A 119,856-nucleotide genomic window follows, 5' to 3' on the forward strand; every position below is an offset into this window, starting at 1 on the left:
AAGTTTTTAAACCAGAAATATCTTCATAACAAATACAGCTATTAATTAAACACAGTTATTAATAGATTAAATATTCCGATTTCGCCTGTGCTTTTTCGTGTTTCAACCTGTGCCAACCTATTTAAAAAAAACAAAAACAAAACCCCAAAACAAACAAAAAACAAAAAAAGAGCTATAATTTGGGTTACTGTCCCTTTAAGAACTCAGCGGCTGGCTGCCGGAAGTCGGTCCGTCGTGTTTTCTCCCTCCGGCAGGTGTTTTAGCCTGGAAGCTTCAGCTGAGCTTCTGATTTCTGTTTGGTTTCTCTGCTAAAATCTTTTTCTCTTTAATTATATTTGTAAGAAACACTACTGTTAGTTGTTCCACTTCGAAAATAGAAAGCTAACTTTCTCGTTAAAGTAGGGCGTGTAACCGATAAGTCGTGATGGCTCAGGAGATAAACGGTGAGTTTATATATGTATTTTTTTTTTTTAAGTACCGCTTAAATATATTCCCATGTACCAAACTGACACTTCAGCCCGGTGTTTGATATTATTTTAGAGTGTTGTTCTGCTTTGTTTAATTTGAGAACACTTAGTTCTCACATTTAGGTGTATAATTTCAATTTAAGGGGGGTCTGATGGCGCTTTGTTTTGGTTCCGCTCTCCTCATGACTCTCTTCATGGCAAATTAAGAGAGTGGTTCTCGGGCAGTTCATTTAAACAGAGCTGAGAGCAGAGAGAGGATGAGTACAGGCTAGCCTGAGGTCAGCCAGTGCCAGGGGAGAGTCAGGAGGTTTGAAATGAGGCGGCACAAGGGGTGTTACCTGAGAGGTGTACCAAGCTGGGCTCTCTGCTTCAGGCTCCAGGAGGCGAGTTTTACACGTCATGTGACTCTTTCTGCACAACATGATCCCTATAAGTGCCACCTATTCCAAGGAATGGTATTTTTATTTAACTAGCATATTTTATTATATGTAACTTCAAGGTGCTTAATACAGAAAATAACAAACCTAAATGCTGTGTAGTTTTACAATGCAAGCAAAATACAGCAAAATAAACCATAAAAAGGAGTTTAGGCTGTATTAGGTTATATTTTCTGCTCTGAGGCACTGTTACGAAGGAGAAATGAAAGTCTAGGCAAAATGAGAGCTTTTACTTTGTTATTAAACATGTTCTGATCAACTTGAAGTAGCAGTGTCGTTTTCTTACAGCAGCAGAAACTATCTAACAAACACTGACGTGACTCTGTCCTCCTGTCCTGCAGCACGGGCCGTCCCTCAGCATGGACTCTGAAAATGACATCTTGATGAAGGAGTCCATCAACATGATGATTGACATGATCGTGCTGTGTGCCACTTTGGCACTCTCTCTCTTCTTCTGGATCCTCTCCCTCACGATGAGCACGTTCTATGGTGAGCTGCCCGCCTGGGAATGTTTTCACTTTAAGGTTCTTTTTTCCTTAAAACTGCCTTTAAACGGGAAGTTAATCCATTAAATCATGTGCCCCTCCATGTGCCCTAAATAGCTTTCACACTAACTTTGATTTTTTTCTCCTGAAGTGGGTTAAAAGCTGAACAGACCTCAGTACCATTTTTCACAGTCGTACATGGACAGAGGCCGTGGCAATGAGGACACGAGGCATATGTTGAAAGACAAACTTGACAGTTGACAGGAAGAAACTCAGTTCCTTGTATGTGTGCACATACTTGGTGAATAAAAATGAGTCAGGGTCCCTGGTCTTTCTTTTGAGCAACATGATGAGTAAAGTTTGGGTTTCATGCTGTTACTCAAAGGTTTGAGATTGAGCATTTGTTTGTGCTTCAAGCATCAGATTTTCACAAATGACGAGACATGTTACAGCATTTCCACCAAGATCTCCTCTACTTCTCCTTTTTCCTCCCTTCTTCTGCCTTCTTCTTCTCCTTCTTATACTCCTTCCTCCTCCTTCTCCTCCATCTTCATCATCCTTTGTCCAATATCCTCCATCTCTCCTAAGCTGTCCCTCAGATCAATTCTAATCTTCTCCTCCTGCTCACTCCCAGTGAAAATCTGAAGACCCCCACCTTGGCCTCCGGTCTTTCTGTCAGTACCACCGTCCCCACACAAAAAATCACAGCGGGTCTCACTACCATCTTGTAAATCTTCTGCACTCGTCTCCACCCGCTGCACCCTGCCACATTTAAATTATTTCAACAGCTTACATTAATTGCACTTGTGTGACCAACCGATCGAAGCACATCAGCTCATTTCTCCCTCTCCGGTTTTGTTTTGAAATCATCATCGTCAGATAGAAGATTTCCCTTCTACAGCTGTCCCCACTGAAATCAGTCCCTGCATGGTTTTAAATTAAGACACAGTTACTGGATTGTTACACTTTCTGAGTGACCTGACACTGTTGTTGGAGTTGATCACCTCCAAAGCCCATAATGAGCCAGAAAAAGCCAGAATAATACGCAGCAGCTGTAGTTTAATCAGTTATATTTAAAAACAGTGCATCTCATTTCTTTTTAATATTTAAAATAAAAACTTTTTCACTCTGTGATCAATTTAAAAATAAAAACGGATCTTTACGAGCTTCAGTAAATCCTTCAAACGATCAGTCGGGTGGAGAGGTGCTAATGGTAGTCTTGGTGTGTGTGTTTGTTTTCAGGCACGCTGCAGCCTGTGTCGCCGTGGCGTTGGTTGTTCTCCATCTTGGTACCCCTCACGGTGACGATGCGAGCGTTGAAGAGACGCAGTCTGGACCGATCGGGAGCGCTGGCCGGTGAGTATTTGTCATCACCTTTACCCACCTGCGTGATGTCAGAGGAAGTTGTTTGGGCTTCCTGGCTCGCTGCTTAGCCATTATTAAGTAATTTCGAGTGAACATTAGAAGAGTTGTGATGTTTGGTGTGAGCTCCAGCAGGTGGTCTTCACCGTGTCTACATGCGTTAAGTTGCTGGATTGTGATTGGCTAATAAAGTGGTGGTTGAGCGTGGGGTTTTTTGTTTTTTTTAAAAGGGGAATTTTCTATGACCTTTTAAAATAAAGAGGATTCTCCAATACTTACATTTTTTCCAAGAAGAGGCACATTTTAAGAAATCCAAAACATTTTTCCAGTTTCAGATTACACGCCAAGCTCTTCAGGCTGCTGCTTTTGCCTGTTTTCTTGGTATTATATGATGTAATCGATGCATTTAAAACCAAAGACTGTAACGCATTCCCAGCACTTGCACCAGAAAACAACTAGACCTCTTACTACGAGTATGCAGATGACGCACAGATCTCGTCATGTGACCCATTAAACTGAAGTTATGGTGGTCACAGAAGACCCGTTCTCATATGCTCGAGTTAAAGAGCAGAAAACAGGATTCCTGGCCGCAGTCATGGACTTTAAAGATCTAAAACTCATAATCCACATTAATGCTGTCACAAAATCGCCCCATGAACGGACTCAATTCTCACATTAGACACCTTTTAATTCCTGAATCGGCACTTTAAAAATGTAAACCAGAGCCAGAATTCAATAAAGTGGTGAAAATATGTGTAACAGATAAGCAGAGGGAACTTTTCCACACGTCTCACGTTGCTGTTTTTAGTTTGAAATATTCAGCTTACTGCTGATATCTTCCATTTGATGTTTATTTTGTAGAATTTGCTTACAGTGATGTGAAAAAGCATTTGCTCCCGTCATTCATTCAGGATTTTCTGGTATAGAGCAGATTTCATGGTTCCATTAATTATAGCAAGTCATCCTAAAGCAGCCTCAAACCATCACACCACAACCACTACGTTTGACAGTTGGTATGATATTATTTTTATGAAATGCTGCGTTAGTGTTAGTCAGTCTACAGAATACTTTCAACAAACTCTCGGGGATCATCCAGATTTTTTTTTTTTTCGCAAATATGAGACGAGCCTTTGTGTTCTTTTAGCTCAGCACTGCTTTTCTCCTTGAACTCTACTGTTGCCATTTTTTGCCCAGTCTCTTTCTTATTGTTGAATCACGAACTGTGACCTTGCAGTTCTTTAGATGTTGCTCTGGGTTCTTTGATGGGTCGTTGATGACCTCTTGGAGTAATTTTGGTTAGCCAATCTCTCCTGGGAAGAATCACCGAGGTTCACTAGAGTCCCAAAGCCTTAGAAATGTCTTTGTAACCCTTTCCAGACTGATGGAAATCAATGACTTTGTTTCTCAGCTGTTTCTTTAGATTCTGGCATGATGTCTTGGTTCTATTTGAGATATTTCTTCATTCAGCAGGTCTGGCAGTGAAACTGAACTCGGTAGTTAATCACAAATAATTCATGAGTTACTTTTTGACATGGGCCAGGTACGTTTGGTTGACTGTTTCCCTTAATAAATGAAAAAATAATTTAAAAAGTAGATATTGAACTTGTTCAGGTTATCTTTCTCTAATATTAAAATTTGTTTGATCCGAAACATTTAAATGTAACTAATGTGCCAAAAAACTAAGAAATCAGGAAGGGGACAGTTACTTTTTCACAGCGCTGTAAGTTTTCACGTGTGAAGTGACAGTCATTAAATTGAAGTTTTCCTTGAGAGTTTTGATTTTTGTTTTTTATGGATTTAACATCCACAAGACCTCAATTCTGAAAACTGAGTCACGAGGCTGCTGCCTGAAGTCGAGGCAATTATGAAAAGAACTGATACTGATCTGATTTATTACATTGCTGAATGATGCCTCTGTGACGGTCAGGCGATCTACAGTATATGAAGAAGGGAGGTGATTTTTCTGCCTTCCAGGAAACGCAAAATGAAACAATCTTTATGGGGTGTTTTTTTGGTAAAGCTTGACTTCTTCAGCTGGGTTTGTTCTTTTTAAACATTTGGCAACCTGAGAAAATAGAAAAGTACAGAACGGCACGCTCTGAATGACTGGTGAGCTTGCGCTAACATGCGTTTCTGTGCCCTCAGCCCTCCTGGTGGGGTTTGTGTTGACGATGGCAAACTACAGCTTCTTCTCCACTCTGCTGGCCTTCTTCATCACCTCCTCCAGACTGACCCGCTGGGGAGGAGCGCAGAAGAAGAAGATCGATGCTGAGTACAAAGAAGGTGAGAGACGTAAAGGCCTCACAGGTGCTGCAGAGACTGGTGGAAGCTCTGTGACACAGTGAGGAGGCGGAGCCACAGAGAGAATGAGAGATGAAAACACTTTTGATGTCTTACTCAAACTAGCGGCACAAAGCATCCGACCATTAGCTTGTGGGTGAAGTAAAGCGTCCATCAGCAGCTCCAATGACTGAAACGGAGCTGAAGCTGTGCATGCACTTGTGTTTGTAAGAAACCTGACAAATTTAAAGCTGATAACAAACTTTGCTGCCATCGTCAACAATTCTAACAGACACACCTGTAACATGCACAGGTGTGTCTAAGCGAGGGAACAGCATTTTGTTGTTTTGTCGTTTTTTGTTTGTTTGTTTTTTTTTAGTTTATTTAACAAAAAAATGAATATGTGCGTAATTACTGTTTTTATTAAAAAAAACAATAACTAAAAAATTCTAACTAAATGATGCATTCTCATAAACTTACAATCAGCTCTGCGTTTTATCATCTGAGAAGGGATCCCCTTTCCCCAAACTGAAACAAAGAGGTAACAGACATCACAGTCATCTTAATAAAATATCATCTTCTTCCTCCTCACCTCAAGCCTCGTCTCCTGAACTGAAGTCAGGGCTCTAACACACGAAAACATACGTAAAATAGCTAATTTATGTCCGATATTGTCACAATTACTTATCGTCAACAGATTAGACATGAGATGGATAAACAACAACAACAACAGCAGCTAACATAAGTTTTCCAGCCTCTCCCAGAGTAAATACAGGCGTACGCTTCTTACCCGGCATTCACAGCTGAGGTAAACAGTGAAGTGACGTATTTCACTGTCGGGGGGAAGGGTCACTTTGCTATCAGAGTACACTGATAGCAAATCAGAAAGTGTGTTCACAAACAACAGTAGAAACGTGCACTCCGGTCACAGCTTTTATGGAGTACAGTCTAACTTTAATACTCGGATCTCTTGTAGCTGGCCAAAATGCGTTTGTCCAGCAGCCACCATAGCTAGGATCTCTATTTAATTGGGAGGGGTTAGGAAATAGACCTCTGTTGACCATAATCTGTAATCTGCTGGCATCTAGTGGTGAAAATGTAACTTTAAATTTAATTATTTTGCATATTAAGTTTATTCATCTGAAATTTAAATCAACTAATAACATATTTTACATTATTATACTAAATATGTTTATTTATTACTTTTTCAATGGGCCAATGTGACGAGTTTGTTTTTTAAATGATCTGTGGCTGAGAGAAAAAAAAACTAAGCATCTGATTAGTGACTCCCCTTGACCCACCGCCTTTTACCTGGGCTGCTTAAACAGTTGTCTTGGAACAGTTTGAATTAAATGTGAATTACTTGTTTTTAGGAGGTCAGAGGAATTGGGTTCAGGTTTTCTGCAATGGAGGTGTTCCCACTGAGCTGGCGCTGCTCTACATGATCGAGGTAAACTGAGAAGCACAGGAAATAAGCTGCTCTGTGTGAGTGTAATGTTAGTAAAGTTGTTCATTTCCTGCTCGTGCTTCAGGTGGGTCCAGGTGAGATCCCTATCGATTTCAATAAGCAGTACTCTGCCTCCTGGATGTGCCTCTCCCTACTGGGCGCGCTCGCATGCAGCACCGGGGACACCTGGGCATCTGAGGTGGGGCCAGTCCTCAGCCGATCAAAGCCGAGACTCATAACCACTTGGAAGGAAGTCCCTACAGGTGAGGAGCCAGTAAGAGGGTGGGATAATGATGTGAATGTTCCACTTTGTGTTAAAGAGGGGAAAAGTCCCACAGCACAGTTCAGATGAGACTGGGGTTTTTTTAAAGTTGTGAAGCTCAGGACTGCTGAGAGTTGACTCTTTTCCATGAAGCCAAACACACAGATTAGATTTTCACAACCGTTTCATCAGGACGAGGAGGCGTGATTGTGAGCTTCATTAATAATGTGACTTGTCACATTGATTTATCTGAAGAGAGTCCACAGATGAACACTTCTTTTCATGCTGTGTGGCATCTCATTAAAAGGCTGTAGGTACAGAAGATCAGCAGTAAAGAAAAAAAAATCCTTACATTCAGTTGACCTAATCACGCGTCCTTTTGCGCTGAAAATCATTTTTAGATAAGTCGCCTCATTTTTCTGGGTTTTTTTTCCCTGCAGGAACAAACGGAGGCGTTACTCCCATAGGATTGGTTGCCAGCTTCCTCGGTGGGGCAGCAGTGGGTGTGGCTTACTTTGTGACGCAGTTGCTAACAGTCGGCGACCTCCACCTGGCCGACCCCCAGTGGCCGATCGTCGTGTACGGCGGCGTGGCCGGCCTGCTCGGGTCCATGCTGGACTCTTTCCTGGGGGCGCACATGCAGTACTCAGGTGGGTTTGAGCCAGATCTCATGTGAATGTCGTTAAGTGTTTGCATACGTAGAGAAACTTCCTGATCTGCCACACAGCCTCTATGATTCTGTCTCGCAAACCCAGATGTGTCAGACAGATTCAGATGTCGCGTTCAGACTTTGAACCTTTAAAATGTTGTTTGACATCATTTACTGACTGAATCTCAGTCCGGGCTCACATTTCAATATGAAATGTAATCAGATTACAACCAGCCTGTATCTGCAGCCTCTTTTAAAAATGCCCTTAAAATCCATTTAGTTCCGTTTCAGAGTCTTAAAGTCGTTTCAGCCTCATCTTCACTCAATTGTTCCAATAATCTCCAAGATCCAGCTGCAACAGATGTTTTTCCATCAGTGTGATCAGTTACATGATCAATGATTGATCAGTGTCTGAAGCTTTACACAGATCAGTTTGATTTAAACACCAATTCTCAGCAACGTACAGCAAATGTTTGCAGTCTGACTGAGTTACAGAGATGAGATTAAAGTTTAGTGTGAGCTGATTATAAATCAGATGTAATGGATGTAAGGAGTTTTTCCTTTCCGCTGTTGCCAAAGTGCCTGCTCATATGGTGTCGTCTGATTGTTGGGTTTTTACCTTACAATGTGAAGCTCCTCGAGATGATTTGCTGCTGTAAAAAATAAGATTGAACCGAATCTGCTGCTGAAGCTTGACATTCATACAGAGATCAGAGGAAGCAGGAGAACAGTGAGTGGCTTCCTTTTAGAGTATTAAACATCCCCAGTTAGAGTGAAGTTCTGCAGTTTCTTTCCATATAAAAGTGAAGTTGAACCATTGAACTCAGCGGCCCTCAGAGATCAAGCAGCTTTTACTCCAGTGAATGTCGTTGGTTTCAGGAGAAAATCCCAGCTCACGGAGTTCAAACTTATTTCACTAAAAATTAAACAGAATTAAAACACAGCTTCAGAGGGGCTCTCCTAAACCTCAGTCCCTGTTTAGCTTGACTGAAACAAGTAAACCGCATCTGCAGACTAATAAACTCTTTTTTTACATTTTTTAAACTTTTTGGTAACGTTTTCTGCAGCTGGGATTTCCTTTCGTGCAATGACACACAGAGATTTTCTGACTTTTCTCCTGTGTCCCCTCAGGCTTTGACGCGAGCATCGGGAAGGTGGTGAGCTACAGCTCCGCCACCACCCAGTGGATCTGCGGGAAACCCATCTTAGACAACAACGCAGTCAACCTGTTCTCCTCTGTCCTCATCGCGCTCATCCTGCCGGGGCTGGCCTGGGGTGCGTGGCCTCGATAGACTGACACTAAAAACTGTCTGCCTGTTTTATGACCTGCTGGCTGCCTGAATTAGCGTTACTCAAACATTGACTAAACATCTGAGACCAACATCTTTTTTTTTAAAACAAAACAAAACAAAAAAAAGACAGGTTTTAATAACTGAGTCACACCTGCACCATCAGCTCAAAGCCTCTGTGTTTTTAAACATGACATGTTCAGGAGGCCATGGATGTATTAAACTTCACTGCAAACCCCTCAGTCTGGATTTGACTGATTTGTTTTAGATGAGATGACGTTACGCCATTTAGTGAAAAAACAAATAAAATAAAATCAGGAAATGAAACTGGTGTAATTTTGGTCTAAACAAAGAAAACTAGCAGCAGGGTGGAAGGTTGGTGACGGTGTAGTTAACATAAAAGGATGATGAGCTGCCTGCAGAGCTGTGGTTAGATGAATATGAACACAGCAGCAGAGGGAAGATGGAGCATTAAGGTTAAACTGCTCTCAAAAGTTCAGGTTGAGGATCCGTGGTGGGCGGAGACATGAGGGTACATCTGAGGAGGCAAGGTCGGTCATTAATATGCAGCCGTGTAAAAGTTCAGTCGAAGAAGAAAAAATGTGGAGTCATCCACGGATCGTTTTCAGAGGTATTACTGTTTTTATTTCAGTGTCTGAGAGAGAAGGCACTAAACCAAACCGGGAGAGTGACATTGACTATGAACAGGAGAGAGAGAGAGACGTCAAGGTTAAATTAATATATATAAAGTTTACAGAACAGCAGGTGCGCATGCACGCACACACACACACACACACACAGCTTATTATCTACACGAGTCCTGATTGGTCACACGGAGCTCGCTGCAGAGCGCCCTGTTTCACAGCAGGATATGTTAATGTCCAGCAACAAAACAAAAACCCTCAGAAACTCAAAGAGCCGACATTAAGTCCTTCCTCCTACAGATACATGTTCGATTATTTCTGCAGCTGTTTTCTGTAAGTAAAAAACAAAAACACTGTATCCCACTCTGCCATCATCGAGACCTCTAAATTAACTCAAAATACAAGCTTATTCAAAGTTTACTAAACAATAACAATTTGACCTTTTTTTCCCCTCTGAAAATATATGATAGACTCGCCAACAGTGGAGGAAAGTGTACTGTAGCAAAGCTATAATTACTTTAACTCAAAATTTGACATTTCTCAGACTTTTCAGACCCAAAAAAACCCCAAGAAGCCCCAAAATTTGATGATTAAAGAGCTCAATAGTTTGATGTAAAGTCTGGAAAACAGTTTTAAGTTGTTTGAAAATAAAATGAAATAATGAGAAAAGTAAAACATTCTGAGAGCACAATTTCAGAGGAAAATAATGGAGAAAAATCAAAGTGCTAAGAGTGAGTCAACTTAGTGTTTCACATGAGGAAAAAATCTCAGTATTTTTTTGATATATGAATAATGAAAGATTGACAAGAATAAGTAAAAATACTCAAATTCATGTTAATTTAACATTAATTATTACATTGTCAAAATTTGGAGGTTGAAAAAATTGTTCATTTTAATTTGACTAAGTAAAGCTGAAATTGCAGGAACGTAAATACATAATAATTTAAAGGATTACAATTAAGAATAAGTCATGAATTTAAGTTAAATTCAACATTTACAGGAAAAAAAATCAAAATTTAGGTTTTAAAAATGAAGAATTGTAATTCTGAATTCTTCAGTTGAGACGTTGTCACATCAACTGTCACTTGTTCCCTGCGATGAGTTTTATCATAAATATATATATACCCAAATATTCTAAATTGTTTACATTTTAAACAGCTGCAATTTTACTACAGCTTTACTGCTGAAATAATATTTTCTTGTACTATTTAAGGTGAAGTCTGCTTTGAAAGCCATCACGCATAAATCCATAATGACGGTTTCTGTTATGAATGGCGGTTTATTTTGAAAAATCATCCTAAATAAAAAGGAAGATGTGTCCCGTTAACTAGCAGGAAAATGAAGCGAACCTGGAAGCGCAGCACGACCTGCAGTTCCTCGAACCTCCACTTTAGGTGCCACAGACGTCTCCACAGCAGAAAACAAAAGGGGTTATTTTTCCTCAGTTTCTGTGATTCTGTTTACAACGTTCTTCCTCTTAAAACAATGACTTTATTCTACGGTTCAACTTCACCCTTGAAATACAACTTTTATCAGATATTTTCTCATATTTCTAACACCTATTTTTGATATTTTTCTCGCTTTGAGGCTTCAAAACCCACATGCATCTCTCCAGAGATCACATGTAACTGATGACCAAACAGTCTGTAGTGTTATTTTTTAGAAACATGTCAGTTTTCTGACACACTGGAGCGTTGCATGTTTCAGAACCCAAAGAAGTCCAGATCAGTAATGACCACCGGCACCAAAATCACAGTCTTCAGTCTTTTTTTGTGATGATTGAAAACAGTTTTTCTCTCTCACACAAAAAACATTCACACAAAAGAAGGGGGAGGGGCAAGAGCCAGGGTGGGGCGGGGCTTCAGCTCAGACTCTGCTGTGATTGGAGGACGGCCCCGGTCACAGCTGGTCTTTGTAGTAGCCAAGCTTGGCGAGGGACATTTCCCTGCGGAGCTGCATCACCTCCCAGAACATCTGCTCTGCTGCAAACACAGAGGGAGGCAGGAAGTTTAATCACACTGATATCGAGCCACCACAAGAATCCACTGGCGCGTTTCTTACCGTCTTGCTGTTTGACCAGCCCTTGGTGGATGTAGCGGATATAGGTGAAGAAGTTGCACACCGCTGTGATCTGAAGGAGAGAGGACACTGCTGAAAACACCAGTCAACAGTTTCTGAGCTTCAGGTGAAGTCATGCAAAGCTACTCTGCAAAGAGTTAAGGAATAAATACGTTAAGTCCATATGTTTAACGTCAGGACAGGATTACATGCTGAACTATAAGCTTAGTGATTTTGCTAAAACTTAGGTTTCTGTTCATTTGAACGATTTAAAGTATTCAGATTTATGTTCTAATTTCTCATTTACATAAAAAAAAAAATCAAGGAGGGAGGTTTCTAACTACAGCTCCTGTGACATTCACTTGAGGCTCCAAGTTAAAACTTTGAAAAATAAATAAACACATTTAGAGAAAACAGTTTGTGTCTATGTGGATAGTTTCATCCTTAATAACAAGTGTAAGACTTAAAGTTAGAGGCATGGCTGCTTTAATCAGAAAACTCTTCATGCAGAGGGACTGCTCATGTAGAAGTGCAGTAACGTGCACTGAATCACCTCCAGAGTTGTTTTCTTACTTTTACAGCGATGGTGGAAGAAGCTGGCAGGATTGTTTTAGTGCTCACTGAGCTTTGGAGTAATTTAGAAAATGTTCTGGCTCAGGAAAGATGGACCGGACATAAAGGGGAGGTAAAGTGTTCAGGTGTGAGTGGATGGCTGGGTGTTACACTCACTCTGTATCTACAGTAGGGAGACACGTAGTAATAGCTGGACGAATCTCCAAACTTGATTCTGTGCTTGCAGGTTTTGGTCTGACCGCTCAGGGCACATTTTCTACCAGATGGACATAAAAAACAAAAACAAACAAACAAAAAAAAAAAAACATGAGTTAGCTGTTATTTTAACAGGAAGAAACAAAAAAACTCCTACAAAGCAGAAACTACACAGGAGCAAAACTAACACGGCTTGAGGCAGCGAAGGAGGAGAAGAGGACGACAGGATGAAGGTTTGCATCATCAGGATGGCTTTGACATCCTGAACAGAAGCTTAGAAGGAGGGAATAAGTTAGCAGGAGGGTTTGGAAGAGCCGGATGGAGGTGGGGAGCAACTGAGGAGAGGCTAAAGAAGGGGAAAGAAGCTAATGGGGGAGAGAGTCAGACTTACGTGACGAGCTCAGACCTGCGCCCACTAGAGGAGGAAATCGGAAGATGGAGATGTGATGATGATGAAGGAGTGAAAGCTTAATGCAGGGGAGAAAGTGTGTGCGTGTGTTTGAGTTCAAGTGTGTGCACGTGCTCACTTTGGTCCTCCGCACTCCACCGCTGATGCTTTGACCACAGGCAGCGGCTGGAAGCCGACCGGCTCCACACTCAGCGTGTTCTGCTCCACGGCCTCCAAGATGGCCGAACCCAGCTGGGGGAGAGGAGAGGAGAGGAGGGCGTTAACGGACGCAGGAGGTATCAGAATCTTTCTGATTCATGTCAACATGTGTCTCCAGGGGACTCAGAGCGGCCCCGGCTTTTCCCTGGGATTTTCTAAACTCTGCACATTTGTCAACTGGACTTTTTTAAAACCATCAAACCAAACGCGTACCGAGACAAACCGGGTGAAGCCTTTTCCAGCTGGCAGAGGGCGAGCACCGGGCACGCCTTGCCAGGTCGCCACCCACTCACGCTCAAATCTTCTTACTGTGAGGCGACAGTGTCCCCAGAAGGCAATGCACGCACCTTTAACGAACTTTTTGCAGCTTTGTCTACAGAAACCTAACATCTTTTAATCATCTGAGCTAAACAGTGACTGAGTTTGTGAGATCACATCAAAAGTTTTAAACATTTTGATCTTCACAACAAAAAAAAATTGAAATGATAATATCAGTGCTGAAATCTCAGATCGGTGCATGTTTGCATGTCTTTCTACTCCTAATAAAGCGCTTTTAAGAGTTCGGGAGGTCGTCATGTACCTCGCTCTTGTTGAAGGTCAAGCAGGGGTAGATGTCCTCACGGTAAATTCTCTCCAGAAAGCTGCAGCTTCGGTCGAGCGTCGGCTCCTCCTTCCATGCCTTGAAGTCGCTGAACAGCTGACCGTCCACCTGCAAGTCAGAAACTACGTGCAGTCTCATCATCGACTGTTAAAGAAAAAGCTCTGGGAGTGTGAGCACTCCTCCTCCTGCAGCACCTCCTACCTCCCGACACTCGCGTACAATGGGCTGCGTGGCCGACGGGTCGGGCTGCGTCCCCAGCATGGCGGAGGAGGTGCTCTTGTTCCTGCTGTGGCCCTTCCTGAAGGGAGTCTTCACCCCTCCTCCCGCTCCCACAGAGGGAAGCTCACCCACCGGGGAGGTCGGGGAGGAGAGCACGAGAGTCTTCAGGGCCTGAACCTCTGCCTGGAGGACGTCGATCTGAAGAAAGAAACAGAAATCCTCAGAGTAAGCTGGTAAACAGTCTGGTCTGGTGTGGAGTGGTGAGTGCTCACCTTGCCCAGAGCTTCTTTCAGCTGTTTTTCAGCATTTGCCTGTTTGACGTTTGCTTCTCTCACCATTTTGTGAGCCTCCTGGAAAACACACAGACGGTGAATCAGCAGCTAAACGAGCTCAGTGCAACTGAAATATCATAAATAAACTCAAAAACACAGAACAGGAACATAAAGGTAATCTGCATTTACAGACACGCACAAGCACACAGAGTCCCAACACCTCCTGCAAGAGAAAGCCAAGAGTGAACGAGAGCACGGAGGAAGAGGAGTTGGAGCAGCACGTTTTCAGGGCTCGCCGGACAGATTCATTCAGCACAGACACATCGGAGGACGCCAGCTCTGGACCTCACATGTCACAGGAGACACTCGTGGAAACATTCTTAGGTTTTTAGCATTGTGCCTCGATCTGTGGTCGAGTTTGAGCTTTTCAGCAGGGCTATCTGTTGTTAGGCAAAAAGGCTGCACTTCATTTTTAACATAATACAACACAAAAGCTAGACTGAACAAAAATGATAATTTAACTTTATTCTCATCAAATTCAATTATCTGCCCATATTTAGAGGAAACTTGCGATGCCTGATGGGTGACAAAACTAAATGTTTAGAGTTCACCTGAAAGCTTTGTTAAACCCGTCACACCTCTTTCACACCGCCTGTGTCAATCACTCATATTCTTTCTGTCCGGTGCCTCAGGAGGAAGAGGAGGAAAGGAAACAGGAAGTAGAGGACACAGACGTAGGGTAGGTGGACCGACCTGGAAGAGACTGGCGGTGAGCTCCTCCAGCTCCTGGCCGAGCTGATCTCTGACTTTAGACAACCTCTCACACTCCTCATCCTTCAACAGCAGCTCCTTCCACACACACACGCACAGCAACACAATAGAAAGACAACCAAATGAACATGTGGAAATGAAAGCATGTCGACAAACGAACAAAGAGATGAAGAAATTAAAATAAGTGAAACATGTTTAATGCAAAAAATCATTTAAAACATGCTTTTAAATAAAACTCTGAAAATTACACGATATCGCTCTAAAGTAATGAACGCTGTGGCGAGATGTAGTGAATACACACACACACACACACACACACATATACACACAGCTCTTGCAAACATAAAGGAACGCAGTAACATTCGTCTTGTTGCATGGCAGTAACGTCCCTCAGTTACTCAGAAAAACCTCAAACCTTCCTCCAGGAACTATTTTCTTTTTTATTTCCAGTCTGAAGAAGCACACAGTAAATTACAGGTCAGCTGAGGCAAGACGTGATCGTTGTTTACATCCTATCGTCACAGTAAACGGGCACTGCCTCCTGCACTGTGGCTAAGATCTGGTAGAAATAAAATAAATCCTAATGAAAGTGCCAAAGCAGACGTCTGTGGATTTTATTGTATGTATTTTTTGAATTACGGTTTCATAATTTCTGAAGACTGCCAATCTTTAAATTATTTCTTCATCTTTTTTCTGTCCTCTCTCATGTTTCTGCTCTTGATGTTATTTCTTTTGTCTCTCCTGACAAAAGCATCCCTGACTTTGGGGTGAACCGTCCCTTCAAAGATTAAACGCGAGAACTTGAGTTAAAGTCATGATTAGGTCACTTTCAGGTCAGATTAGTCTGGGGGAAGCTGACGTTGCGATGCCTTCTGCGTGATGAAGACGTGACCCTAAGCAAGCGCACCCTACCCTCTGAGCCTTGGCGAGCTCCTCCTTCAGCCTCTCATATCCTTTCTCTCGGACCTCCATCACCGACGGGCTGCGCAGCCGTGACAGGCTGTCGCTCAGAGCACCACACTCCTCCCCATCCTCTCCAGACATGAACTCGGCTGACTCTGCCTCCAGGCCCGGCACGCTGTGCGGGGAAACAGCACGGGTGAGTTACGGATTACGGCTGATCGATTGGGTGCAGGCGTCTGTGTTTTTCTTACCTTCCATTGTGGTTGTGCCGCGGTGCCGAGTACACCGGCTGAGTGGGCAGCTGATCTGCTCGCAGTGAGGTGGGGAGGCCCGGAGGAGGCGCTCCCAGAGAGTGGGTGCGATATAGAGAAGTGGGCGGGGTGGTGTGACGGACAGCCGGGCGCTGATCCGATTGGTTCTGCAGGGCAAACACAAGCAGTCAGGGTGACACAAATTCCAGAACAGTGGGTTTATGATATTTCATCTTCACGCACAAACACACAATGAACTTTTTCACACAGGACACAAAAAAAATCCTCGACAGCGAAGGTTTGTTTGTTTTTTTTAAATCATGCACAAGAGAAGACTCGGAGGCTGCGCAGATTTCTAAAAGCAAACACGTTATTATACCCAAAATTCAAGCGATGAACTACGAGAGTGGACCTCCTGAAACATGAAGCATGCAGGGAGCTAACGGGAACGGCTGGAGCTCCGACCTTACCTGAAGGTCAGGTGTGGTGGGCGAGGCCAGATTCACCTCGTGGAACCCCTCCAGAGTCTCTGCATTGTTCTGACCGCTGCTGCAGGCCATAGCAACTGCTCTCAGACATCATACACTCTGAACACACACACACACACACACACACACACACACACACACACACACACACACACACACACACAGAGCCGTGAGTCATGTGAAAGCTGCAGCAGTCTCGCTTCAGTCCAGACTGCAGATGGAGAATTGGTGACTAACAGCAGGGGGGACCCAAAAACAGGCTTCAAAAGATGTTTGTTGGTGAATTAGCAGCCGTCAGCGCTCTACTCGCTGCAAGTTTGCAATTAAAAAGTTTCTCGTTAACACAGACAAATACAAGTCCTTTAAATGGATCCTTTATGTCCAGTTTATGCGAAGCTTGTAAGAGGCAGTGGTGGTCTGAAATTCAGCTGATTCTGTTTGCGCTCCTGCAAACAGGTTCACGACTACACCCCCACAAAATAAAATACCATCTACCTGCAAAAAAAAAAAAAAGTGTAACAGTCTGGCACTCTGTTTGCTGCCCCAGCTGGACATAGAGAGTACTGCGACATGCATAATTCAAATCACCACCTCAGAATTAAAGAAAACATCAGTGTGTTTTAATCTTGTGATTATTTTTCATGTGAAACCCTGAAACTGTCAAACTCTTGCAGGTGAGTTCAGGTGTTAAATTCAGAGGTGTTAAACTTAAGGCGAGCACAGAGAAGCCTTTTCAGCAGATTAATAAGGAAACAAAATCTGCATGGTGCTCACAGCAGAAACAGCCCTGGACCTTATTAACGGCTGTTTGATGACCTGAATAAATAATAAAATAAAAAAATTATTTGGGTTTTTCTAAACAGGCTAACAAGCTCGGTGAAAGTGTCTGAGATCTCAAATTGTTTTCTGTTCACTGTACCATGGTGCAGCTGTGGATGGAGAAATCTGGAGGTTCAGTGGAGGCCCAAGGACAGGCAGTCAGTAAAACTCAGGTGAAGGAGTGACTCAGCACACGCCAACAGGAAAAGACTGTCCTGTACCTGAAAAACAGGGAAAGAGGCACAGAGACAGGTTAGTTTTACTTTCTGCTGTGAGTGAGTTTAAAATATTTGTCTTGGTAACCGATCCTAAAGATCATCAGGCTTAGAAGTCACTCTGTCTTTTAAATATCCACTAAACGCCTTTATTTTTAATGGTATTTTTAAAATCCTTAAATGAACCCCCACTACTCCTCAAAGAAAAAAAAACTGGAGGTAGCAAGAGCTCAGGCACTTTTTGCAGTCCAAGACCTGCCTGAGCCAGCAGCAGCTCCAGGTGAGCTAACATTAGCTGGTTTATGGATGCTGACTCGTAACATTTAGAGAGAATGAGGCGATCCCTGCATTTACCGTTTTACTGTCCGGATTCCAAACCTTAAATGAGAGCCGAGCTGAGTGGGCGAAAATTTCAACAGTAATTAATGTCACAGGCGGAAACAGGAGATGTCTTTGCCCCAGACTTCGCCTGTCAGGCTGCTGCTGCTGAACTGCTGATTTCAAGGAGGGTTTGTGTGTTTTTCAGTTTCTTAAGAAACATTACCATCGTCGTTTTATTGATTCCTGCACAGTTTTGTGACAAAGTGGTGGAGCAGTTGTAAAGCTCTCCATTTGTCCCATATGTGTTTACCTTTTTTTTTTTTTTTGCACATTGTACACATTATTCTGTTTCTGTGTATTTGCTATGATTTGCTATTTGTCAAGTAACATGGCTTCACTCACTATCCCGGGTTTGTTTGTGTAAGCGTTCTGTTGCCGGCAAATCAAACATTCTGCAAATTAAGACAAATACTAAGTTATGTTTCTTTATATTTTATTATGTTACAGATTAAGTCATTTGTTCATACTTACTTTGTTTGTCTTTTCAGTTTTCATGAGGGTCAGGTGTCAGCCTAGCATTTCCTCATTTTAAAATCCTGATGTCAAACATGACATCAGCAGGTCAAACCAAGTGGAGGGGTTTCTTTTTCCATCGAGATGCTTCCTTTTGTTTGTGTTAAGGTTTAAAGAGATTTGTTGAATGTTTTTCTTTTTGTTAATATTGCCATTTAGTTGTGTAAATGTGCATATTAGAAGTGTGTAGAGGTTTTGTGTTTTTAAATCATTTGTGTAGAGTTTTATATCCCTCAGTTGAGTGAGTTGTACTGGCTGGGCAATTGGAGGGAAATTGATGGCCCTATTTAAAGCCAGTCTCTACCAGATGTAAGAGAGAGGAGAGGTGAGCTGTGTTACCAGAGCCATGTTATGTTGAGTTTTGTTAATTGAATTGATTTGGGGGGAAGTTTTGTTAAGTTACATTATATTAAGTTCACTATAAATAAATTGCTCACCTTGGAAATCTGAAATGCCTGCCTAGTCTGCTTCCCTACCATCTTCCTTGATGTTCGTGTCTAACTACCCCACAAATGGTGGCAGCAGTGGCTCCAGGCCAGTAGGTAGCAGCAATGCAGAAAGGGGCAAGACCAAAAAAGCACCAAGTGCCAATGGACTCTGCAAGTGAGGAGCCTCCAGTGCTCAATCAGCTAGAGGAAGCAGAGCAAGAGCAAGGTACTGAACTGCATAACCTTGCTGAACTTTCTAACCTCCTGCGTGGTTTTATTGAGACAAAGTGACAGAGAGGCCCGATGGGAACTGGAGAAGCAGCGGCAGGAAGATCGCTGGCGGAAAATTCAGCACCAGTTCACTCAGCTCCAGCAGGAAGTGCAATCAGAACGTCGAGAGCACCAGCTGCTGTTGGAAGGTGCAACAGCTGACACAGAGACGCGTTTAAGGCCTACTGTGGAGCATCCAGCAATGCCTCAGCCACAATATAACGTCATGGAGGCCACTACAGCAACTCAGTCTGCCTCCTTAACAAGACCACCAGTTTGGAAAGGGCCTAAAATGCAGCCTTTTAACGAGGACGAAGACATTGAGCATTACCTAACAACTTTTGAGAGGATTGCAAGCGGATGCCAGTGGCCACACGAGGACTGGGCACTACATCTTGCTCCACTTCTCACTGGTAAGGCACGAGCTGCTTTTGTAGCTCCACTACATTAGGTGTCTCACCATCGCCCAAAGAGTTAAGGACACGCTTGAAAGAACTATATGATAAGTGGATAGTTCCAAAAGAAAAGTCCAAAGATGACATAGGTGATGTCATTGTTTTAGAGCAGTTCCTGAGAGTTCTCAATCCTGAACTGCGCACATGGATAAAGGAGCATAACCCAACCACGTCTAAGCAAGCAGCAGAGCTGGCGGACGCTTTTCTTGCAGCCCGTCGGCCATTAAAGAACTATGCAAGTCCCAAACCATTAGCCCCAGTAATAGCGGGTAGGACGAAGAGTGGGAACAGTCAAAAAACTAGGAATTTCAGGCAGGGCCCCCATAATTCCACTAGTAGTCGGGCTAGGGAAATCAAGCAACGTGGGCCTTTAGTGTGTCACTCTTGTGGTCAAACGGGTCACTTTAGGGCAGATTGTCCAAGTCAGACTGTCAGTAACACATATATGTGCTTTTCTTCAAGGGGTGTCGAAGGTCGGGAAGATGAAGTTGAGTCTTTAGCGCCCTCTTCTCAGCATGAGCGTACCACATGCGTTTTTATTGAGGAAAAGCCATGTGTGGCTCTTCTGGATTCAGGAAGCAGCCGTACCTTGGTTAGGCAGGAATGTCTTCCCAGGGATGCTTCGTTTTGCGGCAAGGTAAAAGTTTGGTGTGTTCACGGTAATGATGTGGATTACCCGATTGCCAACATTAATATTCAGATTGACGGCAAGCTGTATTTACTTTCAGTGGGAGTTCAGTAAACTGCCATATCAGGTTGTGTTGGGTCGTGATCTTCCCATTTTGCGAGATCTGATAGCCAGGGGAGAGGAAATCAACCCAAGTGTTACAGCTGGGTCCATGGTAGCCGTCACCAGGTCAAAACATAAGCATCACGCAGAAGAAGGTTTAGGTTGGAGTGAATTTCCATTCGCTAACAGTGATGTTCCTGATTTTGAAGGATCAAGTCAGGGTCGTATAAGAAAGAGTAGAGCCCAGAGGCGACAGGCTAAGGTGAGAGGGACAAAGTTCACTGAACCAGTTCCAGTGCCACAATGTGACGAATTACCAGTCGTACCTGGTGAAATAGCTCAGCTTCAAAGAGAGGATCCATCTTTAGCTCCCCTGTTTTCAAAAAGTGTCACAAACGCCACAGAGGTCACTGAGAGAGGCAGAGAGCTATTTTTCCTAAAGGGTGACCTATTATATCGCCGCAGTAGGGTGGGAGACCAGTTGGTTGTGCCTAAGAGTTTAAGATCCACAGTACTGCAGTTAGCTCACTCAGTCCCTTGGGCAGGACACCTGGGTCAAGCCAAAACCTTCTCTCGTATGTCAACTAGATTTTACTGGCCACAGCAGTTTACAGACACTGTGGAGTTTTGCAAGTCTTGTCCAGAGTGTCAGTTAACAGCACCAGGAAGGAAAGGTGAGAGGGCTCCCCTGATCCCTATGCCAGTTATAGTCACCCCATTCTCCCGTGTTGCGATGGACATCATAGGCCCATTAGAGAGGAGTAGTGCAGGGCACAGGTATATTTTGGTAGTGTGTGAGTACGCTACAAGATATCCCGAGGCTTTCCCCTTAAGAAAGGTTAAAGCTCGTCAGATTGCCAACTGCTTAATACAGATGTTCTCGAGGGTAGGCATCCCAAAAGAAATCATTACTGATCAAGGGTCCAACTTTACATCTAACTTCATGAGAGAAGTCTATAGATTGCTGGGGATCAAAGGTATCAAGACAACTCCCTACCACCCACAAACAGATGGCCTTGTTGAACGGAAGGGTTTTGTTGTTTGCCTAGTCTGCTTCCCTACCACCTTCCTTGACGTTCGTGTCTAACTACCTCCACAAGTTTTCATTAAACTCCAGGTCTGAACACAGTGTACAGACATCGCTCATGGTTTCAGCATGACAGCACAGGAGCTCAGTGGGACACTCTCTTGGATTTCGAAGCCAGTTTTTCCATCCCTAATTGAGACGTATCCACACAATAACTCACATTTAACTCACAATAACGCCTTTTAATTTAAACTGAAGCTTTTTTAAAACTATTTCCCTTTCTCCACTGAGCATTAGTTGCAGGTTTCACACCAATAAACACACCAAGCTCACTGCGCTGGTAGAAAATAAAGCCAAACTGCCAAAAATACTGATGGCTGCCAGGGAGACATTAGGCTGAAGTACACCTGTGAAGCAAACATAATTTACTCATCCTTAATGTCTGACTGCTCTCTCAGTCCCTGCACTGTCATGACCAGACACATGACCCCACGTCACGGACTGTTATTCCTCAAACGTCTATTTAAATACAGCAATGTGTGTTCACAAGATTTTCAGTAAACTTGATCTCTGACCTTGAGGTCAATGTCCATGAGATTCAGCTCGCCTAAGATTTCTAGTAGACGCTCCTAAACCAATCTTGAGTCATCGCTGCCCGCCCGGGTGATGACAGGACACCATCAGCCTTCAGGCTTTATGAGTAAAAACTGCAGTTCCTCTGACATCCACTTGAGGCCGCCTCCAATGCTGAGTCAGTTCCCATAGACTCCGATGTTAAAGCAGGTGGTACAAATGTGATACCACTTGCTGAAGGCTGTCTAACTGACAGTCCCTGAACTCGACCTCTGGACTCTTTGTGCTGTTGGCACTTTTCAAACTGAATTATCTGACTAATAATGCGGCGTCCTGCATTTTAGCCTTCCTCATCAGGAAGCATTAAAATTACTTGACTGTATGTGTCAATCCTGCACTCCGTCCCTCTGAGCCTGGTCTGATGGCAGTAGCACTGCTGCTTCACTGCTATAAACAGGACATTTTAACCTTGGAGGCTATCTGCAGGCAACCTCAAGTGGCCGTTAGAGGAACTGCAGTTTTTGGCACCAACACGTTGGTCTAAGAAGAGAAGTCCAAACAGGAAACTCATATTTTAAAGCTTGCTAATCTTTAAATCTCTGAGCTAGAAATGGTAGCAAGGACCAACAAGACTTCACACGCCAAGCTCAACAAGCCAAAACACCACCAAAGAAAAACAGCACTGTATTTCAAACATCTTCCGGTTTGACATTAGCTCGTCTTCCATCTGCCAGCACTATGATACAAAGTCCACCTGAACTTGGCGTTTACAAGTAGGGAGCGGGCACGAGGTGGGCCTCTTGCAAGTTTAACCCATGCAGCTCCCTTACCTTCAAATAATGTGGAGTTATGACTGCATTTCCTCCACAAACTGCCCAAAGTTAATGTGCAGCTCATGAAGGCTGGAGTCAAAGTTCAGCAGGCAGGCAGGAAGTTCCCTTTGAAGCTTCATACCCGAGTTACTATATCATTAACCAGCATTACCGTGATGTGCTCTCAAAGTAATTAATTACTTCTTTGTCTCTCTCCTTTGCTTTGCATACCTCAGCAGAGTGGCTGAACAGCACACCGGTCACACCTGCTCCACCTGGTGTGTGTGTGTGTGTTCAGTGGGTGTGTCCTCCTCTGATGAATGTAAACACAAAGAGAGACTTAAGGACAAATAAAGCTGCTGTCACTCCCTCGCTGTATTGTAAGAGCATGCTGAGTGAGTGCTTTGTTTCTCCGTCAGTATCATCATGTCATCTCTTCTTCTGCGCCCGTCATTAGGCCTGATTAGGGGTTTTGTTCCCGCCGCAGTGAGGCATGCTGGGAAACGATCCTCAGCTGTGACGCCGTGTCTCGGACTCTGTTAAAGTTGAGTTGTGTCATTGTTTGGTCCGAGTTTCACTGATGCTGGAATGCAGCTGACAGCAGGCATTAATGTTGCATTCAAGGCCAATCAGACAGACTACAAAAAACTGCTGATGATACCTGATATGAATGAATCTCCTGTTTCCTCTTGTGTGGTTTGTTGAGGAGGTTTGTGGTTTCAAACATGGGGCACGGAAATCAGCAAGTAATGTCAGATTATGATATATCTGTCTGAGGTTAAAGAGCCAAATTCCACAAACCAATCACAACTTCCGACCAACAAAGAGAGTTAAAACTATCAAATACTGTGAAAGATGCTGATTTTAGATAATTTAAGGTATTTTGGTTTAATTATTTATCCCATAAAATATTAATATAAAAGAAAGAAAGACAGCTCACGTCTGACAGTGTGCCGCTAGAAAAACACATCGGCAAAAACTCATCCAGGATGTATGACACATGGTGATGGACATGAACACACACAGGTGAAACCCCACCTTCATTAAAAACAACCTGACTCCTCTTCCCTGCCTGCCTGTCGCCATAGAGACCAGTCCTAGAGAGCTTGGTGTGGTAACCCGACACGTCGTGCAAGGATCTGGTTACTCGGGCCGGCCGATGAAGGCTCATCCTGTGTCTCAGCAGGCAGCGTTTACACGAATCCCAAACAGCTCGACTGACCACAACAATGAAAAGCTCACCATCAAAAGTTTATGGTGACAAATGGGTCAAAATAAAGGTGCCGGGGCTCCGTGGCACTGACCAGCATTTATCATTTAACACAAAGAAGAACAGGTGAACGCCGTCCTTTAATACATCTCCAAAAAATAAGAGCGCCTTGCACAGACAGTCATTGGAGGAATACCTGCTTCACCAAACATACGACAACCAGGCCTGACAGAAACTTCTGTGTGCTTACAGATGTGTACAGGTAATGGTTGTTCCCATAATCAGATGTATCAACTTAATTATCAGGATTTTAAGACCGAGCAGAACAAGCCAGACGTTAAAACCCTTTTGGGGTCTGTTCAATAATAGGATTAAGCCTGGAGATTTCTTATACTTGCAATTTGAAAAATAAATCATTTCCAGCTTTTCTTCAAGAATTTGCCTTTTTTCCTAAAATTGGAAATGTGATATTTTTATTTTCAAAAATTGAACTTTTTTCTAGTGAATTTGCAGGGTTTCGCTTATAAATTTAATTAAGCGGCAAATTTAGATTTATTTTTTTAAATCGTTTCACTTTTTCTGTGTGAATTTGGCAGCTTTTCTTCATAGATTTTTTTTTTTTTTTTTTTTTTTTTATTGCAGATATACTCATTTGGGTTTTTTGGCAAATGTGTCTTGTAAATTTTCCTATTTTGTCCACAAAATTGCAATTTTTTTTCACTTTTTTTCACAATTTTTTCTTTGAAAATTTGCCAGCTTTTCCTGATAAATTTCCTCATCTCTTGCCATAAATGTGGCAGGTGTTTTCTTCTTTATTTGTACTGTTTTTTTTCTCATAAATCTGCCAGGTTTTTATTTTTTTCTGAGCCCTGGGGTTTCCTCTTCTTACCTTCAGTGGTCCTGACACACTGTAGTACTTCAGAGAAACCTGATACCAAGCTCAGTGATATTTGTGCAGCATGTGCACAAATATCACCTGAGTTTACACCTGCAACAGCGTCTCTGCTCATTTACCCGACCTCCAGATCTCCCTGCACCCTGCTTACAGTGTCACCTGTACGCTGGAGGTCACTCTTCCAGGTAAGCTACTCCTGCTCTCAGGTGGTGTCTTGTGGACAACTAGCACTGGATTAGCCGCGGATAGCACGTTACGTGATGTTACCTATTATGCTAATGCATTAATACGTGAGCACCTGCGGGGGGCTTAAGTTAGAGAGCTAAGGGCTGTCACCTGACGCCGTCTGAAAGATGCATAACAGCGGCGTCTTTGCGCGGAGCTTCGGGTTTCGCTGCTACATCGGGCTAAGGATTAGCTGAGCAGCTAACGTTAGCTGTCCAATTACTTGACATTAGTAAGAGGGTGAGTGTGGGCACAGGTGTGTTAAAAACACGGAAATAAAGCACATGACAAGAAGAGAACTACTAAAAAAAAAAACCCAACCAAAAAACCCAAACACATCCGTCCTTCTCATTCAGTAAACATCAGGGAATCGCTTGCAGAGGGAAGCCCTGCTTCCATTATCGGCCACTGCTCTAAGCCTTGCCAGGGCTGGCTAATTTCATTGATTACATAAAACAGATGAATGCACGGATTTATGAAACTGCGGATTCGCTTTAAAACTCAGAAAACTGAGTGAGTGACGGAGTGATGCTGAGGGAGAGGAGAAACGCTGTCCGATAATGGGCGCATCGATGCTTTTTGTATATAGCACGCAAGCTAGCGGTGCTGAGCAAGTTCGCCCAACTCAGCGACTCACGGATTAAAATAAAAACTGTAACGAGGCCTTAAAGGTGGACTCACCGGACCCCCGCGTGCACAGCAGCCCAGTCGGCCAGTCTGCCTCACGGTAACGTGCCGAAACAGCCCGAAAAACAGACAAACAAACGGAGAGACACTCACCGGAGCAGTTGTTGACGCAGAGCGGAGCTCCAACTGACGGTACGTTCACGGTCCGCTGGGAAACCACAGAGCCACCAAGCAGTTCGTCACAGAGCAGACAGTGCAGAGAGCAGGAATTCATTACTCGGCATTAGGCCCATGAACAAATAAAATTACATTAAATTTAATTTAATTGTAAAAAAAAAAAAAAAAAAAAAGAGAGAGAGAGCCAGAGCTCGTGAAAGAGGAAACAAATAAAGACAAATAAGAAGACAAATAAGAAAAATTAATTCAAATTAATATGTAGCTCAAAAAGTCTGGACTTATGAACTAAAAGTTGTAAAATAAAATAATTATAATAATAATTAAATAAATAAAATATTGTGCTTGGACAGAGAGATAATATTCTGAGAGAATAAAAATTCAGATGTATGCAACTAAAGGTACAATATATGAAATATATCATAAAATAAAAATATAGCTCAGTGAGGGGAATAATGCTTTACGATAGTTAAATTGTTGTTAAATTTACGATGTTAAAGTTGTGAAAACACAAAATGAATAATTAAATAAAATAAACACACAGTAATTATTTTTTTAATTAATTTAAAAATGTAGTGGGAGCGAGATAATATTCAGAGACAAAAATCCAAGTTCATTAAGTTTAAGTTGTAATAAACAAAATTGAAAGTTTACTACTACTACTACTACTACTACTACTACTACTACTACTACTAATAATAATAATAATAATAATAATAATAATAATTTGTAGCTGGGAATGGGAATAGTATTGCCTGATGGTCCCTGAGTATGAGATTAAATTTGTAAAATGAACAAATAGGTGGTATATTCCTTGATTCCTTGATTTTAATCTTTAAATGTTCAATTCATTTCAGTCTGAGAGGCTGTGTGTGAGGATGAAGATAAACAGTGAAGTGAACATGTGAACAGTAATAAACAGTGCAGAAGAATTAAAAGCCACCAGGGGGCAAACAAGCCCCATTTTTCCAAGTTTAAAGACACGCTATGTTTTGTTGTGCGTGCGGAGACGCGAAGAATGCTTCCTCGGGTCTCTGGAGCTGTTCGCTATTAGATCCTGTTTCTTCGAGACTGCACATGTTCGCCCTCTTCTCAAACATACTGGTCCAGCTTTGTGGAAAATAACTGGTGGCACAAAGTCTGGCTTTTACCACAAAAACTCTTTCTGACCAATAAAGGACGTTTGTTTTAAAATGCTTCATAGCTTCTATCCAACTAACCAGTACCATCAGAGACTTGAAGGTGATATCAATTTAAATTGTTCTTTTTGTGGAACCGATAGGAAACAGTGGTTCATAAATTCAAGTTCTCCGTTTACTTTTGTATATAAAGCAAAATATTTACTCAATAATGGACAATAAGAATTAAAAAGCCTCACCTTTTTAAACATTTTAATATACTTGTATAATTGAGTGTGTTAGAACGATTTTAAAGCTCTGGCATTTTGTGTTTGAGTTGATTTTTTTCCGTTTATTTTCTTAGTGCTCCTTTCTGTGTTGTTGTCAGCCAGTCTATATAAAGTTGGGGGAAAAAACATCAGGGTACTCGAAACCCGAGTAATCTGCAAGTTACAGTTACTCAGTGAGCAGCACAGCGAGTCCCGTCAGTGACGTCATATTACGTTTTATGACTGTGGAGCTAAATTTAAGTATTTTACACACAATTTGGATTCTTTAGTGTAAAACGGCGACACATTCTCCGGAGGTCAGTTAATATGTCACTCTGTAACTGTGTAATATGGAGATATGATATAGATATATAAAGATGCAGATTCAGGGAGCTGGCTGATCTATATTTGATGTAAACTGTTTCTATTGTTCTTCTATTGTGGATTTTTTTTATGCAGTCCCAAAAGAATGACAGGAATGTGATGCGTTCAGTTACATGTCAAAACAAAACTAAACAAAACAAAACAAAACAAAACAAAACAAAGCTCACATGTCCTACTGCTTTTGAACCCATCCCTATGATACTCTGAGGTGTAGGTGTGTGTGTGTGTGTGTGTGTGTGTGTGTGTGTGTGTGTGTGTGTGTGTGTGTGTAATATATTTCCACTGTGTCACACACCTGAATAAACCACACACACACCCTTCTGGGGGTGGAGTTTCCCCCGTGTTTTTAAGTAATGCGTAACGAGCCGAATGGTGTCATTACGCACACGGAGCTCGGACTATCGTTTCCAGCCAGATTAGAGGCTGATGTTGCTGCCTTCTCTGTGAAGGAGGAAAGTCATCTGTCCAGTTTCTGGTTTGAACTTCAGGATGATTAGTGCGAGGATTTTATGGGTAAGTTTCACTTTCCTGCATTTCACCGCATTTTCTTTTGTTTTGGGGTTTTTGTTTTTTGTCCAGGTGTAAAATGAAAAAGAAAGTTTTCTACGGCAAATTTCTTTTTCAGTGATGGTCTGATAGATGTTTAAGGTTAAAATGCAGTACACTGAAAACACTTCAGAATATATGGACAGACTTTCCTATAAGAATGAGAGACACATGTAAAGCCTGATTTATCAGTTTGTGACGATCTCGTGAAAACTGAAAGGATTCACTGTTAATAATCATTTCCATGAGCAGGGATGTGTGCATAAAAGTATGTATTATTCGTTATCCTTTAAAGGAGAAGTTAAGTTCATGAGTAATTAAAAATGTGCTGTATTTTAAATGTTGAAAGCAAAGATCATTTACAGCATGTCAGTGTAAAAAAAGCATTAAAAATAGAGTCGTTTACATCAATTTATCAATAATCATGGAGAAATGTAAATAAACCAAAGAAAATCTAAAGATGCTTAATAAATAATGGACTCAGGAGAAATATTAATATTGATAACAGAGGAATGAGTGCGCGTAACTGCCTGGGCTTGGTTTCATTCATAACTGTGCAGTAACACTCCTCTGTGTTTCATCATTGACTCAACATTTAACACCTACAGGTCCTGAGCCAGAGCAACCCAGCTGCTCCCTAATTGTGACCGTGAAATTATTCTAGATTAGAAGGAATTAGAAGGATACATATTTTATCTAATCAAAAAAAAAAAGAAAAGAAAAAAGTAGAAGTCTTTATAAAATAACAATAATAGCTTAACAGTGGTGGAAAGAGAACAGTCTGGGTTCAAGTAGTCAAGACTTAAACAGAAGTACCATTGTAGTGTTCAGTTTTTAATTTTTTATCTAAGGTTTTTGGCAGTTAACCCAACAATGATATTCAGAATGAGCCTGTGCCTCAAGATTGAACACTTTCAATCTGAGTTATGTTGATTTGGGGGTTTTCTTTACACAACTTGGAGATAAATTGGTTCATAATTGATCTCCACACCTGCAGATCCGGTTTAGCTGTGTGACAGGTAACAAAGTGTTGTGCTTGTTGTACTAAACCTAATGCCCTGCTGAGCTGTGACTGAGGACCCACGTGAACCCGGGCTTTGTTTCACACCCAGACTCATTCACTGTGACCGCCTCGTCTATACTTAGATTTTTCTTGGCCCTCCGGCCACTTCCTCATTTCTGTCTTTTCAAACTCATCAAGCAGCATTTCTCTTTGTTCTTGTCATGAGCGCGACATCAAGCAGGAATGTGTCGGCCGAGAAGCTCGTTGGTTTCGGCTCCGCGATCCTGTTCTGCAGCTTCCTGCTCTCGGTTAACTGGTCCATCAGGTGCTGTGGACTAAATTTCCCTTGTGCTCCGTTACGTTCCTGAGGGAAACACTGTACATTTATCCGACAGGTTTCTAACGCTGTTGAAGATTAATCCAGCTCTTTATGACCTTACAACAACAAAACTGCTGCTTTCTGCAACTGCTGCCAACTATTTAAAAAATCTGTAACCTGTAAACTGAAGGCTTTACAACTAAATTTACAAACGCAAGCATAATTTATTCACCTTAATATAGTTTTTTTCTCGCAGTCTTTAAATCTTACCTTTTATTGCTTTTTTTATTGGGCAAAATGTAAATCTACTACAAACTTGATGTAGAAATCTTGCATAATAAAGCATGTAATAACAAAACCAGGTGGCTGAAAGATATTTTTATTGATTATACATCAGCAATAGCACCTAAGAAGTTGCTAGTAATTTTAAAACCTCCTTTCTTGGTTTGAGGCCAAAATATGTAAACATGTCCAATATTTCACAAAAAATCCAAACATTTATCCCCCCCCCCCCCAAAAAAAAAAAACAACCCTTGAGATGTATCTATGTCAAGCCAACTGCACTATCAATACTCTTTCATTCTAGAGCAGCTGTTTTAGCTCCTCCCCTTTAAGCCAACTTCATTCTGATTGGCTGCAGCTCATACTCCTGATATCACATGGAGCCAGGAGCAGAAAAAACAGCTTGACACTGAGCCTTCAGTGCAGTCTAAAGCCTGAGCTGACATGCTCTCCTCTGTGTCTGCAGACTCTCGTTCAGATGCAGATTAGATGATTCTACAGAGCAGAACCAGACATGGACTTCCGTCTGCAGGAAAAATCTCACCTCTACTACAAGGTCAATGGGAGCAGCTCCAGACCAGGCGTGAGTACTCAAAAACCACTCTGGTTTACTCACAGTTGAGTTTTTTGTTGCTTCTCTGTAATTTAGCACACATTCTTATGAGCAAACCCACACAGGAAACAGGCTGAAACTAAACTGATTTTTTTTTTAATTAAAGCAATTGCAATAACTTTGTTACCACAAGAGAAGTCAGGGAGGGGGGAAAAGTCCCTTTAGAGTTTTTAATCTGTCAAATCCACTAAAACCTGGTGACATGAAACAGCAGTTTTTCTATCTTAAAGAAGAGTCGGTCCACTGAGTAGTTCAGTTATGTCCATGGGGCAATAGTCCCCTGTGCCAGCCTTCAACATAACCTGCTCGACCAGAAGAGGTCTTACTGTCGTTTTTTTTAGTATTTTGCCCCTGAACAACTAACAGAGGAACAAAAGGAGCTGAATCAATTACTTAGTTCAGTGTTGGCATGGCTTTGCAGCCGAGTTGAATTGAAATAAAATTGGAGGTCACTCTGATCTCGGCTGTTATCTCTGCACATGGACAGATGTAGATGTCTGACGTTCTCTTAGGGAATCAGCAATATCAGTCTTTCTGTTGGTAAAACAGTCATTTTGGAGCTATTTTTCAACTACAAAAGACCACCAGCCTTGAGAAAAAGCTGCTAATTGGCTCCTGCACGAGTATTCCCCTGATGGAAATGGGTGCTGTGTGGTCAATAGCGGATCACATCATGGCAGAGAAAAGAGCAGTCCTGTTCTTTTTGTCCTATTAACCACAGCAAACAGACTCTGCGTATCAGGTGAACACCCGATTGTTCAAGCTGCATTTTCACGCCGGATAAGGCCTCAACGCCGTGTTTACACAACGCAGCCAGTCATCTCAGAAGCTAGGAAACTACACCTGCCTAACAACTTAATCCCTTCACATGCCTCAGGGATGAGATTCATTATCAGCACACGACACAGCCGAACCGGTTAAGCTGCAGTTTTTTAGGTCCTGAGCTGCTTCGCTACAATGGACGACTTTCACGGCAGCTGAAACCGGCAGATCTGCGTGCTTATCTCTGATTAGTTTCAGGAGGGTGTTACTACAGGTGTCTTTGTCTTTGCAGGTGTCTCGGTAATCTGGTCGTGGCACTTTTCGTTTCAGCAGCAACCCCATATTGACATTTCAACAGCAGCCTGAAGGTCATTACCTTCACAGAGAACAAATAAGGTGTAAAAGTCCTGCTGTCCACTTTTCAGAGCAGTGGTACTCACGTGTAAGTGCTGGGTCATCAATCCCAGTTCAGTAATTAAGATGTCTCAATTCAGATTTTTTTGTGTTTGAGTTTTCTTTGCGAAGTCAAGTTTGTAGAAACACTGAACATTTGAACCAGTGAAAGTCACAGGTGACACATGCAAAAATCAGTTTTATTGAAGAACTTTGAAAGAAAATAGAGTTTAGACCCTTTCATAGAGTTTGCCCCGGCCAGCTGTAATTTAAAATGATAACGAACCACTTTGTTCACATAACGAGGCTTTTTTCTTCTTTGTGGCCAACTCTATTTATTTTTAAGTCCATTACACATTGTGTCAGGGGATCCCCTAAAGCCATGTGGTTTGGTTTAAATAGGTGGCCTTGATCCTATCAGGACCACAGAAAGACCTCAGCAAAATCAGCGGCCACTGAGTGCTGTCACTGGATACCCTGCTGTGGTGGTTCTGAGTATGTGGAGGTGAAGAGGAAGAGGTGAGGGAGCCGTCCAGCAGGAGAGAGGGAGGGAGAAGGAGAGAGAGAGAGGGAGGGCCAGCTGAGCCAGAAACAGGGTGGGAAAAGAAGTCTGGAGGAACAAACAAGTCTGTGTTCCCTCTACACATGCCTACTGTGTGAGAGTCATAGGTGGACCGTTCGCACCCATATATGTGGAGCTCAGTGATGAGGAGACATAAGCAGCACCACAGCAGGCCTTTTTGTCTTGTTTTGCATTAAGAACAACAATCAGTCTTTTTTTCAGTATGTTTCAGTCATAAACAGGAAAATGGGCAGATGTAGCGACTGTGAGGTCACAGGCAGGTTTGAGAAATTCTGCGAAAGCCTCAAGTCAAGCCTTTTTGCCATTGTTGCACACCTGGGAGCATATTTGGATAATCCACCTTTCTGACTCTTCTGATTCTTGGAAACTAGAGCGGAGCACATATAAAAGTCAGCCTGCTGGCTGTAGGAAAGAACTCAGCTTTAAGGCTCTTTTTAAAAAAAAAAAAAAAATTTTAGAGACACATTCAACTTTGATATCTTCAAAACTGAACACATGCCAAGATTTGAACTTACCGTAAATGGAAAAAGAGCTGCTGTGCTAGCGCCAAGCTATCAAAAACACAAAACGCTTTAACACTAAACAAAGTGGAGGTATTTTCTGCAGAGAAGAGGAATAAAAGCAATACTGAATGTGTGTGTGTGTGTGTATGTGTGTGTGTGTGTGTGTGTGTGTGTGTATGTGTGTGTGCATGAGCGGCAGGCAGAAAGAACAAGGTGGATAAATTTAAATACCCGAGGGTCAACCATCCGTAGCAACGGACAGTGCACAGGAGAGGTGAAGAAGAGAGCGCAGGCTGAGTGGAGTGGTGAAGACAAGTGTGACAGAATTATTAGCGAGAGTGAACAGGAAGGTTTAACACATGGTAGTGAGACCTGTAATGTTTGGTTTGGAGACAGTGCACTAACAAAATGACAGGTGGTGTCTGGCAATCCCGCCTCCTCAATTTCTGCCATGAAGCCAAGATGGCTGCTGAAAAAAAATCAGCCAATGTATTCTTTTCATTGGGCGACTTCTCTGGCAGTACAAATGTTCCAGTGTTATAGCAGTCAGTGGGTAAATGACTCTCAGCTCTCTTTCCCTTTGACCTCAGTAAAATGATATCCTGATAGCTTTACTAGCTCAGTCACTAGTTTGAAGTAATATTAAATAAATCCTGAAATCCAGTTAGTAAATTATCGTCATTATTAGAGTAACACTTCATAAATAGATCTGCAGTGAATCTATGTAAAGGCTACAGCGTAGCTCATGCACGTGGCCAACACCATTACCTGAATGTGTAGGCACCTATGTGTAGTTGCTTGCAAGCACATGAGGTGCAGATACATTTTTACAGAAGCACAGGTCAGGTGACGGTGAACAAATAACATTTATCACTGAATCATGAAGAATAAAAAAGGATGATTCAGCATTTACTCGCTCATTCTATTTCAAAATGTTTAAAAATGTCAAAATCTTTGTTCATACTTTGTATGTACTTTCACATACATGAAGTACACAAATATTTTTGCACACTAAAACAAACAAGAACAAGAAAAATGGTTTCAGGTGTTCAAATCAGAAACCCAGAGGTCCTCCCTCTTAAGCGGCAACCTTCGAATCTTCCCCTCCCTTTGTAAATAATGGAGAAACTTCTCTCTGTGTGTGCTACAATGATTCACAGTAACCTGACTCTTTAACCTTTGAGGCAAAAATGTTAAGGAACAAAGAAGACAGCAAAAATGTTTTATATCTCTTCACAGGATGATCAAGACCTGAGTCAGGAGGAGCAGGACTGCATCCAGTTCTTTGAGAAAACCATCGATTCACTGGAGGCGAGTTTAGAGGAGGACGACTGGAGGCTTGTGCGAGCGAGGCCCTTTGAAAGCGCCACTCAAGAGGTCGCTAGACCTGTGGCTATGAGCGCCAACCCCTACACTACCAACCCCAAAGATCACGATATTATTGACTTGGTCCACCAGGAAGCAGACTCTAAACAGCCGATCTTCAGTCCCAACCATCGAGGTAGCGTACAGCAGTTGGCGTTTGTGTTCGGGGTAGTCAGTTACAATATTTAAAATTGTTTATGTAGATGAAGCAGATTATTAAATTACATCTCTAAACTACTAAAGTCATGATGACTGAAACTTCTTCAATTTGTTTCTACCAGGCTTTCAGACTATGGTGCCACCCCCTGAAAGCCACTTTGAGATAAAGCCAAGGCACAATCCGATGGACAGCTTGCCTTCAGAGTACAACCCTCCCCTCCCGAGTGGCATGTCCGGGCAGACGGACACCTCCTACCACCCGGCAGGCAGTGTCCCCACCCCCGTGCTGATTGCCAAGAAGATAGCTGAGAACCAGTCCGGAGGAACAGCTAACTTCCTTCCTTCACTCCACCGCCTCAGCGTGGATGAAAAGCCAAGCACAGATCATCCAGTGAAGCAGGGTCCTCCTACATCTGCCAAGCCTACCCACTACCCTGACAACATCAACATGATCGTTGGCAGCAAGGACCGCCAAAACCAGCCACCACCTAATGTGAGCATCCAGGAGAGACAGGCGCATATGCTGGCAAACCTAGGTATGAATCAACCTCTGCTGCAGGACGATTCTCTACACAATGTAGGGGAGAAGCCTCGAAATGTTCCTACTTGCAGCATTTCCTTCAGTGACCCCACACCAGACAAATCTAGAATGGAGGCCCTGTCTAAGCTAGGCCTGACCAGAAATCGAGCTATGTCTGGGGGTATGTCACTCCAAATCACCCCTAACATTACCCCGCTGGTTCCTCTTACAGGTGCAGGCAGCAGTCCCACAACACTGGAAGCTCATCATCCAACAACAACTGAGACTGGGCCCAAATCGCCCGAAGCCCATGTCACTACCCCACCTCAGAGCCTGATTCACGCTGACAGGAAACCCGAGGTTCGGAGGACATCGTCCTCTAGGAGCAATGAAGACAGAAACCCCCAACCAAGCCTGTCGCCTCCAGCTGTCGCACAGAGCAGCTCCTATCCACCTCCTGTGGAAAACAAAGTGTCCATCCCCCAGCAGCCATCTGAGGTGACCTCGTTGGCACTTAACAGCTACGGAGGAAAATCCATCGTGGTCCACCCTTCTGTTGGCTCCAAGAGTGAACCTGCACCCTCAACAACAAGCCATGAACCCAGAACCCACGCTTCTGCACTCTCAAACCCCAGTGATCCCAACGCCTACGGGGGAAAGAGCAAAGTCATGACCCCCGGTTCCCTATCTGGCTCCAGGACCGAGCTTCCCGACATCCTTAGCTCACACATGGACAGGAGTCAAACCTTGCCCTACAAATCGGAGCTGCTGCAGCCCGAGCACAACAGCTACGGAGGAAAGAGCCGAAGCTTCAACCCGGTCACCGGCTTATATCGCACTTCAGAAAACCCAGCAAGGGGTTCCAAACCTCCAGCCCCAACACCGGCCCCGAGACCTCCTCGGCACTCCTACCATGGCATCGTTGTTCCCCAGAAACCTGCGACGCCCTTGTCCACAGACAACAGGCGAAGATCCAACTCGATGTTCCGTCCCCAAGGCATCACGGTGCAGTTTTCTGGTCGAGGGGAGATGAACGAATCACGCAGAGAGGCACTGAGGAAACTAGGGTTGCTGAAAAAGTCTTGATGAACTCTTGTTTGTTTGTTTTCTGGATTTATCCTCAGTTTTTACCTGCTGGTGGAGGTCATTTTGTTATAGCTCCCTCTAATGAGTGGAGGGATAAAGACAGACTTTTACAGATTTACAGATAGACAGTGCAGCTGAGCTAAACTGCTTTAATTCTCTCCAAAAAGTTTGGAAAAAAAACATTTATTTAACTTCCTGTCTCAGCTTTGTTTGTGACACGAGTCCGATTGTGAACGTCCAGAGTTTTTTAGCCTTTTTACCAAAAGCATTAGTTTAATCTGGAGGCTCTCAAGCCTCTTTGGATTTAAGGTTGGATAGAATTTCACTGGGATTTTTTTTCTGTTTAAATCTTGGATTCTCAGACTGTGAAGTCTTTATCACCTCTGTTACACGGGAGCCTTTTTTCTTGTTTTCACTGGTTTTCTTTACTGACTTTGGACATTTTTTCTAGTCAGTGGTACGTTAGTGTGTATTTGTTTTTCCAGTTAAAAGCACTTTTTATTTTTTAAAAACCTTCTAATATAATCAACACTAAAGAGCAAAAAGGGATCTTATGTATGGGACTAACAAAGAAAAGACGCTGTTTCCTTGAAGATGTGGAGCCGAGCCGAGCAGGGGGATATTTTTACTCCAACGAACAAACCTCCCACACCAAACCACAGACTGGTGGTCTAGGTTTGAGGGCAGGACTTTTACTTTTTTACTACACAGAGGGAATACTTTAAAAACTGCTCTTTAGGGATGGGTGTGCACATAGCATTGTACAAAACACGAGCACTAAAACCACACAGTCTAGAAATACATCCTCGGTTACTTATATGTTGTTTCTGACATTTGAAAATGTGTTATTTAACTCTGTGTGTGTGCGTGTGTGTGTGTGTGTGTGTGCATGTGTGTGTGCGTGCGTGTGCGTGCGTGTGTGTTTATCAAGACTCCGGCCTCTGTAGTTTACCTACAGTAACTTTTGAAGTATATTTTATAAACTTATGTTTACAGACTCCGGTTCTCTGTAGTTCAGCTACAGTCATGTTGAAGTATCTAATGGTGCATACCTGCAGTATGGAGCTACTTTATGAGGAAATGTTCCTGTGAAGTAGTCACGTCTGCACAGATTAGGGATAAAAAGTGCCTCTTGTGTGGTTAAAGGGAAGCTGAGCAGCCGTGTGAAAGTTGCTGCTATAACTGAACAGCCCGGTGTTCTTTCTGATTGTTGAAATATCCACATTATAAACTGTACATAGTCCATCTGCTCGAATATTTGCACCCATTAAACTGAACAATCTTACATCTGTCTGCATGTTTTGTCTGTTTTGTTCTGATTAACTGGGGAATGTGAAAAAGAAGCAGCTGTTTAATGACTGGGTAAAGTGTCAGCTGAGAGGAGATTTGAGGGTTGTACTTTTTTTTTTTTTTTTTTTTAGGATTTTACCCATAAAAGCTGCACAGCCTCTTGGAAACCATAGAACAAGACTCAAAGGTGCCTCATTTGCACTTGTAGCCAACATGGAAGCCATATTGGTACAGCATGTCTACTAGAGCAGGAAATCTTGACAATTTTCCAGCTTTTAAGTTGTTAACATGAGCTTAACTCCTCGTTTTGTTTCCTTAGATGTTAATTTGCAGGACTGTGCAGCGTCCATGATTCAGAGCCTTCTTTAGCAGCAATAACTTGAAGTAAATGTGTGACTGTATGTATGACTTTATCAGCCTCTCACATGGCTGTGGAGGAATATTTGCCCTTTCTTCTTTATAGCATTGCTTCAGGTCATTGAGGTTTGCAACATTTGTTTATGCACATCTCTGCACAGCATTTAATCAGGTTCAGCTCTGGACTGACCATTGTAGCACTGTGAATCTTTTTTTTTTTCTCTCTTCTGTAGATTTCCTGCTGTGTTTTGGAGGTTTTTATGATGTCACAGAGATGGATATCCCTAATATGGTCATCTCAGACACACAGGCCCCACCTATCTGTAGTTTTGAAACTTTCTATTGTGAGGGGCAGCCAATCAGAGAGCTGGTGATGTATTACATCTAAAAACTTTGGATTGCTCCTTTTTATAGTGCAGTGCAGCACCTCGAGCCCCTCCCTGTTCATGTTTTATTGTGGAAGGACTTTCTGACCCATTTTCCACGTTTCACACTGGGCTGCTTGTGTTTTAAACAGTACCAACACTAAAGAAGCTGTCTGGACTGCGGACTCTTACATAAGCCTTTGACACAGAGGCTTTCATTCCTGGGGTGTGTGTGTGCGTGTGTGAGAGAGAGAGAGGGGGTATCTGCAGCGTCAGTGGCAGCGCCCAGGATGACTGATGTTCTGCCTTTATTGACATTGTTTCTCTTAATGAGCATGCTCGCCCATCTCTGTGGGCGCTGTGTTCATATTTAACTTTAACAGATTTATTACATTGGTGCTCACATTGTGCACGTTCTCCAGTCAGGTTGAGCTGAATGAACATTAACAAACGCGACATTTATGCCCGCCCCAGATGTGACCTCGGCACCGCGTCACATAGGAAAACAACCCTAAACAACTGGTGTTTGTTCCCTCTGCAAACACCGGACTGCTGGAAGCACCGAAAAAACAGATGATCAGACTTTTTAAAAAATGGACACTTGTGTAACTTTACTCGCTGTATACCAGAAAAAAGTAACTAAGCCTTTAAAATGAATACTTCCCTCTTGATTCCCCCTGCTTGCTGTCCGCCTGCAGCACAGGTCAGAAGAAATCTGACAAATTTAAAGATCCAGTTGTTTAATTTAATATGAAAACTGTGAGAAAGAAAACAGTCTGCTCACTGGAAACGCCGTCACCAGGTTTTCTGTTGGCCCTGGGTCAGCCAAATAGTCATACTGATTCCTGTCTGCCTCCAAACATCGCATTTCCATCTCCACTCTGGAAACAGAATCAGACTGAATCCCAGATGTGATAATCAAAATGAGGCTTTCTATGATCCATCTGTTTTCTAGTTTTATTGCACACACACATGAAAATAAACCTGAGACAAATACAAATCACTGACAGCTAAGTGGAAAAATGTGGACCACCGCATGTCACATGTTTGACTCGTATCAGAGTTACAGAGTGGTGACCTGTTCAGAGCGTATCCTGGAATAGCTGGCTGTGGTCTCCTATTATACTCAAAGAAAGCACCAAAGGTGTTGACCTGGCCTCCAAACTCACCTGACCCCCAGAGGTATAGGTTGGTGGATTACCCCATGGCCCTTTAACCGGTTAATCCGGCCATGGTTACCAGCGCTCCATATATGTAATGTTTAGAGGAGGGCGTGGGCGGGAAAAGAGGAAATACCCACTCTCGCTGCCTTGTAATTAGACCTCAACAAACAGGCGCACCCTCGCATGCCTCAAACACACGACTGACCTCATTCAGAGAGACGACTTTGTGCTTTTATTGTGGTAAATTTTATTTGTCATGAGCTGAGACAAAGCTTTAGCAGGCGGCTGTTTCTTGCGTTTTCCTTGCTGTAAAAGAATATCAGCTTGGACAGGGACAAACTTGAGTTATGGGTAATCTTTACTATAGCAAAGACACAGAGCTGCTGCAGAAAAGGTTCATGTAGCAGCATACAGAGGATGTATTTATATATCTAGAGGCTTAACAAGTTATATTTATCTATTATAGTCACGTCATCACTAAGGAAGACTCTCAGGCACACGGTTATCCAGGAAAAACTTTTGTCACGTTACACAAGTCACAAATCAAAGCAAGCTGGATGTTAGCAAACTTAAAAAAAAATCATCATCGAACTGGGTAGAAGTGGAAGAACTGCTGAATATGTACACTCAGGTGTCCACCACTGAGCAGGTCACTCAATCCTGACAAGTCTGAACGCAGCAGAGATCAAAAAGTGTCCGACGGTGCGAGAGCTGGAGATTTCTCAGCAGAGCAGCAAAAGCACTGACCTGACACCGCTGTCACGTCTGCAGGGGGGGGCATGAGTAAGCTGAGCATTAAGACCAAAAACGAAGAGGACACGGGTGTCTGCCTCTACATAAATATAACTTTAAATTGTCTGTGCCCATTTCTGAGCATTAATCTTCACTTTTTGTTAGTTTCACCAACCTAGGCTGAGACAGATTTTTAAAAGATTCCCGCATCCCTAAAAACCCACTTTCTTCTGATTGGTTAACATCTGGAAGAAAATAATTTAACATCATGAATTCAAAATGTGGTCATTCTTCAGATGGACACTTTCTGTGATATACTCACTGAATAACTGCTCACTGAAGCAAGCAGTGGATACAATGGTATCCTCTGTTAACTGTCCACACTGTCAATAAATAGCACATTTTTGAAAAAAAAAAATGAAGACAGTTGTGTTAAGGTATTTCGTTTAGGAATAGAGACCTTTGTAACATCTTCTTATTCTCCATCTTAAATCTCCGGTCCCAATGTCTGGTGTTCACATTAAACAAGACAAAAAAATTCTACTAATGAGGTCAGTGTTTCTACAAGTTTTGAGCCAAAAGCACAGGCTCCACCCACTGGCTTAGGAGGGGCAGCCAATCAGAAGACAGCTGGCTTAACTGTGAATCATGCAAAGCTACTCTGAGAGGATCCAAAAATAATTCCATGAAGCAGGAAATGAGACTAATAGGTCGCCTTTAAAGGTCTTGCTATAATCTGTAGAGTGTATAGGAGAGTAAGTACCTAATCAATAACAATTATGTGATGATTAGAAATGAACTGTAATGAACTCTAGAAAATAACTGTGACATACTTCTTTTAAAAATTTAACTGATGATCAAAAAATACCTGTGAGACATATCCACGGTTTCATTTTTATTTAAGTAAAACTAAGAAGCGACACAAAGCTATAAATCAGCTCGTTGCACACCATCGGTCGCTGTTCGATTAACACGTCTTTCTCTGCATCACTGGTCAGTTTACAAAACCCAACTCATTCGTCTTTTGCTGCTTCGCACAGAATTGGACCGAGTTGTTCATGGAGTCAAAAATCAATCAATCAAACTAACAAACAAAAAAATCCTTTGCTAGTCTCGTGTAAAAGTTGTGCACTCGCAGATTTCAACTCCTAAAGACGAGTCACTTTTTCCTCTGCCTGGTGCAGTGATGGCAGCAGGTGAGCCGCACATCTCGCCTCTCCCCGCCTGTCTCGCCATCAGTCTGCAGGTCAGCTGTTTCTAATTCGTTCTCTGGTTCAGACAGTTGTGTTTTTTTTGTCATCTCAGGTAACAGACAAAAAAGAAAGAGAGCCACCTGTCTGACCCCCTGACCTCTGACCCAATTCCCTCCCCCTGTCAGTTTTTCTTCTCCTTTTCCTGTGTGTGTTCATGTCAGGGGTTTGGTCTGTCCCCAGCTTCAGGGGGTGTCTGGAGAACTCGTTCCCTTGTTTTCGACCGGTTTCCCTTCCGATCTTCTCGTTTTCCTCTTGCGCGCTCTCTCTCTCTCTTTTGCTGGTTCATTCTCTCTCTGCCTCGCTCGCTCAGCCTGGGCCCAGACTCCCATCAGCGTCTCCTGGAGGACAGAGCAGGACATTTACTGCAGAGGTGCTGAAAGTAAAGCTAAAGCCTGACCCCTTCAAAATAAAACTACTGTGAAAAAAACATTTCTGTTAAATAAAATCAAAATTAAAACTAGACCTTTGAAAAAAGAAAAAAAAAAAACTCAGACAATTTTTTGAACTTGGAAAACCTAAGACAAAATAACAGAAGAAGTTTTTGTATTTGCTTGTTATTACAAATCTGAACGTTGAGGTTTCGATTATCGAGGTTTTAAATATCTACAACAAGGGTCGGCAACCCGACCAACTGTTCGGGTAACAAAAAAAAAAAAAAAAAAATCTCTGCAACTCTCCGTGTGGTCAACAACAGACACACATTATGCCCCTTTCGTGGACTAAACCAATCAGATAGTCAGGGGCGGGACTTCTCTGATTGGCCGTGGTCCAGTTGAAAGTGCAGGTGGAAGAGGGAGGTGAGTAGCTTGAATAAAGCGATATCGATTCATAAATCCTGAATTGACTTTTAAATATAACTGTGTTTTGCCAGAAACGCCAGATTCTCAGATTAAAGCTCACAAAACTATTTCAACAACCACCAAACAGCAAATGAGAGCAGGTACACGGACTCCACACAAAGACGTAAACACAGAGCAGACCCGACGCATCAGAATCAGCTTTGTCTTTCTCGGCTTTCTGACCCGATGGCCCGTAGACGGACACGATGTCGGAGCTCAGCGATTCTGATGCGTCGGGTCCGCACTGTGTTTACATCTTTTTTTGTGCTAGATTCTGAGCTGCAGGTTTTGTCTCTCTCCAACCAAAATTTGCCGAGCCAGCAGCAAAAGAAGCAGCAAACTACGCTTCACATTTGATCAATTTCGTCATGAATTCCCTCTTACTTTTGCTGTTTTGCTTCCACCACGATAAAAATCACACTTCATGCACAACTCTCTCTCTCTCTCTGTACTTCAAGAACAGTTTCCCGTCTCAAATCTCTGTTTTCTGCATTATTCATTCGCTTATTACCCACCAGTCTACCGTTGTTTACAGCGCTGTCAGCCGCTGTCTTTTTCTTTTCTTTTTCTTTTTTTCACTTAAATGACCTCGGACAAGAAAGCCTAGTTTCTGCTGTTCAATACTGAAGAAATTAAAACTTTTTAAAATTATGCAAAATTTCAGAATATTGCAGAATATTTTTAAGGTTATCTACTATAAAAAGCCAGACCAGAAAAATGGTCTCACATGTATCAGTACTGATAAATGATCAGAATTATAATATTTCTGACTGTCTGAGGCTAAACTGAATCGAATCAGGACTTTGAGAACCAGAATCGAATGGATTATAGAAATCAATGATGATGCCCTAGTGAGTAGCCTAGGCCCGACAGAAGTGGATGTAGCTGTGGGTAATAAGAAAAGCTGAAAAGAACTATTGATAACTTTTTTGTTAAGTTAAGGCCTGATCTGTCTGAAATTCATAGCCAGCTCTGACACAGTGCCATCAATCTTTGAATGCTGAAAAAGCAGCAGTGTATCCAGAAAACACATTATATGCTGCAATAAATGCACTGCCCAAGTGTCCCCTCTCCCCACTGCCTTTCAGCAGCATGCAACAGCAAACAGGTCGTCAGAGGAGGCCAAGATGATGATTAAGTTTAACATTTTCTACAATATTGACAAAGCACTTTAAGCACAAGATTATCAGTTAATAATTTAGAAATGAATATTGTCTGTATGGACTGCAATTTACCCCCCAAAAAAGTGCACATGTAAAACTGCGGTGTTAAGCAACGCGGTTGAAAAATTTGAGTGCGCCTAACTTTTGTGCCGGTGCGCCTAACTTTTTAAAGTTAGGCGCACCGGTGCGCCCATGGCAAAAAGTTAGTCTAGAGCCCTGCTGGGCACGCGTGCCACAGCTGGCACGCAAAGGGTTAACTGATGGCACGACCATAGCTGGACTGGACATCGCGCATTTGCCCGGTGGGCCAATGGTGATTTTTTGTCTTTATGGGCCGATGATTTTTTTTTTTTGTAACGGTATAAACAATGAAAGGTGGTGGATTGGCCAGATGCTGGCCGGTGTGTAAAAATAACTCAGTTGTTTGGTGGTGGCTATGCCGGAGCTTCCACAGAGGCCAGCAGGTGGATGAGGGAAAGGGGAGGCAGGAGGAGGAGAGAACCGAGGTGGCCACCGGTCCGAGTGTCAGGTGAACTGAACTTCAGGTAAGAAGTTATGACCTGCAGTCTGTCTGGGTCAGATATAAACCAAGTTTAGGTGTATTGCTGTGAGGAGACCATAAACAGCATTTGCATTTTCTGTTGTACAGTTCATTTGCTGTTATGGAGTTCTTGTTATGGATAAAAAGTGTCTTTTTTTTGTTTTGTTTCAAAATAGCTGATAACTATTCATTGATAGCTGCCAACATCTGCAAACAAATATAATTCTATAAAGTTGTTCTATATAGTGTGTAACTGTTCATATAGAGCATTATTAAATGTATTGCTAATGCAATCATATGGTACATTGACTTCTGAGGAAATTTTAGATGACACTCATCATCAGAAAGGTTGCCTACCCCTGATCTACAAGACTGAGCGTCATCTACTTTCAAAAAGTTTATTTTCTATACTGATTTTACTAAAACCATCTTCTAAATCTATCACTGAAAACAATAAAAACAAAAAAAAGTAAACATTCACAACTAAACTGAAATGACCAAACCTGCTCCTTAAATATATGAAAAACGCTTTTCCCTGCTCAAGTTTCTTTTTTAATGTCTGGATTCCACTCTTGACTTTGAGGTTTTTCATACATCAGTTAAATGATTGAGGTAGTGGACAGACTATTTGTGTGTTATACAAAGTAAAAGTGCTGTTTTTGTCCATAGAGTCTGGTGTGTCTCTAGAACAAAACTACTGGTTGCTGTTAGCATCGGGACAAAAATATTAGAACAGGATGTATTTGTTTTTCAGACACCGAAAAAAAATTTTTTCATTATGCTCTAAGTCCAAGATTTCTTTGTTTTTTGTTCTCCACCACCTAAAAGCTCCACCAACCAGCAGCAGCTAGCCTCTGACTGTGGACTACAGAGGCTGTTTAGAGCTTTTAATGTGAAAACAGCTTCCTGCTGCAGATGGAAATCCAGTCTTGAAGTCTGACGTCATTAGCAGTTTCCAGTTCCAAACTCTGCTTCAGGTCCCAAAGTCAAACAAACACTGCCACATCACTGAGAGTTAAAAACCGTCTAAATTCTTTCATCTTTAATAAAATGATCAGCATTGCTGCTCTATCAGGTGTAACAAGTTTAAAATCCAGGCATCCATGGAAACAGAATTTATGAAATTTTTACGGAGTTAGAAGTTAGCAAGGAGTTAGCTCGCTAGTTTCCACCTTAACATGATATATACCATTTTCTGACTGAGGAATTTCTGAAAAAAATTAAAACATACAGCTCTGCTATCACTTCTGACGTAAATGAAGACAGGAAACTAAACAGCAGTGACGTTTGTAGGGATACTCAAGTTGGGCCAGCTGGTATATAATGATGTGGTATGTGGTGGCTAGCTACAGAGCTATGGTTAGCATAACATAAACACAGTAAAGCTGGAGGATGAACGCTAACTTTTTTCCACTCAAAACAAAGTTAACGCAAGGGTTCCTGATGGTTAGGGACAAATGCAATCGCATGGCAGGATGCTGTAAATGGACCAAACTTCAGTCAGGAGAACAAGTGTTATAATCCATCCACAATACGAGGTTAGTCATTAACATACTGCTGCATTGGCTGGTTTTAAAAGCTAAGCTTTAAAATGAACAGCGGTAATAAAAACTGAGAGAGGCCAACAATGATCAATGACTATTTGCAAAATAGAGCAAAGATAAAGAGGATTAGAATATAATAGTTTTTTTTTTTTTTAAAGCCACTCAGATACACCGTCATAATAATAACGTCTTGTGTTGTGCTTTGGTTTTAGAGATACAACAAAGATGCACGAAGCGGTGTTGATGTCAAAATGTAACCAGGAAGTGATCTTTATTTGCAGACTTCAACTTTTAAAGGGAAAAAAATAACTAAATAAGCTTACTTGAACTCTCTGCACTAAAAAATTAGATTCAGTGAAAATAGGAACAAGATGTCCTCGATACTGAGATTTTTTGCTTGCTAAAGCCTCGCCTCTGGACTGCTGCAGCTCTGGCTCTTTTAGCCTACTCCAACTCATATCTGTGGTTTCTCTCCTGCTTCTCCTGCCTGTCTCGCCTCTCCTGCCTGTCTCGCTTCTCCTGACTTTCATTTCTTGCTCTTTTCTCTCTGTTCAAAGAGACACCAACGAGGCGCTTTCAGTGCACGGTGAACTTAACAAACACTAATCTGACACAACCTGTAGCCAGACTGTCGCCAATCGGGGACCGAGTCTCACCTTCCTCCGGTCTTGAAGATGAGGTCGGCGTTGGGAGCGCCTTTCGGGTGCTGGTAGCGGGGACGGCGCTCCCGGTTGGTGTTGGCTGGAGCCGGACGCTGGGCCAAAGACTGCATCATCTCTGTGACATGGAGAGGAAAAAGGAAGTTCAGTCAGAAAACTGATATGAAAAATATTTCACATTTCAACAGTTTATGACAAGAAGGAGACAAAAACCAAAAACAAGCAGACACAAACTCTGATGACTAATAAAAAAAACTACGAGCATGGATGACTGATCTTGTCCTCTGTGTTAGCAGTTATTATGGCTTTTATCAGGCCGCTGCTGCCTACATGTGTCTGAATGAGTGGATGACTGTAAAGCACTTTGGGGTCCTTAGGGACTAGTAAAGCGCTATACAAATACAGGCCATTTACCATTTACATGAACAGGAAGCACGTCCAGTGGCCTTACGCTTAATTTAAGCTTCTGTGTTGAGCCTACCTGCAACCTGCGAGGGGCATTTGGTTTTTTTTTGTTGTTGCCCTGCAGTTTCACCAACAGAACATTGTCATTCTAGTTGATTTTAAAAAATGTACGTTTCTAGAGTAATTATTAGAAGCCAATAAAAACTTAATACCTTGAAAAAAATGAATCATACTCATGCACTCACCTTTTAACCACGCCCCCGACAATACACAACTATAATAATCTGTGCAGATTTAAGGTGGAAATGAACCAGCTTTTTATTGTCAGTGTGACCTTGCACAGAGAAAGAACTTCAAAGGACTCACTGGGTAAGCAAAACAACACACCCTGATTTCAGGTCAAAGGTCACCATTTGCTTTCACAGATCAGATATGAAACAGACGCCGATCCACTCATGTAACCTGGGCAGATGCGGTAACAAACAATAAACAAACAGTTTCCATGGTTACCCTGGTAGTCCTCCTGCTCCTGCCGCTCGTTGATGTCCAGAGTGAGCTTCTTCATTCTCATGCGCTCCTCCTGCTCGGCCTGCTGCTGGTTGAAGTGATTCGCCGCCAGGTGGGAGGAGAGCGGCACGTTCAGGATCTTATACTGTTCAGGAGAATGAAAGACAGTTTAGCTGGACAAAGGCATTTTTTTATAAGTTCACATACCAATAATTCAACAGCATTGTTTAAAGTTATCATTTTGTCTCAAATCGTAGATTAATTATTTATGCTCGGATCAGCTCGTAAGTTGCAGAGTGCCCTCTGGTGGATAAACTACGCAACATCAACACTAATAACCTGGCTGAAGGGTGTTTCTCTGGTCTCATCTGTGCTTTTTAAATAGTATTCATCCATCAGATACCGATAGATGTCTCTCCATGTCTATCCGGTGTCTGATAGAAGTTGATAGTGATATATCAGCTCAGTCTTTTTGTGTAGGCGTTGCTGCTCAGCCCCCTTCAGCTCTGTCGATGTACTGTTGGCAACTTGCAATTTATTGTCCCCAAAGAGAAAGTTTGTTTCAGGACTCAAAGTATAAAGCATAGTAGTATTTCAGTCAGGTTCTAGTAATTACAGCATAGCATTTTTAAAAACGTTTTTTAACTAATTAATTAATTAATTACAGTGTAGCATGATTACATGCAAAGTGTGTACAATGAGGCGGATAAACTAGAATTCACACCAGGCGTCGCGAATACAGGCAGATCTCAACTTAAATTATTTTAACTTCACACTGTATCAAGAAAATTGATTCACTGGGATTCTCCTGATGCATGAGAGAATCGAGGAGAGACTGGCCGACTGAAGCAGAGCTTCACCTTCAGACAGACGGAAAACGGTAGAGGGCTCAAAGAAGCGTGCAGAAAGGAAGCTTCTGACAGTCTTTCTGTAGGGTGTACAGAAGTGATTCATCTTGTGAAGTTACAATAGTGTTTGACTGACAGCAGAATTTCTCACTCCCTGAAAACTGATATCAGCCCCTCAACTGGCTGAGCCTGAGATTTCTAGAGCTACAGATCTCTCAGACACACCGACAAAGACGCCCTGTGTGTGTTGGCGTTTCTGGCAGCTGTTTTTCAAGCAGGCTGAATGCTGCATGAAACCTCTGTGCACAGGCAGAGTGCTGGACACACCCAGCAGCACAACAACCAGCCTCTGCCCTCAAACCACACATTCCACCACGCAGCGGCTGGCCTCAACACACACACGCACACACACACACACACACACACACACACACACACACACACACACACACACACACACACACACACACACACACACACACAGAGAGAAAAGGACACAGGTGTGTTTCTGTATGTGTGTTAGGACGCCTGCTGACATACACGCAGTTTTTTCCATCTATAGTGCTGAAACTGTTTCTCTCAGGAAGCCTTACATACATAATGGGCACAGTTAGAGAACACAGAGGGGCATTTAGCAGGAAATTTTCCTCAGAAGGACATGAAGACCAGAAACGGAGCAAAAAGAGACTCATTAGTGTACCAACATCCACCTCAGGGGTGCAAACATGACTCTGAATGATAAAGCTGCTGAATCAACTTCAGACAGAAGCAACAGCAACGGTCCTGCAGAAATGCCCTCCCTACAATAGATAGACACTGAAACTGGCTCAGATAAAGTACACAAACACACACACCCAGAGTCAACATTATTAAGCATTCATTTATGCACACCACCTCCTTAAAAAACAACCAGGATGAACTTTAAAATTGTTCATCCTGCAGAGAACAAATTAGCAGAGCTAACCCAACACAAAGGCTGCTTTTGTGAACTACAGGAACTACAGTCCTGCACTCTGTGAGTGGCAGCTAAAGGAGATCGTTACTGTAACCTGCACCAGAACCTGCAGTTGCAGGAGCAAGAGCTGGTTCATGGTGCAGACAGTTTTCACACCTGATCACTCCACTATTCATCGCCATTACGTGTAAATTCTACTGTTAATGTGGAATATTTTAGAAACCTTAAGTGCAGGACTCAGTGTACCCTGCAGGATCATTCCACAGAAGATCGGCCAAATAACTGTAGCATACTAATCGAGTTACAAACCGTTAAAAGATTATTTTGGCCGAGAAGGGTAGAAGATGAACCCAGTATCAAAATGTGGTTAAAAAGAGACTTTTCACCTGCAATAAACTGCTGTGACCAGCCTGATTTTTAAAGAACTGCAATATTGCAATAGCTTGGCACATAGATGCCACCTTACCTGCTGCTTATTGCCTTTGCGAGTCAGCATGACAAACTGCATGGTATCGGAGATGTCCGAGTCTCCCTCGCTGATGCATGGCTGTCCCTTCTTCAGCTGACTCTTCAGCTGCAGAGGAATGGCGACATCCAGCTGGTGCACCTTCACCGCCTCGCCGCTACGCTGCTGCAGTGACACAACACACAGTGAAGAGTCAGTCTGCGAGGTCTGGATCAAAGCTGAGGAGACCTGTACTACTCTATGTTTTCTTATGTTTGTAAAGTGCTTCTTTTCACTGAGCAAATTCATCATGTCCAGAATATCCCATCATTATCTGGCTTACATCAGCAAGATGGCTACCAATGCCATAAGGCTACCTGGGTTTCAATCTAGCTGTGAGCATGTTCACATAAAAGAGAAAGAAAAACAGTGTAATAAAGGCCAAAAGCTACAAATCTGCTGTTAAAAGAAAAACGCTGCATGTAGCTATGAAACTGTGCACGCGTTTTTAGTCGTTATTATGAGTGCAGAAAGGAAAAGTAATGAAAACACTGCAAATAATAATGTTAAGCAGATTCATCCAGACAAAGAACAATCAGACTAAATGCACCTGTATACTTTTAAATAAAGGCATTTCTACAGACGATGTGCCTTTCCTAAACCAATGGTACAAAGACTTTTTGAAAATTTTACATTTCATAGTTCAGCAAGTGCAAAGCTTGGTAGTCTGCTTTTAGGATTATGCTGCTATATTAAAGCTTAACAATGACATTGCTTGTAGTCAACATGAGGTGGTCTCTGAAAACTTAAACGTTCATATATCTGCACAGCCAGGCTCAAGGAATCTTCCCGAATGGTGACGCTCGTTTCCAGTGACCTGATTGCGCAGAAAGCAGTGATTTTGTGCACATTCATCTCTTATCCAGGAGACAACCTGTTCTGAGGCAGGTTAGGCGTGCACTTTAAGTTACCATGGTGATGTACCACAGTAATAAGTGAATCCTGAAAACCCAGGGTTACCCCTGCTTCATGCTACAGGCTTCACCTCTCCCTCTGTTTATAAATTTCAAGTTAATGGGAGAAAGCATACCTAATCTTTTGACACTCTTGTAAGTTAATGGAGTGGACATAAGTCTGAGCCTGTGATACACTAGCTTCTGTCTGAGGGACATCATAAAGATTCTTATCTCCTGATTACACATCTCTTTGATGTTTTTACAATTAAATCAAAAATTCAGAGTGCATGTGTGTGTGTGTAAGTCAGTAAAGCCTTTTGTAGCATAAAAAGTACTTCATGGCCAGTGTGGCGGCAGGACGCTATACCTGCAGGTTTTCCAGCATCATCTTGTCCAGAGCCTGAATGAAGTCCTCGTCCTCAGCGCATGCCACGTGCTTCAGCCCGCCGCCACGGATGGTGACCTCCTGCACACACAGGCAGCAAATCAACATCAGCAAAAGCACAAATCTTTAAACCAACAAAATGTATTAAATCTGGATTTATACACAGACATTTCCCATTGCTTACATTGTTCTCCTCGTCAGTCTCGTTCTCCTTGTTGGAGTCGGTCAGGTAGTCCGTGTTCTCTTCTTCCTCTTCCTCCCTCTCCTCCTCTTCATTCTCTGACCCTTCCTGTTGGAGAAAAAAACCCCAAAACAAAACAAAACAAACAGTCATAGCTATATTTCTGTTTTTGCAGCTCTCAGGTTTTTTGATCTGCAGCCAGGTGTGCATGAGTGTGCGGCCGTGTTGGATGTGGGGGTATTATCCGAGTTCACCTAATGTCCAGGAGAATACTGCGGCGGGTACCTGACCACCATCTTGGAGTTTTGAAACCAGATGTTTCACTTCTGGGCACTGGGCTCCACCGCCCTATGCTAGACGCCACTGTTAACTTTAGACTTTAGACTAGGGTTTAATATTTAGCATTTCCTGTAAGTTTGTTCTGTTGCAAGATGGATTTTGTTTGAGGAAGAACGCCAGAATGGGGGAGTCAACACTCACATCCTCTTCCTGTTCGTTCATTTCGCTTTCATTGCCCGACTGCTCTTCGGTCTCGGCGCCTCCCTCTTCATCATCGTCCCCGTCATCATCTTCCTCGTCAAGACCCTCCCCTTCGCTCATGGCACTGGAGCGGCCGTCCTTCTCCATGGCCAGACCTGCACAAGAAAACGTGGAAAGATTCCTCTTTAGGACACGTAAGACTAAAACAATCAGGACAAATTATATCATAAATGACTCCGAGCCCAGCCCAGCCTGGGAGAGCAGCTTTACTCAAACAAAACCCTCAGTTATATATAGAACAAATACTCCAGAGGAAAATTGTTGTTTCTATGCAGCTCGTCACAGAGCATAATTATGCAAGAAAAGGTAACGGCGAAGAAATGAAGTCGGGCAGCGGCGTGGAGTGGAAGATCAGGTCTTGTGTGACTCAAGGACTGAGGAATGTCCGATCCTGGTTGAAGTATGAAAGGTAACAATAGCTCCACTGTTTAGCTTCAGGGGCCTTCATCAATCACTCTCCTCTCCTACATTCCCACACACAAACACACACTTACTGCTTATCTACCTGCATAAAGGTTTACACACATAAACAACAGTGATGGAAAACTACTGATTACATGTACTTTTATACAGTTTTGAGGTACTTTTACTTTTTAGTACTTCTGGCTTGTGCTGCTAATCACTCCGATGGGGATGTATTAGCAGAGCGGCTGTTAACCTTATCTCTCTCCCATTAATGCCTCTTTGGAGGAATCCGACTCCAAGGAACTACTTTTCCCCCCACTTTTACTCTAAATAACTGAGTACTTTACAGCTCATGTATCTGTACTTTTACTTGAGTACAGGATCTGCGGGGGTGTCCTGCTCTCAGAGGGCGCAGCTGTGGTTTACATTTTTCTCAGCACATTCCAGGTCAGCACCTTGAAACTGTTAAACAAAGCTCACGTTGCTGCGCTGTTATCAGGCCGCAGAGTCAGATACACCTGCTGCACAAACACTTCCTTCTTCCTCCTCTCCAGATATCATCGTCCTGATTGTGTTTTGGCTTTTACATTCCTGAATTTTCATATTGTCTCTGAGCTCAGATTCTGTGTCGTAAAGATTGTAGTTTCGGGGTTCGAGAAAGAGGTGTTAGGGGTTGCAGCTTATTTACACCTCAGTGGTGAATCTTAACCTCCTAAGACCCAAACTCTTTCATGGCATGCATTTTTAATTTCTCTTTGGTATTTGGGTTGATTGGGACCTGATGAATGTAAAAACAAAGAATTACCTGATTTTTTTTTAGCCTGATTTTTGTTTCTGAGAAAAATGAGATCCACATATGAGGACATCCGTTTTAAATTTTGATAGAGCAGTGGCAGTATAATGTCCTCGTAAGTGGATATCAGGCCCTTGTAGAGCAAAATTTAGTATTCTGGTCTAGACAACCCAAAATGTGATGTCCACATATGTGGACGCCAGGTCCTAGGAGGTTAATAGAGTCTAGAATCTAAATAAGAAAGTAGGTTAGATCCTGGCCTGTTTTTAATTATTTTCAGTGGGCAGATTTATAAAAAGATGTTCATCATTATTAAAAAGAGTGCTAGAAGAGGTGTACAGACAGCATTTGAAAGAAAATCTCTAAATCGTCACATTTCAGACACTCAACAGACAAAATGAACAAAACATTATTTTTCTGTCTGATTAACTGCTTTTTTGAAGTAGTGCAAGATTATTTAGACTCCTGTCGGTTGAATAGGTTTAGTCAGCAAAACAAATGAGTGCATGTCACATGTTTTATCAACAGCACACAAATGCATCTTTGGTGAGATCAGATCTCTCGAGGTTATCAGGCTAGATTAAACTGAGGTCCAGAGGAAGTCTGAAACAGTCGTCATTGATTTTAAAATATCCTTCCTGAAGTTTCTGTAATGAGTGGGAGTGCATATATTCGGCATTTTAAACAATGAGTTCAAACCTGTTCGACAGACAAAGCAGAGGGAGAGAGAGGAGTGACGCAGCATGCTCGCTTGCCCTCCCGCACACTGGGGAATGCTGCTCTGCCAGGACAACGGAGAGCAACCAAACCGGCAACACCAGCTGCTACACCAACGCCGTCATGCTCCACGCACATTAAAGATGATTACTTAGCGTCACCCTCCTACCTAGTTTGACGAGCACTTCTCTCTCCAAGTCGGTGACTTGCTTGATGGCCTCCTCCAGGGAACTGCTGAGCCTCATCTTAGGCCTGAGCAGCTCCAGCGTGTCGCTGATCATGTAGTCGATATCGATGGGGAACGGGTGGTCCTTGGTCCACACGTCCAGGCTCTTTTTCCACCATATGTACCGCTGCAGACACACAACAACATCTCACTTACTTCACCCCTGACCAGAACGCCTCCTGAGCAGACCTCACAGGTCTGTCAAACTCAAAACAGTGGCACAGTGATTACACCCAGTAGATTTACAGAAAATATCAGGGTTCCCGAACATAAAGTATAGGCACTTTAGGAGGTTACGTGCCTGGAAGTAGATGAGGAAACAGTCTAGCTTCCTCTTGCTGGAGCCTCGATCGAAGTATTGGCCGCAGGTATCAAGCAGGGTGCAGACCAGGCGGATGCGGAACAAATGCTCTGGGGGGTCCAGAGGGCTGGGACTGCCGTCCTGATTCACGCCGAAGGAGATGAAGGAGAAGAGGGTGCGGAAAATGACAGCCGACTCCACCATGCGGTAGTTGTAGAGCTCGCCCAGGAACTTGGCGCTGCTGATCCGCCGCTGGTTGAACTTGGGCTGGTTGACCTAGGAAGGAAACAGCGAGGGAAGAAGAGGAGATCCTAAATTGAGATGTCTAACAATATAATATAGGATGCTGCAGGGGAGAAGAAAAAAAAATGGAGGAAAATTCTTAAAGCTTTTTGCTGCAGTGCCCAAGACTGCCAAAGTCCTGGTTGCTAGGAAAAATGCTTGAATTTCAACTGGCTGGACTGTTTTGAGGTCAGATGGAGGCCAGATCAGGGTCAAAGGGTAAGCATGGCTTCTAAAATATGCAAGTAAGCATTTACAGCTGTGACACAGGCACAAATGTTTGTGTTCAATTATTTTTTTGTAAAATCACAACCTCAGCCGAGCAAATGGAGTCCGACAACATTCCAACGTGTCCTGCAACACGTAGCAGACACAAATGACACAGCAACACAGGTGTCCGCTTCAATCAGCTGCCAGTCAAGCAGATAGCATCGGGGTTTTTTGATCGTCCTGTCCATTCAATGCTCCTGATCTCACCGCTCCTTCACTAAACGTCCCGAATATGTGACACACGAAGCATCTGCAACTTCAAGTTACAGCGAGGTTAAAGACGTCCAGAACAGTTATTACAACTCAAAAAAACAAAACAAAAAAAAAAACCTCCTCAGGTTTTCATTTTTAATTTCCGCTTTTTAGTTTTGCAAGTAAAAACAACAACAAAGAGAAATAATATCGACAGCAAGAAGGAGCAACGTCCTTCTAGCTTCTTCGATATGATCTCTGACTGAATGTGACCGGAGTGAAAGTAAACAAGCGAGCTCGAGAGAGAAAAAGAAAGCAAGCTTCGCCATGGTCTGATCTTTCCACAGTCTGCAGTTAAATAAAACCTTTTGCACACATTCAGTCTGCTCATTGTCATGGATACCAGAACGAACGTTTTGGGTCAGCATCAGACTGATAATACATTCCAAATATTGGGCCAGTGCATCCCTAATGGCAATAAATATAGAAATTACTGATCAGAGAATCAAATTACGGTCCTATAAACTACTAAGGGCTCAAAAGCATATCTTGTTTTCAGACTTGATTTTGCTTCTCCTTACCTCCATGCCGAGCCGGATGTCCTCCAGGACACCGTCCACCACGTGGATCCCCACGTCCTCCTGGTAGGCCACCAGGCCAGCCAGCAGGTTGGCCACACAGTGGATGCTGTTGTACTTCACGTTCCAGATGTTGACCATGCAGCAGATCAGGTAGCTCTTCACCTCGGGGTCCTGCCATGGCAGCTTGCGCATCTGCCTCAACACCTTCTCTGTGGTGACCTTGGACAGGTCCTTGTAGAGCAGTTTGCAGATGTACTCCTGCAGCGGCGGCCTCTTCTTCTTCACCGTCTTCTCCATGGGTGGCGGGTTGCAGTAGTAGTAGGCGTTCTCCACCATGGTCACATAGCGGGCATCAAGGTGCTGGGCCTGCTTTTTGCGCATCATTTGTTCCTGGAGCACACATGGGACAAAAGTCAGGCTAAAAACCACTCATTTATCTTTATATTCAAATATTTTCTCTGTTTTTGTCCTTTTCTATATCACATTCTAGTTATCTGCTTCAAAGTGAACAGAAGCCCAGCGAAGAGGACCAGTACTGACCAGCAGGACGCTGGTGCGCAGGTGAGAGTCGGGGGATCTGAAGAGGAAGCGGCCGCAGGTCTCCAGCAGTGTGCAGGCCATCTCTATGTGATGGTGCGTAAAATCAGACAGCAGCATCTGGAGGAGGAGACACGGACAGAAATCTATAACAGCTAAGCTGGAGGTCGTCTCGCCGGCTGTGTTGTTATTCTGATGCATGCACACAGCAGAGTGAGCTCTGGAAGCATTTCCTGCTTGTTATCACAGTGAGGATGAAGGTAAGTAAGTTTAGTTTTTCACATCTTCATCTTAATGTGGCATTTTGTTTGTGATCTGATTGGATGAGCAGAGATGTTGCAAAAAGTGTTTGTTTTTTTGTACAGGGATTTAAAGACAAACAGCCTGATGTGACTCAGACAGTGGCTTCTTTCACCCACCTTGAGACACTGAAGTGTGTCTGTCTTCGAGAACATCTTGAACTTGGCCAACTCGCCGATAAATCTGACGGTTTTATTCTTGGTCTCGATGTTGATCTGATCCTTCTTCCGAATCTAGAAACACAGATTCGATTCATAATGTTAGCAAGTGTTTTTAATGCAAACATGATGGAAAAAAGCAAAGTATGACAAATCTATTTAAAACCTGATGTAAGTGAGCAGAGGACCTACATGAAACCTGAAGTCTCCCTTCAGCATGGAGCACAGGTCCTCCGCCACATCTGACATGCATGGATGCAGCGTCGCCACCAGACGAGAGTAGAAGGGCAGGAGATCCAACCTGCAAGAGGAGAATGACTCAGTGCACCTCTCACAATCACACAATCAGTCATGATGATAGCACCCCCTTGTGGTGATTAAAGGTAAATGCTAAAACAGATGAAACCTACCTCTGTCTGGGGACAGTGAAGAGAGCACGGACGAGCTTCCTCCTGTTAGACTTGGTGTTCATGTTCATGCAGAAGTCCATGGCAGCCTGTAGGAATCACCAGAGCTCATAAACCTTTACAAACTATCCAACATCTGAAAGCTCATTGCTTTCCTTTGATCAGTGTGTCTGTCCTCACCTTGTCTATGAGGTCTCTGTTGACACAGTTGGGAAGCTGCTGGATGAAAGCATCCACGATTAGCTTCAGGTGAGACCCCGTGTTAGCTTCCTCGTCCTCTTGTTCTGCACAGACACAAACAAATGTTCACTTTGTATGCAGTTCAAATGAAACCAATGCAATGTGTATGTTCCACTTATTGTTCATAGTTTTGTCTATACAAGGATTTCTGCACCATTTTATAAACTCAAAGTATTAGGCCACATCTCTTAATCTCTGAATTCAGGTATTTTTAGTCCTATATCCATGCAGTCTTCCTTTTTGTGAAACAAAAAAGAGGATGCCACTACTGCAACTAGTCAGTTCATAAGATTTCTTACCTCCTAGATATTACAAAATCGACTGTAAGTGAGCGCTGCTTCTGTGAATCAACTGCCCCCATCTCATCCTGTTCCCGTCATCCTCCTCTGTCACACCAACCCTTGTATGTCCTCTTTCACTACATCCATCCTTCCTCTCTAATCTTCTTCTTTTCCTTCTGCAGCTTCTTTTCCTTCTTGTCCTCTGCAGCTCCATCTTCATCATCCTTTATCTGATATATCCACTAACCCTCCTCTGCACATGTCCAAACCACCTCTCTGTCCACTGTTACACTTCTGACCCAAGCATTAGGTAAATTCATACATTCCAAGCTGTAGAACCCACTCACAGAAGACCCAGTAAATCTCACAGACTGCATAAAAGATGGAGTAGGTGCCATCTAGTGGTCTACAAAAAAACAAAGCCAATACTTGAGTGACTTAAGCCTGCATTTCTTCTAAAGGCCAGCAGAGAGCGCTTCTGCGAGCTGTTAAAGAAGCTGTATAGAGGTTTATGATGAAGCAGCCTTTGGCTCCTCTGATATTTGACCTCAGTAATCATTTTCCTGATGAGTTTATGGGCTAGTTTCAAGTCCTATTGTTCATTTAGTAAATTATAGTCTAATCAGATTAAAGGACAAACCGGTGTATTTTCATTGGCTAACTTGTGACTGAACACTGTCAGCCAATGAGCATGCAGTAACACATCATCATAGAAGTAGTACAGTAGCTGTTTTCTGGAAAATCCTGTTTACCTTGTTCATCGAGCAGTTTTTTGGCCAGCTCTTCATTTTCCACCTCATCTGGTCCCTCTAGTTCAAGAGGTTCATCTGTGATGTCCAGAGCCTCGAGCTCCAACTCCAGCTCCTCTGTTGTGCTGCCCACATCCTTCCCCTCTCTGCCATCTGAACCCAACAGCAGCACGGTCAAAACAAAGTACACAAATCTCTTCCTTTTTTTGTGAGCATGGGTGTTTTATAACATACCTTTGGCATCCTCCTTCTCTTTGCCCTGACTGCTCTTCTCGTTGTCCTTAAAGAGGATGGCGGGCACAAATGCCTTCAGGTCCACCAAGTTCTCATAGAAGTTACGAGCGTCTTCGTCTTCCCATATCCCTCCCTCCAGGTCGTACTCTCCAGGCTTCCCGGGGGTGAAGATGTCGATCCCGGGGCCGTGCTCTGTGACAGCAGAGCCGTGATAATATCAGATATTAACAAAAAATTGACAGGGTATAATATGAGGAAGAAAAAAAATGTGTGGCCACACACCCTCCTGCACAGTCTTGTCCTGAGGCAGCTCGGGCATGTTTTCGTCCAGCAGATCAGCCAGAGACTGAGTGTTGGCCAGCAGCTTCTGGTAGGAAGTGGCAAATTCCTCGTACTGCTTGTGTCGGTCCTCGCTCAACTCTCCTTTGGAATGCAGGATCCGCCTGAAGAGGACAAAAAGTTAGGTACGCTCAAACAATCACGCAGTGGTTTCCCGTAACAGCTGAACCTCACCTGTTCTGTCTCTCAATGTTCTGCAGCTCCCGGTGGTCCTTCTTCAGGTGTTTGGTGAGAGATGTGAAGTATTCCCGCAGAAGATTCTGGAAGGGCTGCTGCTTCTCGCTGCTGATGATCTCGCTGGGAGGGAAAGCCAAGCCAAACTTCTCGGCCGCCAGTTTCACCTTGCGGGGCACCAGCCCAGCAATGTCATCCCCGCAGTGCTTACAGAAGCTGATCACCACAGAAACGTGGGTGTGCGTCTCGCGGTCAGCCCCAATTATGTTTTTCAGCTGCTCGTAAATGAGCGAGAGACCCTCTTTGTCCGTGAAGAGACCGACGATGGTGAGCTCGGCGATGAAGCGGAGGTCTGTGCGCAGCTTGCTTACGTTGGGCGCCTTTTCCTCCTTCCTGGCTTCAAAGTGCTTCTTCCAGGCCTGCAAGAGCAATGGGGCAAACTCGGCGTACCTCTGGTGGAAGAGCGAGCACAGATGGACCGCGCAGCCGACATCTGAGATCTTCAGCTTTGCTTCCACAACGGAGCTCACGGCCTCACCGATGTACTTGCTGAGGTTGAGTGAGGCAAAGTCGTTGGAGAGTGAGTCTCGCTGCTGCTCGGTCAGCGTGCGCAGCTTCTTCACGAAGGCGGTGTTCTTTTTAAGGCTCGAGTCCAGGCGGCTAAAGAAGGCCTCTTCAGGACGACCCTCCTGGGCATTCTGGTTCTTGCTGCGCAGTTCCTTCCTACACTGATGGCGCTCCCATGCCTCCTGGTACAGCTGATGCCCCTCCTCCTTCTCCCTGCAGAGATGGGGTGACCCGCAGAAAGAGACGTGATTAAAGCAAGATAGTGAAACCAGCGCAGTTGTTTCGGGTGCTACGGTGGCCCTAAGACTAACATCAGGGGTTAAGATGGATGGTGGTGATCAACTCTGGCTCTGCGAAAGGCCAAGTCAAACATATACACGCTGGACCAGCAGACACATCACTTCCTCTTATGTTTATTTCTTAAATGAAGGTCATGCTGATATCAACATGCTTTTAAAACATAAAAAAAACATGTTCTTGTATCAGATTTTTAAAAGTAGGAGACACAAAAGAAAACTTTCATCTGCACACAGTGTATGACAAACTTTTAACTTAAGGTTTAGGTCGCTGAGCTTTATCACTACATTTTTTACATGTTACTGTATTAAGTATTTTACACAAAGGCCACATGGAGATATTCAAATAAACTCACCTGATCAGCTTGCATTTGAACTGAACTACGGCCATTTGAGGGAATCTAGAAATTTTGTGTAGTTCATTTATTACATGCAAATTTACAGCTTTTAAACCCAACAGATTAAACTGTGCACAAGCAGATGAAGCACTGATGTGGAGAGGTTTTGTATTTCTAGTACATTAGGACCCCATTAAAGATCATCTTTGAATTCAAAATGTTTTTAATTGACATTTATCTTCAAATTTATTAATGCTAAATTAGTAAAAACTACAGAGATTCATCTTGGGATAAAGATGTAGGTCAAATTGCCATTTTATCAGCTCTTATGTAGCCAAATCTCCATTTTATTGTGAATTTTAGTGCAGTGTATTATTCTACAGACTTTAAAACAAGTCTTTGTATGCCTTCCCCACTCTTATTATGCTTATATACTAATGAGCCTCAGCATAACCACTGACCAAAATCTGTGCTGGATTTTGACGATAATGTTGTTCTTCTATATGATGTGGAGCAAGATCACAGCCCTGCGCTTGGCAGATTTGTTAACATTGGTGTGTCCACACCTTCCTCCAATAAGTGTGGCTAAGATTAAGTAACCGGTAGCATTGATCTAAATGGCATTTTAAACATTGCTAAAAATCGCTATTAACTCAGAATTTAACAATCAAGATGACTTACTTGAGGAGGGCAGCCTCCTCCTCACGTTGTCTTTTGGCTTCCTCCTCTTTAAGCTTCCTCTCCTGCTCCTCCTGCTGCCTTTTCTCCTCCTCTTCCTTCTTCTTCTGCTCCTCCTCTGCCTTCAGTTTTTCCTCCTCTTTCTTCTTCCGCTCCTTCTCCTCCTTCTTTTTCTTTTCTTCCTCCAGCCGCTTCCTCTTCTCCTCCTTGCCGCCGTCTTTTTTGCCGCTCATTTTGGCCTCGTCTTTGGCCTTGTCCCGAGCAGATGCCGGCCTCCTCTCAGCCTCCCTGTCCTTCTCCTTTTCCTTGTTGCTGAAGGTGCAAACATCTTTCTCATCCATGTTTACTGAGCGCTTGCGTTCAGCAGGCATACTGAGGAAGGACAACGAGAATAGCTTAATGGCAATAGATGCTGCTGTATAAGTTAAAGAATCATACAACCATCTGTGCTTTTTTGAAAATATTTCCATCAGCCTCTTATTAAAATTGAAATATTAATTATCAGCTTTATTATTAAATATTCTGATTTCCTTTGATTCTATTCGACCATCCAATTTAAGAAAAAACCCTCAGGAGGGTACGGAACTTGTTGTCCAAAATCCTCAAATCAACAAACCAACCACTTATGATCAAACAAACTCAGCTTATATGGGTCCAAGTTACATTTACACTGAATAATACAGTCAAGTATAAAAACATTTATACTTTTAATTTATTTTTATTTTTTTTACATGCACATTCCACTGACAATGTGACATACAGTGCTGTACTTTACAGCTGAGTTTCATTCCTGATGTTACTGAGGTAATAAGCTGCACATATAACATCTATCTACAGATAATAGTGCACTTATAACATACTGTAAATAAGAGAATACATGAAAATATGGCACTTGCATTTTAAATTGAAACTCTGATAATAACCTGCTCCCAACACAGTGATGTGTTCAGCATCAGTTACCATGGTGATTTAGCCAGCTAAAAAGAGAGACACTGAAACCTCTGACTTGAATCTCAAGACAGCTCACTAAACCATTCATCTCACTTCAGAGTACACCTCTCTGGACTCTCACTGTGGGTGGGGCTGCAGGTACACTCAGTAGAAGGTGAACTAAGTGAGGCAACGATGTACAGTATCTCACAAGTACACCCCTCACATTTTTGTAAATATTTTATTATATTTTTCATGGGACAACATGAAAATTCATGTCTGTTCTGTTTGTAAAAACTTAAAAGTTAAAAATAAAAATTTAAATAAAATAAATAAATAATAACCAAGTGGACCACTTGGAAAAATAAATCCTTTGGGCATTTCTCTTGGCCTTCAGACAATAATTCTGATTGTTACAGTGCTCAACGGAACATTCAAAAAAATAAATAAATCAATTTGGACATTTTCATTTAGGCATTTACTCACTTTTGTTGGCAGCGGTTTAGGCAATAATGGGTGTGTGTTGAGTTATTTAGAGATGACAGCAAATTTACACTGTTGTACAAGCTGTACACTCACTACTTTACATTGTATCAACGTTGGCCCATGAAAAGACATAACAACATATTTACAAAACTTTAAGGGGCAGACAGATACATCTATATCAATTCATTTTGAAGATGTTTTGAAACAAATCAAAAATAAGTAACTAAAATTAAACATGCACACAGACTATCGTTGTACTGCTGTGTGTGAACCGCACAGGTAAGCCCAACGATTTCCTGTTTACCTGACACATTAAAACAAAGTCAGGATTGATATAAACTGAAAGTCACGTCTAAAGTCTCCAGACACAAAATGGAGGAAGGGTCATCGTGATGAGATGTCATAAGGGCCTAAAATTAAAAATAATTCAGTTTAATCAAACATTCAGACAGAAACTCCACGTAAACACGGCTGAACGGGCCCTGCAGGTGAGCAGGTAAATCAGGCGAGAAGCTCCTTAAAGCTGACACCTGTCCGCGCGTGTAAACGCTGTTTGGTTCGTGCACGTTTTTAAAAAGAAGAGATTAACGTTAAACGTGTAACGTTGTTCCACTGTAAACGCTACGTTCAAAAGAATCAACCTTTTGAGGTTGAACTTGTAACGTTAAAGTCAGCGTGACAGCCGCCCACGCAGACTCCGCCTGTTATCCGCCAAACCTCCGCTACACCTGCGTCAGCCTCCTCCGTGTGAACAGCTTAGCAGAAGCTTCACTTTAAAAGACAAGGAGAAAGCCGCGTTCACAGCGCCCAGCAGACGCTGCGACGTATTTAAACGAACAAACAAATTTATAACAAAAAAGAGCTAGCGTTAGCACGGCTAGTGAGTTTAGCTCAAATGGACTTAGCGAAAACAGCAACAAACAAACGCTTAGACAGCGCAAAACTGACAGACAGTAATTACAACGCAAATTTACAAACATACAGCAAGCATTCCCTGTTTAGAGAAGCCCAGTTTCTTCTAAATAATATGTAAAGATGAGCGGGGTTACCTGTTAGCCGTAGCAAAACAAACATCGGTTCATCCGTGCTGGTTTCCGGGTGAACAGCATCAGGACCCTCTCGTTTTGGAGTTCCAAATTATGCCTGATTAAAAATATATAAGTTACCTTACATTTTCTCCGATACATGAGAGCATTTTTATTCTGGGCTTTCTAAACGATTACCTTAACAATTTAATCTTCAAAGAAGTGAATAATATTGTATTATATATTAAAATTGTTGTCTCCCCAACAGCCAGCATTCCAGACTGCTAACAGGTCAGACAATATATACATGCATATATATTGTCTGACCTGTTTTATTTATATATATATATATATATATATATATATATATATATATATATATATATATATATAAACCTTGCCAGGTTTTTAATGCCATGCATTGATAACAGAAACTGTGAAGGACAAAAGAGTCCTACTGGAGAAATAATTATATTCTGTCTGCAATTTTAACTGTTATTTCTATTTATAATTTTTCACCACTAGTTAACAGGAGCTTTAGGTTACCTGTGGGTGATTATTCCACAGTCTTCTTTTAGTTAATCACTAATCAGCACACATCTGGGCTGTGAGCAGGTATTAGTTATATCTGTGAAAAGGTTACAGTTGATAATGGCTGTTTAGTGCCCTGATATGACTCAACATGGGTACTGCAGGTTTTCAACAAGCAAGTAGAGGTGTTATTATGGACTTTCGTCTTTACCGGTGTCAGTTATTTGCCTTTCAGTTACTTCCTGTTTTATTCTGAAAGTTAGTTTTCTTAAATCTCTTAAATGGTTTTTTACTTCATGCCTTTGTTCTTTTCCCTATATTCGGTCTATCCAGGTTTAGCTGTTCACATCTGTGTCTTCTTTACCAATCAGCCCTCTGCATATATTTCGACCTACTACCCCCTTTTCCTAATCAGTTTATCTTGATCGTAATGGAAGAAATTATGAATTCAAGGAAAGATGCAAAGGGAAATTCATAAGGACTTCAGAGGATCCACTTCCACCTTCAGAGGAGCTCCACTTACAAAAGCCTCCTTAATAATGTGACATTGCATGTTGTTGACGCAGGTGTGTAGACAGACTACCAAAAGATGAAGGTGTGTGTGTACATGTGTGTGAATGAGAGGAAGACAGGTGGAAAGGTGAACATGCAAGAAGTAGAGGCAGCGAAGGTGGATGAGTTTAAATACTTGAGGTTAACCATCCAAAGCAACCGACAGTGCACGAAAGAGGGAAGAAGACAGGGTGGAGTGGTTAGCACTGAGACAGACTGACTCCTGTCCTATGGTAGCAACCCTCAACCGGATAAGCAGAAGAGAATGGATGTATGGTTTAGAAGATGGTGGCAGATACAACAAGACAGAAGGCTAGTAATAGAGCTGAAGATGTTGAGATTTTCATTTGAGAGTGACCAGTGGGGACATTTCAGGTTGACTGGTTGACAGGAGACAAAGGCTGAGATTGTTTGGATATGTGCAGAGGTGGGAAGTAGATTAAGAAGATGGAGAAGAAGCAGCCTAAAGTTTAGAGATAAAAACATATCACTGGGTTATGGCATGAAATGAAAAACTCAATATTTTTGGATATTTGTAGATTCTATCACCTGTCAGTTATGCTGATTGTCTTTAATGACATTTGAATGGTGGTTTGCTGTGAATTGTGGGACCGCATGATCTCCTTTGTTTTTAGAAAATATTAAACGAGGTCATAAAGGAAGCACTGAAGTAGTTTTCCCAAGTATTCACAGAATTCAGACAGCTCTTATTGTGGCTGCACTTCAGGGACACTTCAGTCAGTTAGAAACTTTCCCAAGAGAAATGAACTATTCAGCTGTGGCTCTAGTTCTGCCTTTCCCTCCTTTCCACTTTCTCTCGTTGTGCTTTTCACAAGTCTCTGATTCCTCTTGTGATTTTAGCAGTATGTATTTCATCAGCTTTTAAAACTAACTTTTCCTTTTATTTTTATTCAGCATCCCAGAGTCTGTGTCCTCTCTTCCCAAAAATAACACTTCTGAATACCATCTATACATACCCACAGTGGTAGCAGCAGGATGCCCGCAGTATGCAGTTTAATAACAGCTCTCGGGTTTCACTCATTCCTCAGAGAGTAGAGATTTATTTAAACACACTCTTTCCTCTTGTTCATTCATCTAAAATTCCCTCCTGGCACAGCCTTGCTGTGTGTGTGTGTGTGTGTGTGTGTGTGTGTGTGTGTGTGTGTGTGTGTGTATGTTACAATTGCAGCTTTATTGGCACGGTATGAATGAGGCACACATGCATGTGAGGGGGAAACCCAGGGATGCTCCACAGTGAGGCCATTCACAGGAGAACTCCACTTAGGTGTGGTTATATTATAACATGCTTATTACAGATGACAACAGTGTGCTTCTTTACAATGTCATTTCTGGACGATTAATGATGAAAATGCTGCCCCTCCTAAAGAGGGTGTTTAAACCATTCTGCTCACTTCCAACTCCATATTTTACAGTCATGCAAAGCTACTGCTGTAAAGCTCAAACTCAGTTCATCCTCTCCCTTTAAACCAACTCTCTTCTCATTGGCTGCCTCCAATAAACAGGTTTGAACAGCAGGTGCGTAGAGCTTCTGTGCACAAGATGTCCGTTTATGCAACATTCCTTCTTGCTTAATACAAAGTGAAGAGTAGATAAGACTGCATGTCAGAAATTTTGGCTCAGACTTTGGCCATGTTTAATACAAGAAGTTATTTTAATAGCATATTTATGATAGCAAGTAAACAAGATCATAAAGACTAACGGATGGTGTTTTTTTCAGGAGCACCACATCTAGATACTTGTGTACCCTCAAACAATGCAAACTGCCACTAAATTTGTTTTCATTCAGCAGGCTGAATTTGCTTAATACAGTGAAATATAAACAAGAAAGCTCTACTGAGCATGCTCAGCACGAGGATGTCAGATTGAGGACTACATGTTCAGAAGCTGCTGTACATCACAAAGTGTCATGAAGAAGAAATCACTGTCGATGCAGAAGATTAAAGTTTTATTTCAACAGTTCTTTGAACAACTGAACATTTCTTCAGATATGTAATCCACAATAGCAGATCGTCATGCTTCGCTGAGCCACGTCCCCAAAATCCCACCTGTACCATCAACAGGGTCAAGACAAAGGATCAGACAAAAACAACAAAAAAAAACCCCCCAAACAATGCAATATGTCTCTAAATAACAGCTACACAAGCTAAGACAATTTGATCAAAAAATACAAATTTTAAAAATTTACATCAGCAATGAATGTGGCTAAATCTGAAATAAAACTAGACCTATCATAGACTCTAAACAACAACAACAAAAAAAACCCCCCAACAGATTAATGACTCATTCAGGGCAGTGTCTGATTTGAAGGGCCAAACAAATAACGTTTGCAAAATCCACAAAAATTTTACACAGCAAACTCAGTCCTGCAGAACTGCAACGAGTCACTTTTCAGCTCAGTAACAGGAGCCAGAGACTCAGAAATGGAAGAAACCATCATTTTATAAACCAGTTCACTTTAACCCATTTTTGCCTGATTATAAAGTCTTCCACAAATTTTAGAACAGTTTATGGAGAAGTTATTTAGTAACCGATTATTGAACCTCATTTATCACTTCATACCACCTGTAAGTTACTGGTATTTGACTGGCAATCAAATTCATTTTCATCAGTCTATGGAAATCACCTATACAGAGAGGCTGATAACAGAAAAGCTTCTGCCACTGACTTCTTCTTTGGAAAACTGCTGTAGCCCCAACAGTGTCTGAGTTTCTGTGTTCATGATCTGTAAGTCACTGAGATGATTTAATAAGTAAAATCCTTCAAATTTCACTTCAAAGAAATTGGTTTCTTCCAGTGGTTGGTGGATAACAGGTGGGACCTGACAGAAGTATTTACTATGTAAACTTGTTTAAACATGTCCATGCAGATTGCTGATGGATTCCCATCAGTGTCTTCTGCCTTCATGTCTGCACTATCATAAACGTCAAAGTCCTTCAACTCTACAGCTGATGTGAATACCAAAAATCAGAAAAACAGCAGATGATGATGCAATTTTTCTAATATTACTGTAATTGCAATTTTTTTTTTCAGCCTCCAGCAGCAGATGAAGGTTTGGTGTCCTGAAGGATCGTTCACAGAGCTCAACTGCATCCTTCTTTTGATTGGTTGGTTGGTTTAAACCACACCTCCATCCATCTGTGTTAAAGCTGCGTGATGAGAGTGATTTAACACTTGAGAAGCTGCCTTTGTGATGAGCTTCAGGTTTCTTTAAGACTTTGGATCAGTGCTGCTGAAGCTCAGTGGAAGTAGTACGAACAGCAGTGTTAACATGCCATATACGTTTAAATCTGACACGATCCACGATGAAATCCCTTCTCTTCTAAAAAAATACCTGTAATAAAAATGGTAAAAATATATAAAGAGGTATCTCCAGCCGGTCTCACTGTGGATGGCCAATAGCAGGAGTCTGTGCAGCAGACCAACATGTAAAGATGGCCTAGGGTCTTTGAGCCAGCCGGCTCTTCCCTTCTTCCTGCTCCATCAGCTTGAAGTGAGTGTAAGACAGGATACCTGCCAGAGTACAGAGGATCCCCAACGCCTGAGTGAGAGACGGGAAGAGAGTAGAAGGTTTGGAAACTGAAAACTGCCTGGTTTGACTCATCAGAGCAGCACAGGAAGACTCACCTGGTTGAGTGACAGTGGGTCATGGAAGAGCAGGTATCCACCAACCAGTGTGATGCAGAATTTAAAATGACCAAACATGTTATAGCTGTGAACTAGAATCAGGATAACAACAATTATGAATGTCATCTGAAATATTTGTACCAGAAGGACCTTGAGGCAAACCCCTCAGAACTATTCTGAAAAGACCACAACTCTTCCAGAAGTCTCTGAAGACCTCTTCAAGATGTTTAATTGTATTTTTGTAAGATTACAGATTCATCCATCCACCAATTTGTTTTTACCACTTATCTGGGTCAGAGGTGTAAGGAAAGCAATCAATGGAGAAATGTACAGACCTTTCTCTCTTTTGTGACTTTCTGGAAGGATAACATGTTCAACATGCCTTAAAAACACTAGTTAGATGCCTGAACTACATCAACTGCCTACTTTTGATTTAGATGAGCATTAGGTTAGAGAGCTCCTCACAAAATACCAATAAAACCAGAAACCTAAACCCACCTTAAAAAATTCTTAAGAAAAAAAAGAAAAGTTCCAAAAACCTGGGTGAGTCCTCAAAACTTTCTAAGAAAACCAGCGAAACGATCAAGAAGACATGAACCCTTTAATAAAAGTTCTCAACCCTTAAGGAGGTGTTTCGTTTGGAGTTCTTGAATCCCTAAAAAGCTCCTCACAAAGACTTCAAGACGCTGAAACACAAAAATTGACTCAAGGAGGTTTTAAATCTTTCCAAGACATAAACAGGTTCACTGTAAAGACTTCTTAAACACCCTTTTAAGAAGTTCTGCAACCCTTTCAATAAGACTAGAAAGTTTGACACATATGTAGCTCCCAAAACTGCCAGAGAAAACCAATGACTACCCTGAAGGAGATCAGGAGCGCAAGAAGTCCAAAGAAAGCCTCATATTTGCACAAATTACTTCAGAACAGGCGTTGCACCTAGGGCTGCACGATTAATCGTTAGAAAATCGCGATCTCGATTCATACTTATGTGCGATCTCATTTCCAAATGACAACGATTTTTTAAAAAAAAAGAAAGAAAGAAAGAAAGACGACGACGATTGTACCGCATTTTGATCCGGGACATAATCTGCATGAAAACAAGCGCTCACTCTTCCTGCTCAACAAATGACAAGGGCGGAGCCTTATACCACGTGATACAGAAGCTGTGCCGTGTGATGCTCAAATTGGCAGGAAAAAAACAACGGAGAACACGTCAGGGATGACGAGAAAGTGACAGGAGAAAATCCGTCCCGGTCAACCACCCAAACATCAATAACGGGAACCTTATACAGCGCTTCCCTATACACGTCGAACTCCCGCAGGCACAAAGAAATTACGGAGGCTATTACTTATCACCTGACCAAAGATATGGCTCACATCAACACTGTGCAAAACGAGGGATTTAGGAAAATGATCAACACCCTAGACCAGGGGTCGGCAACCTGCGGCTCCGGAGCCGCATGCGGATCTTTAGTCCTTCTACGGCTCCACGTGGTTTGGGGAAATAAATAATTTTTTGTAAGTAATTAGCTAAAGTCTTTATTTATGTTAGTTCTTTTTTTTAACTCGTAGTTCTAAATTGGAAGATTATTGTGATATTGAAATATAAATATAAAATTATATTGTATTAGTTTTTGATCGATCAAAATAAGCGTCACACTTGCGGAAGCCGATATACCGGCCGAAACGCCGTGCGAGACTTTCAACCCCAGGTAGGCCAATTATGGATCTTCGGATCCACATTATGTCAGCAGCTGTTCTCCAAAAACAAACACGTTCACGCCTCACAGACGACAGCTTACAGTCGTGCGTAAAGATGAAAGTGACTTCGTACAGCCCCGATCGTACAGCAGACGCTGTGCGCAGAGGTTCAGGAGCGGAAGTCCCATTGTAAACATATCACGGCAGACCCGACTATGTTTCCATGAACACGCTTTTCAGCATCTTTTTATTGACCACTTTTCACACACGGTTGCTTTACGCATACAGCCGCTGTTAAAGCTCGCAGCCCGACACACACCAACACAACAGCATAGGTGGCACAGACGTTAAGGCGGCGAGGCATGATTGCGGGTACCGCTAAGGTGCGTCCGCCTCCCCTGCAGCGGCGCTGCAGTCCACGCCCCGCCACACACATTAACCAGGTAAAATACATACTTAGGCGGAATTTTGCAAAGTTCAAAATGTGTTAATTACATAAATAAAATGTAATTTTCTCTGTAGCACTTCATGCATTTAAGCAACACACCTTAGTTGTTCACACAAAGCATAAAGGTAAAAAAAAAAAAAACAATATATACAGTGTTATGTTCATTTTAGATGTCAAAAAGTATTTGCGGCTCCCAGAGTTTTCTTTTGCGTGGAAATCGCGTCCAAATGGCTCTTTGGGTGTTAAAGGTTGCTGACCCCTGCCCTAGACAAACGCTACACAGTGCCGTCCCGCAACTATTTTCTATTGTTGCACTACCTGCTCTATACACGCAGTGTCGAGCAACGGTGGAGACGGAATTTCAAGCAGTACAACATTTTGCGGCAACAGCAAAATGTGAGGCATTTATTGTTTTTATGTTTATTTATTGTTTTTATGTTCAGTTTCAACTGTTACGAAGTTGATGTGCAGTTAATAAGTGCAATAAATATTTATACTGGAAAAGAAAATTGTGAGAGAATCGTGATCTCAATTCTAAGCAAAAAAATCGTGATTCTCATTTTATGCAAAATCGTGCAGCCCTAGTTGCACCCCTGTTAAAGTAAACTCCAACGAGATCCACGACAAACTGAAGCAACCACTGACACTGCAAGACCTCTTCTGGCCCACAAGTGTTTGAGGATACGTAACAGGTGAGGTGTTTCCAATGATCCAGTAGATGGATAGGTTGACCAGGAAAGCCACCACGCCCGAAAACAGCACAGTCATCTAGAAGGAAGAAGAAAGCAGCCGGAAGAAAAGGAAAACACCGTTACCAGCTGCTCCAAATCTCAAACTAAGACTTGGAACATGAGTCAAAATGTATTAAATTAAACACTTCCATCTATTAATACATATAGCAGTATTTAATAACCAACTGACCAATGTGACTATCAGCAGAACAGACAGGCAGAATAAATGCCCCGCTTTTAATGTCTTTGATAAAATGTGGCAGACTATTACTTGGAAAGTCCCAGACATTAGATCCAATTGCAGATCATGTAGCTGCAGTTGTGTGCGTCTTTTAAAATGGTGTGTGTGTGTGTGTGTGTGTGTGTGTGTCATGTTGAGTCTGACCAGAGCAGGCAAAGACCAGGGTCCAAATATTCCTCCGGATCCAGTCAGCGGCTCAAACAGTGGAACGATGCAGAGCAGGAAGGCTGACGATAGAGGAGCCTAAAAGGACAGTCTGTGCAGTAAAAATCTACAGCCATTGCATTATATCAAGTATAAAATATAAATAACATCCTACTATTACTCCAAAGCTCTCAGCTAATCTGTCTCTGACCTGTAATGTGTCTTTAAGACATATTGCTTAATAGACACTGAAGCTGATTAACGTTTGATTTTACTGCTCTAGTCTACACTGTGTTGGTGAGGTGACAGTCGTCAAACAATCATTTTTAATTAATAAATTTTAAATAATTAATTTTAAAGTTTTTTTTTTAAACAAAAACCTTGAAAACTATGTTAAATACGTGGTACTAAAGATCTAGTGGACAAAGTACTTTTTAATTCCAAGTCCAATTCCAATACCATCATATGGAACTGAATGGTACTAACAAGCTCCAAACCAAACATCAGCAGATCTCAAGGCAATTTGCAAGTCATTATGAAGAAGCCCTACATGACGGTAACAGGTCCTGAATAATTTATATCAGCAAGTTACAGGACAAGCCATAGGCCAATGTCAACAAGCCCCAAATCATCTGAAAGTATCAGAAAGTACCAACACAACTCTAGATGGCAACTCGTAACAAGTCCCACATAATTCTGTACCAGCAGGTCCAAGAAAATATCACGAATCCAAATCAAGACACAATTCAGCAACCTGCAAATCAAAAATGAAAATTTTAAGTCTCTAAGAATCCCAAGACAAGAATAACAAGTCCCAATTCCAGTTTTAATGTAAGGCCAACCTAAGGCCAAACATTCCTAGAAATATATTTATTAGTCCTAGGAAATAATCCAAATGAAATGAATAATAGTGCAAAAATTAAGCCCAGGGTCTAAAGTCACTATCCAGTTTGCTGTCCAAAATCAAAAGCCCAGGTGTTCATCAACAAGTCCTGTAATAAATCATTAGCATTACAAGTTTCAAGCATAGGGAAACAAGTCCAAAATAAAATATTAGCAAGTAAACAAATAATAAAAGGCTAATTCCAACTCCAGTTCCAAAAAAATGCAAAGAAGTCCTGGGACTAAATCTGAAAGTTTTAGGCCAAATCCCAAATAAAAGGGAACAAAGTCCAAAGCCTTGCATCCTCAGTCTGGTTCCAAGTCGAGGCAAGCCAGCGAGTCTTCAATTATGTCCCTAAACTAAAGCTCCAAACCTCAGGCCCCAATAAAAGGAAATAAATCCAAAATCAAGTCTCTGGTCAAAATAAATAAATAAATAAAATCAAAGTACAAAAGTCTTGTTGCAAAGTCCCAAATCGAGTTCCAAATAAATTCTAACATCTTATAAAATCCAAAGACAAAATAATAATAAATAATGACCAACAACTCAAGGTAAGCAAAGTAAGCAGTCCAGTTCTAAACCCATCGCATAATAAGCAGCATTACATAGGAAAACTGATTAGATTATCTAACACTAGATACTGAGTATTCAGTGATCTTTTACTTGGTTTGTGGCTGGGTCTCACCTGATAGTATAAAAGCTGCATGGAGTTCACCTGGAGCTCATGTTGCTTTGCCCCCACCCACTGAGAGAGAAATGTGGAGAACAGTTAATCACCTTACTTCAGTCTCTGTGGAGTGTTTTTTCAGCATATACCTTTACTCACCACTTGGTAAAGTGACGTCACCAGAACTCCAAGAGACGCGAACACAATCCCCAGCAAGTTGAACCGCACATCATAGTACGAGTTCAGTATCACTCCTAATGTTATGGGTACCTGAGGAGAGGGGGAGCAGATTGTGCTGACATTGTCTCTCACTTACCCCAAAATGACCCAAACACCAGTATCCTGTAAGAATCATTCAGATTGGCATGTTTCTACAGCTCTAACAAGCAGATGGGACTTTGCTAACCAGTGTGAGTTTAATCTTGGTGGAGAAGGTCTTCTTGTAGTAGGTGGTCTGGATGAGGATGATGACGGGAGTGGTCATTGCTTTAGCCAACTGGTACGTTCCTATCGAGTTGTTCTGTAGGGAAAGGTTGGTGAAGGCCACGAACCCGCAGAAGCTCAGAGCCAGCCACACAATCCTGCGAATCGGAAGGCTTTTTGGAGCAAAAACATCCATTTTCTGGCAGAAGTAGAGTCCCAGCCAGGTGACCACAAAGTGAACGAGGGTCAGGGTCATGTTGGGGAAGCCATAGTGTACGTAGATCCATTTGTTGATGAAGACGATACAGATGGAGGAGAACAGGTTGACCAGCAGGCCAGCAACAATGCGCCTGTTGGCTAAAAAGCTGGCAGCCATGATCTGGGAGGCCTCAGAGTTAAAGTTATTCAGACGGAGCTTTGTTGAACTTAGCTGAGTTGTTCACACTGGCCAAAGAGAGATACGAGTGTTAGAAAGTCTAAAACTAAAAAAAAGTCTAGAAGCTCATGGTACCATACAAGCTACAAGCAAAATAAGTGTTTTTCTATTTTCAGAATCCAACAACTACAATAAAAAATTAATTAAAAGGTTTAACAAAAGTACTGAATTAACTATATGAAGGTAAATATATTATCATATTTATACATAGACCTCAATTTTTGAGTCTCAGACGTAATTGAGCAAACTAATTTAAATATAGGGATTATTTTTGATACTTGGATGAAAGTCAGTGATCACCAAATGCTGCATTTACTACTCTGAGATGCTCCGCCATGCCTTTACTTCAGCTCCTGTCAGCTGCTGCTTGTTTTATTGGGTCTCACTGATTTCAGTTTTGTCTTCAGTCACAGAAAGGCTGTTTTATTGGTTTGAGATCAGGTGACTGACTTGTCCAATGAAGAATATCACATTATTATTTTAGTTTACGTTTGCAGCCTTCTTTAGGTCATTATGAATTTCCACTTTGAAGCTATCTGATCGGTTTTGTGACATTTGTCTGAATGTGAGCAGCGAGTACAACCCTTTACACTTTGCAATCCACCCTCATGTTTCTGTCAGCAATCACTTCAATAATAAGCATTAATAGTAACCAGTATTTGCACCTTGTTGTAAATCCTCTCCATTTCCATTCATGAAGTCATCCCTTAGTTATAGACTTTGACTGTGATACACCTGCCTCCTCAAGAGTTTTACTTGGTTAGATGTCATAAAGTTGTTTTTATTATCCACTTTAATTGTCTGTAGTGGCCTTTTGGGCCTTTAGGTGCTGCTGGGCTGAGCAGTGCGTTTGCTTGGTGACTTATGAAGTTTCTGCTCTCTATCATAGATTTATTTGTGTTTTTAGGGTAATAATGGCCTCCTTCAGTTAGCCCACGTTGAGCGTCCCAGTGAACAAATAGTTATGGACCTAACTGAATATTAGAGATTAATATTGGTGTTTTTACTCCAATACAATGAAAGCACACAAAAGAAAGTTCCTTAAATTGTAATCCAGTGTCGTAAATAGCATAATAATCGTTAAGTCCTCTCCAAGCTTTCAGACTACCGGAGGGAACATTTTGCCGTTTGTAACGGTTAACGGTTAAAATAACGGAGTTCTGCCTGATGATTGGTCTTACTTTGTCTTACTTAAAACCATTAGGTGGAAACCGGTAGAGCTACTCAAGTTCACAGCTCCACTCACATCTAAAACGATACGTAGTATATATATATCCGCTTCTCTGTCTGTCTGCCACGTACTGAATAAAGTTTACCTCGGGTCATCTTTCCATTTGCCTCCCTGCTTCTCCTCCGTCTCGCCTCGCTGCCGCCAAACAAACCCCGGAGAGGTACCGGTCTTCCCCGGCGTTCGAAGCTCCTCTCCCGGCCTCTGCAGTGCCCAAACCCCCGCTGCTGTGCCGGAGGAATGTCTTCCCTGCTCTTCCGCAGATCGTAACACAGCCGTGACTTCCAGCAGGAGAAGGAAAAAACACCCAGTGAGTGAGTGTGTTCCTACTTCCTCCCAGTTTCCTCCCCGTTTACCGTTTGTGTCTATCAAGCAACAGCGGCTGCTAACGGACCGGAGGGAAGAGGAGCGCAGAGGTGGTCTATGTGGCAGATGTCTCACTCCATAGAGAAACTAAGCCGGGTGCAGAATTTGCAGAATTGCTTTAGTTCCGCCACAATGAAGGGTTTTCCAGCCTGTTTAAGTCCGTGCCAAAGCATCTCAGTCTGATTTAAGTCCAAACTGACTGCGCCACACAAAGAACCTTAAGGGCAGCAGCCCCAGACATTCACACTACCACCATGTTTGACTGTTAGTATGATGGTCTTTTTATGAAATGTGGTGTTAGTTTTATGTTAGGTGTAACAGGACTTAAACCTTCCAAAAGTATATTTCCCCCCAAATATTCTGTGGACTTTGGGGTCATCATTAAGATGTTTTTTTTGGCTAATATGAGACTAGCATTTGGCCTGTCTTTGGTCAGTGGTTTTCTCCTTGGAACTCGCCATTTTTGCCCAGCCGTTTTCTTATTGTTGAATCATAAACTCTCACCTTAACTGGGGAAGGTGAGGCCTGCAGTTCTTTAGATGTTGTTCAGGGGCTTTTGTGACCTCCTGGATGAGTCATTTATGGGCTCTTGGAAGTTTTTTTTGGCTGGCAACTCCTGGGAATTTTCACTACTGTTGCACGTTTTGTGGATAATAGATGTCACTGTGGTTCACTGGAGTCCCAAAGACTTAGAAATATCTTTGTAACCCTTTCTACACTGATAGATGTCAGTGACTTTGGTTCTTATTCATTTCTTTATATCGTGGCATTATGTGTTGCTTTGAGATCTTTTAGCTTACATCAGACAGGTTCTCTTTTATTGATTCAATTGATCTGGACGTAATCAGATTTTGATTTTTTTTCTATGATTAATAAAATACTTAAGTTTACAAAAAAACCCAGTGGAAACATATACAAGGCTGGATGCAATCTAATTGCAACTCGTGGGGGCAGCAGTGTGAATTAAGAGACGCAGTCTGCTGAGAATTGAAAAGAAGTAGAAGAAGCAGCCCCGTTAACCTCGTGAAGCGGGAACTGACAACTCACCGCTATGGACTGGTAAACATTATTTTTAAGCGTTATTCAGCAGTTATACACATTTTACTCTTATGTATGGTTAGTTGGGCATGTGTCTGGTGATTACAGACCGTTGGATTTTTATTTAGTCCGCTAGTGTGCTAAATTCAGGGACTTCAACTTTGTTAGCTAACGTTAACAATGCTAACAGCGCTAATGCTGCCGTTCACAGTGAGTGGCGATGCTAACCAGCTAAATGCTCTGGTTTGGGTACAGTTGACAGTCGGTAACAAGAGCTGCTTTCTAGGGTGAATAAAATAAGAATTAGTGGTTTAGTAGAGCTGTTAGCAGCCAGTATTTTGGAAGAACTACTGCAATTAGGGAAGTATTACATAAAGTTAGATTTACTAGGTTATAACTGAACTACGTTAAGTGTTATAAAGATTGCAATATGTTGTTGTTTTATGAGTACTAACTTTTGATATGCTCTCAGCTATATATATCGTGGCAAAATTGTTTGCTGTAGTTGTTTTATTTACATTGCATGGGTTCACACAGACCTGTGACGCTTCTTGTTAGTTTAGGCACAGTTAAAGCCAGTGACTAAAATTGTTTTTTAAAGAGAACCGTCGGAAGTGCCACGGCTTTTTTGTGTTGAACCCAACAGTAACCTTTTACAAGTGATTAGAAAATGTAATTGTCTTTTGTCTTCTTTTGACTGCTTCTAGTAATTTAAAGATTTAAATATAATGTCAAGAACAAGGTTGATGTCCAGAGCTGTGGCAGCTACAGAGAGATAAAGATGATGAGCCATACCATGAAGCTCTGGGGAAAGAGATGTTGAAGCTAAGAAGTGAGGTGATTAAAAAGCAGGAAGCAATATGGCTTCACGAAAGGGCAGGTTTGCAGGATCTTAGACCTGCTAAAATGTATGGTTTGGAGATGGTGGCATTGAAAAAATAGGTCGTCAAGCTGAAGTGACCAGGATGGACAGGATTAGATACAAGGACAGCTCAGGCTGAGATGGTTTGAACATGTGCAGAGGAGGGATGGTGGATATATTCGACAAAGGATGTTGAAGATGGCCTCAGGAGATCCACGGATGGTGTAAAGGTGGACTTGGAGAGGAGAACTTTAGGGAAAGGATGACGAGTAGAGAGATGATCTAATGTCGCGACCCCTAAAGAGAGCAGAGAAAGAAAAAAAGATGTAAATTCAGTGGTGTAAAAGCCTCTGAACTGCACATAAATTAATATGTTTATAATTCTCTAGGTAAGGTGCTTTCTTGTGCTTCATCTTGTCCTTCAGGGCTCAGAGTGAGCTGCCATCTCCGGTGGTTCGAGACGACGAGGTAACGGTTGCTGCCCGCAGGAGGAGAAAGAAAGTGGCCTGTATCCTGCTGCAGAAAGACTTTGATCTGATTCCTGTCCAGCCCCTACACCAACCCACTCAACCCAGCAGCTGCTGATGGGTCTTTTAATAAAGGGGAAAGTTGGAAATGTAGCTGCAAGCTTTATGGTACATTCACCTTTCTAAAATGGGACCAGGAACCTGTAACCCTACGATTTAAACTGTGATTTGTCCCCTCTTGTCCATTTTAGATGGTGGAGTCTCAGAATTGGAGGGCTTTATAACCTAGTTCAATTAATGTTGGTTGGTTTGGAGTGCTTCATTTGGTGGAGCTTCCACACAAACGCATAAACACAGTCCAGGTGGGACATGGTGTATGGGTTGGATTATAAATGAGCTCCCGTTGGTGTGTTATTGTATGGTGCAGAAATTGCTGTGATTATTGAGTCATGGTTAAGATCTGTAGTATGAAGCAAGTGCAACAAATCCTAAAATCCCAGCAAGAGATTCTGGGTATCAGCTTTTAAAACTAACTTTTCCTTTTATTTTTATTCAGCATCCCAGAGTCTGTGTCCTCTCTTCCCAAAAATAACACTTCTGAATACCATCTATACATACCCACAGTGGTAGCAGCAGGATGCCCGCAGTATGCAGTTTAATAACAGCTCTCGGGTTTCACTCATTCCTCAGAGAGTAGAGATTTATTTAAACACACTCTTTCCTCTTGTTCATTCATCTAAAATTCCCTCCTGGCACAGCCTTGCTGTGTGTGTGTGTGTGTGTGTGTGTGTGTGTGTGTGTGTGTGTGTGTGTGTATGTTACAATTGCAGCTTTATTGGCACGGTATGAATGAGGCACACATGCATGTGAGGGGGAAACCCAGGGATGCTCCACAGTGAGGCCATTCACAGGAGAACTCCACTTAGGTGTGGTTATATTATAACATGCTTATTACAGATGACAACAGTGTGCTTCTTTACAATGTCATTTCTGGACGATTAATGATGAAAATGCTGCCCCTCCTAAAGAGGGTGTTTAAACCATTCTGCTCACTTCCAACTCCATATTTTACAGTCATGCAAAGCTACTGCTGTAAAGCTCAAACTCAGTTCATCCTCTCCCTTTAAACCAACTCTCTTCTCATTGGCTGCCTCCAATAAACAGGTTTGAACAGCAGGTGCGTAGAGCTTCTGTGCACAAGATGTCCGTTTATGCAACATTCCTTCTTGCTTAATACAAAGTGAAGAGTAGATAAGACTGCATGTCAGAAATTTTGGCTCAGACTTTGGCCATGTTTAATACAAGAAGTTATTTTAATAGCATATTTATGATAGCAAGTAAACAAGATCATAAAGACTAACGGATGGTGTTTTTTTCAGGAGCACCACATCTAGATACTTGTGTACCCTCAAACAATGCAAACTGCCACTAAATTTGTTTTCATTCAGCAGGCTGAATTTGCTTAATACAGTGAAATATAAACAAGAAAGCTCTACTGAGCATGCTCAGCACGAGGATGTCAGATTGAGGACTACATGTTCAGAAGCTGCTGTACATCACAAAGTGTCATGAAGAAGAAATCACTGTCGATGCAGAAGATTAAAGTTTTATTTCAACAGTTCTTTGAACAACTGAACATTTCTTCAGATATGTAATCCACAATAGCAGATCGTCATGCTTCGCTGAGCCACGTCCCCAAAATCCCACCTGTACCATCAACAGGGTCAAGACAAAGGATCAGACAAAAACAACAAAAAAAAACCCCCCAAACAATGCAATATGTCTCTAAATAACAGCTACACAAGCTAAGACAATTTGATCAAAAAATACAAATTTTAAAAATTTACATCAGCAATGAATGTGGCTAAATCTGAAATAAAACTAGACCTATCATAGACTCTAAACAACAACAACAAAAAAAACCCCCCAACAGATTAATGACTCATTCAGGGCAGTGTCTGATTTGAAGGGCCAAACAAATAACGTTTGCAAAATCCACAAAAATTTTACACAGCAAACTCAGTCCTGCAGAACTGCAACGAGTCACTTTTCAGCTCAGTAACAGGAGCCAGAGACTCAGAAATGGAAGAAACCATCATTTTATAAACCAGTTCACTTTAACCCATTTTTGCCTGATTATAAAGTCTTCCACAAATTTTAGAACAGTTTATGGAGAAGTTATTTAGTAACCGATTATTGAACCTCATTTATCACTTCATACCACCTGTAAGTTACTGGTATTTGACTGGCAATCAAATTCATTTTCATCAGTCTATGGAAATCACCTATACAGAGAGGCTGATAACAGAAAAGCTTCTGCCACTGACTTCTTCTTTGGAAAACTGCTGTAGCCCCAACAGTGTCTGAGTTTCTGTGTTCATGATCTGTAAGTCACTGAGATGATTTAATAAGTAAAATCCTTCAAATTTCACTTCAAAGAAATTGGTTTCTTCCAGTGGTTGGTGGATAACAGGTGGGACCTGACAGAAGTATTTACTATGTAAACTTGTTTAAACATGTCCATGCAGATTGCTGATGGATTCCCATCAGTGTCTTCTGCCTTCATGTCTGCACTATCATAAACGTCAAAGTCCTTCAACTCTACAGCTGATGTGAATACCAAAAATCAGAAAAACAGCAGATGATGATGCAATTTTTCTAATATTACTGTAATTGCAATTTTTTTTTTCAGCCTCCAGCAGCAGATGAAGGTTTGGTGTCCTGAAGGATCGTTCACAGAGCTCAACTGCATCCTTCTTTTGATTGGTTGGTTGGTTTAAACCACACCTCCATCCATCTGTGTTAAAGCTGCGTGATGAGAGTGATTTAACACTTGAGAAGCTGCCTTTGTGATGAGCTTCAGGTTTCTTTAAGACTTTGGATCAGTGCTGCTGAAGCTCAGTGGAAGTAGTACGAACAGCAGTGTTAACATGCCATATACGTTTAAATCTGACACGATCCACGATGAAATCCCTTCTCTTCTAAAAAAATACCTGTAATAAAAATGGTAAAAATATATAAAGAGGTATCTCCAGCCGGTCTCACTGTGGATGGCCAATAGCAGGAGTCTGTGCAGCAGACCAACATGTAAAGATGGCCTAGGGTCTTTGAGCCAGCCGGCTCTTCCCTTCTTCCTGCTCCATCAGCTTGAAGTGAGTGTAAGACAGGATACCTGCCAGAGTACAGAGGATCCCCAACGCCTGAGTGAGAGACGGGAAGAGAGTAGAAGGTTTGGAAACTGAAAACTGCCTGGTTTGACTCATCAGAGCAGCACAGGAAGACTCACCTGGTTGAGTGACAGTGGGTCATGGAAGAGCAGGTATCCACCAACCAGTGTGATGCAGAATTTAAAATGACCAAACATGTTATAGCTGTGAACTAGAATCAGGATAACAACAATTATGAATGTCATCTGAAATATTTGTACCAGAAGGACCTTGAGGCAAACCCCTCAGAACTATTCTGAAAAGACCACAACTCTTCCAGAAGTCTCTGAAGACCTCTTCAAGATGTTTAATTGTATTTTTGTAAGATTACAGATTCATCCATCCACCAATTTGTTTTTACCACTTATCTGGGTCAGAGGTGTAAGGAAAGCAATCAATGGAGAAATGTACAGACCTTTCTCTCTTTTGTGACTTTCTGGAAGGATAACATGTTCAACATGCCTTAAAAACACTAGTTAGATGCCTGAACTACATCAACTGCCTACTTTTGATTTAGATGAGCATTAGGTTAGAGAGCTCCTCACAAAATACCAATAAAACCAGAAACCTAAACCCACCTTAAAAAATTCTTAAGAAAAAAAAGAAAAGTTCCAAAAACCTGGGTGAGTCCTCAAAACTTTCTAAGAAAACCAGCGAAACGATCAAGAAGACATGAACCCTTTAATAAAAGTTCTCAACCCTTAAGGAGGTGTTTCGTTTGGAGTTCTTGAATCCCTAAAAAGCTCCTCACAAAGACTTCAAGACGCTGAAACACAAAAATTGACTCAAGGAGGTTTTAAATCTTTCCAAGACATAAACAGGTTCACTGTAAAGACTTCTTAAACACCCTTTTAAGAAGTTCTGCAACCCTTTCAATAAGACTAGAAAGTTTGACACATATGTAGCTCCCAAAACTGCCAGAGAAAACCAATGACTACCCTGAAGGAGATCAGGAGCGCAAGAAGTCCAAAGAAAGCCTCATATTTGCACAAATTACTTCAGAACAGGCGTTGCACCTAGGGCTGCACGATTAATCGTTAGAAAATCGCGATCTCGATTCATACTTATGTGCGATCTCATTTCCAAATGACAACGATTTTTTAAAAAAAAAGAAAGAAAGAAAGAAAGACGACGACGATTGTACCGCATTTTGATCCGGGACATAATCTGCATGAAAACAAGCGCTCACTCTTCCTGCTCAACAAATGACAAGGGCGGAGCCTTATACCACGTGATACAGAAGCTGTGCCGTGTGATGCTCAAATTGGCAGGAAAAAAACAACGGAGAACACGTCAGGGATGACGAGAAAGTGACAGGAGAAAATCCGTCCCGGTCAACCACCCAAACATCAATAACGGGAACCTTATACAGCGCTTCCCTATACACGTCGAACTCCCGCAGGCACAAAGAAATTACGGAGGCTATTACTTATCACCTGACCAAAGATATGGCTCACATCAACACTGTGCAAAACGAGGGATTTAGGAAAATGATCAACACCCTAGACCAGGGGTCGGCAACCTGCGGCTCCGGAGCCGCATGCGGATCTTTAGTCCTTCTACGGCTCCACGTGGTTTGGGGAAATAAATAATTTTTTGTAAGTAATTAGCTAAAGTCTTTATTTATGTTAGTTCTTTTTTTTAACTCGTAGTTCTAAATTGGAAGATTATTGTGATATTGAAATATAAATATAAAATTATATTGTATTAGTTTTTGATCGATCAAAATAAGCGTCACACTTGCGGAAGCCGATATACCGGCCGAAACGCCGTGCGAGACTTTCAACCCCAGGTAGGCCAATTATGGATCTTCGGATCCACATTATGTCAGCAGCTGTTCTCCAAAAACAAACACGTTCACGCCTCACAGACGACAGCTTACAGTCGTGCGTAAAGATGAAAGTGACTTCGTACAGCCCCGATCGTACAGCAGACGCTGTGCGCAGAGGTTCAGGAGCGGAAGTCCCATTGTAAACATATCACGGCAGACCCGACTATGTTTCCATGAACACGCTTTTCAGCATCTTTTTATTGACCACTTTTCACACACGGTTGCTTTACGCATACAGCCGCTGTTAAAGCTCGCAGCCCGACACACACCAACACAACAGCATAGGTGGCACAGACGTTAAGGCGGCGAGGCATGATTGCGGGTACCGCTAAGGTGCGTCCGCCTCCCCTGCAGCGGCGCTGCAGTCCACGCCCCGCCACACACATTAACCAGGTAAAATACATACTTAGGCGGAATTTTGCAAAGTTCAAAATGTGTTAATTACATAAATAAAATGTAATTTTCTCTGTAGCACTTCATGCATTTAAGCAACACACCTTAGTTGTTCACACAAAGCATAAAGGTAAAAAAAAAAAAAACAATATATACAGTGTTATGTTCATTTTAGATGTCAAAAAGTATTTGCGGCTCCCAGAGTTTTCTTTTGCGTGGAAATCGCGTCCAAATGGCTCTTTGGGTGTTAAAGGTTGCTGACCCCTGCCCTAGACAAACGCTACACAGTGCCGTCCCGCAACTATTTTCTATTGTTGCACTACCTGCTCTATACACGCAGTGTCGAGCAACGGTGGAGACGGAATTTCAAGCAGTACAACATTTTGCGGCAACAGCAAAATGTGAGGCATTTATTGTTTTTATGTTTATTTATTGTTTTTATGTTCAGTTTCAACTGTTACGAAGTTGATGTGCAGTTAATAAGTGCAATAAATATTTATACTGGAAAAGAAAATTGTGAGAGAATCGTGATCTCAATTCTAAGCAAAAAAATCGTGATTCTCATTTTATGCAAAATCGTGCAGCCCTAGTTGCACCCCTGTTAAAGTAAACTCCAACGAGATCCACGACAAACTGAAGCAACCACTGACACTGCAAGACCTCTTCTGGCCCACAAGTGTTTGAGGATACGTAACAGGTGAGGTGTTTCCAATGATCCAGTAGATGGATAGGTTGACCAGGAAAGCCACCACGCCCGAAAACAGCACAGTCATCTAGAAGGAAGAAGAAAGCAGCCGGAAGAAAAGGAAAACACCGTTACCAGCTGCTCCAAATCTCAAACTAAGACTTGGAACATGAGTCAAAATGTATTAAATTAAACACTTCCATCTATTAATACATATAGCAGTATTTAATAACCAACTGACCAATGTGACTATCAGCAGAACAGACAGGCAGAATAAATGCCCCGCTTTTAATGTCTTTGATAAAATGTGGCAGACTATTACTTGGAAAGTCCCAGACATTAGATCCAATTGCAGATCATGTAGCTGCAGTTGTGTGCGTCTTTTAAAATGGTGTGTGTGTGTGTGTGTGTGTGTGTGTGTCATGTTGAGTCTGACCAGAGCAGGCAAAGACCAGGGTCCAAATATTCCTCCGGATCCAGTCAGCGGCTCAAACAGTGGAACGATGCAGAGCAGGAAGGCTGACGATAGAGGAGCCTAAAAGGACAGTCTGTGCAGTAAAAATCTACAGCCATTGCATTATATCAAGTATAAAATATAAATAACATCCTACTATTACTCCAAAGCTCTCAGCTAATCTGTCTCTGACCTGTAATGTGTCTTTAAGACATATTGCTTAATAGACACTGAAGCTGATTAACGTTTGATTTTACTGCTCTAGTCTACACTGTGTTGGTGAGGTGACAGTCGTCAAACAATCATTTTTAATTAATAAATTTTAAATAATTAATTTTAAAGTTTTTTTTTTAAACAAAAACCTTGAAAACTATGTTAAATACGTGGTACTAAAGATCTAGTGGACAAAGTACTTTTTAATTCCAAGTCCAATTCCAATACCATCATATGGAACTGAATGGTACTAACAAGCTCCAAACCAAACATCAGCAGATCTCAAGGCAATTTGCAAGTCATTATGAAGAAGCCCTACATGACGGTAACAGGTCCTGAATAATTTATATCAGCAAGTTACAGGACAAGCCATAGGCCAATGTCAACAAGCCCCAAATCATCTGAAAGTATCAGAAAGTACCAACACAACTCTAGATGGCAACTCGTAACAAGTCCCACATAATTCTGTACCAGCAGGTCCAAGAAAATATCACGAATCCAAATCAAGACACAATTCAGCAACCTGCAAATCAAAAATGAAAATTTTAAGTCTCTAAGAATCCCAAGACAAGAATAACAAGTCCCAATTCCAGTTTTAATGTAAGGCCAACCTAAGGCCAAACATTCCTAGAAATATATTTATTAGTCCTAGGAAATAATCCAAATGAAATGAATAATAGTGCAAAAATTAAGCCCAGGGTCTAAAGTCACTATCCAGTTTGCTGTCCAAAATCAAAAGCCCAGGTGTTCATCAACAAGTCCTGTAATAAATCATTAGCATTACAAGTTTCAAGCATAGGGAAACAAGTCCAAAATAAAATATTAGCAAGTAAACAAATAATAAAAGGCTAATTCCAACTCCAGTTCCAAAAAAATGCAAAGAAGTCCTGGGACTAAATCTGAAAGTTTTAGGCCAAATCCCAAATAAAAGGGAACAAAGTCCAAAGCCTTGCATCCTCAGTCTGGTTCCAAGTCGAGGCAAGCCAGCGAGTCTTCAATTATGTCCCTAAACTAAAGCTCCAAACCTCAGGCCCCAATAAAAGGAAATAAATCCAAAATCAAGTCTCTGGTCAAAATAAATAAATAAATAAAATCAAAGTACAAAAGTCTTGTTGCAAAGTCCCAAATCGAGTTCCAAATAAATTCTAACATCTTATAAAATCCAAAGACAAAATAATAATAAATAATGACCAACAACTCAAGGTAAGCAAAGTAAGCAGTCCAGTTCTAAACCCATCGCATAATAAGCAGCATTACATAGGAAAACTGATTAGATTATCTAACACTAGATACTGAGTATTCAGTGATCTTTTACTTGGTTTGTGGCTGGGTCTCACCTGATAGTATAAAAGCTGCATGGAGTTCACCTGGAGCTCATGTTGCTTTGCCCCCACCCACTGAGAGAGAAATGTGGAGAACAGTTAATCACCTTACTTCAGTCTCTGTGGAGTGTTTTTTCAGCATATACCTTTACTCACCACTTGGTAAAGTGACGTCACCAGAACTCCAAGAGACGCGAACACAATCCCCAGCAAGTTGAACCGCACATCATAGTACGAGTTCAGTATCACTCCTAATGTTATGGGTACCTGAGGAGAGGGGGAGCAGATTGTGCTGACATTGTCTCTCACTTACCCCAAAATGACCCAAACACCAGTATCCTGTAAGAATCATTCAGATTGGCATGTTTCTACAGCTCTAACAAGCAGATGGGACTTTGCTAACCAGTGTGAGTTTAATCTTGGTGGAGAAGGTCTTCTTGTAGTAGGTGGTCTGGATGAGGATGATGACGGGAGTGGTCATTGCTTTAGCCAACTGGTACGTTCCTATCGAGTTGTTCTGTAGGGAAAGGTTGGTGAAGGCCACGAACCCGCAGAAGCTCAGAGCCAGCCACACAATCCTGCGAATCGGAAGGCTTTTTGGAGCAAAAACATCCATTTTCTGGCAGAAGTAGAGTCCCAGCCAGGTGACCACAAAGTGAACGAGGGTCAGGGTCATGTTGGGGAAGCCATAGTGTACGTAGATCCATTTGTTGATGAAGACGATACAGATGGAGGAGAACAGGTTGACCAGCAGGCCAGCAACAATGCGCCTGTTGGCTAAAAAGCTGGCAGCCATGATCTGGGAGGCCTCAGAGTTAAAGTTATTCAGACGGAGCTTTGTTGAACTTAGCTGAGTTGTTCACACTGGCCAAAGAGAGATACGAGTGTTAGAAAGTCTAAAACTAAAAAAAAGTCTAGAAGCTCATGGTACCATACAAGCTACAAGCAAAATAAGTGTTTTTCTATTTTCAGAATCCAACAACTACAATAAAAAATTAATTAAAAGGTTTAACAAAAGTACTGAATTAACTATATGAAGGTAAATATATTATCATATTTATACATAGACCTCAATTTTTGAGTCTCAGACGTAATTGAGCAAACTAATTTAAATATAGGGATTATTTTTGATACTTGGATGAAAGTCAGTGATCACCAAATGCTGCATTTACTACTCTGAGATGCTCCGCCATGCCTTTACTTCAGCTCCTGTCAGCTGCTGCTTGTTTTATTGGGTCTCACTGATTTCAGTTTTGTCTTCAGTCACAGAAAGGCTGTTTTATTGGTTTGAGATCAGGTGACTGACTTGTCCAATGAAGAATATCACATTATTATTTTAGTTTACGTTTGCAGCCTTCTTTAGGTCATTATGAATTTCCACTTTGAAGCTATCTGATCGGTTTTGTGACATTTGTCTGAATGTGAGCAGCGAGTACAACCCTTTACACTTTGCAATCCACCCTCATGTTTCTGTCAGCAATCACTTCAATAATAAGCATTAATAGTAACCAGTATTTGCACCTTGTTGTAAATCCTCTCCATTTCCATTCATGAAGTCATCCCTTAGTTATAGACTTTGACTGTGATACACCTGCCTCCTCAAGAGTTTTACTTGGTTAGATGTCATAAAGTTGTTTTTATTATCCACTTTAATTGTCTGTAGTGGCCTTTTGGGCCTTTAGGTGCTGCTGGGCTGAGCAGTGCGTTTGCTTGGTGACTTATGAAGTTTCTGCTCTCTATCATAGATTTATTTGTGTTTTTAGGGTAATAATGGCCTCCTTCAGTTAGCCCACGTTGAGCGTCCCAGTGAACAAATAGTTATGGACCTAACTGAATATTAGAGATTAATATTGGTGTTTTTACTCCAATACAATGAAAGCACACAAAAGAAAGTTCCTTAAATTGTAATCCAGTGTCGTAAATAGCATAATAATCGTTAAGTCCTCTCCAAGCTTTCAGACTACCGGAGGGAACATTTTGCCGTTTGTAACGGTTAACGGTTAAAATAACGGAGTTCTGCCTGATGATTGGTCTTACTTTGTCTTACTTAAAACCATTAGGTGGAAACCGGTAGAGCTACTCAAGTTCACAGCTCCACTCACATCTAAAACGATACGTAGTATATATATATCCGCTTCTCTGTCTGTCTGCCACGTACTGAATAAAGTTTACCTCGGGTCATCTTTCCATTTGCCTCCCTGCTTCTCCTCCGTCTCGCCTCGCTGCCGCCAAACAAACCCCGGAGAGGTACCGGTCTTCCCCGGCGTTCGAAGCTCCTCTCCCGGCCTCTGCAGTGCCCAAACCCCCGCTGCTGTGCCGGAGGAATGTCTTCCCTGCTCTTCCGCAGATCGTAACACAGCCGTGACTTCCAGCAGGAGAAGGAAAAAACACCCAGTGAGTGAGTGTGTTCCTACTTCCTCCCAGTTTCCTCCCCGTTTACCGTTTGTGTCTATCAAGCAACAGCGGCTGCTAACGGACCGGAGGGAAGAGGAGCGCAGAGGTGGTCTATGTGGCAGATGTCTCACTCCATAGAGAAACTAAGCCGGGTGCAGAATTTGCAGAATTGCTTTAGTTCCGCCACAATGAAGGGTTTTCCAGCCTGTTTAAGTCCGTGCCAAAGCATCTCAGTCTGATTTAAGTCCAAACTGACTGCGCCACACAAAGAACCTTAAGGGCAGCAGCCCCAGACATTCACACTACCACCATGTTTGACTGTTAGTATGATGGTCTTTTTATGAAATGTGGTGTTAGTTTTATGTTAGGTGTAACAGGACTTAAACCTTCCAAAAGTATATTTCCCCCCAAATATTCTGTGGACTTTGGGGTCATCATTAAGATGTTTTTTTTGGCTAATATGAGACTAGCATTTGGCCTGTCTTTGGTCAGTGGTTTTCTCCTTGGAACTCGCCATTTTTGCCCAGCCGTTTTCTTATTGTTGAATCATAAACTCTCACCTTAACTGGGGAAGGTGAGGCCTGCAGTTCTTTAGATGTTGTTCAGGGGCTTTTGTGACCTCCTGGATGAGTCATTTATGGGCTCTTGGAAGTTTTTTTTGGCTGGCAACTCCTGGGAATTTTCACTACTGTTGCACGTTTTGTGGATAATAGATGTCACTGTGGTTCACTGGAGTCCCAAAGACTTAGAAATATCTTTGTAACCCTTTCTACACTGATAGATGTCAGTGACTTTGGTTCTTATTCATTTCTTTATATCGTGGCATTATGTGTTGCTTTGAGATCTTTTAGCTTACATCAGACAGGTTCTCTTTTATTGATTCAATTGATCTGGACGTAATCAGATTTTGATTTTTTTTCTATGATTAATAAAATACTTAAGTTTACAAAAAAACCCAGTGGAAACATATACAAGGCTGGATGCAATCTAATTGCAACTCGTGGGGGCAGCAGTGTGAATTAAGAGACGCAGTCTGCTGAGAATTGAAAAGAAGTAGAAGAAGCAGCCCCGTTAACCTCGTGAAGCGGGAACTGACAACTCACCGCTATGGACTGGTAAACATTATTTTTAAGCGTTATTCAGCAGTTATACACATTTTACTCTTATGTATGGTTAGTTGGGCATGTGTCTGGTGATTACAGACCGTTGGATTTTTATTTAGTCCGCTAGTGTGCTAAATTCAGGGACTTCAACTTTGTTAGCTAACGTTAACAATGCTAACAGCGCTAATGCTGCCGTTCACAGTGAGTGGCGATGCTAACCAGCTAAATGCTCTGGTTTGGGTACAGTTGACAGTCGGTAACAAGAGCTGCTTTCTAGGGTGAATAAAATAAGAATTAGTGGTTTAGTAGAGCTGTTAGCAGCCAGTATTTTGGAAGAACTACTGCAATTAGGGAAGTATTACATAAAGTTAGATTTACTAGGTTATAACTGAACTACGTTAAGTGTTATAAAGATTGCAATATGTTGTTGTTTTATGAGTACTAACTTTTGATATGCTCTCAGCTATATATATCGTGGCAAAATTGTTTGCTGTAGTTGTTTTATTTACATTGCATGGGTTCACACAGACCTGTGACGCTTCTTGTTAGTTTAGGCACAGTTAAAGCCAGTGACTAAAATTGTTTTTTAAAGAGAACCGTCGGAAGTGCCACGGCTTTTTTGTGTTGAACCCAACAGTAACCTTTTACAAGTGATTAGAAAATGTAATTGTCTTTTGTCTTCTTTTGACTGCTTCTAGTAATTTAAAGATTTAAATATAATGTCAAGAACAAGGTTGATGTCCAGAGCTGTGGCAGCTACAGAGAGATAAAGATGATGAGCCATACCATGAAGCTCTGGGGAAAGAGATGTTGAAGCTAAGAAGTGAGGTGATTAAAAAGCAGGAAGCAATATGGCTTCACGAAAGGGCAGGTTTGCAGGATCTTAGACCTGCTAAAATGTATGGTTTGGAGATGGTGGCATTGAAAAAATAGGTCGTCAAGCTGAAGTGACCAGGATGGACAGGATTAGATACAAGGACAGCTCAGGCTGAGATGGTTTGAACATGTGCAGAGGAGGGATGGTGGATATATTCGACAAAGGATGTTGAAGATGGCCTCAGGAGATCCACGGATGGTGTAAAGGTGGACTTGGAGAGGAGAACTTTAGGGAAAGGATGACGAGTAGAGAGATGATCTAATGTCGCGACCCCTAAAGAGAGCAGAGAAAGAAAAAAAGATGTAAATTCAGTGGTGTAAAAGCCTCTGAACTGCACATAAATTAATATGTTTATAATTCTCTAGGTAAGGTGCTTTCTTGTGCTTCATCTTGTCCTTCAGGGCTCAGAGTGAGCTGCCATCTCCGGTGGTTCGAGACGACGAGGTAACGGTTGCTGCCCGCAGGAGGAGAAAGAAAGTGGCCTGTATCCTGCTGCAGAAAGACTTTGATCTGATTCCTGTCCAGCCCCTACACCAACCCACTCAACCCAGCAGCTGCTGATGGGTCTTTTAATAAAGGGGAAAGTTGGAAATGTAGCTGCAAGCTTTATGGTACATTCACCTTTCTAAAATGGGACCAGGAACCTGTAACCCTACGATTTAAACTGTGATTTGTCCCCTCTTGTCCATTTTAGATGGTGGAGTCTCAGAATTGGAGGGCTTTATAACCTAGTTCAATTAATGTTGGTTGGTTTGGAGTGCTTCATTTGGTGGAGCTTCCACACAAACGCATAAACACAGTCCAGGTGGGACATGGTGTATGGGTTGGATTATAAATGAGCTCCCGTTGGTGTGTTATTGTATGGTGCAGAAATTGCTGTGATTATTGAGTCATGGTTAAGATCTGTAGTATGAAGCAAGTGCAACAAATCCTAAAATCCCAGCAAGAGATTCTGGGTATCATGATGACGATTATCAGCAATCTCTCTTGATTGTTTTTTTTATTTAAAAAAAGTGGATTTTTTTATTTCACTTTTCTAATGCACTAAACTGACTGATTGCTGCCTGCGTCTGTGTTTAGTATGGTGGCATAAGTAGACTGGAAGAGCTTAATTTATCTGGGGTTTTGTTGTGTGGAGCTGTTTGCTACAGTGTTGATTGATAAAGTAGAAGCTGCTTGTTTTCCTGACTGTTGCTGTCAGTCCCATCACCTGGTAGCGGCAGCCCTGTCATTTCCACAGTGACACCAGCCCGGCCCCTGCTCAGGAACACACCTGCTTCACTCTTCAGACAGGCGGGTAAGATACACACACACACACACACACACACACACACACACACACACAGAGACAGGACAGGTATCAGAGGCATTTATATTTGACAAAATCTCCACTCTCTTCTCATTCATCTGTTTGTCTCAGTTACTCCCAGAGTTCCAGATGTTTCATCCATTTTGGCCCCAGGAGGCCGAACGCCTCGATACACACACACGCCCAGAAACGCACTGAGCAGTCTGGTAAGACACACACACTTTTCTATTCATGTGTATATATATTTTGTTAAATAAATGGAAAAGTGAATTCTTTGAACTTCTACTGTTTTCCATGACACAAAGAATGGTGTCTTTGTGTCAGCGATGTCACAAACTTTCTTTAATGTGAAAATACAGAAAGCAGAAAAAACATATTGATTAGTGAGGGTTTTGTTTAGGTAGTTGAGTTGTGATTGGTGGAAATGCTGTCACTAACCCAAACAGGCCAGCTGCTGACCAGTTAGCTTGCTCAGATACTCCAGACCTTCAGTGTATCAGTTTTGTCAAACCCTGCTTGAACTTAATGATGTACTACTTACAATCATATTTATGTTGAACTCATTGCCAACTCCATAATGATGCTCTGTGTGTGTGTGTGTGTGTGTGTGTGTGTGTAGAATCTGGACGACAGTGATTGGACTAACAGCATGTACACGTCGCCTGTTTCGGGTCTGGAGAACACGAGTTTCTTCAGAGAAGATATCGGGAACCTCAGCTCAGCTCTCCTAAAGGAGGATGACCCAGGAGAGGCTGGTGAGCAAATCACCTGAGCATGCCCAGTTACTCTGCAGGTGTCTTGTTGTTCCCGCTAACGCTCCGGTTTTTGCTCCTTTAAGCCGCTGCCAGTCTTTTCCCAGAGTTCCTCGGGGCTTTTCTGAAACACTCTTCCTCGGCCGTGTTTGAGCTACTGGATGATTATCAGGGGCTCTGCCAGGATAAGGTAGGCGAGTTTGCTTGATGTGGTGGGAAAGCTGTGCTGTGCTCATTTTAAATGCTCTCTTGTCCTCCGTCACATGCCTTAAGGTGGATGTGCTGCAGTCTGTGGTGCTCAGAGCGGGTCAGAATAGTAAAACAGCTGGCGTCCGTTGGCTGCTGCAGCAGGAGAACTGCACCTGGAGGCTCATCGCCTCGCTCTACAGGTACCTAATTCACTGATTCACTTTCTGTAACTAATTGGCTGTCTGGTCGACTCTCAACAATCAAATGTGTTCATGTAGAGATCGGGTCCAGTTGGCGCTGGAGGATGACCTCATGACAGACATGGTTGTGAGTAACGTATACTGGATTGTTTTTGGCCTCTTTTAAAACTACTCGGAGCTCTAGCTTCAGTAAACAACACAATCACAGCAGGAATCTGAGTCTTCTGGAAGCTGTAATGATTACCTGTTTGTGTTTGTAGGTGCCCAGCGAGAGCGAGAAGGTTGTAGTGGAGCAGCTTTTCCAGAGAGATGCCGTCATACGACAGAGCCAGGTAGCTAACACACACACACACACACAAAAGAAAGAGTTACAATGATGAAGGTTTGCAGGTTGTCTGAATAGAATAGAATAGAATAATCCTTTAATTGTCCCACAAGGGGAAATTTGGGTGTAACAGCAGCAAGAAAGACACATATACAAACAAGACACAGAACAGAAACATACACAATTTGTACATATTTACATCAAGGACAATGGTTACCAAAAACAGAGTACTGTACCGTTATTAAATTAAATAAAATTAAATGAAGTTAAGAGGCAAACCCTGGTTATAGTGTGAATCGGTTGATAAAATAGTGCAAGTTACAGCGCTGATGTAAACCTCTGTTTGTTGGGAGCAGTTTTGATTGTACAGTCTGACAGCTGTAGGGAGGAAGGACCTGCGGAAACGCTCCTTTGTGCATCGAGGATGCAGCAGTCTGTCACTGAAGGAGCTCTGCAGTTCAGCAACATTTACATACACGGGGTGGGAGACTTTGTCCATCAGAAATGTTATTTTGGCCAGAGTCCTTCTGTCTCCCACCACCTGCATTGGGTCCAGGGTGCATCCCAGAACAGAGCTGGCCTTCTTAATGAGTTTATCCAAACTCTTCCTCTCAGCTGCCGATAAACTGCTGCTCCAATATACAACACTGTAAAAAATGACAGATGCCACCACAGAGTCATAGAAGGTCTTTAAAAGCGCTCCCTGTACTCCAAATGACCTGAGCCGCCTCAGCAGGTAGAGTCTGCTCTGACCCTTCCTGTAAAGAGCATCAGTGTTGTGGCTCCAGTCTAGTTTATTATTCAGGTGAACACCCAAGTACTTATACGAGTCCACTATCTCAATGTCCACTCCCTGGATGTTCACTGGTGTCAGTGTGGTGGGTCTGCGTCTGTTCTACAGGGCAGATTTAATCATGGATTAGCTGCAATTAGGGTTACATGATTTCTGTCTTTTTGTTAGATTTTAACAGTAAATCATTCAAAGATGAAAATGGTGAGTTAACTTGGATCCTTCTGGATCCGGCCTGCACCATTAATGAGTTTATCTCAACTCTCGGGACTTGTGTAGCTTTATTGATCTCAACCCGACCATCCTGTGCTCCTGCACAAAACTAAAGTGAACCTGTACCACATGAAATTAAAGCTGTGTACTTACATTTCCATTGTAGCAACGCCAAATCTTTATTATCTTTAGTATTGGTGGTTGTGGTTTACTTTATTTGTTTTAATTCATAAGAAGCCCTTTCCCACTAGTACCTGCTCAGCTCAGCTCAAGTCAACTTGGTTTTTAGGGTTTTCCATTAGGTGGTATTACCTGGTACTGGGTAGTTTTTTTTTTTTTTTTTTGTTTTAGTAACCTACTCAGCCGGGGTTCCAGCTGAGCTGAGTCGATCCAGAAATGTGACGTCAAGAGACTGAATGCCACTAATCGGACAGTCAGTGTCGTCACTCGAGTGAGTCTTTCACAAAAATCAAAACTTGCATTTTTGAAACTCAACGAGAGAAACCAACACTGTGATTCCCGAGTCTGACTAGAAGCCATACACTGAGCAGCAGGTATAATATAAAACAAGTAGATTAGGTACTAGTGGTAAACAGGCTATAAGACTGCAGAGGGTTTAGGTTTTACTGCCCTCATGTTGTCCTTATAAAATGACCTCATGGTTTTGTGATGAATAAGCGTGGAAATGTGTATGGGCTCAAATTGTGGTCATAAATACTTTGTACTTGTACGTGTGTGTGTGTGTGTGTGTGTGTGTGTGTGTGTGTGTGTGTGTGTGTGTGATAAAAAATTTCTTTTTACACAAGTTACTTTTTTTTTTTTCTTTTTGTTAAGGTCTGGTTACAGATACAAAGCAAAAAAAAAAAAAAACTACGTGTAAAACTCTGGGCTAAACTTCCCTGGCTGTGTGTGACTTTCAACTTACCAGTATGATTTTTGACCCAATTATTCTTCCTTTCAGCTGATTGACCAATGTCATGTCAATCACTAATTTAACAATCCAATCAGAGAACAGATGGGTTTGGCTGTCAGAGGGGTGCTTTACTGAGGATCTCTATATGAATATCCCATGAGGCTCATACAACCTAGGTCCCTTAACTTTCGGTCTCTTGAAAGGATAAAGTTGTGGTGCAGTGTAAAGGCCCTTTCACAACGGACGTGGCATGTGCAGCGCTCACCGCTAACTAAGAGCTAAGGATCCAAAATTTGTTGAGCTGGCCACTGCGCTTTTTTTTTCTTTCTTTTTTTTTCTTTTTTTTTTGTGCCACATCTCTACATTTGCATGCGCCTGCTCCTTGTAGTTTCATAACATGTATATCTCTGACTTTATATCCTCTAAGAGAGTTTGTGTTGTATTATGTTCAAATGTTCAATAAAAACATGTATGGCTCAGTCACAATGAAGAAAGCTGTATAATTATCCTGACTAGTGAAGAGTGTCATTTCCACAACACTGCTTTCCCCCCCGTGCACCCCTGAGGTGCACAGAGCCGTTAAAAAGGATCTGGAGGTCCCTGTGTAAGCACGTAAACCTGCGACAAAAAATTCATCAAACTCTGACACGCACAGACTGTTTTCCTTCGTGGTGATGAAGGAAAACGCTGGCACGTGAAAGGACACTTGCTCTTCCAGGACCTGAAGCACGCTAAAGCACCCCTCCGACAGCCAAACCCATCTGTTCTCTGATTGGTCAATGTCATGTCAATCACAAATTTAACAATCCAATCAGCTGAAAGGATGGAAAAATTGGGTCAAAATATCTTACCGGTAAGTTGAAAGTCACACACAGCCAGGGAACTTGAGCCCAGAGTTTTACACATAGTTTTTTGCTTTGCATCTGTAACTAGACCTTAACAAAACAAATTTGTAGCTTGTGTAAATATTTTTTACAAACACAAATCTTTTTTACACACACACAAATTCTCATCTATAGATGCACAAACATAAATTTTTTCAGATATTTTGGTTTATAAGATTACAAAACTCAGTTCACAAAATATTTATGACCACAATTTGAGCCCATAAATGCGCCCATAAATTTGTTTTCTAAAGTGAAAACAAAAGTCTGAAACTCCAGAACAATTAGACTTGTGTGGTGTTCTTTATTAGTTTTCATATTTTGGTAAAGTCTTTTGATCTTGATGGTATCTGGACTCTATATTTCCTGTGATCTAATGAGCCGATTGTAAGGCTAATTGTTTCCCTGGTGGCCGCTGTGTTGCAGCTGGTCGTTGATTGGCTGGAGAGCATTGCCAAGGATCAGATTGGAGATTTCTCTGATAACATCGAATACTACGCCAAAAATGTGTGCTGGTGAGCCCCTTTGTTTATTTATGTAAGCATCAAGCCCACATTGTTATGTTATTGTTATGTGCATTAAAGTCATCGGTGGGGTATTTGTGTTTTAGGGAGAATACTCTCCACGCGCTGAAGATGAGGAGGAAGAGCGGCACCACCTTCACAGTCCCTCTGGTCACTGAGCTGGTGAGGCCTGTTACTGCAAACATAATCGCATAATTTCTTTGTCCCCTATGTTTCTGAATGTGTCCATAACGTTTGTGTGTTTAGGACCCAGATGCCCCCCTCCGGCAGCAGCGCCCCCTGGCTGACCTGGACAGAGAGGACGACGCCCGGCTGCTGAAGAACCTGTTCACACTGATTAGAGCGGGGATGACCGAGGAGGTGAAGAGACATCGAGACGCACTGCAGGGGATAGAGGGGCATCAATAAACTAAAGTTTTTATCAAAGTTCACCTTCCAGACAAATTCAACTCAAAGTGCTTTATAAGACTGAAACCAGTCTTGAAACTGATTGCTACCCGGAGTGGCAACCGTAGTTTCAGGTTCAGATTCACGCTCTAACTCTCATCCCAGCCTCTTCAGTCATGGTAACAAAAAATCAAAACACACTCAGTGTTTTGATTAAAAGCTGAAACAAGTCAGGCTTTTAGTTGTGTTTGTCTCTGCTATGATCCAGAAAATGTATACGCTCTGAAGGATTTCCACCAGGAAAGCTGTAAAGCCCGGTGGCTTCAGGATAATCAGAGGCAGATAATTTAATGGTGCACTTTATTGGTGTCGTGCTGGTGCTTAAGGTGATCTTAGCTCCTGAGACATCATGGAGGATCTTCCAATCTCTTAGGTGCACCATAAGGACAGGAAAGCTGAGAGGAGCTTGGAGCACATAATGAAAAGTTTTGATGGTCTCTGGTGGATGCTGTGAAGTTTCATTTCCTGTTCATGTCTTCAGTGGTTTGTCTTTGTGTTTTTTCAGGCTCAGCGGTTGTGCAAACGCTGTGGTCAGGCCTGGAGAGCAGCAACTCTGGAAGGCTGGAAACTCTACCATGACCCCAACATGACCTCAGGTACTGTCTGGCCCCAAAGTAAAGAGCACAAGGAGTGATGTTACTTAAGTTTAAATATCTGTGCTCAGCCATCCAAAGCAACGAGAGAAATTCTGTAAGAAATCTGAGCTCATGGCTTTCTGTTTTTCAATATAATGACACAGAAATGCTGCTGTATGAAAGAGCGGAATCTGTCAGCATGACAGAGATTAATTGGGAATAATCTGTAAAAACAATGAAAAAACAATGTAAAATTACTATTTGAAGTTCAGGAAGCTTATTCCCCAGACTGACCTGTATTCATAAAGCAGAAATCTTGTAATTCACAGAAATAGCCCTTTTAACCCTTCGGCTCTAAAAGGCTGATGGGGTGGTGACATCACCCCGCCGAGTGAATGCAACAACTCGAGAACGAGGTGATATAGAGCTCAAATTAATAGGGGCTTCTACCAAAAATCTCAGACTGGTTTGAATCTGTGACAAAGGTCAAAGGTCCAGTTTTTTTTAAAAATCTTCTAAATGTGATAACTGAGGAACAAGGTGACCTAGGATTTTAAAATTGATAACATAGGGGTGTCCACTAGGAGGCTGATGGGTACTACTGGCGGCTACCTGTCTGTCTGTCTGTCTGTCTGTCTCTCTCCGTGTGTCTGTCTGTCTCTCTCTGTGTGTGTGTGTGTGTGTGTGTGAATAGATGGTGAAATAACATCTTTCTGCCATTTAATTATTTACCTATTGCTAAATAACTTTGGTGTAGTGTGAATGGCCATTGGGGAGGTCTGAAGCAACTTAAATTTGACACACCTGCTTTAATTGGAGAAAGGAAGAGGAACCACCATGATAATTACAATTCCTGAAGCCTGGGCTTGCTGCTCAGTGATCATTAACTGTATCCATGTTTAATATGTACATCCACCATTGTAACAGCATTTATGACAAGAAATAAGGAAACGCAATAGGACCCTAATTAAAGGAATTTCTGGGACTTTTCCCACCTTTTTAAATACAAAGTATACCTGTACGATCCTTCTCTGCATGACTGTCTATCTGTCCTCTTCTCTCTGCAGGTGGTATCGAGTTGCAGCCAGTTGAAGGTAACCCACAAAGAGGCATATGGAAGGCCTGCTGCTGGAGAATGGCCGAGGAGGTATGCCATGCATTACCAAATGTGTGAGAAATAAGAAGGCTGAGCTTGTGTTCAGTCAAGCTTGAAAATGAGAAGAATAAAGCAAAATAAAATGTGGGTTTTAGGAGCAGTTAAACAGATACGAGAGGGCGATCTACGCCAGCCTGAGTGGGAACCTCAAACCGGTAATATAACCAGTTTTTGTGTTAATCAGAAATCAGCAGCTCAGTCACCTCTGTGTTTACGGTCAGTCGAATCCTAGATAATGGCAGACCTGACTCTGTGTGTGTGTGTGTGTTAGCTGCTGGCAGTGTGCGAATCGTGGGAGGACTGCGTGTGGGCGTATTTCCGAGTGATGGTAGACTCACTGGTTGAGAAGGATCTCATGTCTTCGGGTATGGCTCATCACGAGGTGGAGATGTTACCACGGGAGTACCTGGAGGCCAAGTACGACACACACAGAATAAAATAAATAAATTAAAAAAACAAAACTGCTTCGTCTCTGATCTACTGCCTCCTCTTGCAGCTGGACCATGGAGAAAGTGTTTGAGGAGCTTCAAGCATCTGAGTTGAAGGTAAAACCCGTTCTAACTGAATGTGATTGGTGGGACATATTGAAGTTGCACAGCACAGTAAACCAGTGTTTGTTTATTTTTCTGTGCGCAGAGGGTGCTGGAGGAGACGAGAGAGCATTATCACGTCATCCAGAAGTTTGTCATCCTGGGAGACCTGGATGGTAAGACCAGCTCTGACCTGACGGGTCGCATCAAACATGTAAGCTCCAGTTTCTCATGAACCCCTTTATGTTTGTGTCTCACTCAGGCCTGTTGGAGGAGTTTTCTGATTGGCTAACTGCATCTAAACCCCTCCCCTCGCACCTGCTGCGCTTCATGGCTCACCTTGTGCTGTTCTTCCGCTCCCTGGGTTTGGCACTAAAGGTAAAATCCACATTAAAGGTTCTTACAGGTCATTTTATGAGAAATTTTCACTTTAGTCTGTATTTAATTTATAGATACTGAGCGCTGATTGGATCAATGTAATGTAACTTACCTTTAACCTCACTTTTAAATGTATTTTTCAGCTTCTTGCCTAAAGTAATGAAGACAGGACTGACAAACTCTCAAAGAATAAATAATTAATCAACAAAACTGCAAACAGTGAATCACTTTTTCATGTTTGGTCATGTTTCCAGCCTTATTTTTATTTTATTTTTTTTATACAAATTTTGAGTGTAAAGAATGGAGCTGGTTAGGCGTGAGGTACACTGTGTAGTCCAACAAATGGGCTTTTTTTTTTTATAACCCCCCCCCCTCTATGAGCAAGCACTGGGCACCTTTGAGAAGGGAAAAACTCCCTTTTAACAGGAAGAAATCTCAGCAGAACCAGGCTCTGAGAGGAATTTAAGTGGCCCAATTATATTTTCAGTGAATGAGGCGTTCACATCGAGGATAATCAGTTTGTTTACGGGTTCACATTTTTAAATGTCGTGTTCCCACCTCTCGTCTCTAGGAAGAGGTGTGCGTTGATGTGGTGAAGGCGTACGTCTCCCTTCTGATCCAAGATCAGCAGACAGACCTTGTGGCAAGCTATGTCGGCCAGCTTCCTGCCGATCTTGCAATCTCTCAATACGCTGCCTTCCTGGAGACTGTCACCCAGCCGGAACTCCGCCCCCGCTGCCTGCAGCTCGCCACTGAAGCTGGTGAGACAGACGCTGTTACACGCTGAGGTCAGTAAGAACAGACGCTTTATCACTGAAAGAAAACTGACCGTGTGTGTGTGTGCATAGGTCTGGATGTTTCTGCCATAACCAAGCTGGTGGTGGAGACTGTGAGAGAGACAGACGACACAGAGTTCACGCACCACAGCCAGACGCTGGAGACAGGAACTACAAAGGTAATGACCAAAGTGTTTACTTTGGATTTAGTTTCTCTTATGAGGTCATTCAAGTAATTTGTCTAAATTATAAAAAAAATGTAACTTTGCACATGTGTGGGAATGTATTAGGGCAGTGTTTCCTAAAGTAGGGGGAGCGCAGAGCCATTGCGGGGGGGGGGCAGTATGAATTTAAAAAAAAAAGGAAAAAAAAAGAATGCTTGGACACTGCTAGCATAATGGACAGGGTTTTGATGGGGCTTCCACACAAACGCAAAGCAGAAGATGAATGAACCTTCGCCACATACGTTTCCAAACCAACTTCCTTTCAAACCAAAGACTAGAAAATATGGTGACACATATCTTGCCTTTGGCTTCACCTGCACAACGGTGGTGCCAAGATAGGTACCCAGAACAGAATTTGTTTCCCCTGCTTTGGGAGCACGCGCTGGGCTGTCCAAATCACGGGCAAACAGTATCCCACATTCTTGATTTTTAGTTCACAAACACTTCTTATAATGAAATTTTGGCGATGTTAGCTCTTTATACAGTAAAGTTACAGTGGGATACAAATAATATCATGCTGATCCTGCCACAATTTGTTCCCCCGGTTAAAATAACAAACAGTATCCCACAGCTGTTTGTTTTTAAACCCATTTTGTACAGAGAGACATTTTTGAAAAATGTATTGATAGTAGTGTTGAATAGTATTACACAGTAAAAAATCAACAACAACTGTACTTAAATTAATTACACCATAATGATGTTTTTTTTTTTTGTTTGTTTTTTTTTCTGGGCCGGGGATGCGAAGATTTTCTTGTAAAACAAAGGGGGACCTAGCAAAAAGTTTGAGAACCACCGTATTAGGCCTTTGGTTTAAACCTTTAAAAACTCTACATAAAATTTTTTATATGTGGAACATCTTAAAGCTAAACTGCCTTATTTAGCAGAGGTATGCAGAATGTTGCAGTGTTGGTGAACTGTGAACTGAAACTGGAAAAGATATTTAAGGCCACTTGCACAGTTAAATTCAGCAGCCATCACGCACAGTGTCTGGAGAGTGTGTGGTTTGCGTGCTACGAGAGCTTCACGCTCTTGCAGGTAACTCTGCTCTTGGATCTGAATCCTTCCTGCTCGACTCGACTGACTTTTCACAGGAAGTTACCTGCGAGAGACTGACTCTGCAATGAATACCTGCACCCTTGAAATTAATTAATTTGCTAAGGATTTTTTTTTTTCTTGCACCGAACTTCTGACATAAATATTATTCCATATACGCAAGTCTGCTGGGTCGTTGATGTGCCGTATCTCCACTTTTTAGAATTAGAATACTTAAATAATCCCTAAGGGAATTATGTATTTTATGGCAGTTTGTTTGGAGCTGGCCTATATCAAACACAAGCAAAAACAATAGTATGAAGTTCAGAGAGATAACAGGAGAAATTCACACAGCTGCAACAATGTCTGTTTCCGTTTGACGAATGATGTTTTCTCTTCAAGCACGTCTTGATCAGACCAGCTAATTTAGGGTCCATATGAACAGTGATGTTCTAATCCAAGTGTTCATCAGGCTGAAGATGTTTTGTTCATGTAAAAATGGCTACAGTGATGTTGTGCTCTGATAGGAGGACCAAAGGAAGATTGATGTCATTGATTGGCTCCTGTATGACCCTGCCCACCGAGCTGAGTCCCTCAAGCAGTCAAATGCCATCATGAGGAAGTTTTTGGGTACTCTTCTTTTTTTCTTTTAGCTGTTTATTTATTGATGGTTTTGTTTTATTCCAATTAAATTGCGATTCAGTGGTCAGCTGACTTCCTTCGTCTGTCGTGCCTTAGCTCTGCAGAAACATGACGCAGCCAAGGCGGTGTTCTCTAAAGTCCCGGAAGACTCGATGAGGGAGATCTGCTCACAGTGGTCAGGAATCAGTCAGACCACACCGCTTCCTGCTGAGGACGAGAATGCCATCAGAGAACACCTGTGCATCAGAGCCTACCTGGTCTGTTAGCAACACCTCTCTCCATGTTGTTTTTATAACCTAGTTCACTGAGATGTATTGGACTGAACGTGTGCTTTGATGGTCCTGCAGGAGGCCCACGAGGCGTTCACTGACTGGTTCAGACACAGCAGTTCAGCCCCACAGAAGCCGGCACCGGCACCCGAGGCCAAATTCACAGAGAGGGTAGCCAATGAGATGAGGGAAAAGGAGTACCAGGTATTTTATTTATTTATTTATTTTTAATGTAGTTAAGGCATCAGTATTTAAAAATAAAAACTTTACCACTGCAGATGTTCCACATGTGCATTGTCTGGTTTTTCAGGCCTCGCTATCCGCCTGGTCCTGCCGTTTGGATGCTTTGACGGAAGATGTGAAAGAGAGAATCTACAACGTTCTGCTGTTTGTGGACGGAGGCTGGATGGTCGACAACAGACAGGTTACTGCTTAAATCACAACTCACAAACTCTAAAAGGTTAATTTAGGAGCATCAGCTACATTCATAACGTGACCATGTGGTAATTTAATATTTGGTTGGTTGTGTTTTCAGGATTCAGAGCCAGACTCAGAGCGCAGCCACCAAATGGCAGCTTTGCGCTCTCTGTGTCTTCCACGCCTTAGCTTCCTGCTGCTCAGCGTGCTGCAGAGCTCCTCGAGACACCAGGAGGCGCTGCGGCTCGCTGACATAATCTCGTCTGACCAGCACCGCCTCTACCAGGTAACTGAAGCCTGCGTGAACTTCCGACTGTCAACTTATGTTTTCTTTGTCAGGGTATTACTCCAGAAAGCAAGTTTAGCTATCAACTGAGTTTGTTAATCCTAAGTTGAAGGGAAACTTTTCTGTTCCAGAAAGAGAGTTGACTTCAACTCTGAGTCGATTACCATGGGAGCAGACAGGTTTTCTTCAGCAGGCTCTTTTTCTCTGACTCCACCCCTCCTGCTACACCTGAACCGCCTGACTGACACTGTTTTATTTTCTCATTCATGAAGTCGCTGTCCAAGCTCAGAGCAAGGCCATCAGATGATTTTTACAAGCACTGGAATCCCAGTGAGATGTGTTTAACAGGCACACTTTTATAATCATTCGTCAGTATATGTGGACAGAGACATTATTGGACAGTGATGCCGCTTTCAGATTGTCTGTGCCTCTGAAACATTTACATTAGTGAGAAACAAACAGATCTGTGCAAAGCTAGAGACACAGATCACACTGATCAGTGATCTCAATGATCAGTCACTGATCCTGTTGTACTTAGTCACTGATGGAACAATGTCTCACAGCTGACTAACTGGAAAACGAGGCAATGTGGCATTTACAAATTTATGCCTAAGGTGCATTTACCGGAGTCTGCCAGTATTCTTACTTTTATTTATTTAGTTTTGTCCCTCTCGGGTTACAGCTGATTAATTACATTTAAAACCAAATATAAAATTAGGATTCCATCTTCATCTGATGAAAATTAAAGTGGGGTAAACATCAGACATAAAAACTAAAATTATATAAACTTTTATACTGTCTGTGATGATGGAGTTGACCAAGCTAATTAAAATGACTTCAATATTCCTCTAAAACGACCCGTTGCCATGATGAATCGTGTTATTGGAGGTCCATTTATGATGAAGATTTTCTTTCCCTACTTAAGGACAGACTTAACTTGGGGTGAACATACTCGGAGTTGATAGATCATATTCACATCAGCTGTACTGGAACGTGAAACTTGAATTTGTAGAAATTCCTGGTTTCTGTTTCTTTGTTTTCACTCTTCGTTCCTCTCCGCTTGCTCTCAGGTGTTCTCTAAGGAGGAGCTGAGGAGGTTTCTGCAGAAACTGAGGGAGTCGTCTCTCGCTCTGTTGGACCGAGGAGTCGACCCGCTGGGCTACGAACTGCAGTCATGAACGAAGAAACACACACACACACACATAGCAGTGTTTGAAGCGCTGCTGATTTTGTTTTGTTTTTCGATTGTCTGTTTTTTGCAAAATAAAAAAAATTAAAAGCCTGTTTCCTGTAGTGCCTTGTGTATTTTAATTAGAAGCAGGTCCCAGTACACGAGAGCTGCCACAGGTGCCAGTTTGGGTTTTAAAATTAATATATGTACATATAAACAAATTCTTTATTTAAAAACTATACAGTTATTTATGTAAGAAATATTTCCAAACCATGTGCTACTGGGGTAAAATATACATCAACCTCAAAAATATGACTTGATTGTAACATGAATACTTTTACAGCCTCCACTTCACCCCACACTTCCCACAGCTCTGGGTAATGTCAAAGAAATTTCTTTAAAAATGGAAAGCATGATCATATGTATAATTTTGAGGTAAAATAATTTCATATAAAAAAATAGCAATTTACTGATCATATTTTAACATGTCCTGCTAATGTAGACTGGCCTTTATTTTGAAATTAATAATTTATTCTGTTATTTTGCCATTTTTTAAAAAAAAACAGAAACAGGAATTTTATGGCCCAAACTGCTCTGATTGGATGAGTTTAATGCTTTTATTGTTGTATCAGTGTGTTTGGGGATTTGAATTGAGAAAGTGTCGGCTTCCTAGCCACTAGGGGCGCCATCTGACTAAGTCACAGCCTTTGAGTGGCGAGCGTTGTAAACACTAAGTAGAAGTAGCTCAACTGTCCGGGAAACTGTTGGATTAACGTCGTTGTTAGATATTATTTCATCACAAGTGAATTAGAAATGTGCGTAAATAACGGCTGAACTTTTCTGCGCCAGAGTTTAGCGCTCTAACTGCAGCAGAAGTCCGCGTTAGCAAGTTGTTAGCATATTGTGGCTAGCAGGCCGCGGAGCCTCGGGGTTTCCTGATCAAGTTGACACGCGTTGAGAAGTAGCGCCGTGGACGCTGCTTTCTAGCAACTCAAGTCCGTCTGCTCAATCCTGGTAAGATAAAAAGAACACTCTAAAATGACCCTTTGTGCTTTAACACTAATGCTTTTGGTGGGTTTCTAGTCTGCGTTTTTTAAAAATAATACTGTTCAAAGGATATTTAAAAAGTATATTTAAGCTTCAGCGTTAGCCGTCAATACCGCAGAGAAAATTGGATTTAACTGTTCAGATAGAGACGCTTTTACATCTGATTTATGGTAATGTATTGCTAAATTTTGTTTTTGCTTCATGCATAAAGTTTTAAGTAGATATGTGTTTTTATCCACTGTTAGCAGCCAACAACTGAGCTCTTTAGTACCTCGTTCTGCAGACAAAACAATAATCGGCCTGTAATTTTAGCTCCTGAAGTCTGCGGTCAGTTTGAAGTATCTGCTCATTAATTTTCCTCCGATGAGTGTGAGATAATACATTCAGAGGTGACGAAAGGCTCCGGCCGGGCTCTCTCAGATCTGTGTGTGTAAGACAGAAACTCAGACAGAGGAGAGTGAGCGGGACATGTCCGGGCAAACCTTCCTGCCTTTCTGAGTTGTCACGGTTTAGCAGCTGACTCACACAGCCGGTCAGCTGTTTGCGGGGAAAAATTACACACTCGAGGGGAAAAGCATAGCCAAACAAGTACAAAGTGTACTGGCTTCACCTTGGCAGCTCTTTTAGGATCCTTAAAAAATAAGAAGTTTATTTGTATGAAATATCAGTTTTGGAAACTAGTGATGTGCTCATAAAAACAGAAGACATGGAGAAATGGTGCACACAGGAACAGCAATAAGATCACTCAGGCTGAAGTAGTAAAAGTGGCACTGCAAGATAATTAGTTTAAGCATTTTGAGTATATTCACAATTCAATGCAGATAAAGTTAATAATAATAATATTCCTTCATAATATAAGGTTAAACATGTTTATTTGCCTCACATTGTTTTATTCATTAGATTATCACAGTTGTGTTAACAATTTGAGTTAAATTTTATTACAAGCAGTTTAATTTCTGGGTCTGAAACAGCAAGCAAAACTTTCTTCATAATGCGGTTTTATTCCAGGTGGAAGACTGTGAGGTAAAGAGGTTACAGCCACAGCACTGTGTAGACGATGTGAAAGAAAATCAATAGATTAGTAATTTAATTGGGAAACAGTGACCACATGCTGTTATTAAAATAAAAACACCTCACAAGTTAAATCATTACAAGAAATAAGATGGATAATAAAAGCTACATAGTTCAGTAAAAAGCATAAAACAATCATCTTTATTTATATCTGGATTTATTCAACTTAGAAAAAAAGAAAAAACCTGAACAACCAAAGTGTTTTCTGAAGTTAAACATCAGTGAGGGTTTTTCCAACACAGAGGATTAATGTACTGTGGTCAGGTTGGTCTTCTCCATCTCTGAGCTGTTCAGAGAGCCCTCTGAACTGTGTGGGTGCACTTTAAAATAAAGTCCTGCACCTCTGTGGAAACAGGACTGTCTGTTTTTGCTTTGTCTTTTTTTACAGTTTCCAGCAAAGTCTCACAGGCAGTGCTTTCCAGGGTTGTTGGAAAGTTTAAAATCCAATCAATAAGTGTCTTTTTACAGTAACAGAAAGAACAAGGTCCATCCTTAGTCATCATAGTTAACCAGATTTAAACTAAAAAGTGTGAAACCACATTTTTGTTAATCAAAATAAAAACTAGATTTTAAGTTTTTGATTTAAAAAAAAATCTGAATGGGCCTTTAAGCCAACCTGTCTATGTTACATTATTTAACAGAAGTCTGTGCATTTCAAAAAGCTACATTTAGTAAAAAACAGAAGTGTGAAACTAACACTGAAACAAAGAAAACATATTTAAAAATATATTTTTTAATGTATAATAAAATAAACTAAAATCCAAGTCACAATAAAATAAAAATAAACAAGAAAAAAAGAACTGAAAACAGAAAATTAAACAAGAAATAGAATAGAAGAACTCTTATTTATGACTTATTTTAATATAGGTCTAATTTCGTGTTTTTGACTTGAGACCAGAAAGAAAAGGTATATGTAAAAAAACACTTTTGGTTGGAATAAATAAAAAATTGGAGAATTAAGTATTGCGCTGATCTTCCCAGTTTCCTGTGCTCAGATCAAGCAGGTGTTGCGCCCCTGATTTGGCCCTGGTTATCTGGCTAAGACTTGTCCTGGTTAGTGAGATAACCAGCACTCTGGTTAGTGTGGTTATGTCACTTCGATGGGATGAGTCATTGCAGACTAGCCCTGGCTTGTCTACAGAAGCTCTATGATTGAATCAGCTGTTCCAGTCCTACAAGTGCAGCTGAGTCAGGACATGATAGGCCCCAGTCAGACTAGGCCAGTCCTTTAAACTGGTCTAGTCCTGACATGTCTGAGCAGCTCTATAAGAGGCTGTAGCTCTGCCCTGCTCCACTCTCTCTGCACTTTATCTGCCTTTATTTGCACAAGATGAGCTGCTAAAACTCATTTATTTCCCCTGCATATACTGGTAAGGACTTCATTTTATTCCTTGAATACTGCAAAACATTTTAGACTTTTAACAGCTGATTAATTAAGCATTAACCTGGTGCTAATGGAAGAATGACTGGATGGTAATTGAGTTGATCTGTCTGTCAGGTGTCGTGTCAGGACTACACGTCTGTGTTGTTAAAAACAAGCAAAGATTCAGTAACTTTTTAAGCAAAACTGACACAAAAAAGTTTGTACAAGCTTCTTTGAATTGTTTTCTGTAAATATTTGTTTTATATCTGTAAGTAAATTCTGTTAAAGTCTGACAGTGTGATGTTTTTTACATTTTCTTGCTTTATTTTCCTGTTGAAAAATGTTGAAAAGTGACATTCTGCTCTGAACGAAAATTTGTGATGCACCGGTTATGAAATCCTGGCTCGGTATCAGTTTGGCTGGGAGCCTGTGCACATATTTGTGGTTATTTATATTCCGGTTGTACATCATAGAAACAAAGAGATCTTCCATAAGTTTGATTTTAGAGCTTTTCATCTTACGGTCACAACTGATCAGATACTGTAAATATGAGCCACTTACATCAGTAAATGTCCTGTTAATTACAGTCACAGGTAATATCTGCACTGATACCTGTGCTCCTGAGTTTACAGTGGAACTCAGTATTTAGATCAGATTATTGCTCAGAGGTTTCTGCCCTCCACAAAAATAAAAATCACCAGGCTTTAGGGCTGTTCGATATAACGATATGAAAACGTCTATCGTTTCATGTTACGCTATTGTTTGTTTTGTGGTGTCGCTAAACAAGCTGTTTACGGCAATATTTTTTCATTGTTTTGATGGTCACTGTAGTGGCTATATTAATTTCTTAAAGTTCTCTCTTTCTCTTATATTTAAAATAACCACATGACGGACGGACAAGCGACTGTTTTTACACGTTGTCTTTAGCAACGACGGTAAACCCAGCACGTAGCTCCGCCGTCCGCTTGTTTATTTTCCACATAAACCTTTCACAATAAAGCTGAAGATCCTGTTGAGATTTTTCAAAAAATAACTGAATTATGTGAAATAGTATGCAGAGAGTTTACGGATGAGAAGCTGAAAAGAGCCGTCAGGTGCTCAAAATAAACCTTAGACTCAAACATTAGAACAGGCTCTTCGCCGCAGCACGCCGTGTAATAAATACAAAGAAAATTGCGGCCATTACAACTAATGTCTAAAAATGTATAGTTTCATGCATCGGTCAAAACACTTGACTTCAGGTACACGACACTCAGCTAAAAACACTTCACGCAAGTCGAGTTGCCCGTGACTCACAGAATTTACAGAAAATGTAACATTTTTGTGATATGCGGGACGATAAATGTCTTAAATCGGGATATGAGATTTTGGTCATATCGCACAGCCCTATTAGGCTTGTTCTTTCTTTTTTTTTTTAAGGTGAAGTATAATTTATTCAAACTTAAAAAAACATTTTTGTTTATCAAATAGGGAAATACACAAACTTCTGTCAGGTAGGGTGCCTCAGACTTTCAGGTGAGGATGCACTGATCCATTCCTAGTGTACAAGTACCTTGACTGCAGGTGTTTTCAGTACAGCATGCAAATCCCGTACCATTCTTGAATGAATAAGCTGAATTTTGTAAACGCACAAATGAACATTTTTTGCTAGGCTGCATCACAGAGTAATAAATCTAATAATCAGAGGACAGATTTCAATAGATTGGCCACATTGATCTGCTTTTTTCATTACCGATATCTGATTCAAGTATCAGCTCGACATGTGAGTGGTTTCTTCAGTTAAATGATCCACAGTTGGAGGCTCAGCAGCCCTCGTCCAGGGCCGAGGTTTTTCCTCCAGATGTGTTTTTATGTAAGCAAAATAAAAACACAGAAAAGGAACCCACTCCTCTCAGTCAACACCAGGCAGTCGTCATGCTTTAAACAAACCTGCATCATCTTAAAAGGTTAAATTAACTTTTTAAACCAGGCAGATTAAAAACAGACGAAGAAGATGATAATATTTACACAGTAAGCCTGGGATTATACTTTCTGTGTCCGGGTTTATATAGCAGTGCCGCAGGTGGAGGGGGAGGACTTCAAAGAAATATAACTAATGCTAATGATGAATGCCTAATCTATCTTACGCTGTGAAAAAGATTTACTTTAGGAGCGCTTTTTCCAAATCTATCCTATTTTAAAAATCCTGTACTGGTTTATGTAATCTGTCATAATCTGCTGTGTGTTGGCGTGCAGGGACAATCAGCTTCACCATGTCAGCCGACAGTGATACCAACACCTGGACCACGGAGGACGACAACAAACTGGTGAGGGTGGCAAGTTCCCGACTTCTCCATGTGCTCGTAACTCTTCACTGACTGTGTGACTTAACGTTTTCCTCTCTGTGTGCGTTCAGGTGAGACCAAAGGTAGAGTTCTGCTCTTTGCTGCAGCACGCTGGAGCCACTAAAGATGTTTTCACCATGAAGGAGGTACAGCATTTCCATTTACTGCTCCACATTTCACCGGGAGCTTTGAGACGGTCTTTCTGTTGACTTTGATGTTTGAGGGGTGTCGTCAGGTGGTGTTAGGACTGTTACTGGACCTGCATTCACGGACAGCAATGAATGAATGAACCCAGAACTTTCTTTACTACCACTGCCCCCTCCTGCCTCATACTGCATTTGCACACTTTATGATGAAACATTGCCACCTTGTGGTGAAGTTTGTAGTCATACGTTGCGGACACTGATGCAGTGTGTGAGATTAAATATGCTTTTTCTGTCCAAAAATCTGCTATCACAGCAGCCAAAACATTAGACACAGCTGTAATAAAATCGGCTGAATACAGTAAAATGCAGGATGAGCTCAGCAAAGTAAAAATTATAAAATGTGATATATATTGTCTCTGATGGTGTTACGATTACATATTTAAAAATCGTTATCAGAAACCCGCATGCCATCTTTATTCGGCCAAGTTTGTGCACACTTACAAGATATTTGAGTCCAGTTCGCTTTGCTCTTTGGCACGCAAAAAAAGAAAAATGTTAAAAAAAAAAAAAAAAAAAAGGCATTATGTAACAAAAGACAGAATAAAAAAGCAAGTTGCAGAAAGTCTTAAGAAACTTTACAAACTATAAGTGCAAAACTATTTTAAGTGTTTGATTGTTCTTTTTGCTTTCGTACAGCTAAACAGGAAGCAATTTGCTCATCGCGCGTCAATAGCGGCTGTTCCAGGCTCTGGTTGCCTAGGTAACCCCTTTATTGTATTCACTACACTGAACTGCGCTCTTATTCGCTTCAGTTGCTCCTCTGAAAGTTTAGAAAAGTCCAAAGGCTAGCGTGGGACCCGCCCACCCCGAGTTGCCGGAGGTGATTTCGCACGCTGTCGTTGCTGTCATTGACATTTGTGACACTCGGTTGACACGTCACTGCTGGTTGCCCCTGAAAGTTTCAGACTCTCTGCCATTATAGCTGATATCGTGATTGTGACCAAGCTGCTCTTTTCCATGGGTACACTGGTGTGATCGAGCTGTGTGGTAGCTGGAAATTACTGGTCATTGCGAGGATCTATTACCAATGCAGAAAAAATGGTGTTTTGGCCTTTTAATGAAGACGGCGTGAAAAAAGGAGAACTTTGACACTCACCTCAGCTCTCCTTTAGTTCATCCTCATGATTTTTCCAGGATTCCCTATTCGACTCCTTCTCCCTCTCAGTCTCATGTCTGCAGTGTTTGCCACTTATAGACACTTTTTAATTTCTGGACAGTCCCCCTGCCCGTGGTCTTTTATTTTGAAGGTTAAATCCTTGTCATTTGCATCTCACTATTATGCCAGTCTTCAGTGTCATTTTGATTTTCTCTTTTGCAGTTCACAAACCTTAGCTCCACCATCGTGGAATCCAAATGGGGGCAGTGGTCTTCGTTGTGTTAAGCTCTATAAGCAGACCCTGCGGTTGTATTATTTGTTTGCACCGTTATTTATTTATACATTGTTTTGTTTTCTTTTTGAGCTCATCATCTGTGACTTGGATTTCTTTTTTCTCATTTGTTGCTGCAGCTTAGATGTTGAGAAGAAAACACCCACTAACAAAAGCTACAAGCAGCCCATATTATTAGGATTTTTCCTGCATATTAACGATTTTTGGTGCCTTTGAAAAGGAAATAAAATTAGTTTCGGAAAATACTTTACTAATAAATTCCATGTTTGCTCATCAAAAGCCCCAAAACTAACAGGGACATGCAGAGTTTCCAGTTTTCAGGCAAGATAAACGCTGTAATTATATGTGTGATCAACAAAGAACACCTGAACAGTGTTTACTGGATGTAGAGAAAAGAGAAGAAACTCAGCTTATCCTCTTCCTTTTTCAGAGTGCATAACTTCAGTTAATCTGACTGCAGTCTTGTTATGGTGGTAAAATTGCTGATATTTAAAAACCACAATAACAAAACACCCAAATGTAATAATTAGCCTGTGCATCCTACAATCATCCCATGATGTATCTCTGTGTTTTTGCAGGTAATGTTCTACCTGGGTCAGTACATCATCCAGAAGCAGCTGTACGACCAGAAGCAGCAACACATCGTTCACTGCGCCCAGGATGCTCTGGGCCGTGTGCTGGGAGTCGACAGCTTCTCTGTGAAAGAGCCGCGGTGAGTGAGTGGTAGAGGATGAAGCTTTTGGTCCTTCAGACTCACTAAAAGGGAAAAAAACCCCTCTAAATAAAATATGTGATGTTTTCCTGTTTCAGGGTTCTGTTTGCAATGATCACCAAGAACCTGGTGGCTGTCAGGAGTCCAGGTAGGAATCACATTTTGCACACGAGGCACATTATTAAATACAGCTACACCTTCGTGGTCCGAAAGTTTCCAGTCTTACATCCCCTGAAGTACCCACGGGTGGAAAACCAAGGGGCTAAAATTGAGCAGTTTTGGTTCTGTATAAACATCAACTGACTCCAAATGAACTTGTTTTTCTGACTTTTGGGGAAGAAATGTCAGACCTCCACCTGCTTTTTCCTTCTGGAGGATAAAGGAATACCTTCTAAATATTGAGGGTGTGTGTGTTTGTGTATATATAGATGATATCCTGCTGGTCTGACTCTGACAAACACTCTCTTTAGAATCAACAACAAGTCTGAGTGAGCCGCACAGCAGCAGCCAGACAGACAGAAGGACGGAGGTAAGACGCACACCATGTTTGGATTCTCTACATCTATTGTGTTTTTGCCAGATAAACCTTCGATATTTCTAGCCCAGGTTTGTTCCTTCACGTTTACGTACCTTTAGCTTTCTTTCTCTCGCTGCTAATCGCTTCTTAAATGCTGTGAGCGCAGCATTTAAGAAGTTTAGAATAAACTTGAAGTAAAGTTTCACCTTGTGCTATTCACACAGGCTATTTTGGACCATTTTACAAGCTTCAACCTCTGAACCATTCCAGCTTACGAGAGAATTACTTCCAGGTGCACTCAACTCCAGTTATGAGTCCACCTAAGAAGCAAAAACACTGCTGCAGTCTTCACTGAGGAATATATTTACCGACACTTTCACTGACTTCCTTCTGAATTACAGACAGAAACATTCTACTCTTACTGAGCACTCAAACCGCTATTATAGTGAATTCCTGATTGAGTTGGAAACTCAGATTTCCAACTTAGAAAGTCAAAGCAGTCCCAGTAACCCCAGTTTAACAATCCAAGAGGGCGGCGGTGAACATAAAGAGCAGTAAAACTGTGAAACTTTGAATCTGTGCTGCTGCTGTTTGTGGCTAAATAACCCACATGTACGCTTTAACCACGAACGAGCTGCACCCGAATTTTTAAAGACAAAAAACACCAAAAACCAACAAACAAAGTGTTTTGCTGTATTCCTAGTTAACTCAATTGTGGCATTAGAACACAAGCCACGTTATCCTATTAACACACATACTCCAACACATGCTTTCTCCTTTTTTCTGCTCTGTCAGCGGTTTAATCAAACACATCTGGCTGCACACCAGGAGACTCCAGTCTTTCCTTCTTGCCTTTGTGTGACTTTTCTGTTTTGTGTTTGGGAGAAATTGAACCTTTTGGGGATGATGATCATAAACAAATCTAATGTGTATGATCTAATTTAAAAGTCCTCGGATTTTACAATGGAGTTTGGTGATTATTCTATGGCCCAACAAGAGTTTAAAAGTTTGAAAATCAGCTCAAAAACGTGTTTGTGCTTTCAGGCGGCAGAAACAGAAGGTCGCTCTTCATCGCCTGAAAGGAGGAGGAGAAGGAGGAGGAGAAGGTGGAGCTGCAGGAGCAATGAGCCAGGTGAGTTTGTCCTCAAGAGGTACCAGCCCTTACTCCACCACCATTTCATTCAAGGTGTTTAACTGTTTAACCAAACTCCGCCCACCTTTTGTCTGCAGGTCCCTCACACAGTGTAGACGACGGGGATGTTGAGGAAGACTCAGAGGAGGAGGAGGAAGAGGGAGGCACGAAAAGGAGACGGTCTGACAGCTACTCGCTGACGTTTGACGACAGCCTGTCCTGGTGTGTGATTGGAGGACTTGGGAGCGGGCGGGAAAGACACAGCAGCCAATCATCTGACTCGCACAGCACAGTGAGCACGACACACAATCAGTGGTTTATTGAGCCTGTATTGATGTATCATGTGTAATGTGGACTCTGTGCGTGTTTAGTCTGGGAGGTCAGAGGTCACGGACGCAGTGTCAGACTCTGACAGCGACAACTTCAGTGTTGAATTTGAAGTCGAGTCCATAGATTCAGATGATTACAATGAAGATGATGCTTCTCTCTCTGCTGATGATCAGGTAAGAACCACTTAATAGACCGAGCTGGCCATTAAACATCTACCTTAGCTCGACACCGTTACTAATAGCCATCTTGTCTGTGTGCTGCAGGTATATGAGGTCACAATCTTCGAAGCAGATGACGACGACTCCTTTGATGAAGACACAGAGATTACTGAAGCTGTGAGTTGCTGCACAAACACACAGATGACACAAACGTACACACTTACGCAAGTTGTTCAGGTGTAATGGAGTGTTTTCCTCTCAGGATTACTGGCGCTGTGCGAAATGCGATGAGTTGAACCCTCCTCTGCCCAGAAACTGCCTCCGCTGCTGGGATCTGCGCCAGGATTGGCTACCTGATGTGTCCGTCAACTGCGCCTCCTCCAGCCCTAAAGCCCTGCCCACAAAGCCGACCAACCTATCAGCTGCCAAAGAACCTCCAGGTAAATCTTATCATGACTACAGAGACCAAAGTAGTTTATTTTCAGGGTAATGCTGTCAAAGAGGTGCAAACGAAAGAAGGGGGACACAGACGTTTCAAAAGTCAATCAAGTTTGGACTCCTTCATTTAACATACCCCCCCCCCCCCCCCCCCCCAAAAAAAAACAAAACAAAAACAAAAACAAAAAAAAGCACAGAGCCGGTGTTTTTAAATAACAAAGTGAAATCTCCAGTGAATCAAAGACGAGTGTAAAGGTTAGAAAACCCTCAGAATATCTTCAGTCTATAAAACCAGGTCAGATGTCCCTGTGTGCCAATGTCAACACACCTGTGCAGAATTACACATCACTCAGATTATTTCATATTAGTCAGACACAGCTGACGTAAAACCACTGATGATGATTGTCTACATCAGAATACCGAAGCGACAATATAGAAAACCAATAATTAGGCAGAGAGGAAAAAGAGACAAGCTGCTGCTGTACACCTCATCTCAGATCTATGTAGCTGATACTCTATTTTTGGTGCACATCCCTATCTGCAGACACTTTCTCACGAATAGCCAATCACAAAATGAATGTAGAAATCATTTTGAAGTCTCTTATTATTATTATAATTAGTAGTAGTAGTATTAGTAATCAAATAATTTAATTAAAAAGGCTCCAGAAGAGCACAGAGATGTTCAGTTCAGGTGAGAACCTGCAGGTGCTGACTGGCTCACTTTTTCCTCAAGTGGCCACTTGAGGAACTGCAGCTTGCTGTCAGTTTTATCTTCGGTGACAGATAATCTGCTAATCGATTGATTGATTTGTGTCCTGCAGGTTCTGACGTGGAGGAGAACGGAGTCGACGTTCCAGATGGGAAAAGATTAAAAACTCCTCCTCCTCTGCACTCGCAGTGTGCGTCCGACTCCACCTGCTCCTCCGCCGCTGCTGACTCCGCCTCCTCCGCACCAAACTCCCAGGATCTCCTCTCATGCTCCCAGCCTTCCTCCTCCTCCTATTCGCAGGAGAAGATCTGGACTCCCGAATCCCAGCCCTCCTCTTCCTCACACTCATCCTCCATTGATTCTCAGGAGCTTCTCCCACCTTCCCCAGCTCCAGCTGCTCCTCCTACAATGCAAGTTCCCGATATGGAGCGCAGCATTTCGGCGGAGTGGCGTCTGCCGGACTCGTGCCTGGACCCCTGCCTCATCTGTCAGTCGCGACCAAAGAACGGCTGCATCGTGCACGGACGGACCGGACACCTTATGTCCTGCTACGTCTGCGCCAGGAAGCTGAAGAAGAGGAACAAACTGTGCCCAGTGTGCAGGCTGCCCATCCAGTCTGTCATCCTCACCTACCTCAGCTGAGACCACGCCCTTGCCCCCACACACCGCCCATTCATGTGAGCATTCACAGCTGGTGTTCTCACATGTGGACTTCCACAGACTTCAGAATAACTGCGGATTTACTTTGACTAAATCCCAAATAAAATAAACTTTCAGTTGTCGGGCACATGCGGGCACCTTCTTCAAAACTGAGAAGATTTTCTTGAAAAAGTTAATAATTTTGCTATTTGACCTGTTTCTCTGTCCTTCAACCTCTGGAATGTGCCCGTCAAGGGTCTGTCGGGTAACGCCAAGCTTCCCATTGCCATGGGTTTCTTTTTCTGTTCTTCTTCTTCTTTTGTTTTAAATGCTTGGTGTTGTTTCTTCTTTTTTGCTTTGTGTATTTTGGTGCAGCTTACATAAACACTCATCTTAACTGGCCAATCTCAGGTCTACGCCCTCTAAAGCTCCACCATCATTATGAAAGTCCTACAAACAGAAGCCCCCAGAGTTTCATATGAAGAGCAGTGCAAAAAGACCAGAATATTAGATTTTTCTTTTTCCTGCTGCATTTTAAAGACTTTTTATTTAAAAATAGTTTAGAACCTCACAAAATTAACTAAATCTATAAATATTGGTGAATATTAAGAAACACAGCTATGACTTTATTCTCAAAACACCTGTGTGTGGTGTTGAAGAGATACCACCTTAAACCAAGGCTGCGTTGTACCTTAATGTAATACCATTTCGCACCACAAGATGGTGCATGAGTAAATGTAAACTTTATTTAATGGCAGCATATATTGAAAAATGGAAGTAATGCTAAAATGAACGAAGAAACTGCTGCCCCTGGTGGTGAAAACTAAATTCTGCAGAGGCTATTTCTGAAAAGTTTTAGAAATTTTTTTCACTAAATCTTTAATCAGAAAACAGATGGAGGTGGAGCTCAAATGTGAGAAGTTGTAACTTGTTGAATGTTTTTTGTGTCACCTTGAAATTTGATGGAAACATCTCCACAGCTAGCTTTCAGACATTTTGTAGATCTTTGTGGTTTTTTTAAGCCGACATTTTAAAAAACGGGAGGATTTTGTTGTCAGTTATTTTGAGGCTTAAACCACATTTAGTGTTCTGGTGTGGACAGGTGTGGCGCTCTGTGGCAAAGAGAGATATTTTTAGAATGTGTTAATTATATTTTGTACGATGCAAACTTTAGAAGCATCGGCCGCATCTTGTAATTTCTGCGCCAGCTCTCCGTCGCCTCCGCCAAGCTCGCTCGCTCCTGGATCGCCTCATTCTGCATCTAAGCTTCTCCCTTGAGATGAGTTCACCTTAACCGGATTAAAAACCCAAAGGACTCTGACGCTGCATGGTGCACGATGCCGCCGCCACGTGAAAGTGTCCGGGGGTGCTAACATCAAGCAGTGCTTTATTTTAGCGGCATTTAATTTCTGACCCTTTTATGGGAAGTGTCCTTGAAAGGAACCCAAATTCATTTTCATGCATATATTTAACTACTGGAAATTTCTTTGACATGTTTTCAGGTTTTTCTGGAAATTTCTTTGAAAGTTGTTTAATTATTGAGAAATTATTGCCGTTAAAATGGAGTGTTGAACATCTTTGATATTTATTTATTTAAAATACTCAAGTTTATTTAAGAAATGTTTCTGAAAGCTTTTTTTGGATAACAAGGTAAATTTAATGTTTCCTGTGAAACTAAATAAAGTTTAACTTCTCTAACCACGGGTCTGTCATTTATTTACACATATTTTAAGTTTGTTTCCAGAAGCATTATGGGAATTGTATTTCCAATCTTCACACCTTTTGTATCGGGTGAGAAATATAACGGTGTCCTAAGTATTGGTAATTACCACAAGGTAAAGCACGTGAATTTTTGTTATTAAGGCTACGTCCACACTAATGCTTTTTCGTTTGAAAACGCATCGTTTTCTCTCCGTTTTGGCCTCCCGTCCACACTGAGACAGCGTTTTCCCCGAATGAAAACGCATACATTTGAAGACTTATGCCTCGCAGTGTGGACAGCGAAAACGGAGACTTTTGAAAACGATGGCGCATGTTAGTCATGTGATGCAGTCATGTGACCAATTAAACTAAGATGGCGGAGGGCAGCAGTTGTTTTGTTTGCTCTCAATTTTGACAGCCCTATTAAAGATTAATATCAGTCTGTACATGCTCCAGATAGCTTTTCTTCAAATTCTTTAATTCTCACTCGCTTTGCCAACTTTGTACTTTTGTGTTACTCGCAGCAACAACTCCACCTGATGGTTAGTCCATTTAAAAAAACTCGGTGCTTTTCCTCGACATTTTGCCGCGACGTTTCAAAGAGCCGGAAAGTAAATAAACGGCAGACAGAAATGAGGCAGGCCGAATCGTCTTGCGTTTCACCCATGCGCAGTACTGGAACGTAAGAGTTTTCGGCCGTTTCAATGTGGACGCACAACTGTGTGAAAACGACTGAAAACGCTAGTATGGACGCGGAGCGTTTTCAGACGAAAAATCTGTCCGGGCTAGTGTGGACGTAGCAGTTTACAGTTATTTTCTAACGTATTTACAGTTACGTGTTGTACGAATTCTGATGATTCTCCCCCATCTTCTCTTCATAATATTTAATGTCACAAATTTGCCTTACCTCAGACTATTTATTGTTTTCTTGTTGAATATCATTGTCCAGTGGCGGTCCTAGCCTGTTTGGTGCCCTGGGCGAACACTCCCTCTGGCGCCCCCCCCACCCACCCACACACATAAAACATATTAAGGATTATACATTAACATATAACTGTTGTCGGAACCACACTGAATTTCGCCAGAGAAACACACACATACACACACACACACACACACACACATATGAAGAGAGAGATAGTATGCATTGTATGCAAACAGCTACCAAACAGCCATCATAATTCATCATACAATGAGAACAGGACAAATCAACAATTGACAATGACTAATTAATATTAAAATCTGTAACATAATGTATTGTTTGGAGTTTAGTCTGTTACTGTTACTATTTTTACCATTTCTTTTTGGAGCAACTGTAATCCACATAATTTCCTTAGGGATTAATAAAGTATTCTGATTCTGATTCTGATTGTTTCAGGATGACCTGCCATTATCCAATGACACATCTGCTCTCTGGTATCTTTTGCTCGTTTCTCCTCCTCTTCTTTTCTATTTTTTCTAAACTGAGGACCTGATGGCTTTGAACTTTTCTTGTCCATCTTCCATTGGTTTTAATTTTGCACTCCAGCATGAACACAATCCCCCAACTCGAGGATCGCCACAACATAACCTAATAGACCTATACCTTAGTTCACAGATTCACTTTGTCTAAGGTGTATTTCTGGGATTTCACACAACCCAGGATGGGCTTGGATTTACATCATTATGAATGAAATGTGCTCTATTTGGAAGCAGCCAGCCCCCCTCCCCTTTCGACGGGTTGTGTGTGAGACTTTAAATCATCAAACTGTAAATTATAAATTTTAAATTGTTATTGATCCCTTTACCCCAAGTCCTAAAGTGTATATTTATTTTCTTACTCTTCTTATATTTCTTGGTTTGTTTACTTGCACTGCTGTAACTGGAGCCTCGTCGTCTCGTCTCTCTATATACTGGACTGTATGTAGCGGAGATGACAAGAAAGTTTACTTTGACTTCAGCAGCGAGCAGGCACACCGAGGACTCTCGCGCTCACTTTTCGCTTATAGAATTTCAAAAAAACACCGGTGCAAATTATAAGTCTGTACCATAATGTCTGGTATTTTCGTGTTTGTTGTTTTGTTTTTATTTTGTTTTATTTTGCGAGTTGGTTATTAGATGCTGCTCCAGCCAGCCAGAGAATCCCCCGCCGCCCCGCCCTCTTCTCCCTGTGCCGCAAGCAGCAGGCGCACCTCGCAAACGGAGGGCGCCCTTACTCCCAGCAAATGGGCGATAGAAAACCGATCGGTGCCTATGCCATTCCCAATATGCGCTGGCTGATGTCGGGGCAGCATGAGTACGAGCAATTTTTTTTTTTTTTTTTTGCCGATGCCCGTGATGCCGCCCCCCACCACGATGCCGCCCCGGGCAACCGCCCGTGTCGCCCGTATCAAAAACCGCTACTGTCATTGTCTGTGTGTTACTGTCACTGTAAAGAATGAGGAGGAGGACAGCACGTCCACTGTCCCACCGAAGTTGGGACCTCTTAAACTGAATGCAACAAAGCTACTTCAGTCTGCCGCACATCAACCTGTATCCACGCTTCAGGAAGCAGACGGAAGGATAAATATGTAGAAGAAGAGTCAGACCTCCAGACATTAGAAGGTGAGGTGGAAAAAGGCCAAAGCTTCATACTAGCTTTTGATGAGCCTGAGCAGGGACAGTGTGATCTGCTGTCACACCATCCCTGCTCAGAGGATAAACCTCTGGAACGTGAGACCACACAGGCTGGCAGATCCCTAGCTGATTCATAATGGTATTTGGGTGTCGCCACTTTAACTCTGCTCAGGGTCCTCATCTATGTCCTCTGAGCTTTCATGTTCTTGCTTCTAATATCTGACATTCTTCCACCTCATCCCCTGACAGCAGAGTATGACTCCATTTCCAAATGCTGTAAAATGCCATCTTCCTCACTCAGCCCTCTGTCATATTAGTGCCACGGATGACCCAGGTTTAGGTGAGTGTCAGGTGTTGCAAAAAGCTCGACTATGAGATGTTAAAAATTATGATTTAATGTTCAGACGTGTCTTTGTTTCATTCCGTTGTTTCAGGTTGTGAAACTCCTGAAGTTAAAAGACATTTGAACCAGAAAATACATTAATAAAACCCCTGATGTCTGTTTTTTAATCATTATACTTAAACTTAAA

At 42.0% G+C, this 119,856-nt stretch overlaps 8 protein-coding genes and 1 long non-coding RNA gene across 24 annotated transcripts; 5 read left to right on the plus strand and 4 right to left on the minus strand.

Moving 5' to 3' along the window:
- The first annotated feature begins 237 nt into the window (after nt 1–237).
- On the plus strand, nt 238–8,981 carry tmem19 (transmembrane protein 19). Its single transcript, XM_063460781.1, has 8 exons — nt 238–443; nt 1,246–1,393; nt 2,632–2,745; nt 4,897–5,034; nt 6,405–6,481; nt 6,564–6,741; nt 7,181–7,390; nt 8,521–8,981. The coding sequence occupies exons 2-8, from the start codon at nt 1,264–1,266 to the stop codon at nt 8,679–8,681; spliced, it is 1,008 nt and encodes a 335-aa protein (XP_063316851.1). The 5' UTR covers nt 238–443; nt 1,246–1,263; the 3' UTR covers nt 8,682–8,981.
- A 319-nt stretch (nt 8,982–9,300) lies between these two features.
- On the minus strand, nt 9,301–25,648 carry rab3ip (RAB3A interacting protein (rabin3)). 6 transcript variants are annotated; one of them, XM_063460771.1, is made up of 14 exons: nt 25,594–25,648; nt 17,180–17,300; nt 16,243–16,359; nt 15,773–15,939; nt 15,531–15,696; nt 14,601–14,696; nt 13,848–13,925; nt 13,558–13,773; nt 13,336–13,464; nt 12,676–12,788; nt 12,540–12,563; nt 12,110–12,209; nt 11,384–11,453; nt 9,301–11,301 (listed from the first exon to the last, which is right to left on the minus strand). In XM_063460771.1, exons 3-14 carry the CDS (start codon nt 16,330–16,332, stop codon nt 11,222–11,224), a joined length of 1,329 nt encoding a protein of 442 aa, XP_063316841.1. In that variant the 5' UTR covers nt 16,333–16,359; nt 17,180–17,300; nt 25,594–25,648; the 3' UTR covers nt 9,301–11,221. The 6 variants fall into 6 exon arrangements, with proteins under 6 accessions (XP_063316841.1, XP_063316838.1, XP_063316839.1 ...); XM_063460768.1 differs by having other exon boundaries at nt 9,301–11,304; XM_063460769.1 differs by having other exon boundaries at nt 9,301–11,304; nt 25,495–25,601.
- Nucleotides 25,649–30,049: 4,401 nt separating this feature from the next.
- On the plus strand, nt 30,050–35,571 carry LOC134616014 (proline and serine-rich protein 2). The gene is made up of 4 exons (XM_063460782.1): nt 30,050–30,118; nt 33,629–33,890; nt 34,036–34,449; nt 34,666–35,571. Exons 1-4 carry the CDS (start codon nt 30,050–30,052, stop codon nt 35,517–35,519), a joined length of 1,599 nt encoding a protein of 532 aa, XP_063316852.1. The 3' UTR covers nt 35,520–35,571.
- Nucleotides 35,572–38,508: 2,937 nt separating this feature from the next.
- Nucleotides 38,509–62,250, minus strand: upf2 (UPF2 regulator of nonsense mediated mRNA decay). Of its 3 annotated transcripts, none has more exons than XM_063460722.1 (21): nt 62,178–62,250; nt 59,716–60,084; nt 57,834–58,613; nt 57,603–57,763; nt 57,321–57,512; nt 57,090–57,239; nt 55,997–56,100; nt 55,820–55,905; nt 55,602–55,710; nt 55,371–55,484; nt 54,955–55,071; nt 54,415–54,804; nt 53,090–53,365; nt 52,732–52,915; nt 50,588–50,742; nt 50,111–50,215; nt 49,909–50,007; nt 48,607–48,771; nt 46,341–46,482; nt 45,423–45,543; nt 38,509–41,014 (listed from the first exon to the last, which is right to left on the minus strand). In XM_063460722.1, the coding sequence occupies exons 2-21, from the start codon at nt 60,081–60,083 to the stop codon at nt 41,008–41,010; spliced, it is 3,825 nt and encodes a 1,274-aa protein (XP_063316792.1). In that variant the 5' UTR covers nt 60,084; nt 62,178–62,250; the 3' UTR covers nt 38,509–41,007. The 3 variants fall into 3 exon arrangements, with proteins under 3 accessions (XP_063316792.1, XP_063316791.1, XP_063316793.1); XM_063460721.1 differs by having other exon boundaries at nt 38,510–41,017; XM_063460723.1 differs by lacking the exon at nt 38,509–41,014 and having other exon boundaries at nt 45,419–45,543.
- Nucleotides 62,251–65,185: 2,935 nt separating this feature from the next.
- slc35e3 (solute carrier family 35 member E3) lies at nt 65,186–74,148 on the minus strand. Of its 3 annotated transcripts, none has more exons than XM_063460786.1 (8): nt 73,872–74,147; nt 72,103–72,563; nt 71,856–71,966; nt 71,715–71,774; nt 70,147–70,245; nt 69,716–69,798; nt 66,882–66,966; nt 65,186–66,795 (listed from the first exon to the last, which is right to left on the minus strand). In XM_063460786.1, the coding sequence occupies exons 2-8, from the start codon at nt 72,493–72,495 to the stop codon at nt 66,694–66,696; spliced, it is 933 nt and encodes a 310-aa protein (XP_063316856.1). In that variant the 5' UTR covers nt 72,496–72,563; nt 73,872–74,147; the 3' UTR covers nt 65,186–66,693. The 3 variants fall into 3 exon arrangements, 2 of the variants coding, with proteins under 2 accessions (XP_063316856.1, XP_063316857.1); XR_010091383.1 differs by having other exon boundaries at nt 66,761–66,795; nt 66,882–67,169; nt 73,872–74,148; XM_063460787.1 differs by lacking the exon at nt 65,186–66,795 and having other exon boundaries at nt 66,860–67,169; nt 73,872–74,148.
- A 962-nt stretch (nt 74,149–75,110) lies between these two features.
- LOC134616031 (uncharacterized) lies at nt 75,111–79,316 on the plus strand. 3 transcript variants are annotated; one of them, XR_010091386.1, is made up of 4 exons: nt 75,111–75,208; nt 76,475–76,684; nt 77,591–77,693; nt 79,209–79,269. It is a non-coding gene; the product is annotated as an uncharacterized LOC134616031 (long non-coding RNA). The 3 variants fall into 3 exon arrangements; XR_010091385.1 differs by lacking the exon at nt 77,591–77,693 and having other exon boundaries at nt 79,209–79,316; XR_010091384.1 differs by having other exon boundaries at nt 76,475–77,693.
- Nucleotides 78,107–87,069, minus strand: LOC134616015 (solute carrier family 35 member E3). Of its 3 annotated transcripts, none has more exons than XM_063460784.1 (8): nt 86,793–87,068; nt 85,024–85,484; nt 84,777–84,887; nt 84,636–84,695; nt 83,068–83,166; nt 82,637–82,719; nt 79,803–79,887; nt 78,107–79,716 (listed from the first exon to the last, which is right to left on the minus strand). In XM_063460784.1, exons 2-8 carry the CDS (start codon nt 85,414–85,416, stop codon nt 79,615–79,617), a joined length of 933 nt encoding a protein of 310 aa, XP_063316854.1. In that variant the 5' UTR covers nt 85,417–85,484; nt 86,793–87,068; the 3' UTR covers nt 78,107–79,614. The 3 variants fall into 3 exon arrangements, 2 of the variants coding, with proteins under 2 accessions (XP_063316854.1, XP_063316855.1); XR_010091382.1 differs by having other exon boundaries at nt 79,682–79,716; nt 79,803–80,090; nt 86,793–87,069; XM_063460785.1 differs by lacking the exon at nt 78,107–79,716 and having other exon boundaries at nt 79,781–80,090; nt 86,793–87,069.
- A 962-nt stretch (nt 87,070–88,031) lies between these two features.
- Nucleotides 88,032–103,103, plus strand: nup107 (nucleoporin 107). Of its 2 annotated transcripts, none has more exons than XM_063460742.1 (27): nt 88,032–88,129; nt 89,396–89,478; nt 90,196–90,291; nt 90,415–90,509; nt 90,923–91,058; nt 91,142–91,245; nt 91,329–91,444; nt 91,523–91,571; nt 91,705–91,776; nt 94,996–95,084; nt 95,180–95,255; nt 95,340–95,453; nt 96,046–96,136; nt 97,183–97,262; nt 97,367–97,426; nt 97,543–97,688; nt 97,768–97,816; nt 97,908–97,977; nt 98,064–98,179; nt 98,751–98,940; nt 99,028–99,134; nt 100,739–100,841; nt 100,950–101,110; nt 101,201–101,326; nt 101,433–101,546; nt 101,658–101,825; nt 102,896–103,103. In XM_063460742.1, exons 1-27 carry the CDS (start codon nt 88,122–88,124, stop codon nt 103,001–103,003), a joined length of 2,727 nt encoding a protein of 908 aa, XP_063316812.1. In that variant the 5' UTR covers nt 88,032–88,121; the 3' UTR covers nt 103,004–103,103. The 2 variants fall into 2 exon arrangements, with proteins under 2 accessions (XP_063316812.1, XP_063316813.1); XM_063460743.1 differs by having other exon boundaries at nt 100,742–100,841.
- A 601-nt stretch (nt 103,104–103,704) lies between these two features.
- Nucleotides 103,705–116,653, plus strand: mdm2 (MDM2 proto-oncogene). 2 transcript variants are annotated; one of them, XM_063460756.1, is made up of 12 exons: nt 103,705–104,010; nt 108,713–108,783; nt 108,873–108,947; nt 110,974–111,107; nt 111,206–111,255; nt 111,578–111,636; nt 112,669–112,756; nt 112,855–113,048; nt 113,128–113,259; nt 113,350–113,421; nt 113,507–113,684; nt 114,504–116,653. In XM_063460756.1, exons 2-12 carry the CDS (start codon nt 108,730–108,732, stop codon nt 115,031–115,033), a joined length of 1,566 nt encoding a protein of 521 aa, XP_063316826.1. In that variant the 5' UTR covers nt 103,705–104,010; nt 108,713–108,729; the 3' UTR covers nt 115,034–116,653. The 2 variants fall into 2 exon arrangements, with proteins under 2 accessions (XP_063316826.1, XP_063316827.1); XM_063460757.1 differs by lacking the exon at nt 103,705–104,010 and adding an exon at nt 106,236–106,484.
- Nucleotides 116,654–119,856: the final 3,203 nt, after the last annotated feature.

The sequence above is a fragment of the Pelmatolapia mariae genome, linkage group LG17 (assembly GCF_036321145.2).
Source record: "Pelmatolapia mariae isolate MD_Pm_ZW linkage group LG17, Pm_UMD_F_2, whole genome shotgun sequence".
NCBI classification, from domain to species: Eukaryota; Metazoa; Chordata; class Actinopteri; order Cichliformes; family Cichlidae; genus Pelmatolapia; species Pelmatolapia mariae.

What these genes read in the sequence shown, in the direction of transcription:
- nup107 (XM_063460742.1), top strand. An exon ending in TGGAGACAGGAACTACAAAG is followed by an intron (nt 99,135 to 100,738) that starts GTAATGACCAAA and finishes GTGCTCTGATAG; the next exon opens with GAGGACCAAAGGAAGATTGA. An exon ending in TGAGGGAAAAGGAGTACCAG is followed by an intron (nt 101,327 to 101,432) that starts GTATTTTATTTA and finishes CTGGTTTTTCAG; the next exon opens with GCCTCGCTATCCGCCTGGTC.
- rab3ip (XM_063460768.1), bottom strand. Translation starts at nt 16,332, where the DNA reads ATGGCCTGCAGCAGCGGTCAGAACAATGCAGAGACTCTGGAGGGGTTC. An exon ending in TTGTACGCGAGTGTCGGGAG is followed by an intron (nt 13,465 to 13,557) that starts GTAGGAGGTGCT and finishes TCTGACTTGCAG; the next exon opens with GTGGACGGTCAGCTGTTCAG. An exon ending in TGACCTTCAACAAGAGCGAG is followed by an intron (nt 12,789 to 13,335) that starts GTACATGACGAC and finishes CCTCTCCCCCAG; the next exon opens with CTGGGTTCGGCCATCTTGGA.
- slc35e3 (XM_063460786.1), bottom strand. Translation starts at nt 72,495, where the DNA reads ATGGCTGCCAGCTTTTTAGCCAACAGGCGCATTGTTGCTGGCCTGCTG. An exon ending in TGACGTCACTTTACCAAGTG is followed by an intron (nt 71,775 to 71,855) that starts GTGAGTAAAGGT and finishes TTTCTCTCTCAG; the next exon opens with TGGGTGGGGGCAAAGCAACA. An exon ending in ACCCACTGTCACTCAACCAG is followed by an intron (nt 66,796 to 66,881) that starts GTGAGTCTTCCT and finishes TCTCTCACTCAG; the next exon opens with GCGTTGGGGATCCTCTGTAC.
- tmem19 (XM_063460781.1), top strand. Translation starts at nt 1,264, where the DNA reads ATGGACTCTGAAAATGACATCTTGATGAAGGAGTCCATCAACATGATG. An exon ending in CGATGCTGAGTACAAAGAAG is followed by an intron (nt 5,035 to 6,404) that starts GTGAGAGACGTA and finishes ACTTGTTTTTAG; the next exon opens with GAGGTCAGAGGAATTGGGTT. An exon ending in GGCGCACATGCAGTACTCAG is followed by an intron (nt 7,391 to 8,520) that starts GTGGGTTTGAGC and finishes GTGTCCCCTCAG; the next exon opens with GCTTTGACGCGAGCATCGGG.
- LOC134616014 (XM_063460782.1), top strand. Translation starts at nt 30,050, where the DNA reads ATGGACTTCCGTCTGCAGGAAAAATCTCACCTCTACTACAAGGTCAAT. An exon ending in GGAGCAGCTCCAGACCAGGC is followed by an intron (nt 30,119 to 33,628) that starts GTGAGTACTCAA and finishes ATCTCTTCACAG; the next exon opens with GATGATCAAGACCTGAGTCA. An exon ending in CTTCAGTCCCAACCATCGAG is followed by an intron (nt 33,891 to 34,035) that starts GTAGCGTACAGC and finishes TGTTTCTACCAG; the next exon opens with GCTTTCAGACTATGGTGCCA.
- LOC134616015 (XM_063460784.1), bottom strand. Translation starts at nt 85,416, where the DNA reads ATGGCTGCCAGCTTTTTAGCCAACAGGCGCATTGTTGCTGGCCTGCTG. An exon ending in CCAAGATTAAACTCACACTG is followed by an intron (nt 84,888 to 85,023) that starts GTTAGCAAAGTC and finishes CCCTCTCCTCAG; the next exon opens with GTACCCATAACATTAGGAGT. An exon ending in ACCCACTGTCACTCAACCAG is followed by an intron (nt 79,717 to 79,802) that starts GTGAGTCTTCCT and finishes TCTCTCACTCAG; the next exon opens with GCGTTGGGGATCCTCTGTAC.
- mdm2 (XM_063460756.1), top strand. Translation starts at nt 108,730, where the DNA reads ATGTCAGCCGACAGTGATACCAACACCTGGACCACGGAGGACGACAAC. An exon ending in AGACAGACAGAAGGACGGAG is followed by an intron (nt 111,637 to 112,668) that starts GTAAGACGCACA and finishes TTGTGCTTTCAG; the next exon opens with GCGGCAGAAACAGAAGGTCG. An exon ending in CTCTCTCTGCTGATGATCAG is followed by an intron (nt 113,260 to 113,349) that starts GTAAGAACCACT and finishes TGTGTGCTGCAG; the next exon opens with GTATATGAGGTCACAATCTT.
- upf2 (XM_063460721.1), bottom strand. Translation starts at nt 60,083, where the DNA reads ATGCCTGCTGAACGCAAGCGCTCAGTAAACATGGATGAGAAAGATGTT. An exon ending in TTCACTGTCCCCAGACAGAG is followed by an intron (nt 55,711 to 55,819) that starts GTAGGTTTCATC and finishes CTCCTCTTGCAG; the next exon opens with GTTGGATCTCCTGCCCTTCT. An exon ending in AGGGAGACTTCAGGTTTCAT is followed by an intron (nt 55,485 to 55,601) that starts GTAGGTCCTCTG and finishes CTGTGTTTCTAG; the next exon opens with ATTCGGAAGAAGGATCAGAT.